Source organism: Tachysurus vachellii, chromosome 17 (genome assembly GCF_030014155.1).
Source record: "Tachysurus vachellii isolate PV-2020 chromosome 17, HZAU_Pvac_v1, whole genome shotgun sequence".
NCBI lineage: Eukaryota > Metazoa > Chordata > Actinopteri > Siluriformes > Bagridae > Tachysurus > Tachysurus vachellii.
Genome location: NC_083476.1, coordinates 10,232,349 through 10,356,753, shown reverse-complemented (window position 1 = coordinate 10,356,753; position 124,405 = coordinate 10,232,349). Strand labels below are relative to the sequence as shown.

General features: G+C 37.6%; 1 protein-coding gene across 3 annotated transcripts; it reads right to left on the bottom strand.

Moving 5' to 3' along the window:
• Positions 1–27,980: 27,980 nt before the first annotated feature.
• ebf1b (EBF transcription factor 1b) lies at positions 27,981–123,111 on the bottom strand. Of its 3 annotated transcripts, none has more exons than XM_060890652.1 (17): positions 122,351–123,110; positions 121,463–121,619; positions 120,788–120,851; positions 119,917–119,972; positions 113,762–113,835; positions 111,349–111,417; positions 64,676–64,757; positions 60,998–61,139; positions 56,103–56,236; positions 53,461–53,587; positions 45,299–45,387; positions 39,300–39,365; positions 38,332–38,509; positions 37,304–37,483; positions 33,088–33,282; positions 32,269–32,337; positions 27,981–31,454 (listed from the first exon to the last, which is right to left on the bottom strand). In XM_060890652.1, exons 1-16 carry the CDS (start codon positions 122,482–122,484, stop codon positions 32,270–32,272), a joined length of 1,815 nt encoding a protein of 604 aa, XP_060746635.1. In that variant the 5' UTR covers positions 122,485–123,110; the 3' UTR covers positions 27,981–31,454; position 32,269. The 3 variants fall into 3 exon arrangements, with proteins under 3 accessions (XP_060746635.1, XP_060746636.1, XP_060746637.1); XM_060890653.1 differs by having other exon boundaries at positions 56,103–56,233; positions 122,351–123,106; XM_060890654.1 differs by lacking the exon at positions 32,269–32,337 and having other exon boundaries at positions 122,351–123,111.
• Positions 123,112–124,405: the final 1,294 nt, after the last annotated feature.

Here is a 124,405-nt window from a genome sequence, read left to right as displayed (position 1 = left end):
AAAAAGCTGCTTTGTTTGCTACTTTATCTTCCAGTCGCTATTGAGCGTTACTCCACATGAAAGTTGTACATGATAGTCAGTATATCAAGCCATTGGACAACTAAAGATGGTTTTCTGTTGAGTACCTAATTAATGAATGTGAGTGATCAAAACTTAGCAAACTTCAGTGAAATTCAGTGGCAACTTGTCCATATGGGCTGATGGGGCAAAGTCTAACCATATACAAAGGTTCTATCAACATCTTATAAAATCCTCATTTTGAATTGTTTAAATACTAATTAGCTCTTTTAAGTGACATTAGACTATAACACAATGCTATTTGAAGGATATAAACCAATGTCCTATTGATTCCTTTGTAAAAACATAGGGAACTAATGCTAATAGGATGATTGGGGTAGAGATCATGCTACTCCATGTTCAGCCTATTTACTCTTTGTTTGTGAGCAGTCAGGACAGTTAATGATATTAACTGTGTTCATCTTGTGCACTGTGACAATTCAGTCCTTTTCCTTTACAGAAAGGATGTGATTAGTTCTATGCACCTTAAACATAGCTGATCAAAATGCTACAAAGAAGCAGGAAGTAAAACTAGAGTAAATGAATAATTGAGAAAGTTTTGAAAACTTGCATGAAGCCTAAAATGGGATGACAAACAGTAGCAAAATACAATTGACCTTTTACCTAAGTATTAGTTGTAAATCAAACTAACAAGTAAATACAAGATAAATTCTGCTTAGGTTGTCTAGTTTTTAGTGTGATTTATCTATCGCTCAGAAATTGTAAACTGCATTTTTGATTTTAATTATTTTAACTTCTGCACCTATAAAACTCAAAAGAAAAAATGATCCACCACCGCCAAAGCTGAAAAAGTTAGCCAAAATCTTAAATACTTTACCTTCAATACGTGATCAATCAGCACCTACCAGACAGCATACAGCAGTGTCTCTGACCATTTTTTCTCCTCAAAGCTGAACAGGCCCTAATGAGTCGGTATGATGTAACTGAGTGGATTGCACATTCAGAGGGTTGGGAGTAAATGACAAAAGACCCAGGCTAAAATGATGAGTTCTCATATTTTGTCCAAATGCATTATTTAGGCACATCGACAACTGATGTCAAACCAGAGAAGGCTACTTCCTGATGCAACTACATGCAACTGCTAATTGCAAGCCGTCAGTTACCAAAAAGCTTAGAGAAGGGAATTAGGAAGTCTGTTTAATGAACTGCAACTTGGACAAGTGTCTAACTTTCCATATGTTAATGATAGTTCCTGGTCCCAGCTTTCTCCAAACTTGATGTCCTTGAACGGCACTTGAAACAAATTTGAGGCATCACAGAATAGATTCTGATAACTGCAATGATTAGTCATTATTAAATATAAAAAAAAATGCTTTACTCTTGTTATGGTCCTACATTTTATCAAACAATTTAAATTTCTTTTTGGAAATCCACAGTGATATTCTGTATGTTAAATATCTTGAATTTCTTTTTGAACAGAATTACATGAACAGAAACAGGATACATGCAATACTACCATAACAATTTGCCAAAATAAGCTATTTTAGAAGCCAGCTGTTCTATTATTATTTAAATGTTTATCACTACATACCTACTCTTTTAAAGACTCGTTTTTGAGCCTGCAGCTGCCTCCTGTCCTCACTCACTAACTACTCTTTCAAGGACTTGGTCTTGGGTGGGCTGCCCTGCCCAGGGCCTTCAAGCTCGAGCACTGAAACATAGCCAAGCCCCCCAAGCATCCAGAAGGTTAATGTAGGCCTCTTTCTACTTGGTCAGATACCATTACTAATGTTCAGGGGTGTGGGTTACGAAATTATTCCCAATTGGGCCTGAGGAGCAGGTTTTTGAAATCATAAAGGGATGTTTGGTGGAAATAATTATCGGTGGTTGCTTCATGCACATGTTCACGCGTACTGAATGACATGGCGGAACAAGGTCAAGGGTACAAGTCCCAGACATTTCATGATGCTGTAGGCACAGACTGAGGTCTGCTTGTTGGTATTCTGCAACATATTAATGCATGTCCTGTACTTACTCATGTTGTGTAATTGCAGTGGTAGATATTTTGATAGGTAACAGGGGATTTTTAAACTGAAATTAGCCATGCTTATTTGCTGCAGTATGTGTTGCAAATAGACTATGATTCAGCAGAAGCAGCCTGGAAGCAACTGGTGATACACACAACATACATTGCACCCTCCAGCATGTAAATATGCATCAATTGGGTAATTTGGGGAGTTTAACAGGAGGGCAAAAAAGACGGCTGATTGAAAATGTGCTCTCATTACAAGGCTCATTATTACAAAGTGATCACAGATAAAGAGCCAAAGCCCCCAGACCTGATATGGAAACCCAGATTAAGATCATGTCTATTAAGAGCAGCCTCTGGTGATTAGAGCCAACCTGTTAATCATTAGGCCGAGCATACACTGTTTACTGAGCACACACTACCTGGGGGTTCCATACAAGCAAAATTGCAGCTTAGGCATAATTCAGGCTCTAGAATACTTTGCCTTTCTTTGTACAGTATGTGTGTGTGTGTGTGTGTGTGTGTGTGTGTGTGTGTGTGTGTGTGTGTGTGCGTGTGTGTGTGTGTGTAGTCTGTTCAACCTCAGAATATATAATTTCATGTAGATTTTATGTGTTCCTTTACTGATTATTATATAAAAGAATTACACTTTAATAACCACTGAACACTTTACTAACCGTTTTATAATAAAAGAATTCAAATGTGGAGAATGAAAAAAAAAATCAATGACAAAGCACCTCTCCAAATCTGTTAGACACTTTTCATTTGCAGGTGCTACTGTAGTTAATTGGACCCCTGGGCTTTAACTCGTTGCCATCCTCTCTTTCCCTTCTCTCCTTTGTCAGTCCTTTAACTTTTTTTTTTTGCTGAAGGATATGTAAGAAAAATTTTATATTTCTATAGCAAAATATTAAATGTTACTAACAGACAAAACACACACATAGAGAGAGAGAGGGAGAGAGAGAGAGAGAGAGAGAGAGAGAGAGAGAGAGAGAGAGAGAGAGAGTTCACATTTCACAATATTTTTTAGTCATATGAGATACAACTTTCCATCTAAATATGGTCTAATTTTCCAAGGTCTAATTCTTACTTAAATCGAATAGATCAAAGAAGTGTTCTGAGCCAATCAGAACCATGTATCTGAATTTTTAACCAAATTCAATGTTCTGTTAGGACAGTGCAAAAATGATCAAACTGTCTGCTTTCTGGATCTTATCAAATGTAGTTATCCTGTAGACTTCCTGTAGTTATCAAATATCAACTAATCAGTTAACATTTTGGGATTTGAAGTTGATAGGTTGAAGAGTTTTATATAGTCATACTTAGAAAGAGACAATGCTTATCCCTCAGCTGTTGTAGCAGTTGCCAGATACACCAAATTTCTTCTAGACCAATTCCTATCACCTGTTATCTGTGTATTTAGCAGCCTCTATCCATCCAATAACACCTGTCATGCCCACTCCTCTACACACCAACCTTAGAATGCTCCATCAAGAGCCATGGCTGAGAGGAGGGGGGCAGTGTGGTTTGGTGTGTGCGGCCTGAGGGGAGGAGAAGAAGGTATGCTGGGACAGATTCATGCCACATGTACCCTGTTGGTACTGACAAGCTTGGAAAGAGTGATGATGGACACTCAAAGCTACCAACAAGCCTGTGGACCCAGGCTGAGTCACACACAGGCACAACACACACATACACACACTGACAATGGCCATGGCTTATGAGAGCCAGCTGTTCAGGGGAGACAAGGCCATGTCAGACCGATATGCCCACTGCTGCATGCCACCACAGTGCTAATCCACAGGATCAGTGGGAGTTTGCTGAGGCTCTGATCTGTAATGTTCTGACCTTGTAGACAACTAATTAAAATAAGACAAGCTGATGTGTTGTCTTCTTTTAGATTGGCATGCTTATACCAGCATGAAAGCAGATTTAATAAAGAGAGCAACACAACAATCATAGAAAGTGATGCATATGAATACTACAGCACTGGGCAACATACAATATTTATAAACTCTACAATAATTAAATAATAATTGAATGGGTATTAATTGACTAGAACTTACATATGTGTTGCAAGCAAATAAAATATTAAATAGATGTTTTATAAATATATAATTTAATAAATTTTTAATCAAGTCAGAAATCACTTATTGTTTGTATCAATGTTCACAGTAATTACATACAACTTAATGAAACAAAACGCTATACTTTTTAAGACCTTAATGATTTTGCTTCTTAACATAAACTGAATCCACTTTTCAAGCAGGCCCACAAACCTAACAGCTTCACACTGCATAGTGGGCAGAGTTTCATCATCCTATGAGTCTTAGAATTACGATGAGCTTATTAACTTTCCTGCACTTTTCCAAGAGCCTTATGAAGGCATATAAGTAATGGACATAGAGTTGCCAGAAAACTATTCTGCTGAACTAACAGTCCTTCAACCTCACATCCTTCCCACTCACTCTTACTTACTCTCTGTATCTTGAGCGATAATGAGCTAGAGAGGTAATTTTAGCCAGGAGCAGGTTTGGACGGGACAACAGCCCGCTTTTGTCAGAAGGAAAGGTCTGAGTTATAGTGTGGTGACAGGCCTAAGGAGCGTGGTTTTATAACGTCCCGCCAAACGCTTCCTGTGAAAACACAAGTTCACCACTTTATGGCTCAAATTAGGCCTCCTGGATCAATGCCTCTTTTTTCTGTTATGGGTCAGACACAGATTTTATGCCCTGTTTAAGTGTTTCTCGGCTCTTACATGAGGAAAAATCTTAATGCCTTCCACTGTCAGAGTATAAAAACTTAAATAGTGGAAGTGTCATTACCAAAGAAACAATGACGCCTTAAAGGGTGAAGGTTCTATAAAATAAGTCACTATTGTCAAGCTTAGTGGTTACTGTTGAAAATCAGTTCCAGATTGATATAGTGGATTGATAAAACACAATAAAAATATATACAACTGAAAGAAAAAAAATTGGTTTGGGTCTCCTAAATCAAATAACATTATAATTTAATTGTCTCCGCATAACATTAATACAAAATGTATAAAGCTCTAATTGGATACAGTAATATATAATGTATGGTAATCTATAAATATCCCCAAAATATGTTACTGGTTTGTATGGTTATCATACTGTGCACTTTTACTGTTCTGCACCATGGTAACAAACCCAGATTTGATATAATAATAAAAAAACACCCTTAATAGGCAAATTGCAACCTGGTGTCTAAACATAGCCTGTTACTATGGTTAGACCTGAAATTAAATAGATGCTACCATCAATGGACTGCCAGAGAAATTAAACAACTCTCCATGTGTTTCAGTCTCTCAATTCTTCTAACCGTCAGATGGCTAAAGTTCAGTTCCACATGGAACATTACAGAGTCCAAATATTTTCCTCTGTGAATTCCGTACATTATTAAAGAGTTCAAAAGTCCCAAAGCTAAGCTCATCTTTAATGTAGGGAATCACAGTCTGGTGTTTAATCTTCAATCACAGATATAAGCAATGTCTTTGCAGTCATCGCACCAACATTCAATCACTGGGGAAGTTCTAAAAGGTTAGCAGATTGAGGGGAAGCATCAGGTCCACTACAGTTAACATAATTTGAAAGTCATGCAAAATGCCAAGTGTTGTTAATTGTGCTATAATTATGACCGATTAGAGTGAAGCAATTGCTTTGTATGGCCAAGCAGACCATAATGCTACAATCCTGGGCTTGACCTCTTGAGCCCAGTCTACATCTGATTTAACACTTCTAAACACACAAAAATGCACTTATAAAAACAATAACAAGAGTTGGATGACCAGTGTATGAACCAGCATTGTGTGAAGCTCAGCTTCTCTCACAGGGCTTCAGTTGCTTTGTTCTTTGATGTTTTGTTCTCCTCCTTGTGGTAACAAAGATATGTCTGTGCTACAAAAGTGCTTTGAGCATAGGCTGCAAGCCTCAAGAAAGTAAGTATGACTTGACATTACAGTTCATCTAGACACTAAATGTGCACCATGGCAGTACAAAGAGCAGAAACAATCAACAAACCTGTGGGAGTCAATTAAATCTGGAGTGTTTGGACTTTCTGAAACTTAATTCACCACCTCCATGGACTACCAATAAGGGTTATTACTGATATACATGATTTCGTCAGTGTGTATGATCAATGTCGAGTTGATTGGTCTCCCAGACAAAAGGCAAACCAGTCAAAAAGGCGAACGCCACTCAAAACGTGAGGTTAGTAAATATGAACAAATAAAAGAAAACATGTGTCTAAAATTACAACAAATGCACAACAACACTGTGTCAAACAAAGGAAAGCACAGACTGTACACACACACATACACAATAATTTAATGAAAACAAGATATATGCACATGATAAAGAACAGCAAAACAATCACAAGACATGGGTTGACAGGACAGGAACTGAAACAAAAATCCTGGTTTGTTGCAATGGAAAGCACAAAGTGTATAAAGTGGGGAAATCATGACTGATTCACTATCATATTTTTGATAGCTTTGTCCATTAAACTCTGATATATAGTGCACTCTGCTCCTAGAGGCATATGTATCCTGCACTTTAAAGCTCACCTACTCTTCTTCATGTACAGTGTGATATTCTGTGTGTTCCTGTGCTTGATGCCTCGAGCTACTGCAAAAACACACTACAAGACAACAACAAATAGCAGCACACTGTTGCACACAAGCGGAATGATGGCAAGCATGTGAATGGCATTGTTACAGACACAGAACAAGAAAGCAGTAAAGTAACATCTCCAGCAGTTGTTTTATGTTCACACTGGGGTCGAGTGCTAATCGGTGTCAACACAGTGTTAAACCACAATGACTGGCACACCAGACCGACTGCTGTGGCAGGCCATGGCTTGTTACCTCTGACAAATGTGTGTGTATCTGGGGGGTTGCTTCCCATGCTGAAGTGCACTTCCCACACTGAAGGGCACTAACATAAGCTCTGTAGTGTTTGTTAATAATGATATGCCTTTCCATAGTGACAATCTGCGTGCTAACACCATGCTAACGCGTGTCTCCATGACAGCTTCAGCATGGAGAACTACAAGGCCATTTTACAGCTGTCAGGAGCTGACAGCCATTAGCCCTGCTTACACTCCTCCGCTCTTAGCGTACACTGTCAGGAAGAGTGGAGAAGCCACGACTCCATACCTGTACCTGTCGCCCCAACTAATGTCTCCTCTCTAATTAGCTACACTTCGCCCTGTCGTATGAAAACAAAGAGCAAGAGTTTATTTTTAGACTGATATGTATTCTGATGTCTGTGTCTCCTCTGCTTGCTCTGCTTCCCCCTCCCACACGCGCCTTGTTTGTTTGTCAGCTTGGCTTCTCGTCTCCTTACCCACCCCCTCGGCAAAGTGTTTGATTTTGGGGTCGTTAAATGAGACACTAATTAATATAGACAACAGGGAAACTTTTTTTTCTGTGCATACCCTGATTCTTTTCACTCTGTGTGATGGTTGTTCTGAGGAAGGGCAAGAGAAACGTTTGCTCTGTCTCTGGCAGACCTGCTTCATTAAAACAGATGGAAGCCCAAAATGTTTCAATCCGACCAAGAGTGCAGTCAGGCTCGTTAGAATCAAGTGGCTCTTTCTCAGTGGATAATGTTTTTTAATGTTAAAACAACCTGCCTTTGACAAGGGCTCAACTCATTTGAGGAAACTCTAATTTTACTATTAACCTTGGTTTCTATGTAGTAGTTCAAGCTGTAGGTTAGTTAAATAATTAAACAATTAAACATTTAACAACTGCAACAAATGTATAATTAATGTACATAGCAATCAAGCCTATAATAGTTTTATTTCAGTTGAGTATTAATTTTATAGCACTTTAAACAAAGCAGCTTTATATATACATATATATATACATATATATATATATATATATATATATATATATATATATATATATATATATATATATATATACATATATATATATATATGTATATATATATATATATATGTATATATATATATATATATATACATATATATATATATATATATATATATATATATATATATATATATATATATATATATATAAATTCAGGATATAAATTATACATTTGGAATTTAAATATATGCTTAATGAGCCAGCCAGAGGTAACAATGGTGCTAGGATGATATGAGGATAAAGTAAAAATACCCTGGGATGATATGAAAAGAAAAACCTTGAGAAGAAACAGACCCAAAAGGGAATCCATCCTTATCTGGCTGATACTGGAGAGTGTAATTATAAATAATTTCCTGCTATAACTGTGTATATGTTAAAAAGTCCCAAAGCTAAGCTCATCTTTAATGTAGGGAATCACAGTCTGGTGTTTAATCTTCAATCACAGATATAAGCAATGTCTTTGCAGTCATCGCACCAACATTCAATCACTGGGGAGGTTCTGAAAGGTTAGTAGATTGAGGGGAAGCATCAGGTCCATTACATAATTTGAAAGTCATGACCGATTACAGTGAAGCAATTGCTTTGTATTGCCAAGCAGATCATAATGCTGACCATAATTCATAGTTATAACATAAGGTCTATCTAGTTAGCTTTAGAGACTTCAGTGCAAAGCCATCTTCATGGTATCTATGTGATACTATCGACAGCAATCCCATGTATCACCAGGCTGCCAGTGTGGCATCATCCTCTGTGAGAGGCTCTAAGTGATGAGAAATTCAAGCAGACGTAGGGCAAAAGAAAAGATCAGGTAGAACAGAAAGGGTCAGAGAATGAGAGAAAATCTCCTTAATTACAGTAAATTACGATACCACAGTTGGTTACATATACATAGCACACCCTAGACTTATATTCAAGTTTTCTTATGTATATACAGACATTTGGAAAATAATTAGAATAGTAAATCAGCACAATTAATATAAAACACTTTTAAGTTTTCACTTTTATTACAAACCCCACTGTCAATGGAATCCTTCCCTAATGCCTTATGCTATAAGCAGAAAAAGGTGTGAGTTCAGTATTTAGAATGTATATGTTAGTAGAACAGAATACTGCATGCTGATTCTAATTTGGTTTGATAAACTGAATCTTACATCTAGAAGCGTAATGCATTTGCATGTTTGTGTGTGGGAGAGAGTACAGGGCAAAGGGCATTCTGGGAGACAGGAAGGATTTACATAACCTTACTTAAAGGGGAGTTCTATGTTCTTTTATATATTGACTCTTTTTTACACAGAGCAGGCCAATTTCTTTTCTCTGCTCCAAATATGATTAGATGACATATTTAATCATAGATATGACATCCCATATGACATATGCCACATAACAAAATGGTCTGCTATTTGAATTTGCATGAGATTAGTATAACAGAATTCTGTCCACAAATATGCTTGCCTAGTGCCAATTAAAAGAAAATGTAAGGAAAATATATGACATGAACGCTGTATGCTAAAAATGTTTTTAACTTTCTTTTGCATAAAGAATTAAGGCTACAACAGCCTTAATTCTTTATGCAAAAGAAAGTTAAAAACATTTTTAGCATACAGCGTTCATACAACTTTAAGAATAGCATTAAGTATTGTAAGTGCCTCACAATAGACTGGCATCCTGTCCAGGTTTTACTCTGCCTTGTGGCCCAAGTCTCCAGGTTCAATGTGAGCCAGTAGGATAAGAAGTGTAGAGAATGGATCGATTGATTGGATTAAGTACAATAAAAATACCCTTTGTAGTACATACACATACAGTATTGAAGGAATCTTCTCAAAAATTGTTTTAATCAATTGACTTCCGCAATGTGAAGTAAACATTATTCTTTAATTTTATACCTAGGTTCTCTCATTTCTAAACTAGGGCAGCAACTATATACAGTACACACTATACTGTATGTACTTATATACAAAAGTGACACACAGCTCTTGTGCTGATGTTGCAGCTTGTAACTCTGTAGTGAGTGACAATAGGATTTAGGTGATTTTTTAATTTTTGCTACGTGCTTCATCAAAACATAATAAATTTTAGTCCTAAATATCCAGTAACAAATCTAGCATATTATTTCCCACAAACTGTGAGTGGAGGTGCACACTGCTCTATAGAGGTAAGCTAGGTTGCACTTTGTTATAGTCCCCTGTTTCGTTTATGTGTCGGTTCTCATTGGTACAAAAATGGACAACAGTACAGATACCTTGGCCAAACCGTACAACTATTTCTAAAAAAGCAATTGCCCTAATATAACACAGCCATCTGCATACAGGATCCCTGCACCTATGTATAATCTATCTATCTATCTATCTATCTATCTATCTATCTATCTATCTATCTATCTATCTATCTATCTATCTATCTATCTATCTATCTATCTATCTATCTATACATACTCTAATTTTTTGGTCTCTCTGGTACTCAGTGTGCATGTGGGATCCCTTAGGTCTATGAGTAGCAGCTGTTTCTCTGTAATAGTATTATTCTGCCACAGGCTCCTCAGGGACCCCCGGACGAATCGTTAATCAAAGCCACTGCGTGCTTCACCTGGTTCTGGTGTCTATTCCTCAAGCTCCATCCATCATAAACCCTGCTTCACTGTGCGTGTGTGTGTATTAGAGTAGGAATTCTGGATGTTGAGAAATAAATTGAGACACAACAAGAAGAAAGCAATTAAGGGAGGTCTTTGGCCTATCATTCACACACTAATAGATCACCCAATTCCCTTATTTATTTATTTATTTATTTATTTATTTATTTATTTATTTATTTATTTATTTATTTATTTGTTGGGGTGGGAATGGCAGGTGAGGGAGTATTGTGAGGCCTGATGTTCCTCATATTTTAAGGGCCCCTCTCTGTCCTAGTGGTAATTAATGATGGTCTGGACTGGCTACTGAGCCAAAGGAAATTTATCATTGCTGATTTGTGGAGGCATGAGCATGAGGTGATGGCTGGTCAGTCTGAAGGTGAGAGAGAAAGTGATCTAGGTTCAGGTTGAGGTCATATCTTAATCGTGGGTGTTGTTCTGAATAACAAGTGAGTAATGTCTGATGTCTGAGTATAGTGTCTATTAGATGTGATAAAAATATATAAAATAGCTAAAATGTAAAAAGAGACATAATTTGCCCTTGTGTATTGCAAAATGGAAAACAAGGTGCACATACAAGCCTGATATATTAAAACACTGCATTTTTGCATAGTAAGATATGGTCATACATATGCACCAAACCACTTACTGCTTAGCTAGAAAAACTCCACAATACAAACCTGTAACACCAGAGATGGTAATGTTATTTTGACTTCTACGCTGACTTTATGCTTTCTGACTCCAATGCTTTCTGACTTTACACTGCATGGTTGAGGGGAAAGAGGAAAAGGAATGGGTGCTATTGTAATGGAAACCCCATTATAGTGCACTTTAAGGGCAGAAGTAAGTGGGTGGTATGGCATAATTACCTATCTCCATTAAAACTGTAGGTCAAAGGGTCTTTTTGCAATTGCATCAAATTTTCTGCATTTAGGGGCATTTGGGCAATTGCCATGCAGATAGCTTTCTTTGTTTATCAAAGGAACATGTTTTTTTTTTAATAAAAGGTGAGCTTACCTAAAAGGAGACTGAATACAAATACTAACTAAAAGTGAAAATTTAAAATTTCCAGTAATAAGGACAAACAACATCCTTTATGATAAATTTGTAATGACCCAACACCCACTGTCCCATTTACATAATTGTAATTATTACACAATTTTTGAAAGGTCTGCACATTATAAGTTTGAAAACTAATATATAGATTTTCATGGGTATTATCTGTCTTCATGTTTGAGACAGACTAAGAAAAGTATTATTGGACTTAAGATCAACCTCATCTTTGTGCACAGTATTTAACATAGCTTGTGACCATTAGCCATCTGAGCTCTGGCTTAACGGAAGGTGATGTGAAAAGTTCAGAGGAAGTGCATGCAGTGCTTTTCTCATAAATGTGCATTTCAAGATCATTAAAACAGGAAATCTCTGCAGCACTATTTTGACAAACTTATAATAGTCTCTCCCATTGCATCAATTTGCATTACTTTACTCTAAAAAGGGGCCCCCATGACAGCTTGGTAAATGTGTTGGTCATGATGGTGGATTGAACGGAAAATGGGACTCTTAATACGGATACAATTACTAGAGATTACAGGGAAATGGTTACCACATGGACCCAATGTGATCCTGATAATCCCACCCACACCCCACTTCCCTATTTACTTCAGGTGCTTTGCTCTTGTCTCTGACTTAGAGAGAAAGTGAGAGAGAGAGAGAGAGAGAGAGAGAGAGAGAGAGAGAGAGAGAGAGAGAGAGAGAGAGAGAGAGAGAGAGAGAGAGATCAAGTGGCAGGAAGGAACCAACTGAGCAACAGAGGACTGAGCGACAGAGTACTTAAGGACAATAAATCAGGACAATACTAAGTCAGTTTCTAAGTTAGTCTGAAACCAGTTCATGCTATAATAAGACACCATTGCATTTAAAAAAACAATTATTTAAACCAAAACCAAAAAAATGCCCTTCAATAAGGGTCAGAGAGCTCATTGTGTAGAATAAGTAATGGAGAGAGAAGGTAGTGTTCTCATAGGGAGTGCATATGGTCCTGCTTTGGCTGCTGACTGATTGATTTACTTTAACACCAAGAAGAAGGCAGTGAGCCACAATTTCTCCTAAGAGCCGTCCATCTCATGGACAGCAGTCTAGCCACTATGCACCAGGGGGTGGACATCTTGCATGGACATTCTTATAATAATTAAAAGTTTATTCAACTTTGATGTGCATTACTTATGTGGACAATGTTCAGAAATATGAAATAAAATTGCTCTTGTTGAAGTTCTGAAGGGACAGATCAGTCTCAGTATGCCTTTTCCTAACCTCACAAGAAAACCAAGACCCAAAACTCTTTGTGGAAATTCTAGTCCTTCAAAGCTCTATAAACCTCGAGGCTCCCCTTTTAGTCTCATCCACTCAAGAAACTCAAGGAAGATTTGCTCAAGGCTTTCAACATGACTAGTCCTATATGCTATTCTGTCCAGTAAATATTTCCCAAAATCCCATAAGAATTTCTCCACCATGTTCCCAGGGCCCCTGAAAAAGCTCTACACATGTCAGTGTTTTCAATTTACTAAAATATCACCAAAAACCAAAACAAATGCTGCGGCAGCAACCACAAGCAACTAAGGGTTTAGAGTTAGACCCTTATGTTCCTCAAGTTGCATAATTCACCCCCTCTTCCCCTCAGCATTTTTCTTTTTCTTCTTTTCAAAGATGTTGAATAGGCATTACAATTCCCTCTGCCAACAACCTGGCAGTGTCCACATGAGTGAGTGCAATAGAAGCATCATGTGTGGAATGTGCAAGGTTTGCTGCAGACCTCTAGAGCATCAGCTGGTTCTATTTATAGATCGCTATAGGTACTGCTTTACTAGATGAGATCAGACTTTTTAACCATTAAAAGAAATAAGGCAAATAACCCTGTTGTGTTTTAGTTGTGATTTACTTATGATTGTTTTTTCTTTGGGACAGGTCCCCGAGCTATTTTTGCCATTTCCATGAATTTTCCATTTCATTATCAATAAAAAGTATGACAAAGTTTATGTTCAATAAATGCTTAAAAAAAAACGAATGCATTTTTTATTTTTAAAAGCCTTCACTTACAATACAATGAATTGTCCATCCATTTAATATTTATCCCCACTCTAATTCCATGTGTCTCTGCCCTGTTTGTTCCGTCCTTCCAACTGAAGAATTATAAAATGTAATTTCACAAACATAGTGGGGAGGAGCCCAAACAGAAAGTAATTAACTAATGCACTGACAGATTGTTAGACTTTTGACAGGTGTATACAGTTACAATTTCAAGTTTAATTCACATGCACTTTTTTTTAAATATTAAAAAAATATTGTATTCATTTCATGCACTGTATTTGCTTTCAGAGATGCATATTTAGATTAAAGAATAGCTGTACAGTATATTTAAAACTCATTCAGCTCCCAACATAAATTAAAAAGACAAGATATACACTATAAAAACATAGACTTCCTCAAAAATCCGGAATGTCTGGGGATTTAGGCAACACTGCTTTAGATAACAAAATATTCCAGCAAATGTCAAAAAGTCCAAAAAGTGTCGAGGAAATGGGAATATGGTATCAAATCTACAAAAAACATACTGTAGATGTCGTTGTACTAATTTCTGGATTGTATTTAAGAAATGTATTCCAAGATGTGTGTCCTTGGAAATGTGCGTATTTGTGTCCTAAGAGCTCAGCATAATAAGTAACAGACCCGAAATGTTTGTTCTCTTGCTGACTGAGAGGATTCCAACAAACAGGCATTGAAATATGAACTGAATGAAAAATAAACTCCAGAGCAATGCTCCTACAATCAACTCAACTGACTTTAAAGACTGACTCATCCTGAAGACACTCAAGCAGCCTGGCTTCTGAGAGGTAGAAAGACATGTCTCAGCTATTTCAACAAATTTCAAGGGTAATACAGCCAAAGACTTTGAATCCTTTCTTCATTTGACTACATGAAATATTTGTAGAAACCCCACAGCTTGTTTCAACAAGAAAAGCAATACATATTTCATGATCTCAACATGTCACACCTAATCTCCTTGTCCACACACCCTTCTAATCTGGAATGATTTTTTCATCAGCATTTTGGGTGGGATCACTGGATTGCTCGTTGAACCAGAGGACCCTACCGTACACTGATTTTCTTGGTGCTGTGTAACCAGTTGGCAGCAATGATTCGTTTCCCAATATGATGTCATTTTGTGATGGTAAGAGATCAGGAATTAGATAAATTACAATGACCAATGATTTCTTCACTTCTAATTCATTCCTCTTTCTAGAACATAACCAGATGTGAATACCAAGTGATAACCCAGTGATTTACAGTATGCAAAGAAAGGGGTTTCTGATACTAAGACTCAGCAAAGTGTTTTTGGAGTTCAAGAGTGAGACATTTTAGAAAAACAAGTATACTTTTATAGTGGTGCAGCTATTTACAGTTATGGCCATGCCAAATGCTGTATGTAACAGCTTCAGTTCTGTGGATCATATTACTGTGAAAACCTTCTATGCCTCAATGCAAATGCTCTGCTTTCCACTTCACTAATGCAATGGGCATGGTTTGCACATATGTGTATTTTGGACATTGGTACTTTGAGTACATTACTGAAAATGAAAGCTGGCATTGAAGTGACACAGCAATGGGTGGCTGCAGAGTTGAATTCATCCATTCCATCCATATTTACCCTTGCTGCAATTCCAGGATTCTTGGCCTGGTTTCTTTCCTCTATCCCACTAAAGAAAAAAACTAAAACATCAGGCTGATGTATCATGACATCTATCAACATTTAGAAGGTCACAGGAAGGGCAAACTGTCAAAGAACTGTAACTTTGCAGATAAAACTGTTTTGTATATACTGTGCCACGTTTGCAGGATGATGCTTTACAAGATGCAGCCAGTTCCTTCATAGCCCTTATTACTATGTATTGTGCTTTTATCATTCAGTGGTCATGTGCTTTTGATAAAGACTTGTTGAAGTGCAAGGGCTGTGGGATTGTTTTGACTTGGACCATAATTGTCAGGACACTCATCAGAAAGCAACAAATCACCTCACTTGCTGTTGCTGTTTCAAATCTGTGAAATGATGTGAAGAAAAAATACAGAGAGAGGGCCAAGAAAAACACACCAACGTTGGGCCACAAGAGATCTTCACAGCAGTCCTGTCATGCTACACATCAGTAAGTGTAAGTATAAAGGGGCCTACACAAGCATTTTATAACACTTTTTGACCATTATTTCCTAGTTAGGTGCCTGATTTTACCTTTTAACTAACATTACAAATTACAAGTTATTCCTTATCAAAGCAAAATGTATGCTATCGCTTTGAGAAACACAAAGCAAGATGTCAAGGAAATTGTCATGGTGAAATTTTCATGGATTTTCATAGAACTTTAACTGACAGTAACATTATTTAAAAAATAAAGACCTGCTTTAAAGAATAAAACCTATGAAATTAGATGGAAATTTGGTATCTAAATTCTTAAATAATTGTAATGAGACTGAATCCTCTTTATAGTGCAGATTTAACTGTGTATTTTATATAAGGGGAAAAGGGACTTTCATAGGAATGTGACTGAGAGACCAACCAGATGTTTATGAACCATAATTACAAAATATGGCACTAAAGTCACACACACTCACACATACACACACAGACGGGGAGAGAGAGAGAGAGAGAGAGAGAGAGAGAGAGAGACTATAATAACATCCAGATGATCATTACTTGCAGATCCAGTTGGACTGAACATACTGGATTGTACAAAGTTTCCATGTTTCATAAATTGTAAATATGTAGTACAGTCATAGATCTTCCTTTTTTTCTAAATTTCCTGAGATATGTGACCATATCCAACACTTTCCATATTAATATTCACAGAAAAACAAAAGAACAAAAAATCTGTTGTTTTCTTTAGATTTTCTCTGTATATATGGACAAGCACAAGGAACTATCAATCTCAAGGGCTTCTGTGTTGGCCTAACAATTCTTAAAGAAGTAAAGATTATATCCACTAATGGAATTTCTCTGTTTCTGTCCCTCTACATTCTACTTATTAACCATTAACCATTTGATATTTATTATGACTTGATTCTAAGTACTGTAGGTTTTATGAAGAACACTAAAACAATGGTGATTAATAGTGATTAACAGTAATAGTGGATGTGCTGAAAGAAGACATGAAGTTAACTGGTGTGAGAGTAGAGGATGCTAAGGGATTTGCTGTAGCGACCCATAACGGGAAAAGCTGAAAGTAGAAGAAGTAGTGATTAATAATGATTTAAAACTGACATGGTTATAATGAAATTAGGAATGTAATACAATATCTACATAGCCACACAAAAATGCCTATGAACTATTTTTTTTTAATGAAAGGATAAATAAGATTAGTAATGAGATATAAGATAAGATCAGGCTGTTGTAATGTAAGGAAAAGAGGGCTCTGTCTCTGTGAGACAGAGTATAACAGGGAAAGATTGGATCTGGATCTTGATGTTTGGTTTGTACTGGTGTATGTAAAGCTTTGGTACTCTTGATAATAAATTTAGTCTTTAAGAAAGCATGTGAGTGATGAGATGGTTGAATTGTTGACTTGTCAAACAATTCCCAGATTACTCCTGAAAACTGTTACTTACACTAATTTTTGCCCACTTAATGTCTAATTGTTGTCTGTTCAGAAGGGAAGAAAAAACCTGCAGAGGAAGTGCATCATTACTATATGGTTCACTCAATAAGGCTAGGTAAGGCTAATAAGTAAGTCAACATGGTTAAGGCTCTGGGTTGTTGAACCCTAGCACTGCCAAGCTGCCACTGTTGGACCCTTGAGCAAGGCCCCTAGCCCTCATTGCTCCAGGGGTGCTGCATCATGGCTGACCCTGTGCTCTGACCCCAACCTGCAAAGTTGGGATATGCAAAGAAAGAATTTCACTGTGCTCTAATGTATATGTGAGAAAATAAAGGCTTCTATTCTATAATATAGATAAAATGACCACAGTTCTAATTTATAGCTCTAAAACTAAATGATGATGAGCATCCCTGCAGTCAGTCCTACTTACTTAGAGGCAAACAGACAACATATAAGGTATCAATTGAATTGTATAAGGATTGTTCACATTTAATTCTTACATTTCTACAACTCATCTGGAGAGCTTTTAAACATAGTTCAGCTGTTTTTTGTATTTATTGATTTAAGTTTTAAATTGGGAATTTAGATTTGGATTAATTTAAACCAACTCAACTCAAGCTTTATTATCATTATTCCATATACAGAGTATACAAAAGAATAAAATGCCATTACTACGGACCAAGGTGCATAGGTGGTGACACAAGAATTAACAAACAACAACAATAAACAATAAACATAAATAGACAGTAAATTTAAGCATCATAGAGCTATGGTGTGCTAAATATGAGGTAGGTGTAAAGTATGAGGTCAGAATATAAGTGGTGCAATAAAATGTAGATTAAAGTGCAAGTGCACTGTCAGTGGTAACTGTGAGCAAATATGTGCAATTTAGAAACTATTTGCCATCATTACAAATTACACCTATTGTATCTCAAGTTGGAATTTAGTAAGTAGTTACATTAAAATGTTACATTTCAGTTACATTAAAGTAGTTTCATTAAAAATGAAATGACTTAGCAAATACCTTCAGACACTGAAACTACATTGTAGCGTCTGTTCTTATTTGGTCTTTACATGCTTGACTCTTCAGGTTAATTTTAATTATTAATTTATTAGTTAATTTATTTATTTATTTATTTATTTATGTATTTATTTATTTTTGCATATTTCAAGGACAAGTTGAGATTCAATTAATGTATTTAAATAAATGATGTAATTTTACACCTTGACTCGCCATACTTCCATGTTAAAATATTTGATTAAATACAAAAAAAGGACATCAATGCATGTCCCAAACATAAACTCTTGCCTCTTTATAGAATACAGATTTTATGGGAAAGATCAACCCTCCAAAATATCATTCTCAGGTTCACACCCTATAAACTAAAGGCTGTCTAAGTCTTGAGCACATATGAGCATGTGGGCACAAACACAACGGATATTATCAATGCTGGAGGCAGGTTCAGGCACTTCAATATGAATCCTGAATAAATATGGGAGAGGACCTTGCATGGTTTTGAGTATTTTCATTGCGATGAATGATTCCTAAAATCTTCTAATATCTGATCTTACTGCTCAGCTGTTGATACAGTACAGTATGCACAGTACAGTACATCGTATGAATACAAGTATAAACATAATTTGGCCATATTACATCTGTCATATAGACATTATCATGTCCCCTACTTCATCATAACTTGTTTTCAGAAAAAAATGAAAAACATTTCTTGTTTAAACCTTCACTGAGGTTTACAGTTTTAGTGTTAAACAAGTCAATTGTTGTATTCATCTTTTGATCTCAAAACCAAATGTTTCCGTGTTTAGCAAATAATTCAAAGAAAAATAGGGCATTGTATAAGTAGACCAACCAAATAATCTGCACACACAGATGAGAATTTCCACCCGGACATCACCAAGTGTTTTCCGTGCCCTCGGGTATAAAGGGTCTTTACACTCTAATAACGGTTAGCTCATTGGTAAAGGAACTGATTGGGGAGGCAGATGTTTGTGAATCTTGTGCCAGATTTTACTTACTGAATGTTGCTTTGTCACAACCTGTGAGATCTTTGGTGACTTGTGGTTATCCCAAATAACTTGAAGACAGTATTAGGTGAGGCGTTCCCAGTCTCCCAGTATGCTAATTGCAGACAGACAATCATAAAGATCTACTAAAATGTAATTAAAACTTTAAGACTTGGATAAGCAAATAGACACACACTGAACACAATGCAATGCAATTTCACACAGTTTAATCCAGTATTTAATTATATAGAGGAAATCTAGAAATATATATATATATTACACACCCACTTACATATATATATATATATATGGCTAAACAAAGCACCACTCATGATCTACTACATATCAGAGATGATGGCAGAGCTTCAGACCTTCACTTTATGACCTCTGCCTGTTTTTTGAAATAGTTCAACATATTAGCAGTATTATTACAAGAAATGCTGGAACACAAAAAAAAACCCTAATTCCTGATGCAACACAATAGCCATGAGCCAACAATATCAATGTTTCACAGTAAAGTTGAATTAGTCAATACCTGGATGTAGTAATTGTAAAGCAAAAGCAGCAGTATACAAGTACTGAAGAATTTACTGATTCTGATGAATATTTGTCAGACCTGGCAGAATAAGTGGGAGCAGAATATCTGTTGCTAAAAAGTTAGAAGCACCAAAGTGTATCCAATATATTTCAGTGAAGGAATTTTCCTTCACATTTACTATTCTGCCAGGCTCAGCCCAGACATGTTCCAACCTGACAATGCCACTGTGCACAAAGTGAGGCCTGTAAAGACATTGCTTGTCAAAGGTGGTGTGGAACAATCTGTTGAGTTTTCACATAGCTCTGAATTCAATCCCTCTGAACACAGCTAAGACGAATTTGCGATGCAGTCTACACAGCAGGCCTGACTGAGCTTACTAAAGTTCTTGTGGCTCAGTGAGCACAAATCCCCAAAGCCATGTTCGAAAATCTACTGGAAAACCTGCCCAAAAGTTTTTTATACATTATAACTGTAAAGTGGGGCCTATATCTGGAATTGAAAGATCATAAAGCAGTGGGTGTGATGGTCAGGTGCGCATCAGGGTTATGGACATATGATGCCCCCTTTCCACCAGGAAGAACCGGGTGCTGGATCAGAGTGCTGGTTCGAAGTTGGTTCCACTGGCGAGCCTTCTAAGAACCGGTTCGCCATCACAGAGCCAAGTCTTACTTCACTGTATACAACGTTATACAGCAACATTAGCACAGCAGTGGCAAACTCAAACACAACATCAACAATTTGCGAACTTACATTGGCATCCAAACATGGAAAATCCTGATTTAAAATGATTTAAAAATGGTGCTAACAACGTTCTTTTCTGTCTTGTTGGTCACAGAAACCCCGCCCCAGCCCCTGATGCAAGCAGTTCTTAAGTCTAGCCCAACAATGTTTTGGTGCTACTTAAGAACCACTTTTCCTGGTTCAGGGCCGGTGCTTTGGGTGTCGAAAAAGAAAGAACTGATTTTAAATTAGGCTCTGGCTCTGAACCAGCACTCAAACTGCCTTGGTGGAAAAGGGGCATCATGCGTTGCTTATTGAGTTCAAACACACTAAAAGGTACAGGAGATATTGTGTAATAGTACTGGCCATCAGGAGTGGAATAAGATTTAACAGAAATGGGGGAAACCTTGTGGCATCTCTCAAGATTTGCTGATGTTGCCACAAAGAATTTTATTTTAACTGGCAAACAACTAATTCCACAAAGATGGAATTTCTATTAAAATTCTCACACTGTCCTTTCCGAAGTGTCAAAAGACTAAAACTTGCACAACCACTGATTTACTCAACATTCATAACAATTTTAAAGGTGAAGTCTAGCTCTATTGCCTTTGGCTTGCACACATCACGCATTTGCTGATGAGGAATGAATGTGCTATTGTGTAAATGTGGTACATGCCCAAAAAAAGAGAGTTGCGCAGCCAATGCCATACTGACAGGGGGTAAATATTGGGCAAGAATACTTGAATGCATGGGAAGAGTAAGGAATACATTTAGATTTATGATGGAGAGTAGAACAGTTATATTTAGACCCATAGAGTCATATGAAGCATATGAAGTAGATCTGCAAGTGTGAGGAGGAAGCAAAAATTGAAGTTTTCAAGCTCACTTTTAGAAAACGTCTAAGCTTCTATTTTAGTTCCTTTACACAGCAGGCAGACAGGTTAAAAATACTTATGAAAGGCAGCATAGATTTAAACTATGTTAAATACGACAAAAATGATTTAATTCTCTTCAACCTTAGAGATATGTTTGTCTCAAACAAAAGAAAGTCCTGCTGAAGACAAATTAAAGTGCACTTAAAGACTCTAAGGAATTCTTGGTAACACTTTAAAATATGGTTCTTAAATTAGTGCTCAAATACTTATGCCAATCAATAATTTAATAAATAATCTTAAATGACTGTGGCAACTAAACAAGACTAGGCAAGCCAAATATCAACATTTCAACAACAGAAAAGCAGTCATTTATATTGGGTTTAAAAGATGTAACCTTTTCATTTGGAGTTCTTCAGATGTAAATTTGTTTTTATTTATCTGCACTTTAAAGAGGTGCTGTGGCACTATACCTAGCTAGCGAAGCACAGAACATGCATTCCTGCCACAGTAAGATATTTGCTACAATAATATTTGAAGCTAGGATGCAAGAGTTACATGAAATGCACAACTTTATTTAACCTACCTTTCTCTCTGCAAATTGAAGCAAAGGTGACCTAGTTTACAACTCTCTCAATGTTTCAAAATAACACAGACGTGGGGAATGCATGTATATTACAGAAGGTCCAGAATATCACTACCTACTGGCTAGATAAGGGAGTTAGATTGAACTTCAGCTAGCTCTTCTTGCATGCACATTTCAACTCAATCAGTAAGAAAAAGTTCCCTTTTAGGATTTTTTTCTTCATTTTATATTCTTCAATTTTGGATAGTATGAGTATCAGCACTAATCTAACTCTTCCCTTTCGGGCACAGAACGAATAATAGGCAACATTAATCCATCTAATCCATCTGTAATGTTAAAGTTCATGTAGATACATTTAGATAACACAGTGTTCAGTTATTACAGTTTAGTCTGAATGGAATTTAGCTTATACTCATCTAATATTAGTTAGAAATTCATGACACTTTACTCAACACAGAAGTTTTTATAGTTATTATTGAACTACTATGGTGATAAACAGGTTAGAAAAATTTAGACCTGCAAAAAGGGAACATCTACCCACTATAGCAAGGCACAAGTGAATATCAAGGAAAAAAGAGAGACAGTAAATTTATTGCTGTGCACTATAGGGGTCTCCAGACCATTAATGCAAGTTTTATAATGGCTTTAAAGTCCACACTAAGTCTATGTGACCCACAGGAAGTGGCTCATCAAATATTTAAGGGGTTCAGGGTGACATCATGGTATTGTAATTATCTCCATTATTTAGTGTGTTGGGTCTACTGACTCCCATGACATCATCAATGTGGTTATGGGATTGGAAAGAAAATGCTGGCAATTGAGGCAAAGGGGACCGAAAGGGATCGAAATCCCCTAGTACATAATGTTTAACAATATAAATGTGAATGTTAGTAATCTAAAAATAAATGAGATAAATGTTTTAAATGATTAAATGCTTTCTGTTTAAAATATTTCTGAAGAGCATGGTTGCTCTGTTGAAGAAATGTACACATTTGACTATTCTGAAGCAAGATGTGAATATGAAAAGAATTAAGGAAAAATCTGAATTTCATAAAGGCAAGTTTTAGCAGAGGTGTTGGTAAAGAAACACACACATACCATAGACACAATATCCAAATATTTTATTAACATTTTATAGTTTACAGTTAATTGTATAAACATTAACATACAATAAATTAAGAGCGGTACATTATTATAAACAACTAAACTATAAAAACACGATTGATTTGAAAACTGGCACTATAAGAGTATAATATTTATTTTAGGTTTATCATAATTCATTCATTCATTTTCTACCGCTTATCCGAACTACCTCGGGTCACGGGGAGCCTGTGCCTATCTCAGGCGTCATCGGGCATCAAGGCAGGATACACCCTGGACGCAGGCCATCGCAGGGCACACACACACTCTCATTCACTCGCGCAATCACACACTACGGACAATTTTCCAGAGATGCCAATCAACCTACCATGCATGTCTTTGGACCGGGGGAGGAAACCGGAGTACCCGGAGGAAACCCCCGATTCACGGGGAGAACATGCAAACTCCACACACACAAGGCGGAGGCGGGAATCGAACCCCCAACCCTGGAGGTGTGAGGCAAACGTGCTAACCACTAAGCCACCGTGCCCCCTTTATCATTATTATGAACTTAATACATTTTTCAATGAGTGTTCCAGCACTACAGGCTCCAATTAAACCTCTAGTAATGTTGCATTAGTTTAATCATATCTAGCATTACAGGTCTGGTTATTTGCAGCAACTGAAGGGAAAAGTCTTTGGGAAAATGCAATTCCATTTAAATGGATTGGAACATCCTGACAAGAAAGGATCAATAGTTGGCATATTCCTTTAATTGCAGTTTGTGTCATTGTTTAGAAGGCCACAATAGTGGTTAGCTTATACTTCCTGCTGCAAAAGCTTTCCGGCCAAGCTGCAGTATGATGATGTCATGCACCTGTTGCTGTGTGCACGTGTGTGTGTGTGTGTGTGTGTGTGAGACTGTGGAGAATTAAAAGTGTGCTGACAGTCTTTTCACACCTGCCACTAAGTTTTGTTGTCTCTTTTGTCTCTGTCATTACTCTCTTGAGCTGTCACTTCTATTGCCAGTTATCATAAGTACAAAGTGGTCCATTCCTTTTCTACCTTCTTTTATTTATTTGTTATACTCGCCACAGTTTGCACTATGAGATTTTTAAATTGAATTATGTTTCGGTTGCATGCCTTCCATCAATTTTTTTTTAATTTACATACAGAATTAGTTTGCACTGATTCCATGAATTTACTAGCAGCAAGTCTACTTCAATAGAAAAATGTTTTCCTCCTTCTTTAAGGTATAATACACTTGGTGATTGCTCTTTATTTCAAGCTCTCAGCACTTGATTCCAAGACATAAGTGTGAATTTTATCCACTTTATATTTTCACATACACTATATGGTTAAACTGTAAGGTTTGTGAATACCTTACCATCACACCCATATGTGATTCTTCTCCAACTGTTGGAACCACATACTGTACAGTTAAGTATGCAAGTGTATAGGATCTTTTCAAGTTTAAATTTTATTTTATTTATAAAGAATATTTTAGAAAACCCAAGTTGACCAAAGTGCTGTACATTCAGAAATAAAAGAGTGAAACAACAGGACCTAAGAGGTCCAAACCTGTCCAGCATGTTGCTGTACACAAGTGAACCCCATGAAGATATTTTTTGCCAAGAACTTTGTAGTAGAATTCAAATGGCCTGCAATGAGGCCTGGCCTTTACAATTGAAGACCTTTGGAACGAACTGTAGGCAAACTGTGACCCAGACCTCTTTGCCAGACATCAGTACCTAACCTCATTAATGCTCTTGTGGCCACACTCCAAAATCTTTCGAAAAGCCTTAGTAGAAGATGGGAGGTTATTATAATCGCGAAGGACGTATGGATGTGATGGTCACGCACTGTAACTTTTAAAAAACTGATGTTCACTGAGTCAAATTTGTACTGTGAAGCAACATAATTCTTCATATTTACACCAAAAGCCTGCAAACCAGCCTGCAGATATAAAGTAATAATTAACAAACCTTCTAAAACCTAATCAGGAAGTGGACCACTAAGCATGTTCACACTAAACATTTCTTCTTCTAATCTACTAAACCGAAATCTTAAATCTATTAATTTCTGTCTGCCTTAGAAGGATGATTGAGAGAATATCAGGAGTAGGAGAGACATATTAAAGGGTGATGGTGGTGGTGCAGGAGGTACACACACAAGGGTTAAGTACAACGGGGTGAAATTGACACACAATAACGCACTGATCCATTAGCTAATGGATACCTTAAGCACTATCACTTAATTACGTGTGTTATGCTCACTGCAAAATATCCATCCTAGTCATTAGAGTTGGAATAAAGGTTTCTTTTGTGGGTGGTTTGGTGTGGGGCCTGGTGGGCTTGGGGTGGTTGGGGTATTGGGGTGTCTTTTTTTTTGGAGCGGTGGGTGGTTAAGCTACAAAGAAAACCAAATCGGTATCAAAACAAACATTTTTCTATAAGAAATATCCTATTAAATCAATTATGTAAAATGGAACAACTATAGCACAAGCATATAGTGGCATGTATTTGTCCCTTGAAAAGGCTGTTCACCAAACATCACTGACCAGGTTAAGAATGGATTAGACAGAAAAGCATCCAAGAGGCCATGTTAACTCGACATAAGGTGACTATGGGGACTAGTTCTGTGGGCAGTTGCAGATATGCAGATATGCAGATATGCTTCTCTAACAGAGTTTCAGACCTCATTCAAATAATTAAGTCAGTTATAAAGGCAGCTCTTGGCACTAGGTGAAATTTAGGGATTTCGCAGCAAGTGGAAAGAAGATATAAATTAATTATATATTAAAATTATATTATAATTGAATATTATTATTGTATTAATTGATTTACCTCACTCTTCAATATTATGTAATATAGTGAATTTTCCTAACAAATAAACACACTTTAAAAAAAATCCATGTAAAACAATACAGATTTAGAAAAATAAAAATAAATTAATTAAACCAATAAATACAAAAAATCTGGACACAAGTTGCAGACATCACCTCAATGTAATAGTTCAACTAGAATGTAAAATAAAATGTTTTTTAAGGTTATAAAATTTTTTGTTCTTTCAAGATGAAAATGTCAGATGAATTTAGCTTGAAATTTAATATATGCATATGATAAAAGTGTATTTTTTACTGTGTAAGATTTAAGACTCCCTTATTTTTTACTCTCCCACAGTGCTTTGCACAGCTGGAAAGACTCTCAGGTCAGCAGAAAGCAGGTTTTATAGTCTAATCAGATCAGAGTGCTTCAGATGAAATGTGCACAAAGAATGAGCGGATCTTTCCTCTTATGATCATAAATGCAAATGGTGAATCAATTATGCTGCAAGTGCATAGCAATTCATAACTCCTGAGCCATTATTAATATGCTATGGAAACACAGTGAGCATATTTTCTGTGTCATTAGGATGTAATACATTAATGAATTAGCATTATTAAAATGGGGCAATATTATAGGGCTGGAGTGGCAGGTAATTACCGATGTAAACGTATCATGACTTCCACCTATTGGGGAATTAATGTAATAATATAATATCCAGCATTACTTATCACTAATTGCATACGTGTAATTGTGCATAATTGTAATCTACTCCTGTTAGAAATATTTTGATGATGAGCTTTGTAAGCTGAGATGCAACTGACAGTATAATGTAGTGCTTACATTTACATTTGACTCATCAAAAATATGTGCACTATTAAGTGTTTAATTAATCAAATGGCTTTTATAAGTAAGAGAATTAGAAATGCATGTTGTTATAACCTGACATTTAAGACACGCTTTCAAGGGTAATTCACCACTGTAGGACTAATGTTCTTTGACTTTAGGGTTTGTTATTTAAAATAGCATACCATGTAACCTATTTTGCACTGACGTGCTAGACCTGATGGAACTATAATCAGTTATATCACTGCCCAATAGCATTCATTTTAAATCACTGTAATAATATTGGTATTAGCCATACTTATTTATTTTGTTAGCATCAGCTCTTCATGTAGCATACATCTAGGGATGTACTGGTGTCATAATAAAAATTTAAATTTAAAGATTATAGATTTAAATTAATATCCAAAAAAAACAAACAAACAAAAAAAAAAACACAGCACAAATGGACACAGACAAGAAGGAACTTTAATTAAATATTGTGAAAGTTGAAAAGCTATCTTACAGTTTAAAGTTCATTAGAAAATGATCGTTTTTACAGTAGCTTAAATTTTATATCATTTCCCTTCCCAGCAATATATAACCACACACACACACGCACGCACACACGCACGCACGCACGCACGCACACACACACGTAATATCCAGGTAATAACAATTTGTGAGAACAAAAGGGTCAAATAATTTGAAATTGGGTTTCAGGGTCAATTGATCTTAGTCCTAGATGAATAGTGGATGATATTAATTGGAAAATGTTTAATAAAATAAATAAATAAATAGAAAATCTATGGCAAGGTTACTAGAAAGAAACCAGTTCAGAAGATCACATCATTCTGAGAGTATTATGTGTGAAAAAAAAAATGGCAGTTCAGGAACTTTACAAATACATCAGTAACTTGTCAGATTTCGATGGGATTTTGTGCTGTTTGCACCACTACTCCTTTGCCAAGTGACTTTTTTCACTTTTTGATTACCTAGCCAGCCAAATCCACAGCAACACATTACAGGTGAGCCTCTGCATTGTGAAGGCATTTTAACTGCTGGTAGATGCAAGAAAACTTTGTACGTATGTACAAATATACATGAATAATAAAAAAGAAAAAGATATTGTACATGGTGTGCATCAAAAACATCTCAGCAATGCGAAGCAAAGCAAAATAAAGTATAGATCAGTTATATTCATATTCAGGAGATTCACTGAGTGAGTAAGGTCCATGAATCTAATATTTCACAATTTTGCCACAAGATACAAAAATCTAACATAAAATGTAAGACAAAGTTTTATTAACTTACAAATGGTATAAAAATAAAGCCTTGGCCTCATGTACATGGGATTAACAATATGAGTGTTATCCTAAACATGAAACTGATGAAGGACAGAAAATCACAATGTTTGGACAAAAATGTGACAAAAAAAATTGCACATCATAACATAACAATCATGAATATATCAACAAATAAAAGCAATGTATAAAATGTAAGTGTAATGTACATTATGCTAGATGGGTATTTTACATAATCCATTTCGATAAAATCTTGATGCTCCATGAGTTCAGACGTATAATTGCAAGTAGTTGTATAAAGCTGCCTTCTTTCTGAAGTATAAATATATTTCAAACAATCACTTTGGCAAAGTAAAAGAGAAAATCTAGCAAAACAAATTTGCATACTTATTAATTTGTACAAAGAGACATTAAAAAAACAAAAAACAAAAATATAGCAAGAATTAATTGTGATATCCTATGATTAGTAAGAGGGGGCTGTAACTTTCACAGTGCTCAAGCTGCTCTCATTCTAATTCCAGATAATTCATTCTTCCCCTCTTACAGTATGTATTATTCAGCCAATCTGGTAAACACCTGCCTTAATTAGAAACAGCATAGGTCCAACATTAACCCATTAAATCAGCTAACACTAACTCTAAACTTTTCCCAAACATTCTCACAGTCAAATCCTGCATTTGTATGCTTAGGTTATAATGGACTATACTACTGAAAAACCAAATGAAATCACAGTTTGTTCACAAAATATCTAAAGAAAATTCAAGCAAACTTTTAATCAGAAATGGCATAGGCAGAAAAGCACATTCCTTTATAAACACTTCGTAAATGGTGGCAAAAAATAATTCAGACATTTTTAGGGTATGCATAACCCTGGGCAGTGAAATTTGATTTTGTGCATTCTTGTATCTTGTATGTGTATTAAAGAAAGATCTCATGGCAACTGAAATAAAAATGGTGTGCAAAGAGGAGTAGAGGTTCTAGCTTGGCAACTGTTTTCTTTGACAATTGCAATATTGCATTTTAGGCTTGATCATTGATGCATAGACAGTTTTTGCTATTTGATGTTTGGTGATGATTTGAGATTTCTGGAGAATTTAAAGCTTTGAATAGGAAGTTAATTTCAAGATCCTGAAAGCTTTCATTAAAAAAGAAGTACATTATTTTGAAGAACTCTGGAGAAGACTCCATGCCAGATCTAAAAGCAATCACAGTAATCACAACAGTGAAAAAACATTAAAATTAAGTGGTACACAATAATGGCATTGCTTCTTATTAGTGCCATGTTCCACACTGAAAAGAACAACCATATCTCATTAAAGAAAAACAATCACTACTGATTGTTGGACTACTGATCAGAAGGTCACGAGTTCAACTGCCAGCACTGCCAAGCTGCCATGTTGCAAGGCCCTTAGCCCTCAACTGCTCAGTTGTATAAAAATATATCAATGTAAGCCGCTCTGGTTAAGAGCATCTGCCAAATGCCATAAATGTAACTGATTGTACTGTAATGTACTTACACCAGTATTTAGGATCTGTGCCATGCTGAATGGCGCTGAGGTGCAGTTGTAGAAGTGGTTAAAACTGTGCCTTGTTGTTTGAGCTTTACTTTTTCCATCCATGCAAAATTAACATTTATAGTTTCACATTAGTTACCTAATAATATATACTCACACCTCAGAGGAATATATTCTAGTTGTATTACCAGTGTCAAAGTAAACAAGGAGTACAGAATTTATTGGACATAATATCAAAGTAAGTGAGGAGTATGATTACATTTCTCAGTGAAACTGATCAATGCCGTAATTGACTGTTGACATTGTCCCCATCAATAATAAAATGCAAGGCTGTCTGTGTATTAAATTTTACTGTGAAATAACAATCATTAAAAAAACTGAAACCATGGTGTATCACTGTCTTGTTCCCTAAGTTCCCAAGATTGTGTCCACAGTGACCGTGAACAGAGTAAACTGATTATTGAATCTGAATGAATGAATGAATGAATGAATGAATGAATGAATGAATGTGAAGTGATCAGCTTCAGATATTCTCCAGGGCAGGAAATACATGTGCATATGTTACATGCACAATACAAAAATAATCTAAAAATAAAAAAATAAAAGAAACCAGCTTAAAAACAATTAAGGCATGACACTGTGATTGGTCAGTGATTGCATTTCAGTGTGGCATGACGTCCACAGGTGTAAGTTAAATGCATTACATTAATTACATTACATTTACTTCTAACAGCATTTAATTCTTGAAAAAGACAATCTCCTGTTGATTGTTTTCAATGAAAAGATAATGTACTTATGTAGTTAAGTTTCTACTTTTCAGTCTGCATGGTCACACATTGTTTGTGTATTGCATTTTATATTATTGTGAGATTATTGTTGCGCTGGCACATAATCTTTTTTGTATGTCTTGAAAAATCATCTTAACTGAACTTGGTTGTTTGTACACAATGAACCATTGAAATTTAGGGTCTTGTAACAATGGCACAAAAAGCATTGTATTTTATGTTTGCAATAAGCTTTAACACAATTCACAGTTTTGAATAAACTATTCTTTTTTATTCACTTTGTCTGAGGAATAGTAGTTCCTCACAGTTTTCACATGAAAATATGGTGTGATGAAATACGATTTAATCTACATAGCCGGGGATAACAATAAGAAAAGGCTTTTTTTTGCATTGTGTGACCCTGATTACCATGAAAAACTTTGTAAATCAATCTGAATCGGTAAAGTTCATAGCTAGTGAATTATGCTAAGGAAAAATCAGTGCAATTCATCTTTGTTTTGCTCCCTTTTTGTAAATTCTACTTTCTGATTAATTTGGCTTTTGAATAAAGTTCCATGTTGGGGGTGAAGTTTTCATATAGCCTTCGTTTTCAATAATCCTTCATTTACCATACAAAATCATAAATAGAAAACATTGTAGCTCATGTCCCTTATGTCTCACATTTCATTTTCCTTTCACAAAAAAAACACAGAAATTGAATGTTAAACCAAAAACCAACATTTCAAATAAATAGAACTGTTCTAGTTGTGGGGTTTAAGAGCTGTGTGTACCCCTTGTATTAAAAATTGTATACAGTTCCATACAAACTTCAACACCAAAACTTCATACAATAGTCCAGGTTGTGTTTTTTATTCTATCATTTCAAATGTGATTCTGTTTTTAAAAAAGGGCCTGAGTTTAAAGTGATCCTTCAGACAGTAACTGTTGGGTCAGTCAACAACCGGAGTCTTCTGTACACACACAGAGGCCATTACTGGGAAAGAGTGTGTCCTGGGCTTTCCCCATCTCTCTCTCTCTCTCTCTCTCTCTCTCTCTCTCACACACACACACACACACACACACACACACACACACACACACACACACACACTCACACACACACACACTACATAGGAGGAACAATCATTCCAGGGATTGCTGCTGCTGTTGCTGCAAGAAAGAAAGAGAGTTGATTCAGTTTAATTCATTACACATTCCATTACAGGCAATAAATCTTACATCTCAAGATGACACAAAAGTGTGTGAAACATGCCACAATGGGCCATGTGTGTGAAAGACAGGGAAAGTGGAGAGATATGAAAAAGAATAGCTTGTGTTTTCTACATTGCTCAAGGCTTGTTTCATGTTTTCTCTATAGCAATAACTCTCTCATCACATCAAAATGACCTCAGAACTGTTGAAATCAGTGTCTTTGAGTTTCTATTGCAGTTTGAAATAAGAAAAACCTATAAAAAATGTTTTCTCTGTGATAGTGAATTGGCTGAAAGTATGTATGTTCAGTGCTTGATTACAGCTGTACTGATTTTCCTCTAATTGTTTGCACAGTGTTTGTTCCATTGTTCTGTCTTGTGCAGATGCTATGATACATCATTCTGACATCAGGACGATCAGCACCATGTGAAGAATATTTGTTTTACTATTTTTTGTGAGGACCTTCCATTGACATAATTATTAATGCAGATTATTAATTATTAATACAGATTAATAATCTGCATTAATAAGTATTAATGCAGATTATTAATTATTAATGCAGATTAATAATCTGCATAAACCTAAACTAACCGTACCCTTATTATCAGTGAGATATTTGGTTTAAGTATGAAGTATATGGAAGGTTGGAAAGATGGATGGACAGGTAACTTGATCAGCAAATGGATGGATAGATGGAAAAAAGGATGGATGGATAACAGAGGATACTTTAAGCTTCAAGCAATGTGGCCTATGAAAGAGATGAGGAACATACTTCAGGAGAACGCCAAGCCCTGGAGTGCACTGGCAGTGGAGTACTTGTTAGAGTCCACAAAAGACTGATCTGAAGGGAGGAGTGGAGAATAGAAGAAAATGTAAAAGACTAAAAAGGGTATTAATGAGGGATACAAAAGGAGTAAAGAGAACAAGAGAATCAGTTTCAGACCTGGGCCTGTATTTATCAAAATTCTCTAAAATTCTCACAATTTTGGTCAAATATATAAGTACATTTTAAAGCATTTAATGACTTCATAACTAAAAAATGTAGGAGAACTGGGCTAGATGCTTGGCCCCCTATTGTTTTTCAGAGAAGGAATTGACAAATCTAGTTTAGATGATATAGTGCCTCCAATAGGAACATATAGTTTAGCAGTGACAATTTGGGACCATCCCAGGAAACAGAAATTAGAAACTGTTAGTATGTGTAGCATTGTATGTTATCTACAGATTTATTAATTTTTCTACTGCTCATCAGGAAATAATAAATAAACAGATATTATTCTGGTATTGACGGCTAGGCTGGACGAATACAGGCCCTGGTGTAGATGCTGAGTGTAAAACCGTGGAACACAATGCAGGGGTTAGAGAAACATGCAATTTGATATTTTTCATTTGGTTACAGACAATAATACATTTAATAACCTTAGATATCCTGAAACTCTTAAATGAGACTTCACCGATTTTACATAATTTGATGTTAAACATAAATTACATTATTCCAGTATGGCTTGTCTTTTTGTATTACTATTTAATATTATGCCAGTCTGAGATTTTCACTGAAAATGTGCAGAATGTAGACAAAGATCAGCTGTACCTTGGAGGCCATTGGCATTGGTGCTGGTGCATGTGGGTGGAGGAGAACTCTGTGGCCGCACCACAGGCGCAAATGCACTCTTCTGCTTCACTGCTGACACCATGTTAGCTGGAGAGAAGGAGAAAATTCCAGAGGAGCTGCTGCAGTTGGATGGCAAACTGGTGGACGAGGCCATGGTGGGACTGGAAGGAACAACTGTGGGAGTAAAAAACAAATAAGAATGTTCATGGCAGGGAAGGGAAATGACTTTTTATACTTTAAATATTTGTGAGAACTCCTTTGCCAGTTCATCAAAATAATTCAAAATGCATTTATGAGGAAATATTAATGCTAATCATTTTACATTCTATGCCAACATTTAGATTCATATCAAACACAAAATACTGCCTTAAGCAGCACTCCAAAGTCCCCTGATCGATCCTTAGCTTAGCTAGGTTTAGTATGTTCTCCCACATATTTGTGTGGGTTTTCTTTAGGTTCTCCTGTTTCTTCCTATTGTCTGAAAACATGTCAGTAGACAGATCCTATACACTAAATCGTGAGTAGGTGTGAATGATGTTGGTGTGCGTGGTGCCCTGTGATGGTCTGGTATCCTATGTGATAAACCTCCACTGCAATAATCCACTGTGATCCTAACCAGAATAAAGTTGTCACTGAAGTAAACCATTATAAACAGTTGAAAATAAGAATTATAAAAAGCATTATTTAGCCATATGTCTAAAGGACACAAAAGGTTTTGACTATACCACCGTGCAAAGAATTCTAAAAGCATTAAATGATTTTTTGGACAAGGGGTTCATGGACTTGTCAATATTAAACACCAGCACATTCTCTTCCAAGACATCCACTCCTTATTGGACAGAATAGATCTCACAGAGCGAAACAAGAGGTTCTACTCAGTGTACTTCCTAGTTCAAATGAAGGACAGGGTTTTCTGCCAGAGTGCTGACCTGGATCTTAAAGGCTATCAAATATTATCAATGCCATGTGGCTACAAAGACTGGTTCACATTGCTCAAACTGCACAATTAATACTTTTTTCCCTTTGCTCTATTACTTTAAAAAGGTTTTGCAAAAGTCTTATTTTTCAGGCTCTCTCTAGCACCACTACTTGAGAAGAATGCAAACCGCACTGTCACCTCTGATAGATACAGTTGTATTTAAATGACCAGCTCCTTTGCGTCTCGACCATGCAACAGTTGACCCTCCGCACATTACAGTCTCATAGTTGCATGAACAAAAGCTCTCTAGTCCAGAGGTAAACAACACAATTCAACAAAGAGAAGATAGATTAATTGTGAATGTTAACCACTAGAGCAGATCCAGATATTCTGCTAGGGCAGGACACATTATGTTCATGACTGGTGTCACGGACTATGTAAACATTTTCATTTCTGCCACTGACTTTGTACGCATTTAACATAATTCCATAACAGATCACAGTCCTCCATGTGGCTACTTCTTCTGGACCTTGGTTTATACATCTGCTTTCAATAGTGGATAGAACACCTTGCCAGCTACCTTCCCAATAAGATCTTTTGTCCAAAATGGAAGGAAACATTTGGCACTCTAGCCAGATTAGCTGCACCTGTAGGTTTGGAGCCTTGGAGTAAGTTGTGCACAGTCAACAAGTAGTTCTCATTCCTGAACACAAGAACCAGTAGTGTATTGGTCTTGTATACTCAGTACTTGTTTACATTGAACTTGTTGTGGTAAGGCCTTCAGAGAGTCCCCCTATGGCACTATTATAGCAGACAGAGACACATTATGAACTCTGAAACTGGCTGACTTGATGGTGGACATTGTTGCACTGGCCCAGAGGCACTCTTGATGTCTGGCCCCTGCATTGACATACCACTCTCCTCCACATGGGAATGACTTAATGGCAAGTAACTCAACACATTTGCCCTGCTGTTGACACTGGACATCTTCTGCAGGTTCTGAAAGCTTAACATCGCCTGTACTGTGGTCTGAATTCTTCAAACACCTTTAAAGTTGGTCCTGACTTAACAGCATAGTTTATTGTGATGATTTAGTGGTCAGATGTATAGTAACTGTGAATACACTACAAATGATTTTATAAAAAACTGCAACACCATCTGTCCTGAAAATCAAAGACATCAAAAATACGTTCCTTTCACTTGATGCGATTATTTTTCTACTATGAACATGAACAAGTGTGTACCATTATTGTAAAAACCTTTTCCACATTTTGTGTTGCAGCCTTATTCCAAAATGGAATGAAACAATAATTTCATCATTGTCCTCAAAATTCTACAAACAATGCCCCATAATGACAACGTGAATGAAATTTGTTTGAAATCTTTGCAAATTTATTTCACAGCCTTTGCCATGACATTTAAAATTGAGCTCAGGTGCATCCTGTCTCCACTGATCATGTTTGAGCTGTTTCTACAACTTGACTGAAGTCCAACTGTCGTAAATTCAGGAAAATAATAAATTCAATCCATTTTGAAATACGGCCGTAACATAACAAAATGTGGAAAAGGTGAAGTGTTGTGAATACTTTCTGGATATACTGTATATTATAATATATTTATATTATAACCTAATATTTAAATTGGTTATTAACCTTCCCAATAGTATCTTTCTATATCAGTTATCTCACCCTTTCACATTAGCTAGTTAGGCAACTTGAATAAAAAACATTAAACAGACCACTCACAAACAGTTGTGCAGTTGTAGCACATATACATGCACTAGAAGATACTTCTTGTGACAGATGTAATACATACAGAGTTTTTATTTTTCTCTTTAACCACTTAATTATATGTTCCTCTTGATCTAACTACATGTTAATAGTTGGTTATGCTGCACACATGTAACCCTATAGCAAAAGAAGAATTTATTTATCAAGACCAATCTAATCAGTTACTGAAAATGAGAACATCAGCTCCAATAATTGATTTAGAGCATCTAAGGGAATCAGCAAAGCTTTTAAGATAGATGCTAACATGGCAGCGCCAAAGGGGATGGAAATGAATTGTTACCCCTCTAATTAGTTTATTGATTTAATTAACTGTCAGTTAATTTTGAGAATAAAGTATCACCTTGATAGAGACTGTCAAGCATAGCAACAGCAATATAAAACTTAGAGCAGCAGATTTCAGCTGAGAGATAGGAGTTTAGAAGAAAATTAAGGGATAGTGATAAAGATGCAGAATTCCTGCATGATGTTATTTTCTTTTGTATGTCAGAGCTGTGCTATGTTGCAACAGGCCTTGCCTTGGTGTGAAGTATAAATTGTGCATATGACAGTGGGAGTGGTGTTTTGACAGATTCCAAGCCAGATTTTCTCCTGAACCTCACACACCCCTCACTCGCCTCTTTGTAACGCAGTCAAACAAACATGTGGGTGTTTCCCATGCTTTCTCCTTCACGTGTTCCCCTTCCCTTCTTCATTTCTGAGCAATTAATTGAAAGGGGAGCTAATTAAATCTTTGATAACAGCATACATAAGGGAAAGGACTGGAGGATGAAAAGCACTAAAGCTGTGCTCACACAGGGAAAATATAATCAATGGCCATGTTTCTCTTCATCTATTTTTTTTCTTAACAACAGACTCCAGAGCTGAAAAGATGCCAGTGAGGCCAGGGTATTTTGCAAGATCTTAAAGCCCATATTTTCACACACACCACGATGACTGTACAACTCAGCAAAAGGCAGAAATGGACCTTTCCTATGTCAAAGGATTCATTAAGTAATAACAGGCTGAATGGCAACACAAACTGCAATGTCAGTTAAAGGGAGTCAAGTGACCTTCGTGTCAAATTATTTGTTAACTACTGTATATAAAAAAAGTTGCAGTTTCCTGAGAATTACCAATACACCCTAATGATATAAACTCTTGCACACAGAGTAAAGTAAAAGTAGATAATGAAGCAGTGCTACACAGATCATCTAAAAACCATTTAGTAAATATGAAAAACGGGTGGAGGTTTATGTATGAGTTTTTAACCGGGAGATTTCAGTATAGCTTGTAAAAGTCAGAATGTCTTAATGGTTTACTTTATGTATTGCATATGCTCTCAATCCTTCACTGCCTGTTGGCATTTTAATTTGATCTGACTTTGAATTCAGATCTGACTCTAAAGTTACACAACAGGCTGGAGTGCTTAAGTAATCTCTGAAACTCTGCATAATTCTTAGGCTTTCGAAGCAAACCAGACAATGAGACGAATATATAGCACACTCACTAGCATATGGAGAGTTGGCTGCTGAGCCATTGAGGAAGCTGGGTGATCCACTCAGGTTGCTCATGGTGGTGCTGCCATAGCCGTTCATGCTGGTAGCCACAGTACTGTAGCTGCTCTGCTGTGGTGTTGAGCTCGGCACATAACTATGAGGAGACACGCTGCTTGTGTTTCGATTAAAGCCTGAGGCAAAGGGAATGATAGAAATTCTCAGATTACATTTACAAAATAGATTTTTTAGTCATTTGCATTTATCAGGATTTATAAGATCTAGTTAAATGTTATTTACAAATATTGCACTACTTATTGTTGCAATTTTTAGGATTTCATGCACAAGTAGAAACCATTTTATTTTTGGTTCTAAACTATCTGGCCAAAAGAACTTGATTGGCATTACTTAAACTACACTGAACACCAAGATGAATTGGAACGCTGACTACAGGCCCCCTCGCTAAATATCAGTACCTGACCTCATTAAAACAATAATAACAACGCAGGGACTAAATCTTCAATGGGATGCACAACAAGCATATATGGGTGATGATCCAGTGTCCACAAACATTTGGACATAAAGTGTATGTCTTTGCGGATTCTGTCTCTCTTTTGTATGAAGGTGTCTGTGAAACAAATGTAAATGCAGATCGATTTAAAATAACTTAAAATAAAAAAAAGCAGTGCTAAAGAGTAGGTGGGATATTAGAGTTGTTAAGCAATCAGTCAAAACCAACCAGATTTCTCTCCACTCGGATAAATTGTGACAAGATTCTGTCAGAATTGTGGCTGAAAGTTGAGAAATCAAACAACTAGCACTCAGCACAATTGGACATAATTTGGGGTGGACATTTCATAAGCCCTTGGACAGATTTCAAGGCTTAGCAGAGTTCCTGAGTTTCCAGCAATACTGGAAGATTGCAGCTCATGAACTCTACCCTATTCACCTGTTTCTCATTGGACTAATGCTTGCATAAGGGAGGGAAATGTCACTTCATCTGATATGTATGTGTGAGTATATTTGTATGTGTGAGCCTTACCCTGATTGCCTCCTTGAGAAGTCTCAGACACGTTAACAGTGATTTGTCCGGTAAAGGAGTTCACCCCCATCATGCTGGCATGGACAGAGCTGTTGGTGAGCCCTGTTAGTTGATTATGGTTGCGTGGTACATTGTAGAGTGCCTCAGCAATGTCAGCAGCCCGCTTGAGTATGATCTCCTAAACATACATACACACACACGGTTTAATTTATCTGTAAAAAACTTCAGATTTCAAGATATCTAATATCTAATACAGTTTAGAGATTTGAGCTGTTTACAATGACATCTTTATCGGGGCAGGTTTACACCAATCCCACATGCAAGATAAATCTCATGTGACTTTGACAAATGTTTATTGACATCATAGGTTTGAAGCACCCCCAAACCTTTCTGAACCAAGCAGTTAATCTGATGTGATCTGATCTGATCTGATCACACCCTGGAATAATTGTTTTCAAATGTTTTCAAGATGACACACCCAGTCACTTTTACATTCTTCTACTAAATATGTCAAGATATTTACATAGAGTATATGTAGAACTAGAATGAATCGCCTAGTTACGCAGTTGCACTTTCTGACCATAGAGAACACAGTCATACAAAGGACAATATTTATATTGAAACTCTCTGGTGTCACCCAGAGAGTTGGGACAGTTGGATGGGTTCCTGTTGATTCTGGTACCTCAGGCAGTTTCTCAGGTAGTTTTTCCTCTCTATTGTCACTTCTGGCTTGTTCATTAGGGATCAATTTTTAAATGTATATATTTATAGGCTGTATCCTGCATTTATATATTCCCATAATGCTGCTTTGCAACAATGTCTATTGATAAAAGTTTAATACAAATAACAATGAATTGAATGCAATATACATAATATAAGCATAATATATAATGTTCTGTATGACAAAAAAATCTTTTTTTTTTTTTTAATTTTTTTTCTTTTAATTTTTCTTTAATAAAATGATGTACCTGGTTGTTATGAGGCATTCCGTATAACGCCTCCACCAGATCTGCTGCTCTCTTCAAAATGACTTCCTATAATCACAGAAAAAGATAGAAAGAAAATTTAGTGATGAGAGAAATCTAGAAACACTGACCACTTTTCATTCCTCCTCAATTCATTCCTCATACAATTTCTTTGTATAATGGATGTCACCAACAGGAGAGGAGAGCTAGCGTTTGACCACAACTGAGAAACAAGTTCTTCCACAAAGAGCAAAAAAGGGTCAAATTCCCATTTAATAACACCGAAGACAGGCGAAAAAAAACAAAACAAAACATGGAGCTGCTGCTTGCTCAATTGTTTGGTGTCTGTTGAAATGAATAAGTGCAGTATTTCAACAAAACATCTGGTTTGAATTGCAGAGACAATGAGATCTATGTTCTGCAGAAAAGGTCAGCCAGTTTCTCAGAGCTGCACTGAAAGCAATAACTTAAGCAAAACAGGACACGGCTAACAGCCAGGATCAGAGCATTGTGATTGCTATGCGTCTAATCATGAGAAACAATTACTGGACCAATGTGTCTTCAGCATTTCTTGACTCATGATGTGACCTAACACTATGTCTTCACAGCATTAGTGGGACTCCTTTAGTGGTCTTCAGCATTTTTTGCTAATGCTGTTTGTGGTATGTCATAAGCATTGAGTGATTCTGTAACACATAACAAAGCTTTACATCCAAAGGAGAAGATAAAATTTACACTATAATCACCAAAGCAAAAAAACAAAAACAAATCAAAGCCAGATTTCTTCTTCCTCTTTTTTCCAGAAAAAAACGGATGCAGTGGAGTTCACGTGTTCTATTATCACTATCATTTCTTGATGTGTGAAGATAATTTTCACTCTTATTTCCCCTCAGTTCATGTATCTTCTGTAAGGTTTCTGTGAGAAGTTAATGTGGCAGGCCATGATTTGATCCACAGCAATAATGTGATAACCTTCTCACAAACAAGAAGTGTGAGAGCTGTATCAAAACATATTGCTTCTCGACCAGCCCAAAGCTGATCTCTCTCTCTCTCTCTCATTCTCTCTCTCTCTCACACACACACACACACACACAGAGGAACAGAGAGAGAGAGAGAGAGAGAGAGAGAGAGAGAGAGAGAGAGAGAGAGAGAGAGAGAGTAAGGATCAAGGCAGGGAGGTCAGGCGAGTAATAAACTGTTTTAGTGTGCTGTCCAAGGTGCTAAATTGACTCAGTTATCACCATTGTGTTAACTTCTCCTTACTAACAAGGCATGTTGCTACCTGGCAGCAGAGGAAGCAGGTGTGTTCAGGTTTGAGGTGATTAGTGAAACCCAGCTGTACCTCCGTAAATAATTGTGTTTGCATTAAATTTTGTAAGGTGAGTATTTTAAAGGGCTTGCAACAAAACTGCCAGCTAAGCCCAAGCACGTACAAATAGATGCAAGCCCAGACCTGCACTCAAAGGTTTAGGTTAAAACTAACACAAGGATCAAATAGATGACTGAATTTCATCTCAGTGTCATAACTGCAGCATAACTAAAAAAAAAAAGAGGAATACTAAAACTCTACCCAACAGACAACAATCAGGTAATCTCTACACTACAGGAACGTAACTTTTTTTTAAAAACCACTTTCCTCACTTCATGCAAATCATCAACATATTCAATGGCGTGTTCTAATTTTAGTTTATTCTCTCATAATTCCTTTTAAGTCTTTGTTGAACACTCCACATTTGCATTGCATTGCGACCAGCTGAATCATAACAAGTCACAAGTAGTTTTATCATCCCAGTGATTTTACTTTCTCTGAATAATGACAGCCTGTAACACAAACCAAATACAGCAGGAAGAAAAAAAGGGAGAGGAAAAAATGCCTAGTCCAGATGCTAGCATTAACACTTTATTAGAGAGACGAGTATGAGACTGTATGATTTATGTTTCAATTCTTATTTATTAACAATACATTTATTATGTATCATTGACTTATGCTTCATTAAAGAAATAAGGACTTTATGAACTCCTCTGATTTGAAACAGCTTTGTTTTAAATATCCAGTTGATAGTACATGATGTGCTGCTGTCCCATTTCTATCCTTTCTAAAAGCATAAGTTTGATGTATAACAGCTGAACAAATATGCAATTTCTAACATAATCAGGAACAATGTATCTGACACCCCTGTGTGATCGTCAGCATGAATTGGCAGGTCATCGAGTGAAACACAAGATCACTAATGACAGAAAATGCTTCACCTATTTTACTCACTGAATTTAGCAGAAGCAGCATGATATCACACACTTTCTGTAAAAAATAATAAGACATCAGAAAATGAGAAAAGACTTGAAAAAAATGATGATGCCACCTGGAATGACACATTGAGTGAATTCCTTGGTTCCTTTTAGTCATTCACGCAAAACAGCATTCTGTTAGAGTTTAAGCAAGAATGGTATTTTTTGTTTGGTTTTTAATGGCAGTACTGAATCATCAGGCTCAATTTTGATCAAAAATGGCATAAAGAGAGCTGGTAATGGAGTGAGTGCTCTGTCACTCATCTGTCACCCCCCCCACACACAAAGACTTAAATCTGACCAATAAAAGCTCTAAAACTGTGCAGCTTGCATTAGCTCCCTTCGGTGGTGGTATGAATGCCCAATAAACCATTCAAACTTCTGTCTCTTTCCTCTAATCCCCTTACATGGGCCACTACACCATCTGTCCTTCACTGTCTGTCACTCTCTTTGTGACTCTGTCTCTGTTAGGCATGTGTTTGTAATTAGTTAGAGAAGATCTGTTTTTATAATCATTTAAAAAAAATCTACTAATTTTGTGACAGAAAAGGGTAAGGTGACTGAAAGACCAGATTATAAGAATTGGGGAACTTGGAATTCAGAAGACTACTCAAGTACTGTATATATACAGGATGCAGTAGGATGTATATAACATACATGTTGAATGTTCCAGTCTATGTTCTTTTGTAGTTCTTTTGTGTGTGTGTGTGTGTGTGTGTGTGTGTGTGTGTGTGTGTGTGTGTGTGTGTGCTGTCTCTCCATTCCTGTATAAGGAGTTAGGAGAAATATCAATGAAGCTTGCAGTTGAAAAGTGAGTCCTGTCAACAAACTGTTATTACCTCAAAAAAAACAAAATATATGAACAGCAAACTGTTTGAGTGTGTGTGTGTGTGTGTGTGTGTGTGTGTGTGTGTGTGTGTGTGTGTGTGTGTGTGTGTGTGTGTGTGTGAGAAAGATGCTGATGATGGCAACTGGGACAGCTGCCAAGAAGTTGAGAGAGATAAAAGAGAGCGGGATAGAGAGAAAGAAAGAGTTGACGAGCAGCAATACATTCACTCCTTATTTCTGACCTCTTCATTGTGTTTAACACTGATCTGAATGTCAGAGGTGCCTAAATGATTTCTCTTCTCATGACCCCACCCCTCTCTGTCTCTCTCACAAACACAAACACACACACACACACAGAAACATGTACACTATGACTCAATTACTAGTGGTGGAGCAATAATAAAGTCTGGGCAGCAAAGGCTTCGATCGACTGACCTGCTGGGAGGCACAAGCTGACTTCACCATGATGGATCACCTCTTGGTGCCTGTGCTTATAAACACACACACTCACACACACATACACACACACAGGCATAGTGCTGTGCAATGGTCTGGCATTCCGTGCAGGTTGTATTCCTGCTTCATGCCCAGCGTTCCTGTGACAGGCTCCAATCCATCACAACCCCGACCAGGATAAAAGCTTAATATAACAAGATAAAACTCACTTTCGGTATCCGCTTTTTCTACACAAAACCATGCAAATATAGATCACGAGCCTTAGCTACTGAATGGGGTAGAAGTATGAACTCAGTGACTTAGTGGCATTGTTGTTGGTGGCAGACGGAAAGGTCTGAGTATCTGAGCTGTGTTTTCATTACAAAACAATTTGTAGAATCTTCACAGAATAGTGCCAAAGACAAAACGCATATAGTGAACGGCAGGTCTGTCTGTAAGCTGAAGTGCCTTGTTCAATAGAGAGCTCAAACTGCCAAAAAGACTAACAGTAACCACTTTTTACAAGCATGCTGAGTAGAATAGCATCTCATGAATAACATGAGGTAAACCTGGAGGAGAATGGCCTGCCTGACTGGTTTGTTGGGCTCCATTCATGTCAGCCATGACCGGAAACGTGAGGCTATGGTGTGTACAGGCTCACCAAAACCAAATAATTGAACATTTCAAAAAGTCCAAGCTGTGTTTTTGTAATCTTCACCTGCCCAGTTTTGGTGAGCCTGTAGCCCCATATGTCTGCTCTTGGCTTACAGGAATAAAACCCTTCAAACCAGTCTGGCCATTTTCCTCTGTGCTCTCACAGGTAATGGGATGGGTTTTTTCAATCTGTGTAAAAGAGACAGTTATGTGCGATCAGCTGTTTCTGAACTACTCAGAGAGTTTGTATAGTTTTTATTGTTTGTCTCTTTAGTCATTGGACTTTTTTGTTCATAAGTAGAAATTCAAGGTTATATCTAAACAAATGTAGCTCAAAATCTTGTGGAAAATACAAATGACCAGAGTTTGTTTTTTCAGTTTTGAGTAAAGATTTTCCATTAAAATGTCTTAGTTGTGAATTGTATGCTTCAGTATTCTGTGAATCACCCCCCCCCCCCCCCCCCCCCCCACACACACACACACACACACACACACACACACACACACACATACACACACACCTGGAGCAAATCAACCATAACACCATTCTTGGAGTATTTTCATGTTCTTTTACCTGGAATCTCACAATTCATCTTTGTCAAACTGAGAGGAAATAAACAAAGGGGAGATACCAGTGTGAACCCCCTTAAAAAGTCTACACTGAAGTGTAATTTATTGATGTGAGTCTGAGGTGAATTTTCCAGTACACTGAAAACACAAATGTGATGTGTTAAGTGTAAATGTTCGGTGACATAATATGAAATGACTGAACTATCCTAATCCTGAACCATGCCTAAAATATTTGCTATGCTATGATCATTAGCTATGTATTTTGTGTATTTTTAATTACACAATTGATTGCAAGCTCTTATATCTGTCTGTTACACACAAACACACACACACACACACACACACACACATTTTTTTCTTGTATCTGTACATGTATCTGTACATGTAAAACCCCTCTCAGAATGTCCTTATACTTATCTCACTATTAAGTCTTCCAAACACGTGGATGGTGGTAGTCAACAATTATTAACTGTGTGCTTGTGATTTTGTGTGTTTGTTTTTCAATTCCCCAGGAAAGTTACAGGCAGAAGATTAAGACAAACATACAAACATATGTGCACTTACAAAAAAAGTACTGCAGAATCCACACAACAAACTAAGGAGAAAATCATACAGTGCTCCAGCTGAACCACACTTGATTTAACATCTCAGGCTGACACACACATCAGTACACAAAGCACATCATGGATGATGCAGCAATGATGTAACTCTCCTTGTGCTTCGGCAACAGCTGCTAATGACTCAAGAACAGCAGTCATTACTGCACAAGTCTTATCTCCTAGCCTACAATGACATCAGAGTCGAGGAGTCAGGCTTTTTAGTGTTTTTATAATGTACAATTCTTACTCTGATGTAAGCTCTGCATCTTAAATCATCTATAATCTGGAAATGATCTGGAAAAAGTCTTGAAGTCAAAAGTCACAAAAACAGTATATATGTGAGATCATGTCCTTCCTTCTCAACAAATGTGCTTCTTAGCTCTTTTGTTCTATTTTGTTAACAATGCTGTTGATGATCAAATTGACTTTTTAGTAAATACTGTGCTCTATAAATATATACAAAAAATATTTAGGGAAGAATAGACAGAATGTAATTTGAAAATATAGTCTTTATATGTAACACTTTTGGTGTTGAACTCAGACAATAGAAGAGTGTAATGAAGACACTCTATTATTCATGTGTAATGGTATCAGTACTGAATCAAGTCAGAATGTAACAACACACCGTACCTTTGGCAAGCGCTCTGGGTCTCCAGGATGTCGAGGGATGACCTTTTGTAGCCGCTGGAAACCATAATCAATGGTGGGCTCATTTAAAGCTGAAAAACAAACACCGTTAATTCCACAACATTATTCTACAGATGACTGGTCCAACCATTAAATGACTGATTGCTGCTTTAGTGTTAAATCTGATTACAGATATTTTCTTCAATGCTCCACTAATAAAGTAACAGCCAGGGCATACTAGTTACAAGTCCAAAATCAATAAATCAATAAAGTCCTTCATAAAATTATAACATGAGGAAATGGAAGAAAATAACACTTCAGCACAATCATGACAGTTTTAACACCACAGAAAGTGCCACTGAAATATACAATTGTTCTAATGGAAGCTATTGCATTTTCCGGTGATTACCTGCATTTATTCTACACTAAGTGGAAAAGGATGGTACAAAATGGCAATCTGGGGATTTAAAAGGTGGTGCATTTCGTACAGCAATTACTGTGTATGGAGTCTTTATCTTGTCAGAAACATGAAAGTGCATCAGTCATCTAAAAGAATACAAAGACTGAGAGAAAATTTTACAAGCTCACAAAATCTCACACAAGTTGGTTCAATAACAGAAAGGAAATGGAGTGGAAAAAAAATATATGGCTGCATTCTGTGGCAGTGCATTGTTTAAAAGCTTCTGTTTAAAAGCAGTTTTCAGGCCAAACTGCAAATACAGAAAAATGTTCTAGATAGGATCTAAGTGTTCTACATTTTGAAAAAGACCTTTTATAAGAAAGAAACTGTAGGCACTAGATATGAGGATCAGGTACCAGCATTTAAATGTTTCATACTTCATTTTATACTGTCTGATAAGTTATGATGTGGTCCAAAGCTAAGAATGACCTAGCAACTCAGATCATGGACTCTTTCATTTATAGTCTATAGATGGCTTTAAAAAACCTTAAAACAACTTTTTTTTCCACCACTTTGTGAAGCAGGAGTTTTAAAATTGTAAAAAAAGAGGAAGAGAAAACCAAAACGTGGTTTGGATGGCATGAACATGAGGGAGTGTTGATGGGTCACGGAGAGAAAGTGGAGTTGGGTGCTTTCCTGTCAGTTGGAGCAGATGGTCACAGTTCAGTGAATTCTAATAAAGTTATAATGATGTCAGTATGTCGTCCAACATGAAGGGAAACTCAAGAAACTTAGATGAAGTTGAAGTTGTTCAGGATTTTTAATATAACGAACGAGTCTGACATTTTATAGATTTGCATTTCTGGGTCAGATCTTAAGATAATCGCATTAATTAACCAATTTTTAATTGACATGACTGTTTTATTGAGTAAAAATTGTCCAAAACATTTAGAGCTTGTAAAACAATATTTCACATATTGAAATGCGTGAACATTTACATAATTATAGGGAGGGTGGGAAAAAGAGTATGAAACAGGATGTTCACAAAAGTGTGAAAATCTGTTGAATAAATAGAGTGTAATTATATTGTTAGCATAATTTTCAGTGAAGAGAAAACAGCAGTTGTAAATGAAATGCGAATGTGTAAATCAATGGTGCACAAATGACTTTCAGTGTGAGAAAGTGTTAAAGAGTAAGAAAAGTTTTGCATTTTCTAGTATGATGCTAGGAGGTGCCTTTGTGTACTGTTTGTGTGAACTCCTTTTTACAAGTGTGGATTTTCACCCTATCTTGCTGTTGGCCTGGTGTATCTTACTGACCAGCCTAACAGTTCAGGGTCCAAACAAATAAACAGCTTGAGTAGAAGAACAAAATGGATGAAAATGAGTTAAACTTAAGTTAGCTGGCTTACAGTGAGTCATATATTAGACCTGACATGTCTGGGAATAACTGCACAAGAATCAAGCACAGGTTTCATTTGAAATATTCCCTTCCCTTTTCATGTCTGTATTATTTTGTGAACAGTAAACATTCTAGCTAAATGTCTGCTGTATATCAAATATTGAGGCAAACTTGCAGTTTGCATTTCCCTTCCAACCTCATAACCATGTTTAATCCATTAACTTGGGTAACAAACTGTTCTTTCTCAAAGTAACATTTTTGCACCAGTAGCACATCTATTCAGATATTAGTTTACAGTCTGTTTTCTCTCTTCTAACTGAAGTGGGTAGATAATCAGCCATCATTTTTGAGTTTTATTAGTTTGTTTTATAGGGTAATTTATCCTATAAAGTATTTATTTATTCATTCCTTATTATGCTGCACAAGAAACAGCAAAAGAGGGTAATTGTTTACCTACTGAAGAGGAATATGAAGGAGCCCGATACAGAAGTCAAACAAATGGGTAATAAATACAACTGGCCTACTATTTCATAATCAGGTTATGACTAATTTTGAAAAACGTACAAAGTAAATAAAATTAACGTTTAAATGTCAAGTACATTCTAAGATCATGTTAAGTTCAAGTAGTAGAATAACAACATCGCTAACACTGAAACAATACACCAAGTTACACAAGAATGCCCCAAAGCCATTTTTAGAAAAGAAAGAAACTTTAGTCTTCTTTTCACACACACACACACACGCACACACATACACACACACACACACACACACACACACACACACACTAACACACACACACACACACACTCACACACACAGAATAAGTAATATGTAAATCCACTGATGTGATTTTTGCATAATCTGTAAACCTACAAAATAATCTTCATTAATCAGCCAATTATTAATAATGCACTAAACAGGAAATACACAAACCACTAACATCAGCTGATACAGTTACATCGACTGATGTGGTGTTTTAAACATTTACTTGTTTAACAAACAGAAATACATGTCAAAGCACATACATGAACTAAATCTGTGCCCAAGTACCATCTAACTAAAATGGGGAAGTGGAACTGTTGTTGGCATAAACGTTCACTATAGCCAGTAGAATATTTTCTACATGTAAAATAAGTGCTAACCACACGGGGAGTATTTATAACTTGGCGTAGCTCTTCTTTTGCAAACTGTTTTATTGTTTTCTTCGTACTCCCACATGGCTTCAGTTTGCTCAGCAATGCTGGTTTATTGTTCTCTCTGGGCAATCATAGCAGTTAACTGCTCCAAAACAGCATTGGGGCCAAGCTGGAGATGTTATGCTAACTTTGATGTTAAATGTAAAATTAGTTGAAATGCATTAGCTGAACAGGCATTTGTATGGTGGCCCTAAAGTGCAAACAATTTCAAAAACCAGATAAGCAAAAGCAAAAATTAACATTACTATAACTTTTAGCCTCTATACTCACAGATACTGTGAATTATTGTTTTTGTTATATATTTATTTAAATGTATTCTTTTGTAGAAAGCTAAGTTACTTTGGTTGTGTATGAGCTCTTGTACGCCTAAAGTGCCTAACATCTGCACCAATAAAATTTACATGTGGTTAGATTAACCATGCTTTCAGGAATAGCAGAACAGCTTCAAAGCCTTTTCCACAGTATGGGGCACAACATTTTTGCTTGTTGAACAGAAAAAAATAATAAAATAAATAAATCATTCAACTGTTAATATAACAGCAGACTTGTACAGTCAAGTAGTTCCTTTTCAAAGTGGTTGTCATACACCATATCCAATCAGAAATGAGCATGTGATGTTTTTTAATGACCTACACTTTCTGTTTTCAGTTAATGTGATTTTGGTTTTGCTGTTGCATTTGTTTTTTAAATTTGCTTTTTTTTTTTTTTTTGCATTTTAGTACCAATGTATGTCACCATACAGGCACAAATGTATTATTATTATGTAGTTCTCATCAGTCCAGATGGAAGTCAAACTGCAGAGAAGTAAGATATTTCATTACTACCTCTACCTTACCTTAAATTCTTAAGGAAGAAATGGTTCTTTCTGATGGGGGATTTAAAACAGCTAATGGAATGGAATGGAAATTTAGCTTTATAGCTACAGTGGAAAGAAACTGAACAAAGCTTAGCTAGCAACTGAATGAGTGTGATGTGACTCCAGACCCAATTCCAGGCACAAACGCCACACACGGTGTAACTAAGCTCAAGATTGAACCGAGGACTCTAGAGCAATGTTTCCTGCTTCACCAGCATGTCAGCACTTCCGGTCACAGCCTGAACAAAGACCTCACTGCACATTATCTCCAAACTCTGGTTTAGAGCTATACACCTTCAGTACAGCTCAGGACTTCAGGATGCTGGGCCTATGTTTCACTGATGCCTGAACATGCATGTAGTGTAAACTTTCTCTCCATTAGCATCCTGACTCCTCAGAGGGGGAACAAGCTTCCTTCTTCACAAAAAGTTAGAAAAGAGTCTAGAGTGAAGAATAACAATTATGTATAATATCTCTGCATTACACTTGCATTAACTGCCTTTTGGATTAAATGTTGTTTTTTAAATTTATTGGATGATTCATTAAGTATTTAGGTTTAAAATGACCCTTTCATGCAATATGTATATACAGTAAGTCGGATTTGAGCAATTTTACAAGCTAGCATTTGTTGCCTTTTTTTTTTTTAAATTAAGTTCTTACAGCTTAGCTAGATGCTTTGTATCAATGCATTGTCAACTGTTAGCATGTTTCATGTAGCATAAATCTAAAGCTAAATCACTAAACGTGAAAAAATAAATGTTCTTTGCTTAGTAACTGGAGTAGAAATCAAGAAAGTTTGTCTCCATCAGATGTGTTAACTGAGGCTACCAGACTAAATTTGCTGTGGATTTGGTCATTATCAGGGTTGTTAGAGTTTCACAAAACAAGCATTGCCTTAATAGACTGTTGTAATGGAATAAAATTGCAAAAATCATTGGTACAGAAACATTGGCTGGTGTCAAAGAAAATGCCAAATTGATACGACAGGAATTACATCAGCAATGAATTAATGAGCAAAAACTCTCTCTCTCTCTCTCTCTCTCTCTCTCTCTCTCTCTCTCTCTCTCTCTCTCTCTCTCTCTCTCTCTCTGACCACATTGTGAGCGATCTCTTGCAATCAGACAAATCAATGCTCATTGAAATTTCATGAGGACAGATGCATGCCTCATCATATTTCACAATAATGCTCCAGAGAGGTGGATGGTCTGAGCAGTGGAGGAAAAGGAATCAGGAAGAAAATGAAGAAGATGTCCATGATTGATCGGAATTAAAACTGAGTATATGGTTTGAGTATAAGATAATATCTAATTAAAAACTAAAGCTGCCAGCTGGTATTACACAGAAGTATATCCCAGAGCACAATATAAACACCCAAGATAATAATTCATGATAGTAACCGTAAGTAAAAGACCTAAGAACTATACAAATGTGTGTGTTATGATTACAGCATCCTCACTGGACCAAACCCCATCTAAATGCCTAATTTAGATGGAATGTTCTTGCTGGTTAAATTAAAAAATAATAATTTCAGCACCACCAGAGGACCATCCTTCATGGCATCATACAATTCCAATAACTCCTGTCCAGTTTGGTTCCAGATAACCTGTCATAGTGTTGCGGTAATAAACATAGGAGTGTATAGCAATCTCCTCAGCTTCGTTTTTCCCACATCCAGGTGGGATGTGAAAATAAGGGCACTGGGGGATCGATCCTTGCAGCAGGGCAGCGTTCAATACCTCTGAATTATTGCTTCATTCTTCCCTCCTTATTATAGATGAGTTATTTTCCCCAAGCCACCCCAGTTTAGGATCAATAAAGAATCTTGTCTTATTCTCAAACTTATTCTTATATCTTACTTCCCCTTCTGCCTTGCTTTTTGTTTTCCTTAAGATGTATGGTTTGACATTTGAGATTTGTGGTGGGAAAGGAAGGTTGTTTGTGTGTGTGTGTGTGTGTGTGTGTGTGTGTGTGTGTGTGTGTGTGTGTGTGTGTGTTTGTGTGTATGTTTGTGTGTGTGTGTGTATGTGTGTGTGTGTATGTGTGGGTGTGTATGTGTGGGTGTGTGTGTGTTTGTGTGTATGTTTGTGTGTGTGTGTGTGTATGTGTGGGTGTGTGTGTATGCATGCATCTGTGTGTTTGTACTCTGAAAGATACAGTAATTAAAAAAAAACACTCCTGTTGAACTTATAGGAGTGCAGACACATTTGGCATTTCTAGTTATTACAAATCATATCCAATAAAGAGAAATGACTACATATGACTGTGGTGTCAATCTAAGGTCCTGCAGAGCCACATCCCTACACAGATTGTGCGTTTCCAAAACAAACCTTTTTTTTTTTTTTTTTTCAAAAAAGCCTTACCAAAATAGTTAGCTGACAGGTTATCTCTTTTCTGTGACACAAAGTGTGAATTCTGGAGACAGACAACCTTGACTTTAATGAAATGTGAAGGCAGAAATTTGATTGCAGTCTCTGCTAAATATGATGGCATGCTATATGCATGACTTTGTCTACCACAATTACATCAATATATAATATACAGAGCTAATTCTTTAGGATTCTAGCTAAAGATGTAGCATAAACAGGGTTTGTCTTGCTAGATATCGGTTTATTGATTGCTCCTTCACACTTCCTCTTCGCAAACCGCCAGCACTGACACATACTTTCACGAGTGACAGGGCACCTCCACTGTCAATTATAGAAGATTTATTAGGTACTGTGTGCCCTTTGCAACTAAATCAAGGCCAGAGAGGGAAACAATGAAACAAATAAAGAAAGAAAGGCAAAGTGAAGCGTTTTGTGTAGGAATGATACTGTATATTGTGCCTAAGTCTGAAGGATTCTTCAATAAAGACTACAAGGCATAAAACCCTACTCTTCTACTCACCTACACACTGCCTTGTCCATTTAAAGTCTTATAATGTACTCTTCCATGGTATGAATCTTTCATTCTTTATCTTGGTTGACTGATTTTGGAGGTTACAAAACCTGACATACTACTGGCAGTTTCCAGGTAGCCACAGATTAGCACCTAGCTGGAGCCTGGCAGAAAGTGTCCATGGCTCTGCCTGTATTGATTTAATTAGACCTGCAGAGCTGTTAGCAAGTTACGCTAATAGCCACCATTCACACAGTTCAGTAACAGGCTGATTAGTTTTGCCAGCTGTTCAGTGAGTACTAGCTATGCCAAGGCCAACTAGCACTTTAGTTTCAAGGAAGTTGGGGCTTCTTTGCTGTTTAGTTTGGTTAGAAGCAGAAATGTAACAGGTTCATGTAGCATATAGTCTGAGCTGAGGGAAATGGGAGGAAAAAAACAGTTTAGTGCACACCTACATAAAGTTGCATTGGTCAGCACCAACTATCACTGTGTATCATGCTCATGCAGATGTCTAAAGTGAAAACCCAATGTACTCTCCCTCTCTTCCACTTACTCTTTCTAACTTTGTGTTTAATGTTTATATGAAAAGTATATGTGCGTTTGGGAAAAAGACTGAGCTAATTAATACAGATTTAGTCAGAGAGGAAAAAGAGGAGAAATATGCAGTTTTACTCACAGCAAAACTATTGAAATTGTTCTGGGACTAGGTCCACAATTGTGTGTGTGTGTCTGTGTGTGTGTGTGTGTGTGCGTGTGTGTGGATAAAATGAGTAAGGCACTTGTTTTCTTTGTGTTTGTGCACCCGTCTGTGTTTGTGTGCAATGGTCGTTGCAGCTCTTTTTTCTGCAAATGACTTCAAGATGTGGGCCAATAAAGTGCCCACTGTTTGTCTAACTAAACTGTTACAGTGTTTACAAGCAGAGCTCATTACTATCTCCTCATCTAGAGTAATTAAGGAAAAAATATCCTCCTTTTTTCTGGTAAGTCTTTGGTATATAGACTCTGCATTTTGCTTTTTGTGTAGGTATAATTCAGAATAGAAGTTTAATGCAGATCAATTATTAAAGACAGCTTAAATGGAAAGGCAATATATAAATGAAGGCTATATTGGCACTGTACTGACATTATGCCTGTTTATGCTTACACTCCAAAGCTTTAGACCCTGTAAGGACTTCATCATAAGGACTCCTTCTGGGGAATTCCTCAAAGATTCAATGCAAAACCCTACAAAGTATTTTTCAGATAAGGTTTATGGTAGAAGTTAAAACTCCTTCATTTTTTAAAATAACCTATAGCTTTCCTAGAACTCAAGATACCCCTTAATTTTCACCTGAGATGTTAGCTGTTCTCAAAAGTTACTGTTCTTTTATAAACACTGGTGGCATATTTGTGGTCAGCTGATGTATCTTTGGGATGAGATTGGACAGCTTACCTGTGTAAATGAATCTGCCTGGGGTCCCTTTGCAGAACTGTTTTGACTTGTAGGAAAGCGTAACCTCAACAACACCGGGGATGTGCCGAGGAGGTGTCTGCACCCGGATGGCATGAGGGGTGATGAGCTGATAAAAAAGAGAGAGAGCGAGAGAGAGAGAGAGAGAGAGAGAGAGAGAGAGAGAGAGAGATTTACTGTTATTCCTATTTGTAAGACATTCCAGTTTGATCACTACATACTTTATATTCTGTCTATTTGGTTGCATAAATATTTAACAAATGTAATAATTATGTTTCTGTTAATTAACTATAGATACTGCTGTTGAACTGAAAAAGCTAATGTTGGCTAGCATCCAAAATTCCAAGATCCCTTAGACACCCATAATCCTTAAATGCCAAGAACTCTGAACACGATAAATAAATATGTCTGCATTGTGTTTGTGTGTGTATCCTGAGCTTGTATGGCATACTGATCATTATCAGGGGTTTGAAGGGAGCTGTTGTTACGTTATGAGCAGGCGCATGGGGTCTGTATTCCTTGTCTAGAGACTCCCTAATTAGAAACATGCTGAAACCTGAAATGATTAACTTTAGGCATTAACCTTGTTCCCAAACACTAATCACTCAGTCATGAGCTAAATACTTAAATATATATTTATATAGTACACAGTGCTCATTAATTTTTTGGCGTTGGTTTTTTCTTTGCCACACAGAGAAATAGAAATTTGTTTGTGTATCATTGTGTGTTTGTGTGTGCTTGTGAGTGAGAGACCATGAACTTGACCTTAAGCTGGAAGTGTTTGTATGTGACCTTTAAAACAAAACAAAGTATAAAAAACTTTATATAAATAAGCTAGTGTACCATACACACACATATTCATTTAGGGCTAATCAGGACATTTCTCAACCTATAACTACTTCATGCTTCAGTCTCATAGATGTTTTTGAGACAAATGTTGAACTAATCCTGTATCTTTTTGTGAAAGTATCACATGAACAATGATTAGGAAAAATTAATCTTCTGTCTGTCTCTTGTTTTCCCTCATCATAGTATATCAGAGTAATCAAATCCATAGCTGATGGGTATAGCTGAGAGGGCTCTGGGTGGGCCTCCTCATTTAAAGGCTATGAGGTTATGGCAGAAAGGTGAAAAGGTTATGAAGTCTACAGGAAAAGCTAGAGGGGGAGGAGCCAAAGGGCAGTAAATGTTTCCCAGATGTACGCTGTCATTACACTATACAGGCATCCTGTGCTGTGTGCATGTGTGCTCATTCCTCTGATATTTTATTCCATATCAAAGGCACTTGCATAACATAACATCATATTTTAATACCCTTCACATGTAAGATTGTTATTATTATTATTATTATTATTATTATTATTATTATTATTATTAATAATAATAATAACAACAACAACAACAATAATAATAATACTACTACTAATAATAATAATTATTATTATTATTGTTATTATTATTATTATTATTCTTATTATTAATTATCATTTGCACACATTATAATGTCAATTGTGCTGCTTTGTCATATTAATGGAACATCTACATACTGTATACTTCATACTTCTAAGTGTCTTCTCATATTGTCTTTTTCTTGTGTTAACTGAGTGCTTGTTCATAGCTAATATTTGATGTTTGGTTAAATGTATGGTTGCTTTCTTGGTGTTTTGGTGGTATATGTGCATTTCTATGAACCTTTTATCAGCCTGTACCAGATATACAGTACATGCTGTCTTGCTTCATGTGCAGTTGTTCTGTGTAACTTGTTAAAAGTTCTCATTATTGTACTGTATGTGTTATTTTGTGATATTCTGTTTCCTTTCTGCAATTTTAACTTTAACAATTTTAACTGCACCATTTTACTGAGCCTATTATCTGGAAAGGAAAAACAGATGAAAAATTAGCACTCTGTGCTCCCTCATTTACAGTTCCTTCATGCTGTTTATCAGTCCCTGACAAATAAGGTTAGTGTTGATTGCTCCCATGCTTCAGTTGTTTGGCAAATGTAGGCTGCATCGTTCGGTTTGTTTAATATACCACATTTCCTAGCTGAACACAGAGTATTAAACAATCATCTACAATAGTACCTGACTATGTGATTTGAGACATTACTAAAATGTAGGTCTGTTTTAGCTCTGTCCTGAACATGCTCCTACAGCACTTCGGTTCTCTGAGCACTTGTTTCTGTCTCATTACAGGATATTAATTTATGTATATATACCACTTTACTAGTGCATGGATGTTGTAAGGACTGACAGTATACTTTATCAGGTATATTACACAGGAAGTTATTCTTAATGTGAAATTTGACCTAGTGAGATTCACTTATTTCTTAATGACATTTCTTTGGATTAATTAGTTGTTTAGTTAAAGGTTTTCCAGACTCTTTTCATGCCCTTTACCACTGATTTGGATTGACAGAGATATTGTCCTTTAATTGCCATGTTTTAATCCCTCCAAAGGACACTGACAAAGAAGCATGGACAACAATGTATACATTACAAAACCCAAATCAAAATTGGCAAATCAAACTTGGTATTTAATATACAGTCCACTTCTGTAAATATTTGTCATTCTAAACATTCTAAGCCTCTTTTATTACATATAGTCTCATTGAGGTTACTCACCTCACTCCAGACCAGCATGGTGCCGAAGATAACCTGCAATCCATCGAAGAAATTGTCCCCAATGATTATGACTGTAGCTCCCCCTGTGGTCCATCCTTCACTAGGGCTAATGGCTTTGATACAAGGTGCTGCTACTTTCCAGTAAGAGTACCAATAGAAATGTAATGAAGGAAAAAAGAGAGAAGAAATTAATTCATTTGAATAATTTCTACATATTAGTCATATATAAGACAAGAAAAAAGGAAATGATCCTAAAAACTTCCATATTCAAATCTTTTAGGCTCATCAGTAATACTACTACATGCTAATTGCATTTAAAACAAGAAACAGTAAAGTTGTGAGCGCTGGGGGTTGAAGTTTGGACACTTCAACCCTTGATCCCCAAGAGACCTCAGGGTTAGAGATGAGGTTCTTATGTGGTTTGTTTCACAAGGTTTGGGGGGCATTTGGGGTAGGTAGAATGACACCTCTACAGCTCTCATTTCGAAGCAAGAGCAGGAAACAAAAACCCACAGATGTCACTGGGAAAGCTCATACAGCTGGATTTAACTAGGATTCCCACACCACATGGCCTAGAAAAATCAGTGGTGGTTTCCATGGCCCTTGTTGTGCCTCTCAGACACAAAAACAAGGCCTCACTGACACTTAGATTTCCCACTGAATATTATGTTTGGCATGTCTTCCCGATGGCAATAAGTCATTACACGTCCACATCACAACAATAGTGAATCTATATGCTACCATGAATTCAGCAAGTGATATCAATCCAAATCATATTGGTCATTAAGAGGAAAATCAGTGAAAAACGTTAAACCCAAAGAACGTCTTATCCAGATGTTCATTGAAATAGCAACATGTAAGAAATCGTAACAGTATATTAAAGTATATTACTGTATATTATTACAATGAAACATTCATTTTAACATTTTCTCATATCATAAGGCTATGGCTTAACCTGTTTTCAGTTACAGCATCCTACACAAAATGAAATGAAATTGTGTGCCTATTGTCCTGTACTGTCATGTCTGATGTTTCCTACTGTGCGTCATAGTTTCTGTATTAAACATGGGCATGTGCCTATGTTTCAGTTTTCTGTTTCAGACGTGTCTCCATCCCGGCATGCCACTGATCTGTTCCCTTATTGTTCTCAGATGTTTCCAGTTTCCTTGTGGTGACTCTGTATTTGTGTCTTCTGTGTTTCTTTGTTTGTTGAAAAGTCTTATTGATTGTTCTCGTGTGTTTCCTAGTTATAACTAAGTTCCTGATATAACCCTGACTTCCAAGCTAATGTTTTGAATAAACATGTTGAGATTGCACACTTGTGCCCTGCACTATAAGCAAGAGTCCTCTGACCTAATAGTGAACACGTCCAGTATTTTTGTCACACTTCTCGGTTGTACTGGTACACTGTTTAGCAGACTTCTCTGTGATACATGTGTATCTGTGACAGCATGGTGAACAGGGAACAGCATGGAGAGAGTTCAGTTCACTTACAGTATCAGAGCTATCCTCTCATTAGTTCTGGAAGGGGTCAAAGTTTAGCTGCATAGGCTACTAGTGTTCACATCTATTTAGTTTTCAAATAGTGCCATTCACTATAATTAACACACAAAAGACAGTGAGATTGTTGAGGTCCACTATAAGATGGGAGGTTGGGAAAAGGGATATGGTGTTTATCGAGTATGGCGTTAGTCAAGGCTGATCAACAATTAAATAAATCAATAGAAATTTGTAACTAGAAAAACATGCATCATTTTTAAAGCAAAGCCTTTTTTTCTCAATAAAACTATATCTCGCTCTCTTTTCTTTAAAGAGTGTTTATTTATCATTAAAATTTAGGTAAAATTTAGATTCACATAGATTATTCATATGACTGAAGAGGTGTTTTTTTTTATTTTCACACTTTGATTTTTTTTATTCATTTCTAATCTTTAGAAGGAAGCCTGCTCTTAAACTAGTTTTAGAACAATGGAAGGACCACACTTGTTATCCTGTAAGCACATGCTGATCTGCTTTATTTACATATAGACACCAGGATCTACAAACATGCAGACACATTGCGGACATGTGTGCTAGCATAGGAAATAAGAACTGATTTCTGTAGCATAATGTCATTTGGGGAGGTGTGGAAGTAAAGTGCAGTTGTGTGGTTGTAATGTTGGCCTAAGTGGACTGTTTGGCAGAAGCTGAGCTTTTTGCTGGATTAAGCAGATGGAGAAGCATGAATCCATCTGATAGGATTAAACTTTCTGTGGCTCTCTCTGCACCATCTGCTCACCATGCTGCTCCCAGTGACAGACATACATACGCACACAAAAAACCAACCAAATACACACGCACACACAGGCACGCACGCATGTACTCGCACACACATGCACACACACAAACACATGCACACACACAAACACTCATAAACATACACACACACGTACATGCACACACGCACACACACACACACGCACATACACGCACACACACGTACAAGCACACACACACGCACACATACACACACACGCAGACCCCCTCACACACACTTAAAGTTAAGGGTTTGGTTTTTATACATTAGTAACTACATTTACACTGCTGGAACTGTTGCAGGGTGTTGTGCGTGCCGACCCAAGGGTGCTTAGTTCTCAGTTACATGCAATTCTGACCTTGATATCACCTTAGTGTGAGTGAGTATATGTGCTGTATAATGTTTAGTCAAGTCTGTTGTTGCCACAATGTGTCACAATAAATGTGTCACAATAATTGTCACAAATTTTTGTTTTATGCTGCATCCTTTTAAAACTATAGAATAGCGTGCAAGGCCAATATTAAATACATAGATATTTAACACTATGTATTAATTAAATCATAATCTTCTCTCTGTTCTCTAGACCTCATGTATATTGCTAACTACAGTAAAACGCTAAACCTTCTACTTACTTTATGCATACCTAATACCTCTTCTATCTGTCTGTGTGTGTGTGTGTGTGTGTGTGTGTGTGTGTGTGTGTGTGTGTGTGTGTGTGTGTGTGCGCGTGCATAAACTCTAGTGCCACTTGTTTGACATTGACCCTGTGGCGTTTGTTATGCTGATGTCCAGTCTCAGTTTTTATCAGTGGTGTTTAGAAAATCACTGGAACAAGGCCAACCTGAAGCCTGATGTGAGGTCAGCGCCTATCAGCCTCCATCATAAAGAACCTACTACACAACTGATCACTGATCTACTCTAGACCAATAGGTTTGGATGGCATTAATGTTACATAAAATTGCAATCCATATAGTTATTTTTGAATCACATACTCGAGCTTCTTACAGCCGTTGATTCCAACAACATGCCAACACCACATTACTGCAGTTTTTACACTATGTTTGTCAATGGCTACAGATATGGCACATTATCAGTGCTGTTCAACATCCCATTGTCAGGGCACAAAAATTCTAATTCATGGCCAAAGGATTTGCGTAACAGTGGAAATTAAATATGCCAAATGTCTCTGCAGCCCATCTATAAACCCTGTTAGTCCAGGCTTCAGCTTGAGTGAACAGCTTTCAAGTAGATAATTTAAAACAATTTGTTTCAGTCTGTTCCTCTGGGTCTTTTTCTTCCTGTCCTGTATAACGTTATTCTTGTTTTTTATATCTACAGTATTTTTTAACCTGACTGTTGTTCAAAATGGTTAATAAATACACAAAGATTATTTAGATTCAGACACAGCTGCCTAACTTAAGCTTGGGATTACATGCAATTCAAGCTTGATTGTAGTTGGGTAATGAAAATGTGGGCTGATTATGCATTTAGGGTGAAATTGGTTGTCCACTGCATTACAGCACTTAGGCTGAAAGTCTAAATAGCAGGAAACTGACTGAATCTACTGTTCTGCTAAACCCTGCCTCACATGTAACTATATGAGCAGCACATATGTCCATAGTTAGTTCTGGGGTCTACATACCAATGTGTGCAGTTTCTAAATCAGCTCTGAATATGTAGAAGAATCAGTGTCATTCAATGTGAAGAATGATTGCATGATTATAAATAGCTTTAGATAATAAGTTACCAGAAGCAACCAAGAGGACAAACGAGTTAAAAAGGAAAGGAATAAAATCTAAGGATTGGGGAAGGACAGAGTTGTGGATTAATTAATTGTGGTTCATCCTTTCTTTCTTTGCTCCATTGAATACATGACTTAGGAGGTCAAAGCTCAAAGAAGTGTGCAGGGTGGGTGTGAAACTGTACCTACTTCAAATCTCCTCCAACTAACACACACACATACACACACACACACACACACACACACACACACACACACACACACACCTAATGTACTTAAAATTAACAGTAAGTTATAATCCTGGGTGTGGGATCATTTGAAGATGTGTGTCTTGTCGTTGGCATAAGCTCACTGCATACAGTATTTGATAATGAGATAATGGTGTGTGTGCACTTGGCAAAAAGCCACTGAGGGATTCTTGCTCTCCCTACATCACGCCATTCTCTAACTCGCTCTTAATCTTTACTTGCTCTCTCTGTCTCTCTCAGTCTCAGACTCTACATTTAACTCCTCTGCCTCCCTCCCACACATAACCTGATCTATTCAATCTTAATATGCTTTTCTCTGTTATGCACTAGTTAGTGTGTTTAACCGGAATATCTGATCTCGCACCATGACTAAAGCATAGAATAAAAGATTAGATTTTCCTAGATTTACTGCTAGGGTTAAGTGCAGTATAATACGAGAATTTTACTAGAGCAAGGAAAGGCTTGATTTAAGGTTGTTAAGCTAAAGACGCTGTAAAACTGTAGCACTGTAAAAAATACAGCACTCCTCTAACCTAAGGAAATAAGAGTAATGAATAGGTAATAAATAAATGAATGAGCTAATAAGTAGACATATTTGAATGCAGCTTACCGTGTTCCAGATATGACTGCGTTCCCTCTGAAGGGTCCAGTCTCCGTGCTCTTCGTCCATGTTTGGAGTTGTTGTGCACAAACATGTTGTCTGACACTGCGAGAACATGTCCTTCTACACTCACTGTGGTCGAAACTACCACCTGAAACCAAAACTGGGAATCATTTATTGAATAATGGATTTCAATTACTTTAATACTGTTATTTTTCAACTGTTTCATTACCGTAAGCTTTATACCAATGTCTAAAAAATATACCAATTTATAAAAATATTTATATAATAATTTTTCACTGCTTATTATTTTGCACAAAATCAAAAATGGTCTTTATGTACTACTGCCTATGAAATAAAATGTACTGCATTAAAATTTCTAAAGAATAAAACATGACTTTTGCTATAGAGCAATAATCAGTTATGTGGTCGTGTGATTCAGTGTAATGTGGAGTTACTTTTACCATCCTGAAGTTGATTATTTTCCAATAACAGCACATCCTGAGGCATTTTATTCCTATTGTACCACAGCAAAGATTTCTATTTCTATTTATCTTTAGTGCTTTCTCTGAAACATGTTAGTTCTTGTCATCATAACAGCTATAAAAAAGTGTCTCTCTCAGCAGCTATTTTTTCTTTCTAGCAAAGTTAAAAAAAAATGCAGCTTGTCATATTACCAAGTAAACACAAAGCTTAAAGCCTTCCATCCCAAAGACTTTTTCATGTGGTTAAAGTTAAAGTTACAGATGTCTGTGTGAAGAATCTGACACACAAGTCTCTGTGTTCCTGTAGTTACTGAAACTGAGAATAATTAATATGAACCTGTGATTTGTTTCACTGCCAGTGCTACTGCCCGAGCTGCTGTTATAGTGAAAGTGAAGTGACATACGGCTAAGTATGGTGACCCATACTCAGAATTCGTTCTCTGCATTTAACCCATCCAAAGTGCACACACACAGCAGTGGGGGGTTTGGTGCCTTGCTCAAAGGGCACCTCAGTCGTAGCCGGCCCAAGAATCAAACCCACAACCTTAGGGTTAGGAGTCAAACTCTCTAACCATTAGGCCACGACTTCACGATATAGACAATTAATCAAAATCTTCTGACCAATTAGAATCGAATCAGAGCCCTGTGTTTCAGAATGTGTATATACATTACACCCTAGCTATGTACTGTTTCATACTCTCGGCCGAATGTTCATTTATTCTCATATTCTCCAGTTATTCCTATCAGTCAAAAATAATACACCTTTGCAGAATGTAGTGCTTTAGTAGGAGTGCTGTGATTGCACCATACAGTCCCATCTGACCTCAGTACTAAACACACACACACACACACACACACTACTGATCTCTGCCTTTTATCGAAGTCATCCAGCCTCTCATCTTCTCTACATGACTGCTGATTGATGCTCACACAGATTAATCCTATTTAAAGGTAGTAGCACTTGAGTGGCCTGACAATGTCAGAGCAGTAGTAATGGTTTGGGTTTGCCATTGTGAGTGGCATTAACAGCTTAAACAAAGTCCTCTTGTAGCACGACAAGGAGCCTCTCATTTTAATTGCTGCTGATCGCTGAGCAGAGTCTTACCTTTTGAAAAAGGAAGGCTTTAGCAAAAAGAAGAAGTCTCCAAGGGACTGGTATTCTATATCTCAATTTTTGTCTCATAAACACCCCTTATCTCGTGACTCCGATCTCTCTCTTTCTCTCTCGCACGTGTATCCATCGCAGACGTTTCTCCTCTTTTGTGTCAGAGTAATGAGGTCATGAGTAGTGAGTGTGTGTATGTCTACTTGTGACATGAAACAATCCCCTTAAAAACAAACAATTTACTTTCACATGGCTTATGTTTAGCTAAAGCTAAAATCTTGCCCGTCAATCTAATCTCAGTTTTTATCATGATAGTTTGTATAAATTTGCTATTGTGAGTGTATCAATGCTATGATAGTTTACATGGTTGATGTGTCACTATCCCAGGCTTTTGGGACAAACAGCTTTCATGAGGCTTTTTATTTGATGTTGCTTCATGGAAAAGTAGCATCATTGTCAAGCAAAAAGAAAATCCTACCCATGATTGACAAAACATGAGTCTGTCTTTGGCAATTATTTAAAAATGTAATGTATTCATGATGGAGTAATGTAACACACGCAAACACTTTTTTGAAAGTTTTTTTGTTGAGGAGACAAACCAAATGTGCTACATCAAAAACTTGGAGAAAGAGGATAATAATACTAATATTCTTATTCATAATACATTTTACTTTTACTCACTAATACATACATCGTTATATATGATCAATTCTGTATGATTTGTAAACCCTGGGGTTTACACAATAACAAAGGTGCCATTTATTACCTTAATAAATTTTAAATTTTAGAAAAAATCACTAAAGACACTTTTTAATATACAGTATGTGCAAGACCCAAATGATTAAAATTAGCAATTATTTTCGTGTCATAGCAGCAATAAAGAAACAAGCCAGAAGACCAGTGCACTGCATATTTGTGGTATCTTGTTGACGATCGGTGAAAGTGAAAACAAGGTAGAAATGTTAAAGTGTGTTGGACTTGAATGAATATGTTATTAATGATGTCTAATAAAATCTTTTAATTAACTCAAAAAAACTAAATATCAGACTTATCACACTGTGATCATAGTTTGCCCTCTGCGTTGTCTCATCATATTTATATCATGACTATAATATACTTTGTATGAAGTACATTTAATACTTTTGTTCCAACACAATGAATGCCAAATTCTCAGTTTGTCATTTTTATTAATAGAACTGAATACTGAGTCACTACCTACTAATTGTGCCTGATATATTTATAATACTTTTTCAACCAGCTCCATCAGCAATAGGTGAATTACAGGGGGATGGAAAGATCTAATATGAAAAAAGGGAAAGTTGTGATGTTTTTAAAAACTTGTTTGTTCACTTGTATGGATTAGGAGGCTTGCTACTTTGCATTGAATAAAGCACATCTTTAAATCTACAAATACTAAGGCTAATATTTTCTCTCGTGTTTGTGCGCCTGCACGTGTGTGTGTGTGTGTGTGTGTGTGTGTGTGTGTGTGTGTGTGTGTCTGTGTGTAGGCGAGAGAGAGAGAGAGAGAGGATCGCTTTCCTGGAGAGAACAACATTCTTCCTGTAATGTCTAATAAGGTTGGAGAAACTTCTTTCGGTTTATCAGTCACTCAAACCTGCAGAACATTTTAAGCTCCTTTTTATTCTTACATGTACATGAGGACATCCCAGTTCAACAGCGTTCAGTTCACAGCTTCAGGATACCAGCTTTGGACCTGAGCTTGTTTACTGTCTGTGTGGAGTCACCCGGAGTCAATACATGACAATATGGGGTCGAAGTAAACAGATGTCAATAATATAATATTTGTGTACTCTTACACATATAGTCTTAATCATAGTAATTAAACTGATATATTAAATATTATTTTAAAAAGCTATTCTAATTGAATCAAGCTTTACATTTAGTGTTGCTTTAGTCCTGTTGTAAACAGCTATGGCAATAAAGGTATGAAAATAGTTTGAATGGGAATTATTTGGGCTTTGGTTTTTAATATGAGGGAGAAAGAGAGAGAGAGAGAGAGAGGGAGAGAGAGAGAGAGAGAGAGAGAGAGAGAGAGAGAGAGAGAGAGAGGGCAAACCCAATTGTGAGTAATTTTACCTGAAAGCGCCGCATGTCTCGTGGGTTACCGGCGTTCTTCAAACAGTTCTGGTTACATTTCAGGAAGAACTTCAGGAAGAACCTGGGGAAGGGACAGAAATAAAAGGTCAGAACAAGTAATGGAAGCTTTTGTAGCAGTGCCATATAATACACACTCCATTCAACAGAACAGGGTGGAGACACCCGACATATAATCCCACTGGTTACAAAATGAAAGAATGGCAGTTTTAGCACTTCTTTCCTTTCCTTTTCCTGTTGGGTTGCTGTTAATCTCCCAAAAGTCTTAGCCATAGGATTGTGTGTGTGTGTGTGTGTTTGAGAGAGAGAGAGAGAGAGGGAGGGAGAGAGAAGCTGACACATTCACACCAAAGAATTTTCCTTGCACTTACACACTCCTTCTCTAAGCCAAAATACAAAAACATGGCTGGCCAACAGCACAATTTCCCTCAGTCACAGATGGACATTAAAGTTGTACCAGCAAAATACCAGCTGCTTTTACTGGCAGGGGCATAAGTATGCACACAATCCGTGCATGTGTGTGTGCATGTGTGAGTGTGTGTGTGTGTGTGTGTGTGTGTGTGTGTGTGTGTGTGTGTGTGTGTGTGTGTGTGTGTGTGTGTGTGTGTGTGTGTGTGTGTGTGTGTGTGTGTGTGTGTCTGTGTTTTCAGGGGTTATGCCAAAGCAAATGCCAACCAATAAAGCTAGAGCAGACTCAAACCTCACTTTCAGCATATTTTCCCTCACCCTGATCAAGCAGAATCTCACAGCTGTTTGTGTGGACACGGACACACAGACACACACAGGCACACATACACGTGCACACTCACACACACATAAATGAATGCACACATGTTTTACTTCACTAAGAAAAGTTCTGGTTGGAATAATCTCATTGTCTTGGGTTTTTGTGCCAGCATTTGATATTTACTTGTGTTCCTATGGCCATTGCGTGGAATCATAAATTGTGCTTTTTGTTTCTGTGATTTAAAGTGAAAACACACACTCATCAGAGCATCACAGAGTAGCACAGTATAAATGCTTATAGACATGTTTATGCAGGAGGTTTACTAGAGAGATCCTGAATTAATCCCGAGACCTCTTCAGTCTTACATTTCTCACTCAAAGAAAATGGCTAGAAAATATTCTTCCATTCATCAGAATTTGGAAAGGACATGAAAAGAAAATGGTTGACCACTGATAGCACAGCTGAGGAAGAGTTATTCAGTCAGACTAAATTGAATCAAGTGAATTATTCAATTGGTAAAGTGTAGTTAAACTGCACAGCGGAATGTTTCGTGACTCGACTCTAAGGATCTCAGTCTCAGATAACAGTTAAATGGTGCTGACCTCGTGACACACTTGTGTACCTCTGAAAGTCTCTGGGATATTTGCATGTTTGTAATTGACTGATGATTAACTCCATTTCATGGAGGCCCATTTTTTTGGATTAACAGGTGTAAATTAAAATGCACATTTCCTTATTAAATATGCCAGTCAACAACAGACTAATCATAATACTCACGCACTCACTCATTTTCTACCGCTTATCCAATCTACCTCAGGTCACGGGGAGCCTGTGCCTACAGTATCTCAGGCGTCATTGGGCATCAAGGCAGGATACACCCTGGATGGAGTGCCAACCCATCGCAGGGCACACACACTCTCATTCACTCACGCAATCACACACTATGGACAATTTTCCAAAGATGCCAATCAACCTACCATGCATGTCTTTCGACCAGGGGAGGAAACCGGAGTACCCGGAGGAAATCCCCGAGGCACGGGGAGAACATGCAAACTCCACACACACAAAGCAGAGGGGGGACTTGAACCCCCAACCCTCTAGGTGTGAGGCGAACGTGTTAACCACTAAGCCACCGTGATCCCCCTACTAATCATAATATAGATTACAAAGTCATGTTATTGGAAAGACCACAGTTACATTATTCATACCTGTGGGAACACTAATGTACTAGTTCAGTACATTGTTTAGTGACCAGTTTGGGATGGTTTTGCTGCAAGGAGTGAAAGATTGTTCAATACATAAATGTCGTTACACACAACACAGGGACCTTATGCTTTCATAATTAATAAGACAATCCTGACATGCCTTGTGTTAAGGGCACTTCAATTATAAAGGCCAATTATTACAGTGACAGCACTCACTGGGGAAGGTGTGCTTTTTGTGTGTGTTTGTGTGTGTGTGTGTGTGTGTGTGTGTGTGGTGGCCTTACACATGCTCATGATGACCTTTCAATAGCACCAGGGATTAGTGGTCAAAACACGATGGCCTTCTAATACAGACAGACAACCAAAACAGGATAGAAGAAGGGAGGAGGGAAGGAAAGAGTTTTTCCCTGAGTTCAACAAATTCCCTGCTTCTCAGCTAGCAACTTCCTTGTGTGACATGACACCTCTGTCTCTCTTGCACCCACATACACATGCATTTGGTTTAGTGTAAGAGTGAGCTATAGGGGTAATGATTAAAATGGCCCAACAGTCCCCTGCCGTCCAGCTCTCATATATATATGTGTGTGTGTGTGTGTGTGTGTGTGTGTGTGTGTGTGTGTGTGTGTGTGTGTATGTGTGTGTGTGTGTGTGTGATATTAGATTAAAAAAATATCATTTAGTCTATTTTCAGACCCATTTTAGCTTGTTTTTGCAGTTCACTTTTTACATTTTAAACATTAAATTCTAGAAAAGAAATTTACATTTTAGAAATAGTAAAATATTATTAAAATTTTATTAAACATTCAAATGTTTAATATTAAAATGTTATTGGTTTGTTGTGACTTTAAAATAAGTATAAGATAAATATGACTAGATTCGTTATTATAAATTGCTATGGTTTCATTTTTTTTTCTGTTGATGGTATTAGTTGATGATTGTATTACTCATCCACAAAATAGCATGTATGACTAAGTACTTTAATGATTAGTGATCACTGCCCTGGAGAGAAAACCAGCACTGAGTCACTTCCTGTAATGTTTAATAAGATTGGAGAGACTTGTACAGTAGAGGAACTGTGACATTGCAGAACATTTTAATCTCCTATATTGTTAGGATTGTGAATGTGGGCATCAGATGCTCTTACACAGTGGGCATCTATTTCTGAATGCCCATTCAAATGCTGAAATCACCTTCTGATTTGATTACATCTCTGTCTTTTTGTGTATCAGCCTGGCACATCTTGAATTGGCAATATTTTCCCACTCTTTCTTGCCAAAACATTCTCCATCCAACAAATTGTAAGGGCAGTTCCTGTGCACAGCCAACAGATTTTAGGTTGGATTAGGGTCTGGGTTGTGGCTAGATAATTCAAAAACATGAATCTTCTTTTGGTGAAGCCATTCATGATGATTTGGATGTATGCTTTGGGTCACTGTCATGCTGAATTCCTTTTTTGTTTTCAGCTTACTAGCAGAGCTCTGAAGTTTTGCACTGAAATTGACTGGTATTTGTAGCTATTCATGCTTTCCCTTCAGTTGTGGCTGAAAAACAAACAGCCCTAAAACATGATGCTGCCACCACCATGCTGCACTATGGGTATGCTGTTCTTTTGGTGCAATTCTGGAATTATTATAGCTTTTGGAATTATTGAAAAAAACTTTATACAGTTTATATAGTATAGATTACTTCATGAGGCATGATGCAAAAGAATTGCTAACTATTCCAAACTACAACTTCTACTAAATGCTTTTTTTTTGTGTGATGGATCTAAAGTGTCTTGTAAAGTGGTAAGGTGCTTGGTGGAAGGGCTAATGTGGCTCTGACCTCTGACCCCTATGTCTAGAGGTCACATCTGGTCATCAGTCATCAGGCTCCAGAAAGCAACTGAAATTGCACAATAAACTTTGCACATGCCTACGTGCACATACAAATGCGCACAAGCAAAATGAATTGTAAGTAATCGTTCTACATCATGTGTACACATGAAACCACTGACTTCTCCTCAACCCACTGAAATATTTTAGTACTAAAACTACACTGATAAGAACATGTGTTAATTATTCCATATTCGACAAATCTAACAAAAGTTTGAGAAAGAGAAGAGGAGTGCATTTTATAAGGTAATCTAATTTAGTTGCTATATTCAGAACAAGAACCATTAATGCATCTGCCGTAGACTCACGTGGTGCTAGCCACAATGCCAGTAAACGAACCCGAGTGAAGTACACTGACCATAAATTATTCAAAAGCTGAGATGGCAATTATGGCCATGAGCACAACCAACATTAATATTTTATGAGGGCTAACGCATACCTCCAAGTGAATCAGAAAGAAGGGGAGTCAGTGAGAAAGTGAGAGAAAGAGGGAGTCTGAGTCAGAAATGGGATAAAGAGAGAACGATAAAGGGAGAGACAAAGCAAGAGAGAGAGAGCGAGAGAGAGAGAGAGAGAGAGAGAGAGAGAGAGAGAGAGAGAGAGAGAGAGAGAGAGAGAGAGAGACTGTGTGTAAAGGTCTCAGTCTTCTCTTTTTTTATTGGTTTATGGATTGATCTCTACAACCTCACTCTTTGCAGTTATCCTGATATTCTCAGCAATATCATCTTATCTCTGTTTGCTGGGTAGTTTACTGCAGGCTGGAGGTGCAGGAAGGTACCAACCAGAAGATTCTTTGCTTCAGGCTCTCAAGCCAGGGACATGGAAGATGCATCAGCAATAAACAAACACACAAACTAGCTAGCAATCCTACAAAATGTTGATTATTGTAAGGAAGGTGGAAATCCTTGACTGTACATCACACCATTATATGAAGCTTTGGTGCCAAAAGAACAACAAGAAACACATTTTTTTCAGTGTGCCCTGGAAATATTTATGACATAAATAGAAACATAAACTACTCACCCTTTCTCTCTGATGCAGAAAATATTCAAAACACATCCCTTTAAAGATGGTTTGTTAAATAGGTCAGATATGGGACACAACCGCCCTAAATATCTTTATTCTTTATGAATTGTTTTGTTATATATAAACACAGCAAACGTTGATTTATTAGCACTTTAATAATTATTGAGAATAGAGGGAATGTGAGTTATTGTGTCTGCTAGTACTTTATGTAAATTGTTGCTTAAGAAAAGAGAGCGGAAGAGAGGGAAATAACACATGGGAATATTATTTTACATAAGCAACACTTCATATGCAGCACTGGTAATTGATCGTCCCAGTGTAGCAGCACAGACCTGTCAATCAAAATGCAGAGACCCTGGAGATATGGAAATCCAGTCTAAAACACATTCACCTGAATTATGTATATTATCATAATTAGTTTTATGAGGTCATAGTTGCAGGGGAAATGTGACTAGTACATATTGTACTGATGCCCTCTTTTAACAGTAAGATGCAGCTTTTTGATTTGAAAAAACATTTAATAGTGGTAATGTGTATGAATTATAGATATATTTTATTACCAGTCATTATAAACTGGTCTCTAAAACACAAACATTGTGTCTATGGCTGTAAGAACTCTTTTCAACAATATGAGACAAGAACAATATGTGTTTGGGAGGTGGAAGGAAACCAGAGAACCCAGAGGAATCCAGAAAACCCATGGAAAATAATCTGAGCTCAGGTTTGAACCAGGGACCCTAAAGCTGTGAGCCAGAAACCCATTCAAGAAACGGCACAATATTATTACTCACAAGAATTTCAGAAATTCAGGCAAAGGTATAATGTAAGTAGATCAGGAACCTATACCAATGGCTTTCCCTTGTAAAACTCTGAATGATTTTGTTAAATTTCCAGCAACAATAATCCATAGGTGTTAGCACTTTTATTGGATCTGCATGCAACATCGCAAACACAGTCTACTCTCTCACGTGTCAAGAGGTACATTTTGACCACTAGGCACAATATTTTTTCAGAATGTTACATCTTCACCACAAACCAGGAAAGCAACTGAATGAAAGGAAAGGCAGACACAAAATGAGAGAAATGTAAAGAAAGAAAAGGGAAGGTCTCCTTTGGTGTCTGTTGTAGAGAGCTGAAGGCAAACAACTCAATAATTCATGAGAGAGAGATTGATTTCAGGGGCTAGCTCATGGGGTCATGAGGGGGCTGGTATGGTGGGCTAGCAGGGCAATAATTAGCCCCTTTAACACACACACACACACACACACACACACACACACACACACACACACACACACACACACACTTATGTTTGGTTGCTGAACTGTTAGCAGTGTAGGGAGGGTGCTATACCTCAGGGGCTGGCTGATTTACTACTTTTGTTTTCCTACATACACATGCTTTCATTGTCACCACTATTTTTTCGTCTTCTCTGTGGATATGGAGTGAAATATTGGTTAGACAGATGATGCTAGAAGTCCTTTATCTCAGAAAACATATTCACTCCATATAACTTATCACAACAACACTGTGGTATCTGTCAACAACTTCTCCATCAACGTGAGAAATTGTGCCACTTTAATTTTTCTTCTAACACTCAGATGACCTGATGTCTGAAAAGAGTAAAACAGAGTTTGTTGGAAGAGAAAAGGCCATCTGGGCACATGTGGCCAACTGAAGATCATCAGAGGAAAAGCTCACTCTTTTGTTGTAGAAAACCTTCACAAATTATTCATGATGAGACAAAAAGTAAGCTGAGGATTTAAACTGACAGAAACTACATTTACATCCATCCACTTGTCTCCTCCTGTCTTCCAGACAGATAACTATAAAGACACAGTTCTTTACTTGACCTGGCATGCCATCGAATGGTAACAATCGCACTCTTGAACTGTCGTATTTGTTTTGGCAGTGCTTTCATGTACACACAGAAAGTGGGGAAAAAGAAGCCATTTGGAGAAGTTCTGCTTGCCCAAAAGGGCTGGAGCATGCTAACTATAATAAAAGACTAAGACAATGAATACCATTTGAAGTTATTAACCATAATACATCTAACTATTAAGCTAATTCCTACCTGTACTGAGCTGTTATGGAATCTAAAGTACCTCCCAATTAAGCTTCATTTTCATTAGCATTGGCATTGTGGTTATGAATTGGATGGAAGCCTTTATTATCGCCACATATATATTACAGCACAGTGGAATTCCTCTCTTTGCATATCTCACCTGAGGAGGTTGCGGTCAGAGCACAGGGTTATGTTAGATTACTTACTCCTCTCATTCCACAGTATCTCAATCTGCTTCAGTTTTAACCTGACCTTCATTCCTTCCTACTTTTCACACTGAGCACTGAGCATATACCCTGGTAAAACTGCAGTAAGATTTCCCCACTATCTCTGGAAATACTAGTTAATTAGTGGCTGGAGATTAGAGCAGAAAATGGACAGGAGAAAAGATCCTTATTATCGTCTGGGATTCTGGGAAAGACTCGCATGATTCCAGAGATGCCATCACCTTTAAATTTGCAGCTTAATTACCACGGATGTGCCGCGTTTGGAGTTGGCACTAATAGTCACAGGATATTAACGCCATAGCAGAGTAACACTTTTTGATGAGGTTATGTAAAGAATGCTTTAAAAATGTGAGGGCAAGAAGAGTTAAATTGGAGATGACAGGAATAAAATGTACAAGAGGGTTGGTGCTAACGCTCAGAGCACACACAGTTCTCACTGCTGTTACTACAAAAGAGAAATATTAAATTAATTGTCACTATTAGAAAGCATTAAACTGTTTAACAGAAATGACAAAACAAGCGCATTTCAGCTAAAAATCATGACTGTCCTTTTAGACAAAAACAGAAAGTTTGGGCAATCAATGAAAAGTGGATAAAATATTCATTATTCATTTCTTGACATTTTGTGAGATCTGTCTGTTGCTATAATGTTCCACATTTGTATGAACCTACTAAAGTCAAAACTGTTACAGGAAATGAATGTATGCATTATGTTCCATCAAGTCTTTAGCACTTAAGTCTGTACACTACAAATAAAAAAAAATTAGATCCATACAATGACAGCACAGTTCCAAGTAGCAATGTTTACTCATACACAAACTTGCTATTTAACATTGATCGAACCAGTTAGCAATACTATAACAGATACTTTATTTTGGTCCTTTGATACCCACTCAGTGCAGTTTGGCCTTGTTTGCTTCATGTTATAAATAGCTCCAAGCTAAGAGTCTCCTCAGGGTCTTTTATTACTTACAATATTTACTTCAGTGGAAGTCACAGCTTGTATCATATTTATCTTGCTGAAAAATGGGCCCAAGCATGCATTTTGTCCCCCCACCTTCTCCTCGTACAAAAGGCAATGTTTCCCATAGTGTTGCAGCTCATGAAGTGTGTAATTTGATGGGCTCACACAAAGGGGGCACACATATACATATACCTACTCAAATTTAGACCTACTAACCCAGAAAAGCAAGGGTGTTTGGCCCAAAAGAAACGGGAGGAGGATGGAGCAGGAGGGGAGCATGTGGCTTTAGGAGAACCAGTGATCCATGCTGTATGTGTATATGTGTGTGTGTGTGTGTGTGTGTGTGTATACTGTGGTAACCTAATCCAGGCACTAAGGCAGGCAGAGGTAATGTTACACAGCCTGAAGGCTGCTACATCTGTGCCCAGACTACTGCGAGAATACACAGAGCCAGCAGCCAAGCTCTCACACACTGACATCACTCGCTCTGCTCTGTGTTACTCACACTGCCAGAGCAAGGGAGCAGGCTGATAGCGAGATAAGGACAGGTACACTGTGCCAATCCTGTTACACAGACCAGACTAAAAGGGGCCAAATTGGTTTTGGCCGTATGTGAATGTTTGAGATGCTGCTTTTAAAAGCCATGCTGACTCCAAATTTTGAGTCTTGTGCTTATAGGCAAAGAATTTGGCTGCAGTTTTTTACTATTATAATGGCTTCAAGGAATCATAAGCTAAAAAATGTCAAATATGTTGCGATAGTCCTACAAAAATATGAAGAATGGTGTCATTTTATTGTCAACAGACTGAATGCCTTGTGCTAGAAGTGCCAATCAAGGCCAGTCCTAACCTCAAAGGTCAAGGGTTGTGACCTTAAAAGAGCCTGGGGTAATAATCAGTGGGCAGACAAACAGATGGTTTTAATTACCTTTTTGAATGAAAATTACACACCCTATACCATTCATTTTAGCTTGCCAGTTTTTCTCCCATAATGACTTGAATCATGATCTGGATATTGCTTCTTCTTCTTCTTCTTCTTCTTCTTCTTCTTCTTCTTCTTCTTCTTTCTCTCTCTCTCTCTCTCTCTCTCTCTCTCTCTCTCTCTCGCTCTCTCTCTCTCTCTAATATTCTTCCTCTCTGCCTTTCTGCTCTGCCTGTGGGCCATGTAAGGTGATCGATGGTGCTGTGTGTCTCAAGCTAGCAACATAGCTGTGGCTAATCCCGGTGGTGGTGGGGATGGGCGGCATAGTGAGGTAGACAACAGACTTACCATCAGTATTAATGAGACTCGTACCAGTCTGTACAGTATGTCTAGGGTCCTATAACAGCATCAGTCTCTAGTCTACAACATGTCTTGATCATAATCAAGTATTGGAAAGTTGCACATGTGAAGATATAAATGTCTAAGGCAGAAGATAAAAAAAGAAATCTAAAAACTGCTTTAATTGATTTATTTATCCTTAATTAAAGCAAGTATTTAATTTTCTTCAGATCTTCATATGAATAGAGTACAGAGATTTGAATGCTGTGTCTAATTAAATGCTGTAGTTAGGAAAAAGAATTTGGAAAAGCTGGTGCTATTAAAACATTGCAATACATTAAACCATACTAGGAGCATTATGAAAAGCATTCTAAAAATTTACCATAAGTGGAAACAATATATGTTACAATCCAAACACTAACGTTTCAGAAATGTTTAAGAGTCCAGCTACAATAATGAAGGAGTTACAGAGCTGACTGACTGAAATTGGAGTGAATATCATGACACATCTCATCTTTACAGATCAGGTCTCTATGGGAGAGTGACCACAAGTAAGCCACTTCTGAGAAAGCTAATAAAGGCATGCCTGGAGTTTGATAGAAGGAATGTAACAAAGTCTAAGAGCTTTTGGGAAAAGAGTTTGTTTCATTTGTTCTAAAAGCAAAATGTTATGTTTGGTACAGAGCATAGAACCTTATCAGAGACAGCTCAAAGCTGTAATCGCTGCAAAAGGACCATGCATATTGCACAGATAAATACTCAATTAAGCCATTTACAGATTTTTTATTTTTAAATAATTCAGAGCGGCTTCAGCATCTTTTGTCAGTTTGTGTCTATTTCAAGTCAATCATTAATTTAGGTACAAAATCCCAGTTTCATGAAAAATTGATCTTTGCATGCTTTCCTCTAATACTGCCAATGTTCTGTAACATTCCACCATCTTTAAATTATATATCACTGGGGAAAAAATGGATTCATCCACCCTTGAGTCCTTCTCTGTATGTAATTTCAGCTAGGAATCATTCCATTCTTTCTGAAATATAATTTCACACCACTTCCTTGCACAGTCATGCACCTTATGTATACAGTATGTATGAGGGATAAGAAAGAAGAATCACAAATGTTAGGACCAGAACCAGAAAGGTTAGGACAACAAGAAGGAAGTCATTGGTGACAAATGACTCCTGACAAAAGGATGTAGATAAAGTTGTAACTTCATCTTCCCTGAGTCCACACCTCATTAATTTGAGTAGTGGCCGATATGGCTGTTTTCTAAGCCTGTATTGGCCTGAGCCAGGACTTGTGCAGGAATCCCCAAGCCAAGAAGAGCTAATTGTCAGGCACATAGTGACTGGAACTCCACTTCTGCACATCCTGTCTATGCTCTATGGCACAGAAAATAACTAATGAAGCTGTCGGGGCTGAGTGTGAGAGACCGGTCAGGTACAGACAATGCCATTACTCACATAGTGACATAACCTGCAGTTAGACTTCATTAAAGCAATACAGGGCTCCAAATACTGAATGGAGAAAAGGGTCACTGCGATACTAAACAGAAGAAAATACAAAAAGGTAGGGAAATAGGAAATAATGTGCTGGGGAATGTATTGTCCTGAAGAAGAAGAAGAAGAAGAAGAAGAAGAAGAAGAAGAAGAAGAAGAAAATAAATAACTAAATAACTTAATTAATTAATGTGTTTATTCATTTGTTTATATATATATATATATATATATATATATATATATATATATATATATATATATATATATATATATATATATATGACATGATTGATCTTACATTTTACATTTACATCTAACATTTCCATATTTTTGTCACTTTAACAGGCGTATATACTCTTAGTTTAGTTTATTAACCTCCTTAAATAATCACATTACTTTACTCATTTTTACATGTATGTTTAAAATGAATTTTGAAGAGGATTCTGGATCCTCAAGGTACTTTATTTTACATGGTGTGACCTCATGGGAATAAGTGTACTGCCTAATAGGAATTTCTCTATTTCCTCTTTTTCGCTCTCTCAGTCTCCTGCTTGCCACAAATGACCTTGAAATTCCCCAAGCTCAAATGGGACTTTCTGAGGATTTTTGAACAGCCAAATTAAAGCTTTCAAGTCTACATTAGGTACTTGAAAATCGCAAACTGCATTCCCAGGCTCAATAAAATACATTGACATTTTAACATTTTTGAATAAAGCTCTACAATTGGCTATTTAAAGAAAAAGCTATAAAATGATCACTTTATACATGAACGAGAAAGTAAATATCAGACAGAATGAGACAGAATAGATTTTAGATAAATTTAATCCCTAAAAAAGGTCCAGACTGACAGTCAGCTGCTTGTGTTGTATTTCTAACTTCACAGAAGCAGCAGTGTTCTGAAGAAAGTGCAAATTTTTGTCCCACCTACAGGACAGTCAGCATGAATGGACCAACCACAGGCATGTGAGCTAATGATGTGAACAAGGATCTTAACAAAAAGGAACAAGTAGGGAGGAGGAAGTGGGGATGATATATCAAAAGCAAAACACTCAAAACAAAAAATGGCACGTCAATGCACTCCTTTGAAACGTTATACTGGCATCATGTACAATTTATGTTGCAGGGAAAAACAGACAGAGAAGTTAAAAGGGTCTAAATATGATGAAATGCAGAAAGCTGCTCACAGCTGTAGCATATACTGATGGCACGAACAAACACACATGCTACTACCGAGCGCGTCCATCTATTGTCCCAGTGTCACCTGTACTGCTTTCATGCCAACAGACGACATGTGGGAGTCTCTCTTGCCGAAACCTGCGGATGCCAAGCAGGCAAGTGCCAGAGGACGTGTTGCTGTGCCCATCGTGTTTGTCAAACAAATTAAATGCATTGGAGATTCTTCACCTGCCTTGCACACAGCAACCGCATATGGCTCCGCCGTTCAAAATAAGAAAATATGCATACATTAGCATACCTAATGGCCAACTCTCTCCATTTAATATGCAAATGTGCTGAAATATTACTGAACACCGTCTGTTGTAAATGAATAAATTTGAATTGCAATTAGAATAATCCTTTATAATTAATGAAAACTGTCAATTTTGGTTCAGGAGTAATTTGATTAACAGGATGATGGGCTGATGGCTGTGGTTTATGGGCTGCAGGGTAAAATGAAGAAGGGTTGTAGAGAAGCCCTGAACGGTCAAGGAACGACCCTTAAATTATTGATTAAAGTTTCTAAAGGGCCTAGGCAGGAAGAGAAGTGACAAGACTGCTATCTGGTTAGAAAACTAGTGCATACTTTACTGTGTTGCAGTTAATCACCGCCATGTAATCACTCCTTTTCTCTACTGTATAAATGTGTAATATCTGTTCCGAACCACAGATCTATCGCTATTTAAGTCTCTGACTTATACTTAAAGTCTCTTTTCCATAACACTGGCAAACATCACACAACTATATATATATGTATGTATGTATATTTGTTATGAATACAAATGTTTTCCTACCTGTTTGCACAGGGCATAATTATACCGTTAATTTTGAGACATATGTTTCAGTTGCAGTGCCTGACAAATATGCATAATGAGCCCTAAATGTGCAAAGAAACACACAGACGCAGAAGCCTATAGTTATGACACATTAAGCAGGCTGACACAACATCAAGTCATTATAAATCCAAAGCTGGAGGGTTTTTTAATCATCATCATTAGAGGAAAAGAGCCATAAATACATTTAGTTTGAACTCAAATTATAATCCTTTTGAAATCACAAGCTAATCATTTAAGAAAAACGTAAAAATAAGTCTTTCAACATGTGTCTTCAACCTAGAGAAAAATGATTAATAAGAAAAATACATACTTATTAACTGTGGAAGGGAAAGTCCTTCAAAAATAGTTTGAATTGACTTTTTGGGTCACCTCTCTCTCTCCTCTCTACTCTACTGCTGCCAGACATGTACGTCATATCACAGCTACTAGAGTCATATGCTTCACAGCAAACAGAAAGCAATCACAGCTGTTAACACAGATGCATGACACACAGGCTAGTCCAGACCCCCTGGAAAGCTCGCTGTCGCCTACTAACAGTGGAAAACTGTGAGTGTGCCCACTGTCACACAAGCGCTGACAAGAAAAACTGCGAAGACGAAGAGTGCAACTAGAGAAAAACTCAAGTCAAATGTCCCTTCGTTGCCAGACGCTTCAAGAAGAAAATAAGGGCTTTCTGGCAGGTCGGTAGTGTTGCTGGTCCTGGTAATTAGTGTCATATCCTCTTCAGTCACAAGTAGCTGTCGCTCAGCCCTGCCAATAATTACCCAGAGACACCCACACCAATGTAACGGCTAATTAGTAAATTAAGTCGAAAAAAGCAGAGCCCCTAATTAACGGTTATTATGGCATTTCAGGAGTTGCGGCTTTAATTAGCGTGGAACGCGTTTCAATACCGTCTGCTCTGTCCCTTTTCCTCCCTCCGGTCTGCCATCCCCCACTCCTACACACTATCTGCTCACTAAACGCATACTAGTAAGCATGAGGTCTTTTGCCCTCAAGAAAGAACTGCTTTAACAAAATTGTGATCAGTAATACCTCAGGGCCATTATTTGCCAAAAATGCACCATGGCTGATTAATTTGGTATATGAAAAGTCACTGTGCATTTAATAATGTTTTATGTGACTCATAAAAAAAACAGGTGTAATTTGCACCCTTTACTGAACACTGTAATCCATCACCTGCTTGCACAGTTGTTTCTTCCATTACACACTTTCTTCACCTCCTAGACTTTACTCTTTTACTTTATTTTTTTCTCTTTATATATATATATATATTACACTATCTTCTATGTATATAAGATTTCAGCTTCATAATGACCAGCCTCCTGCCCCCTTAAAACCAGCTTCCGTCGGCATCAAAGTCAAGCGCTGCCGTTTTAATTAAGTGACACTAATGAGCTTGTTGAAAGGGGGCTTTTTTGGCACAGCAGTGCAGTGGTAAATGTGTTTATACTAGGGTGTCATCCTGGATGGCTCCTTTCCTCCCCTGTTTCTGTCCTCTACTTTACTTTGCTGAATAAGGAAAGAGGGAATTAAAGCTAAGACCAAACTGTTTTGCATGACATGCCTTAATATTAGACTATTAGACTAGAGTGTACTGTTTACATTTGTCCACACCGTAGACAAGACAGCATCAGCTTAAAGGTTGTGGTCAGCATGCAGTGAAGTATTTCAGCAGGTACTCAACAATACTGTGGCAACACTGATCGATGTATTAAAAACATGCTGTAGTGAACTATCACAGCTCCTATAGCCAATCTTCTGTAACAACAGCTCTATCTGAGAGTCAGTGGTTTGAGTAAAATGTAGTAACATGACGCATGAAATAAAATACAACCAGTGCTCAATGTCTTTTTTATAGTCATGGAAGTCATATAGTAGTAGTCATATGTTTAAGCATTAAAAGGTACCTGTATCACCATTCAATCATTTTACTGATCCAGATGTTTGTAAACAAGGAGTTTTATGTATCTGAGCAATACAAATTTATATGCTATAATGTGCAGCAGGTTTTCTGAGGTTTGCAGCAATTTCTGAATACTGACGGTCAGAAATAATATTATAGTCAAAGAAACTATACTATACTATGTTTGACATACAGGCAAAGGAACAGTAAGGTCCAAATCTCTGAATCCATTACAAATAATTGTGTTAACTCTCATAGAAAAATGCATCTTCATAAACTGAAATTGTTGTGCTCCCTGCGCTAATAGTTCATGCCTTAATGTTCAGAATTATCTTGTATTTTAATGCAAATGAATTTTGAAGGTCTACAGTAGTTAAACCTGTTTCACTTGAATCTCTGTCACTCGCTCCCTACTCTAAAGTCACTTTGAACCCCACTCCTCTAACCATCGTGAATATGCAGTACTTCTATATTATTCTATATGCCCCTTTGCTATTTCACAACTCTCTGCTTTACTATTGTTATGGAAATCCAGGACACCATAGCTGAGATGATTTATTTTTCAAACATTGATGTGGCCTGGGCTTGCAGTCGCCTCCCCCTTCTGAAATGCATCTTTGTTTCAGCTCCTTTTCAAGCTTTTACTCATTAACATCTACGAATATTCATATCTCTTTCTTTTTTCCCCATCTTTTGTTTTTGCATTTTGTTAAATATTCAGAGTGTGGATGAAATTAAGATGCTGTTAATGAATAATTAATCAGAAGGAAAGCAGTCACTAAATTTATGCACTTTAATTATTGAAACTGCAAACATGAGAATGCAAGCCTGATGCCTTTTTATCAACCCTCATTTAGTGTGTGTGATCAGAATAAAAAACATACATGAAACATTTGTGTGTGTGTGTGTGTGTGTCTGTGTGTGTTCAGGCACATGTTTTTATATTTTGGAAGAAACCAAGTAATGTATTAATCCCAACAACAATGCAAATATCTACCAGTTGTGATTGTTCATGAGCGGTCAAACCATTCGTTAACTCAGTTCAAGGCTTATTAAAATCCCTGCAGCCAGAAAATAAGGAAAAGCTACACAGTTACTGTAACTGTTATCAGAGAGCATGGAACCTAAATTTTTGTCTTATATTTGTTCTAATTTTATAGATCCATTTACTTCCCTCGTTTACAGCCTCATTGCTTCTTCATTACAACTGGGTGCTGTCAAGCTGTGCCGTGTGTGTTGGTGTGAGTATGTCGGTGTGTTTGGGCTCTGTCAACTCATTAGGGCAAGTCTAATTATTACTGCTGCATGCAACAGCTTGCCAGGCAAGCCCACATTGTTTGAGAGAGGAAAAAATGATCCAGCGTGGATGCACTTGCCACGGACTGTGGAAATTAAGCTGAGAGTAGGAGTTTTGAGGAGCGAGAACAAGACAGACAGAGAGAGAGAGAGAGAGAGAGAGAGAGACTCCAAAGTGCTAATTGAGATCTGTTTACTGGGAAGACAGTAATAGTGAAAGTGGCCAGAGCAACAGGCACATTGGCTGGACCCCAGCACTAACAGATCGTTCGCATTTAAGTAACTAACTACTGGGTTAATTTTAAATATCTGAATTTCTGAATCTTAGTCAGAAAGCACTCAGATTGTTTTGATTAAAAATCATCTAAAATATTTATAGAGAAAATAACCAGGCCACAATCGTTCTGAACAACTCAGGATCTATGCATCTAAAGCGTTTAACATCTATGAGATCTAAAGCAATGAATGTAGATATATATGTATCCATGATGATAGATATGTTACCTGTTGCCTTAGAGAACTTTTTAAATAGTCTTTACAATAATATGGTTTCATCTTAAAACATATTTTACACACAATCTCTTGATTTTTAGATTTTAAGTGATCTTTAAAGAACAGCTATTTTTGTTTCTATATCATATGTAGTCCTAATATATCCAGTAAAGAAAAATAACTAAGCATCCTATCAGCAGACACAAATTAAATGTTTAAAAATGTAAGAGCAATAAGTAATATGCAGTGGGGTCATTTGCTGGAAAGTTTATGGCAGCGGTGTCCAAGCTTATCCACAATGAGCTGGTGTGGGTGCAGGTTTTCATTCCAACCAAGCAGAAGCCACACCTGATTCCACCTGTTTAATCAGTTGTCCTTGGCTTTTAGTAGACTCTGGTGTGGCTTCTGCTTGGTTGGAATGAAAACCTGCACCAACACCGGCCCTTTGTGGATAAGATTGGACACCGCTGGTTTATGGCTTTAGAGTGAAGGATTGCTGTACACCAATACAAAACTGATCGACATTATCCTATAATGCTACATGTCTAATTCTGTTCCCAGTCTCAAGGAAAGAATAAATAAATAGATAGATAGATAGATAGATAGATAGATAGATAGATAGATAGATAGATAGATAGATAGATAGATAGATAGAATCTACTATAACACTTATCTATAAAAAGATTGTGCATCACAACAAACATTAAAAGTAGACACTTTGAGGCATAGCTGTACTCCAAGACGTGATGATCCCAGTGACAGCTCTGCAACTTCATTCTATTTTTAACACCTGAGAAAGTAAACGCACTTTCACTCAACCCTCCACCATGTCGACTCGGGTGTTTCCGTCATCCCTCCCTTTATGCCTTCATTCTTATTGAAGGGTGTTAAGTGACAGGCAGCATCAAGTCTTACTAAAGCTGCCATTCCTCCTTCCTCCAAAGAGAGTGTGTTAAAGTAGGTGTGGCCAAACATCTTTCCTTTTACTGACAGGTATCTGAGTGTGTGTAACCTTAGAGTATGTAACTCTGGGTACATGTGACAAAACTACACACCCATAGTTCCTTTTCAAGAAGAACAGGCAGCTCTAGCACACACACATGCACACGTGCACACACACACACACACACACACACACTCTCATGACTAGATGACACCTTCTCAGTAACAGAGAATAAAATACTTCTACTTGCTGTCCTGTTATCACCTTTCTTTTTGTTCCCCTGAGTGAAATCATAAATAAATAAAATGTGTAGAGGAAGATGAAGTGTGTGAGGAGACAGATATGCCGAGTTCTGTGTTTTTCTGATCTGGCAGCAAAGTTTTTATCACTTGGGCTGCTAAAATGGTTCATGAGGGTCTGACAATAAGAAACTACAGGAGGTGCCACTGCATACAATACAACTAGACTTTCACAGAATCTGAATAAAATAAGAATAATAATTAAAATCAATACATTTAAAGAAAAGAAAATAACTCAGCATGTTAGAAAATCTTGATATTTGTGATATAACATGCTAAACATCTTCAATTTTTCATTCTCACAATCTGCAAATTAATGATTTATCTATAACTATAGCAATATTCCAGGTTAGTCTTCAGTAAGCTTTTTGTAACTGGCAAGCTTCTGTTTGTTTCCAGCATAACTCCCCACAAAAGAAATTAAAAGAAAGCGATATAGGAGGCTATCAGAATTTGCTGTCGCAACCATCTCCTTCAAGAGAGCATCATTCTTTTTAATCAGCGGCTAGGCAGCGATCAAAGCCTAAGCCACCTCTGCCGAATGAGACATCACCACGCAATGAAAAAAATAAACCTCTTTGTTGCGCAAAAGATTGCTGCCACCATTGACGCTGCCACCATTAAAATCTGTGCCAAGTAAGCGTGCCAGCGTGCTGTCACAGTAGCTCTTATGAGAGGGAAGATGCGATGGTGACAACTGTCACGCGTTTATAGAACAGCGTCGGCTTAATTATCCTCTCACAAGAAACACAAGCATGCTCTTGGTAAGGATGATAACCGTCGATATGCACTGGGAAAATGCAGTGAAACCACACAGATAGAGTTTGGACCAAAGATGAAACACTATGAATATTCTTTTATTAAAGATTTGAGGCTTGCTGCAAAGTATACTTTTACACTACATATATTATCCTACACCATATAATGTTTAACACTGAAGAGAATAAACACAATCCTGCTGTTGATCATCCCATGAACCTCCCTCTCTTCCTCTCACAACACATTTACTGGCATCTAGGAAGGGCTGTGGCTTTTTTCATACGTTCATGCATATAAAATCCTGCAGAATTGTTACTTCCTGTACTCCAGACTTCCTGTTTGACAGATTTCCTGAACATTTTTGTCTAGTGATAATTATCCCACCAGGCAACTAAAATTACACCTTTATTTACCTTTATTATCAATATTTTGCTTGTATATCAAAATCAGTATTACAGCTGAGTTTTTGTGTCACACTGGATAAATACAGTATGGCTGTATGTATTTGTGGATGTGTGTTTATGTGTGTCTCCTTGTTGTTTTAGTTCTCTCAGGAGATTCAGACTGTCTGCTGTCTGAGTCACAAATAAACAACTAAAAGTTCTCCTGCAACCCTAAACAACAAGCTTTTTTACCAGCCAAATGTGAACATTCCTGATGGCAAAGAATCACATCACTGTTGGATAGCACAGCAACAGGTAGAGTAAACCATCCCTTTTCCCCAGCACTAGGCACAGATATGTAGGTTGTAGCGACTGCTGAAGATTGAGCTACACTCATTTAGATGAATAAGGTAGAGTTACTTGCTATGACCATATGTATTACTGCGCTAAAACTGATACATATAAAATGCTGAAAATGCTCTGAGCCTAAGTTTCTCATCAGGAAGAAAACAGAGGGAAAATGTGACTGGTTTATTAAATGGTGTATTCTGATTCTTATCACCAGGTTAGACTGTAAATGAGCATGGTGTATTTTATATCACTTTATGCACACACTAAAACTAACCATTGACTTATATATAAAAATTGCATATTTATATTAGAATTATTAGGGTATATACCATTCATGCTCTCTCTCTCTCTCTCTCTCTCTCTCTCTCTCTCTCTCTCTCTCTCTCTCTCTCTCTTCATTCTTCATCTGCTCATATTTATCACAAATGATTTTTATTGCCATGTTCACGTTCTCAGCTGATGTAGTGGATGTAAAGCAGTGGTGTAAAATCAGTGTTGGAAATGATGTAATAATGGTCCCTGTGTGTGTGTGTGTGTGTGTGTGTGTGTGTATGAATTAAAGTGTAAATTGAACAAAGGGGAGTTGAAAAAATAGGAGTTAACCTGAAGGTGAACACTAACACCCACTTAAGAAGCCTCCTGCTTTCAGCAAACACACTTGATAACCATTAATCCAATGCGCGCACACTCTCTCTCTCTCTCTCTCTCTCTCTCTCTCTTCACCTCACATGCACACCACACTCACAGAAGATGAACACCTCAAAGCTCAGGTCGCCCTCGTTTCCATAATCAGGCAGATTCAATTATTTTTGTTCTTCACTCACAAGGGACTGAGCGTGCATATTAAAATCTTTCCCAATTTTTACCAGCAATAAAAAATCTGAGATTAATAACTCAGTTTTCCTCTGCCAACCTCTCTCTCTCTCTCTCTCTCTCTCACACACACACACATCTTGTCCCAGCACAGCATATCTGACACCATGGGACCTAATTAACATCACCTGTGTTAATCACTGCCTCAAACCAATCAACAGCTTGCCTTCTAATTGGCTATTTTTTTATTTTCTCCATGAGACCCGGAAGTCGCCATGGAGACAAATCACCTGAGGCTACTGGCATTAAGGTATAATGCTCCATCTCTCTCTCTATCACACACACACACACACACATACAAAATAACAGAGGCTAAAATGCGCCTTCATGAACATCCTCACACCTTCTCTAGACTTCAGGGATCAACATTTAGCTGATGTTTTTAAAGCGGGCAGAGTGGAACATGCCCAGGTTGTAAGGGGAGCAGCTGCAGAAGCTTTTTCCCCAAGAGAAATGCATGTATTTGTGTGTGCATGCATATGACGGATAAGGGTGAGATTTTCCCCACTATTTTATTTCTACTTTTTAAATTCAAAATAAAAAAGGTAAGCACAGCATACCTTCTTATTTTCTATTGGCTCACAATTAATTCAATTCAATTCAATTTATTTGTATAGTGCCTTTAATAATTTACATTGTCTCAAAGCAGCTTTACAGAAGTACAGAAACAGAAAAAGATTTAAGTTTAAAATTAAGTAACTATATATCTCTAACATCTATCCCTAATGAGCAAGCCGGAGGTGACAGTGCAACTCCCTGAGATTATATGAGGAAGAAACCTTGAGAGGAACCAGGCTCAGAAGGGAACTCATCCTCATTTGCGTGATAATGAACGGTAAATAATGTAAATGTAAATAATGTCCTTTCTACAACAGTTTATAGTTGTGCAATCAAGAGCTACTGAGGAAGCTCACACATTAAGAAGCTCACAAAACCACTTCCAGAAACACATTTTAAAAGCTTCCTATGTGTTCCATATCTTTTTATATTCAGATTAACTGATTTTTTTGTCCTATATGGCATCTGACCACTGATTTAGGCGTGTGTCACTGGGATGTACCACATCAGAAAAGGTCTGGGTGTGCGGGTTCGGGGCGTCGGTAGGGTGGGATGGGGGGTGTGTGTGTGATTGGATTGATTTTCTTTCAGCTACAGACAGTTTGGTTCTGACGCTGGCCTCTGTGTCAGTCTTGGGCAGCTCAAACGGCCACTGCCCTCCTCAAGACAATCAATAAAGGCCTGCCAGAGAGATGTCTGTTCACACATGTCAAGGTACGCCATTCTCCTGCTGTACATCACATGCTCACTCACACAAAAGTGAATGAGAATTCTAGCATTGTGTTTATCAAGCACATCAATCACATGAAAAATCCCAGCTGTTCTGAATCAAGTTAACAGACATCACGTTTACACTTGATTGTTTCTTGCCTTATATCCCGGCAGGCTTATATACATGAAATTGCAAGTGTAACTTCACTTTAAAATCACAGTCTTTCAAACCACTTCAGGAGGTCCAAGATGCAGTTTGCTGTTCAAGTGTAAATAAAAGTTTCCCCAAGATACATTTAACAACCAAAAGCCTTGCCAATACATTAGACTGTACACGTGTGGATTTTACCTGCCAGAATTAAGCATCAATTTTCTTATAAAACGATTGAAAATGAGGTCCAGCACCAGAAGTTAGGAATTGTAATGAACTCATTTACATATTATTCATGGCACAGCAATCAAATTTCACTCTGCCTAATAACAGCAGCATTTGTCTACAAGGTTAAATACATAAAGTCTGATCAGGATACAAACTGGATCCGGGATGATCAGGATATTTAAAAGTATACACGTTAGTGATGCATTGATCTTGAATATTGATGTGTATGTAGGCTTGAGACACATACTTTACATACAGGTTTACATACTGCAACAAAATCTGCTCCACTGGTCTAATGTTTGCTCTGAAAGCAAGGCACAGGACACAAACTCTCTTCAACAGAAACATCACAGAAAAGAATGGGTTAGTCTGAATATTGGGCTGAAGCTCTATCAGGATCCTTTAAAAATAAATAAATAAATAAACAAATCACAGTGGTGCATCACAGGAATATTTACTAACTAAAACCGTTGTTGAATAAAGTCACCAGTGCTTCTTGCCTCAGCATAATTAAGGACATCTTCCATGCCACTTTGAGGGAGCTACAGACCAGATGGGTCCTCATGGCACTTCACACACACACACACACACACACACACACACACACACAGAAAGGAGGGCACTGAAAGAGACAGACCTGAAAATAAATTGTGTGTGTGTGTGTGCTGTAATTACCTCTAAAACCTCGACACTACTCAGTCTGTCCCTTTAGTAAAACCTTATATTTTGACATGGATGACCTCAAACATAATACCACAAGCTTTAAGCATTTAATATATTTGGGGTGGTGTTATCACTTTCTTCTCACTTGTCATGTAAAAGATTGTTATGCATCATTTTGGTGGAGAAAAATCACTGATCTTGGTGTAGAAAGGAAGCTGAAAGAAGGAAGCTTAGGTTGAGAGCTCACAGCTGCTCTTTTTAACCAATGTAAACCTCTCTCTCTGTCTCACACACACACACACACACACACACACACACTCCTTGCCTGTTTGGCCCACCCCCACCCCAATCCTTCATGCAATATTAAGGATCCAGAATGTAGCTCATAAAGAAGTGTCGAGGCTTCTGCCTTTGTAAATCATAAATCTCTATTGATTTTCTCTGCTTTGCTTTAGTGTAAGTGCTCTGTGCAACACAAGTGGCAGCTCCCCCATGCACACCCACCTGCCCATACATGCATCTGAAACAATAAAATAAGAGAATGGTGATTATATCAGTAAGGAATAAGCACAGCGAGGTGAATAAGTGCCTATTGAATGCATCTCCATCCAGTTAAACCCTGTCTCTTTTACACTCGCACCGCCGCTCCCACCATCGCAGGAAACCCTTCTTACATCTTTTCTTCACTTTCCTCTTTTCTTGTAAGCCGTCTTCAGAGCGTCTGACAGGTTTTCAGCACTGAAGACTTCGGCCGAGAGCAGCTTTCATAGCTGCCTGTCTCATTAGAGAATGCTTTGCAGCTTCCAGCTCTTGCAATTCAATTAATATTTTCAAAGGATACTCAATTTCCACTTTCTAATTCATCCATTCCTGCTACTGTGTTAATAATTAAAATCACACTGCCAGAGGTCACAGTACAGTTGAAACAATGTTACTCTTAATCTCTCTATTTTCCCTTGCATGAGATTACTGTGATGATATGAAAGTAGATTATTTGCATTTCTCTCAGCACTCAAGAGTCTGAATGTGGCCTGTTGTGTGTGTGTGTGTGTGTGTGTGTGTGTGTGTGTGTGTTTTTTTTACTTCTCCAGTGTTTGCATTTTCTATTTTGCTTGAAGAGCCACAGACTTACTGAAACACATATCATTAGATGTCCAGTCGGTGGGGTTTAATACGACAGAATCTGCATTGTGCATTTTGTTTCCAAAATTTTATTTACTAATTACCATGCAGCACAAAAAGCAGGATGTTTGAAAAATTATATCACTCGTCTTGCAAAAAAAGGAGTGATGTGTGCGTTTGAGATGTGAGTCCAGTGAGGTTTATGAATATGGAAAAACATGTCATATGATGAGAACAGTAACACAGTGTACAGTTTTGTGCTTAATCCAGCACTGTATTTCATTTTGGTGTGACGCGACTCCTCACCTCTCATTGCTGTCGTTCACAGGGGGCTCTTCATTAGGATGCTGCAGCATCTCTAAAACCTGCTCTTGTCTGACAAGGCAGGCATATCCTGTTACCGATGCCAGGAAGAGAGATGGCACGTCGCACTGCCGTGGCCCACAGGACTCAATTATTGTCTCCCATATGTTAACATGTAGGAGGAGGTGTCAAGCAATTTCAGATCTTGCTGCAACACTATGTAAACCCTTTTTACCATCACTTTCTTCCCCCCCTGCTGAGATTTGTGCGCATTCCGTTGACCTCGTTCTTGCGCTAACATGCAATTCAAAAGAGTGCAAAATGGGAAATTGAAGGGTGAAAATCAGGCAGTAGTGTTGGGTTATTAAAGGGCTTTGTAAATATAAGTTATAATGTATAATCTAACTGACAGGCAGGATAACCCCTAATAATCCAAACTACACAACCCCCCCAATATTTATAACATGATCAACTGCAACATATTGTCGCTGTCAGGCGGAATCCTCGTATCTCCAAAACCGTTATTTTTCAGGAAACTAAAAAAATGCTGTACCTTATCTGCAGTGCACAGGGTTTAGTCTGCGTTGCAGTGGATTGTCTTGCGCTAAATTCCTGTCCTCAGATGAGCACCAGAACTAGCGGGGGTCAAGATTTTTTTTCTTTGAGCCCAGTCTTTTGAAGACATTTACCTCAGAAGACTTGCGCTCAAGCTATTTTCAAGGCTTTAGATTGGTTGATAACTTGTAAAAATAACAGACTCACGTGGGGACTGACCAATAGCATCGATATATGAAAAAATATGAAATTGACAAAATTTGGACATACTGGTTTCCGCCCGACAGCGACGATATGTAGAAGTCATGTATTTTGTAATGTTTTTGGTTTTCCGACTCAATTGTGATTTTATTGCAATGAATCAGGTTAAAATACTAAAAGCCCCTATCCATTGCACAAGTAGTTAATGACCAACAAACACCTCACAACACAATGCTTGATTACTGTGGACTCACTGGGAGAGCATAAAATATCGACACCTCCAGTCTGAACATCTTCAAATCAACAAATCAAATCATCTTTTGATTAAGTGACCCACACTTACCCCTACACTTCCATTCTTTTTTCTTAGTCTCCACCTTTTTTCTGCTTGTACTGATCCCAAATTTACAGTTGAGCAGAAAAGAGCTGACTGTATGTTTCACTTCATACATTGTTATCAGAGCTTCCCTTGTCTGCACTGCAGTGGCATGTGTATAAGTTTGAAACCAGTTTATACACCATGCGTATAAGTTTGAATCAGTTACAGTGTATATTCATTTGAATTGTTATTATGATCTGTGTAATTAGTTGTAATGAAACAATCATTTGACCAGAAATGCTTGCAGATGATAGAGAGATAGGATTGTTGGCTTGTTTCTGGGTGGATTGTTGCATATTTCTTTTTAAGTTTAATTTTAAAATATCAGGAAACTTTCTCATTCACACTTCAATTCTCCAAAGTTCAAACCAAATGTATGCCATGCTGGAAGAACGTGTGAAAATGAAGCAATCAATGATCAATGATTTGTTTTTTTTTCTGTATAAATGCTCATAGAACTTTATTGTTTGAGTTCGGATAAGCCTTTGAAAATGTTGTCCACAAAGCTTTACTGCATTTCTCTGCTGTCACCCACAGATTCTTGGCACATATCTACCTCAAGTGATCAAGCAATGATCATCATCAACCAAGACGTTAATTAGCTGAATCTGCAGTACTACTGTTTGGTTGCTTGGAAACACACATGTCCTTTGTGGATAAAGCTGGTAACCACGAGGTCTCATAAAAAAATCATAGTAATTATAACAAGCAAGAAAATTTGGGTATTGAATTAAACTGTAAGCAAAGATATGACCTGCTAAACCTCTCCACAGCTTCTCCTTTTTAAAGCTGAATTTAGTAATCATGAGAACTGTTATTAATTAATGTATAAGGTGACACAGCATAATGTTGAAAGTAATATAAATTATTTATGAGGTAACACTAGTAATTGTAGTGTTAATAGTTATAACATAGTTATTACATACTTATACATTTTACTGCTATCACTTGCTATCATTGCCAGTTATGTAAATGATGAATATACTGTATATATAAATATAAGCAAGCTGAAATGGCAAGCTGGAGACATCTCTGGATGTCAACAGAATATGAGACAATTTAGAAGAGGTGATGATGTTAGGATATAATGGTAAAGTAACTCTGAAGATAAATAGACTGAGGCTGCCATTGAATGAGAATAATGACAAAATGGAGTTGACTCTCTCAACCTCATGTTCATCCTGTCTCATTAGCTCTTCCTCTTCCCTCACACTCCACAGCAAAACTCAACATTGTGCATCTTTCCTATATTGTGTCTCTGTTGAATAATACAAAAGTGAAAGCACAAACAACATCATTTTGCTAACCTAAAGATGTGAAAATAACACAGATAATTATAGGCTGCAGTCATTTCAGACATATGCACACTGGGTTATGTTGCAATAAATCAAAAACAAAAATGGGCAAAGACCAGGCTGAGGAGGCCTTTGTTACCCAGCAAAGCCCAAGCAAACAAAAGTAAGCATGCAGAATGAAGATCACGCTTGGCAGAAGTTTGGCATGTTTGTCATCTGCAAACTATTTTAGTGGAGCCAAGAAAACAAACATTTCTGAGCAGCAATTTAACTGGGTGACATTAGTGAGAGGGTAAGTGAGGGGAAAGAGGGAGGGAGGAAGAGAGACACAGGGATGGAGCAAAACAGAGAAAGGCCTGAGTGTTATTTAAACTAGCCTGCCACAAAACAGAACGATAAATAAACCTATTGTTGTTTTGTATTTGACCCAAATGCAAGTGCACTGAAGAAGCACCACAAGAAAGCAAAGCCATGTGTTTTTGAGAGGCGACCAAAAAGCTTTCTTTTGTTGTTTTTTCTTTGCTCTGAATGTTTAAAATGTTTAAACAGGGTTGAAACAAATCTCAGTCTCTCTCACACTCTTTTTTCAGTCATCACCCTCTGTTCTAATGAAAGCAGCAGTCTGACGCCAGTCTAATTTTCTCACTTCTGCGGAAATACAGCAGGGAGCAAACGTTTGACTTAGCTCTTAGTCTCACTCGCTCTTCGCTAGCTTCTTCTCTCTTCGGCTTAACATGCTGTTGAAATCCTTGTTAATTCATCAAGGGACTTTTTAACTATTTAAAGACAGTATTTCTTTAAAACCCTAAAGCCATAAAAATGTATATGTAAATTTGCATGTGGCGTTAGATTTGGTTTTCTGTAAATGCCCTAGGGGTCTTTTGATGTATCTGGTGATTTGACTGAGTCATAAAGGAAATAGTCGGCGTAAAAGCAGAACTTGTACGCCTCCAAGATTTCTGAGTATATATATATATATATATATATGTGTGTGTGTGTGTTTTGTGTGTGCATAAGTGTGTATATACACACAAACATACACACATATCAGAGAAAACAATGAACACTAACTCCAATACCTCAATATCTTATTTTTAACAAAAACTATAATACGTCTTGTCGTTCTTGAAACAGGAGCATTTGAAGAGTGTATAAATGTCTCCTAACGGGGTTTGACGTGTGTAAAAGATGACGCCAGCATTCAGACAGCATCTCAGTGCTGCTCTGGTATTTGGACATGTGCAAGGCACACATGTGGATATAATGGAGCAGGTAATTGCTGGCACAGCATGAGGGAAAAGAGAAAAAGCTGTTTTTGGGCAGGTAGCATTCAGGCCGATTTGGTTCAGGGCATTTTAAGAGTTGATGCATTTCCTGAATACAGTGCATTCCAAAACCAGCTTTTACATCATCCAAGTGAGTCAAGTGAGATTGTTAAAGCAGCATGCAGTAAAATTATGCAAATATAAAAAAAGTAATAACCTATTAACTGCACAGTGATTCACATCGTGTGTGTGTGTGTGTTTGCATGAGAGAGAGAGAGAGAGAGAGAGAGAGAGAGAGAACATGAGGATTTTTAGAATGGTAAATAATTTGTTAAATTCTTGATTTTATTTTTTTTTATTACCAGAATGACTTTAGTTTTACTCAGTCTTTGGAACTAATATAGTGTAATGTGTTTACTGCTTATGGCAGTAGTGGCGTAGTCTCACACTAACACCCTGACTTATGATGTCAAAGCAACAAAACTAATGCATGCACAGGCCTTTAGGCAGGTTCTTGGATTTTCTAGTTATTTCCTTTGTGTTAAGAAGAACACAATTTTCTAGAAATACTTTCGTCTTTCACATTATTGCGGATGACTATATATAATTCAACACCTGTACATTTTAAGGACCAGTTCTGAAAGACAGTGTGTAATTTCACTTTGCATAGAGAATGTAATAATAGGAAACAGGATTTGCTCTTGGCTTGTTTGATGGTCTTGTGCTTTCTGTGGCTCTCAACACGATACAATCTGTAGCAACATGTCCATATGGCAGAGACATAAATAAACTAGAGCATTGGGACCTGAAGGGGTTCCCACACAAATCACTTTGTACATAAACACTCACTTTAGGTGTTTATCTGTGTGGGGCTTCTGGGAGCTGTGCTTTGCTAGCTTTAGAGATGTAGGGTAAAATGAGAATGCCCTCAGTAGTATGCATCTGTGCACAGAAGATGACGTTGAAAGCTCTGCACATCATCAAATGCCTGCTGTTCTGATATTGCATTTGTTAAGAATTAGGTTATTGATTTCATAATAAATACAAGTGAAGAACACAGAATATCTCTGTATACAGACTGTGTAGATGTATAAATATGAACCAGACACACAGCAGGACACACTCTCAGATACATTTTATAGAGGAGCAAGGTCAGTGTATTGCCACTGTGGTGCATGTGGTGTTACAGTAATGTACCTCCTGCCTCGCACACAGCACAGGTTTTCCTTCTATTGTCATCGTCAAGATTGATAACGCCGCTTATTACCGCCAAGCAATTGTCAGCTTTTCCTGGACAAATTATAAAAAGAAACGAAAGAAATCTACACACCCTGTTGTAACTGAACAAAATGTGGAGTGCGGAATGTTGGCTTGGAGAAAAGGAAACAAAAACAAAACACATACACGCATTCCAGGTAACTAGAGTTTTCTTCTGTCCATCTGATTCTGTCTTCTCTGCTTCTTTGCTTTTTCTTGTTATTAAAGAGTTTCGAGAAACTGAAATGTTCTTTTAAATCCATCCAGATACAAATAAACTCAGCATTCGTGACTCTACTGCGTCAGTGCAGTTCAGTCCAGCAATGGTCTGAGTTTATAGCTTATTCCTGTCAATCAAAACACTGAACCACTATTTGTCTTCTGGTACTTGTACTGTTGCTGCCAGGCAGGATCTGGCTTTATGCCTAGTGGGTCAGGGGTCCACTCCAGACCCAGTACATTTCCTTAAGGACCTGGTGTGATGGATTGAGGAGAGCAGACAGACTGGTCTGCTGTATGTCACCTACTTCCACCAGACAGCCTCATTATATTACTCATTATCATGCGTTCTGGGACCACTACAGACATGTTCTATTTCATTCAATTAAATTTTATTTGTATAACACCAAATACAATCAGGCTTGCAAGCCATTTGTTAATGCACTATAGTGCTATATTTGCAGAAAGTCTCTGTAGACTATAGGGTTTACAGTCTGTAGACTAACGGTTTTCCGTGTTTTAAAATGCACTTGCAGTGGAATTGTATGTATGACTGCGGAGAAGAATGGAAGTTATACAAGACCAGTAAGTCTAACAATATTTTGTGAAAAGCACAAATTTCACACATGAACTGGACTACCCTCGATATACTTAAAAAATAAAATAAAATCTTTCAAAAGTTACTGAAATAGCCTAAGGAGGTGAACTTGGTTAAATAACACTGGTGCCTCATACAGAGCGTTTAAGTGAAGGTTTGACATGAAACACACATGTAACAGAACACTGAGATTTATTGTATAGAAGGTGCTGCAAATGAGTTGCTTGCAAAAAAAATGTTTGTGAGACTCAGCTGTCTCGGGATGAGTACAGCAGCAACTTTATGGTGCCAAAAAGGTAGTCTACTGAAGCAGAAAGGTGAGTTTTAGGTATGAACTGTTTTTTTTATATTTCTTCATGGCTTGTGTTTATTTCTGTCTGTCTATTTGTGGCTCTTTCTAACACAAACTAAACTGCAAAAACACAACCCTTACCCCTAAGCAGGAAAAAAGAGACATCAGGGGAGTGTTTAGAACCCTTCCAACCCCTAGGGACACACATTCCTTTCCATTAACCGATCTGTATCCACTTCCTGTGGGAGTTGGTCCTGGACTCGGAGCTGGGGCTCTCCAGAACAGGAAGTAATCCAGAGAGCAGGGGAATTCATCACTCAGGGCCTCTAAGCACGTCTGACCATGATATCTCACACACAAGCATGTGTGCATGCACAAGCTTTCTACTGGAGTTACCACTATTACAGAGTATGCGCATGAGAGCGGAGGTAAATGGAATAAAATAAAACAAATTTCTAGCAGTTTACATCCAATAACAATGTGCGTGCAAAGCATGTGCCTTCACCTCTTGGCGTTGACAACACGGCCGTCCCGTTTCTGTTTAGTGGATGTTGCTAAGGCCCTGGTGGTCATGGGGCATTTCCTCTGGTGACATCAGTGTGGGTCTGCTGGCTCCACACCCTGCCTCCTGCCTGATGTTTCCACATTATTTCTGCCATTCATCTATTGTCACCTAAACCAAGGTTTCACACTCTTTGTTTCAGAGTCCTCATTTAGTCTGTGAAGCCTATTCTTCATGTCTCTACCTCACAATAACCTTTATTAATAGTCTTGTTTATTATTGGACTTTGTATAGAACAAAGAACAGCCACATGCTAAAACACCCCGTTCAGATCAGGCCGTGGCATCTCGCCGATCCATACACAGTCAAATCTTTCTCGCCTCAGCTTCTCAGGCTGCTACATTAGAGGTCAGCTACCTAATGAGCATGGAGGGTAAAACAAAAGTGTCTGTTTACACAGCCTACCTAAATTGAAACCAACATTAAGGAGCAAGGCACCTCACAGAGAAAAAGTGTCTAAACAATTCAGGTGGAAATGTGAAAACAAGCTGCCATGTTGTGACTGGAGTCAGCTTGGCGTTCTCTACTTTCTAGGAGCAATCTGCCTTCACAGGGAATCACGAAGGATCGACATCTCCTGCCTCACAACTACAAATGCCTGTCATGCTATTCTGGCTGTTTTGACTGAAATTTAAAAAAAAGCAAACATGAGAAGGGAAGCAAAGGAGGCCACAGGTTACATATAGAAAGGGGGAAAAAATAAGGTTGAAGTGGTAATTTAGTAGAGATCCTGCATTTGTAATGGTGTGCTTGTTGTGTTGGTTGTTGTAAATCAACTGGCTGTTTTAGACTAGTGGAAGAGTTTGCATTACTTTCTTTTTTCTCTCTATTTTGGTGGTTGGGGAGGGAGGATAGGCTTAACCCACAGCTCATTAGCTGAGCATAAATTCTATGTTGTTGCACGGTAATTTAGCCAATTAGCATCTTACTGTTGGATGGCACCTAAATTATAGTGTAGCAAACATGACTAAAATTCAGGCTTATAATTTATGTCCTCTCATTTGCAGTCTGAAAAAAAAAAACAGCCTTGGCATCCTATGAAAACATGCATGACTGTGGCCTCAGAAAACCCTTAAAGAGCTGTAAAGTATTCAGGCCATAAAACATTGGGTGCATTCAAGACAACATATAAACTGCCACAGACATTTCAGAAAAGTGGTAATAACAATTTTCCCCTCAGTTAACACTGGTTTTTATTCCTTTTATTGTTACAGTTCATTGCGGAAGGCATTTGTACTGATGGTAATACCACAGCAGCGTTATTATTCCTGTAGAAAACAGAAATAAAGGTTCAAAATGATAGCAGCAAATGATATGTGCTACTCACTTGATGGATGGAGCTTGCCTCATCTCCAATTGACCATGTGACATCAGCAATGTGAGGCTTGTGTCAGTATCGTGGTGCTAATGGCGGCGTAAGCTATGGTGCCTGACTGAGCAATCTATTAGTCCGTAATCAACCCTCCCCCACCCCAGTACCACCACGAGAGGCCGTTTATCCTGGCCCATTGCACCATGTGTTAGAAAGAGATCAGTCTGTGTGAGCTGGTCATAAACAGAAACACTCTTCGCCCCTCACCCCACTTCTCACACAAAGACATGGCTAAAATGGATTTTGATGTTATTTAATTCTATCTGAAAGGATCCTGTAGCACCTGAATTTCGCAAGAGAAGCAAAATCCATCAGAGGAATATGGTAGAGCTATTGATTTCACTTAAAATACAGCTATTAAAGATTATGAGTAGCCATGTGTGTAAGTTTTGTACTGAAGCAGTCATCACTAACCACCATTTTCCCATTATAGACAAGAAAGACAACAGCTCTGATTTACTGATTTTATTACTGTTCTTAAAAACGGAGCACATGGTATCGTTAACAAGCCTGCATGGGTTTAGCATTTCCCGTGTCTGTGCATTCAAGAAACACATCTTGACTGTTGACATAGTTATAAAATAATATACTGTACCAGTAATATTAACAAGATCATCCCAGTAACATTAACAACTGCATAAATTCTGAGAACCAATAGAAAGGAGGGTGGAATAAATAATAAACACTATTCGCTCTAGGCCCTCAGGAAAGATGGATGGCTGCGTTTCCTCATATTATCACATAGGTCTCTGACATTTGTCAGCAAGGGAAATGTAGCTATTTCCTCCGACAGGCCGAGATGCACATGTGTGCTTGCGGAGGCCTTTGAACTGTATAATTGTTTTGATCTGATCCTTATCCTCCACTCATATTTAATCCTTCAACATTAGAGGAAGTTTAATGGGGAAAACAAAGCAAGGACTGACACCCCAGATTCTTGTGAATATTTAAGCATATTTTGTTCATATGCTATCAGTTTGCCTGTGGCGTTACAATTTAAGCAAACTATTTTAATATCCAGACTTGTAGTGTGCAACTACAGAAATTAAGTGATTTCACTTAATTCTAAATCACAGCTGCTAACTAACATACCAGGAGTAAGCCTTCAGTCTGTTAGTGAATGAGGCTACAGGCACACTAAGCTTAACCACAGCAGGTCACCAGACAAATTCAGATCAAATTATCCTTCAGCAATCTACTAATCAATCCCAGCATCAATACTTTCGCCCATGCCATCTTAGTACGGTCTAGTTATGAAGAGTTTTTCGGTCTCTTACATACATATTTGCTCACTACCAGCACATTTTTCTTGTCTGCTTCCCCAAGCCTGAAGCAGGAGGAGGAGAAGGTAGCACACCATAGGCATCGAACGATTATTGAAATGGGACCCAGGTGGCCTTCCATCGGTCTTACCACTTGAGTGCGACTTGACAGCTAATCGATTAGCACTCGCATGAAAGTAGCAGTGCAACCCCTGACCCCTCAGTTAAGCTCCCTGGCTGACAGCTGACACCATGAGTGCTTTATTTGACTGAATTAGAAAATTGCTGCTTTTTGCTCTCTTTTTTTTAGTTTGCCATAAGCACAAAGGAGGCTTAAAATGAAGAGTGGACATTTTTTCCCCCCAAACATGGAGAAAAGCAAGAGCCTGTGGCATGTAGTCTCAATCAATGAGAAAGCACTTAATGTTGCCAAGCTGCATGTCTCTCCTGGAGTATTTAAGCTGGAAATTCCCTGAGAGGAACATGTTGGATTTTGATCTCAAACCCTTATACTGAGACCAGACTAAAACGGAGCAAAAAGACAGGCATCATAATGTCTTTTCATCCTAAACAGTGTTAAGCTTTAGAGCATAAAGGACCAGCAGTAAAAGAAATAATATTGCAAATGATATGCAGGCAGTTGTTCTAGTTCTTACAACCTAGTTTTGTGAAAGTAGACTATTATGTCACCCCTCCTCTCTATAATTAACTACTGTATATTTACAATCATGCATTATAATGTAATGAGCCATTTTAACTCGGCTGTGGCTACTGAACGTCATTAAATATGACATATCATATTTCCAACACATCATATTAAAAGACTCAGTAGGATGACTCAGTGAATAAAAGACAAATGTATTTGTAAGACAAATGTCATCATACAGATAGTCAGTATAAAGTATGTCCCAGGCATCTCACATTCAAGTGAACATGCACAAAAGGACAGGCATGGCATTTGCTGATGGTTATTTCTGCCACAAAACTCTGATCTATAAGGTAAATAGTTATTCTTGAACTGACCTACAGGTATACACTAATTTTTAAGCGAATTAAATGAGCTGATATGATTGGATATCACAGCATTATGCATAATCACATATATATTATTTCTACAATCATGCTGCTCTTAACTATGTTAAAGCTTTTATAGAGTCACAAATACACCAAGAATATTTAAAACTCCACCCACACTCACCAATCCCATGGCCTTAAGTCATATTTTCCTGTTTATGTTATAATATAAGGGTCTTTGAACCTTAAACATACACACTGATTTGCAGAAACACCTTGGAGATTTTGCTGGTTTACTGCTATGTCATTCTGATAAAGTGATGGAAGTGCAAAGTGTGAGGGAAAAGAAGAAGGAAGTGAAAACTGACGATGTGTGTTGTCACACTCACTGCAGCGAAGTGACAGAAATAACAAAGCGTCGATGCCAGCACTCAGTGCTGCCATCATCACACCCACTGATTACCCGGTGATAGATTCAACTCTTATTAACATGTTTAATTAGGGGTAGAATACTGTCAATATTATATAGATCTTCTGTGAACAAACATTATATGATTACAACCTTGGATTAATCATTCTCAGCTTGAAAGATTCAAGATTAGACACTTTTGACATTAGGGGTGTTAACATGAAATGTGTTTGTTTTGGATAAGCCTTGAGTGTTCTTCCAGTAAGTCTAATTATGCTTCTAGCAGTTTCAGTGCCAAAATATAAACTGTGACAAAATCAAATATCCAAACAATAGAAAATTCCTATTGGCACAGCCAGGTATCAGCATGCACTGCATGAGAAAGAGGCAGGGAAAGCTTTCTTAAACAATGCTTAGGCATACTAATTTGCATTCATGCTCCCAGAACCACATGTTTTGTGCCAAATAAAGATAATTAACAGGCAATTATGAAATTCCAGTTTCCTGTTTCTATTTACAGCTCAGATGTCATAACATGTGGTTTGGGGTGGTTAAAACAGTGTGCATTGTTGATAGAGCATTCTAATTGCATTGCTTTCCATTTTGTGTGTCTAAATTGCACCCTGCTACTTTTGTCATTCACTAGTAAGATTTACGCCGCTGTTCAGTGTCTGGCGCAGGCCAGGCCAGGATGTATTTGTTGTTTTTTGGGACGTGTGCTGAAGGTTGACCAGGACGTTGAATAAGGCCATCGATCTGTGCAGCTGGTGAGCTGAAATAACAATGGCGGGCTCGGCAGGGACTCTGGCCCCGTCTTCCTAGTGCGCTTCAGAAGGGAAATCGCCTCTCAAGCCCCCCTCTGCTCCCGATCTTAAAGCAGACATGCTGGACAGGAAAAGTCCACTGATCTACACAAAGGGGGACATCGACACTCTGAGTCTACCAGACGTACTGTATGACATCAACCACCATCAACCCTGCACCAAAGGACAAAAGCAGGGGATGTTAAAGTTGGTCTGAACTCAGTCTGAATTCTGAGGTGAGATTGAACACGTGTTTTCCTGCAAGAGTGAAGTTAGCATTGAATTATCTTTACCTTTAATGATGGATAGACAGAGTTGCTGAGAAAGAGGATGTAAATGCATTTTACTTTTTTACGCTGCTTAAGTCAAAACAGAGAATTTTAAATGGTAATAAAAATGAAGCAATATTAAAATAATATTTTATAGTGTATAGTGTATACTTGATGCACAAAAAAAGGTGTATTTAGGTATTTACTGTCTGTCATATGAGCTTAATCCCCCTGAAGACAATATTCCATCAGAAAGACTTCTTCTTCGTCTTCTTCTTCTTCTGCTTTTGCTTATGATTCCCAGAGAAGTGCCTGAGAACATGGAGTTGTGGTTCAGGACACAAAGATGCTGGCACTGAAAAAGAAGGGCACCTTGTGCCACTCTCTGCATCCTGGCAAGGCTCCCAAGATCCCAAAATATACTCCAAATAGCATGGCTGAGTAAGCTGGACCAGACTGTCACTATATATTTTGGTTTGCTTTGGCTTGGGTGGCAATGGCTTAAAAACCAGTGTCCAAACAAAACGTAGGAAAAACAAAAGAACTTAAAAAGAAAGAGAAAAAAATGAAAGAAGCCCGACTGTTGAAGTTGTGACATCTCTCTGGCTTTTTCTCTATTTAAAATATCGACAGCACAGAGCAAAACATGTGTGTGAGAAAAAACTCATCTCACATCACCAAGTTGTTTAGGAAGACAAGTTGGCAGAAGAACCAGAGGAAGTGAGCGAAATCAAGTGACTCATAAAGAGACTGTGAAGCAGTTTGTTCACACAGACTGTATGATTTTAAACGTGGCTGAAAAAGTTCTTGCTGCCCTGTAATCTTAAACACCAGCTCAAATAAAAGTAGTTAAAACTTAATCAACAGACATGAAGCTGACCAATCTTTATAATCTCCTTATGGCAAGCTACCATTTAAATAAAGCTGTTTTCACTGCTGAAAATGGAGTAGTATAACAAGTATAAATCTATATCTGTTTGAATTATACCATGATCTATGAGTTTGAGCCCCTAACCCTTTGTGTATTTTTTGAAGTGCAGGTGAAGATAAAGATGTGTAAACCCTTCACTGAATGGATGGCTGCAGTGAGGTTTGTGTGTTAATTACCCAACACCTAAGTGGTTCAGAAAGGCAGCTACAGGGAGGTTGGTACCATTATAAAGCTTATTATAAAAGCATACAGCTGCTCATCTCTGCCCAGCCAAGCACACAGGAAGGGCCTCAACTACACTGTGAGATTCAATACAAGACATGAATCACACGGCACACTGCTAAACACTGATGAGTGATGGAAAACACAGTCCACAGTCCAAGTTATGTATAATAAACAAGGTGGTACTTTCTGTAACAAATCAAAGCAATTTACTCTGATAGAAGAAATAACAAAATGGTAGTAGTAATAGCTGGTGGAATTAGTCCCAGATTGTGGAAAGAACTTCTCTTGGCTGTCCGAACATACACTGGTTATCGTCAAACAAAGACTGAAATCCTTGCTCACTTAAGTGATCAAATTAATGGAAATTTATATGATTTAAAAAGTGATTTTTCTGTGTTTTATTATATGCTAACTTCTCACTAGTAGGGTTTTATCATGATGATATTCTTAGACTCTGACCTATTTTTGCCTAGCATGAGAATATGTTTCTGATTGATACTACAAACACTTCTGTAAGATGTTCTGGATGAAGGCATCTGCTCAGTGGATATGTAAATGTAGTCTTGTAATACACTGTGTTATATTTATTCAGCCTTGGTCTGAGTGTGTAGTTCAGAAAAATAACTTTACTACTCCACCAGCTCTCTTGGACAGGGCTGGAAGCATGAGCACAGCCATCCGTTAAATCAGACAAGGTATGCGTTTTTATTTGGTCCCTGCTATTAATAATGGAGTGATGCATGACTGCCACCTCACCTCCTTTGTTTCCCACCTTCTCACACACCAAGACAGAAGCTTTTAGAACCATTGAGAGCAGCCCAGAGTGCTGATGTGCTGCACAACATAACACCTCACAAAAGGTTTCATATTCATCCATACAGTGGCCTTTGAGTGCAAAAGTTATTAACAAAACCAATAACACAACAGCACATCAAAAAATGCAACAGCAAAAGCAAAACCACAACAGCAAATTGAGAAACACATTAACGATAATTCAAAGCAGAAATAGTAGATGCTTACTGAACATCACTGCTTGTTTCTGGCTACAGCATGTGTCAGACTGAGAGACCGCAGAAAATGGAGTGCTGGAGGATGTTTACAGTAAGAGGAAATATGAACCTAATTAAATATACTGATGCTTTTATTCATGGTCATTTTTATCAAGGGCATTCATATGAATGTATTCTAAATATTCTGTCAATTTTGCCCAACAATAATGCAAAAAAAAATGAGTATGCAAAAACTAAAATCTGACTAATGACAGCCAGGTTATTCCAAAGAAAGGATTTTCACCTCACTATAATAAAATAAATAACTTTGTAATAAATCATAGACATACACCATGTCCAATCAGTAGCATCTTGTTTTTGTTTTGTTAATGTGTCTTACAGTTATGTGCTAAGTAACATCTTAATAAAACACTTATTTATAACTCTCTGGATTAACAGTTGACATTTCTGAGCAGTATAAGTCTATAGTTGCTTATACTGAGCCAGCATGCCTATGACTTATGAGGTGGTGAACCTGGCATTTTTAGTTTTTAACACTTTTTGCAAAGAATTCACAAGAAGCTAAGGTCCAGCACTGTAACAGGCAAGTCTGAAAACAGCCAAACATTCAGACTGTCAATCATCGCTCCCCACAGCTCTCCAGGGGATTTCCTCCACAGCATCGGCCTGGCTTGAAAAAAGAAAAACAAAGAGAGGCAGAAGGAAAGCAAAGAGAGTTTCAGGTCTACATCAGACTGTTCTTGCTTGAGGCACTAGTTCTAAAGCATCTCTCTCTCTCTCTCTCTCTCTCTCTCTCTCATATATATATATATATATATATATATATATATATATATATATATATATATATATATATATATATATATATACATATGTGTGTGTGTGTGTGTACAGATGTTTGCACACAGACACACGGATAAAGGATAAATGTATTGTATTGATTGATAAATGTATTGATAAATGTAGTGGTTTGATTCTCATCTGCTTGCAGAACTTTCTTGACCTTTATTATTTGTCTCTCTGGTGACAGTGCACAGATCATTCCGTGTCCAGCGCATCTACCCAGAACTACAAATGAAAATTTCGAACATTTTATCTGTAAACATAGAGAGAAAGGGAAGAGAACATATAGATATTAACGCATTGTCTTGTAAATGTCTTGTCTCTGTGTGGATGAGTGAGATACAACAAATTCCAGCATCCAAAAAATGCCTTGCTATGTCAAGAACACTGTGGCTGTATGCACATAGAGAGCTGAGAAATTACACTAGAAAAAAAATGCATGAACAGCAAGGTATGTTTGCCACTTACTGTCCTAATGAAATTACTCACACAGAAGCTCACATACACATGCTGCCTTCCAGGAGCAAATTATAAGCATTCATTACATGGGAAGGGAACGTAGACCCGACTGACTCTGTCTATTGACAGAGAGGACATGGTCGAATTTCCCAGCCAACAGAGTCAGTTTTCTTTTTAACGACATTGCTACTAAAAACGGGCTCGGTCAGGGGTTGGGTGGTGATTTTGGGAAGGGGGGTTCACACACAGTGGCCTATTCATGACTTGACAGACTCAGAGGTCAGGTAGCACAGGGGTTGCAGTGCCAGTGAGAAGCTAATGGCCCTTAGAGTGAGTGCAGCTCTGTGAGGAACTGGGGGAGTCGTCTCAAACCACAGCTCTATCATCTGGCAAAAGCCTACTTTACTAAAGCATCACTGGAAAGTCTTCGGTAGCTAATGTGCAAGCTGCAGGGAACGCAAAAGCACTTGGACTTCATTGAGAACCAAATATTGATATTTTACACATCCACAGTTAGATAAACAAGTCCTTGTGCACTCTGGTGTCATTACCACTCACCCTAGACTGCATTCAAAATAAAGGTGCTGGAAATGGTTCTTTAGAGTGTCAACTGGCACAGAGAACAAAATTGCTCCAATTATTTGTGTGAAACAAAAATTCAATTTGTTTTAACAACAAGAAAAACATAACAGTTAATGAACGATCCTCTAGGGAACCAAAAAATGGTGGATTGGTGAGACTGGTCTATTAAAACAAGCAAAATGTCTTTAAAAGTCCATATGATTGTATATCACTAAGTGCTCTTTGGCCATGAAAGCAAAAAATGTTTTATTAATTTAAAAGCTTAACATATTTTTACTTTTCTTAGTGTTTCTATAATAAAAATAATATGTTACAGAACACGTAAATGTGCAGGGAGAGACATTAGACAGATGGAGAAGAAGGGAGTCCATAAGTCCTCCTGCCATTATCTCCTTCAGTGACAACCATCACACCCTCCTTCCTCTTTCAAAAGCTGACTAATGAAACTTGAGGGTTTTGTAATGGAGACTCAGGAGCACATCTGTGTATGACGTAGCCTGGGGCAAGGTGCTTTCCCCCTTTGCCATCCCTCAATCTTGTGCTTTGTAAACCCTAAAGAGCTTGTGCCCTGAAGAGGATGTGTCTGCTACCTCTTTAAACACAGCCTAAGGGCACTGTGTTCTGGGCTGTCTGCTGTGCAGTGTTGGATGCTAATGCTAATGTAAAATCAGTGAGCCTTCTATCCCAAAAAAGTAAAAAGTTTAGGGTCAAATTAATCTGAGCAAATTGACTGAACTTAATGTGTTCTGATTTACATTGAATAAATGTTAGTTACAGCTAATAAAATGTGAATTCCATGTCAGGCTATCTGCCTAAAACCGTATGCTACTCTAGTTAGCAACCTATCTGTTTACAGAGCATTAAGCTTGGTGAGCTCTGGGTGGGGCTTTTTTTTTTTTTTAAATTAGCATCCAGTGTAAATGTTGGCTTTTTAGTGGTAAAAAGGTACAGCTAGGGATCCTAAATGAGCTAAATGAATAAAACATCCTCATTCCTCCTGTATCGCTCTCCCTATTTCTCACTCCCCCCCCCTCCCTCCCCCTCTCTCTCTGACACAAAGTCAATGTCATGAATAATTCACTGGCCTTGCTCTGTCTCTAAGAGCCACGGGTGACCTTTCCCCGCAGGAAGTAGATTCAAAAAACAACAATGGGCCCCCAGCACAGGGGGATCCTGGCTAACGGGACTCTAAAAAACATAACCCTGGATACAGAAATCTCCAGGATTCCATATATTATGCATTTATGAATTATTCAATTTATGGAGTCCAAAATGCAAAGTGAATAAACACAGTCCACATGCTGGAAGATCCACAGAGTTAGAGGCTAAAGTCCTAATCAGTGCTAATGTTGAATTAAGCAAACTAACCCTAGTCATGCTTTACAGTCTCTAGCTACTGTTTTTCCACTGTACAATATCCTCATTTAAACATCATGCCATCCTAATTTTGCAATCAAAATGCCTCTCTGAGCAAATTTAAATGAAGTAAATAAATATGTAAACTATATTTTAGCTAATCATTTTATTGTGTGATAAAACCGATAGCCAATGCTACAATTAATATTTCTATAATATGTTATAATATAATGAACATTATTTGAGCTAGCTTATCTTGTATTTCAGAGAAATTCAGTGAAGGGTGACATACCATCCTGCACCCTGTGTAATTTTCAGTTCTTGTTTCTCTAGTTACCAGTGCTACCCGTAAGTGCCATCTGTACAGCACCTTCACTGAATTTTTGACTTTTCTTCGAGGACCCTTGTCACATTCATTTTCAAATAGAAATACAATATTCTTATTTTTATTATAATTTCAGTAGTAGTAGAAGGAGGAGGAGGGGTATAACAAAAAATACAGCAAAAAGTACAGCAGTAAAACAGCAATGTTTTTGTCTTCTTATGCACCTGTGAATGAGTACAACATAAATCAGGAAGCAACATACTTTAGGAGGGGTCCTTCCTGCCTGCCATTCTAGGCCTGGGTCAAAAATGTCATTCAGCAGGAAATACTGATCATCAGGGCAATGCAATATTTTGATGATTTAAAAGTTAAAACAGTCAAAGGATTTAGCTGTGTATGTAGCTGCAAGAATAGACAGTGTGTGTGTGTGTGTGTGTGTGTGTGTGTGTGTGTGTGTGTGTGTGTGTGTGTGTGTGTGTGTGTGTGTGTGTGTGTGTGTGTGTGTGTGTGTGTGTGTGTGTGTGTGCGCATGCTCGCGTGTGTGTATCTATATAAAATAAGTTTATACAGTTAGTTCAAGCATAATTGCCTAAGCTGCTCTACATCTGGAAGCCTCTCCGTGTCCTGTGTGTGACACTGGATTTGGAGAAAATGTAATGATGAATGAAGACATGACCGCACTTCATCTCTTTTTCCTTCTCTGGGTTTTGCTTGGAGTTCAATTAGACAACATGTACAGATGGACAGTAAGTATAGTTACATCGTGTGTGATGCCCATCTTTGACTACTGTGTCACAAATGAACTTCAGAAATCTAAAATAATCTTAATATAATTGCAATAAAATCAAATATGACGCCAGCCAGTGCAGAGTGTGATGGGTTGCTACTGACCAAATGCTGATCTAAGAACATAAAAGGTGATTGACAGTTCATGAGTCCTTGATTGACAGTCTTCAACACACACACACACACATACACACACACATAGACACACACACATAGACATACACACACACAGTCCACACATAGTGTCAGTCCTATGATTGGTCTTATCTCCAGCAAGGGGGTAAAGGGTGCTTCCTTCCTCCCCACAGGCTAACCCCACCACCACCACCACCACCCACCACGTACTGACAGGACACACACCAGCAGTTCCACTGCCTGTAGCAACACAAGCAGCCACACACAAACACACACCCACACACACATGCACCAGACTTCAGAGTTGTGTGCTAGATAGCCCTCAGGGCCAATTCCATCATGGAGGAGGAGCAAAATGTGACATCCCCAGCAGAGAGAAAGAAAGAGAGAGAGAGAAAGATGAGACAAATACACAGGCAGACAGAGCAATTTATAGAGAGGTAAAGAAATGCACAAAAGCATACTAATAGAATAAAATTGAAACTGAGGTACAGAGTGGAAAAAAAGACAAGAAGACTATGTGACAACAAGGTAAGCTAGAGAGCAAGAGTAAGACACAAGAGTATGAGCAAGAGAGAGAGAGAGAGAGAGAGAGAGAGAAAGAGAGAGAGAGAGAGCGAGAGAGAGTCAGATTTCCTCCCACACAGCGCAATGCGTCTCACTCCTTTGTGGTCAACCAGGCGCATGATAGGATTGCGACCTGGGTGAACTGCATATTGTTAACCTTATATTAACTGGAGAGGTAGAGGTCGATGGCATGTTATTAACTGCTTTGCATGTTGGGATTAAGTGGGCCACACGCAGCCACTCACAAAAGAGTGGCACTGTGAGAGACCAAGGATACTCTGCATGCTACTGTGGTAATATGCCAGAGATTGTTTCCCCTCCCTCCCACCATTCCCCCTTCCTTCTTTCTTAATTTCTGTCAATCATTTTAACACCATTCTTCACTTCTTTCTGAATGATCCATGCTTCTTGCTCTGTGTTTCCCTGTTTCTGTTTCTCTCTTTGTGCCTCTGCTCGCTGTAATTGGCTCACAATAACCCGCCAAGCTGTCCAGGATCACGCTAACAATGGCTAGATTAGCTTAATAGGAAACAACATGGTGTGGCCAAGTGTTCAGCAATAGATACTTCTAATAAACTGATTCATGCCTTTTAGATCATTTTAGAGGTGAGATACAATAGAGAAAAACACAAAAACATGCGCAAAGTGTATTTTGCTCTGATGGGTGTTTTCTATGCAAATGTCAGCGAATCATTATCTCAGTGTCTAGGAAAATAGGATAAATGTCAATAGGGTACATCCTTTAAAAATGCTGGGTTATTTTTTATTCATAAATAGTGGGTTGAGTGTGCTGGTATCCAGCACATGGGTTTCTTCAATCAATTATACATGCATGTACGTATGTTTTTGTGTTTACACAAAAACATACGTACATGCATGTATAATTGATTGAAGAAACCCATGTGCTGGATACCATTTTAAATGTCTGTAGGCAAAGGTTTGAGCAGTCACTTTAAATAAATGTGAAATATTTATATCGGTTGCTTTTTTTTTTTTTTTTGGTCGCTAATTTGGTCTTCACATGCAGTTCACACACAAGCAAAAACTTTCTGTTGGTTAGTGTTCAAGTCCAGATGTTGGGCTAGTTTAAACTAAAAATTTGAGGGAGCATCAGGAAGTACCATGGCATCCATGGGAACCCTCACATTCTGGGGTGGTTCTATTGCATCACTGAATCATTGGGCAGCCCACATCCAAAGAGTCTAAGAAACCCACAGAAATAGTGCTTTCAGCTCCGAAGCACAGACCAAACAAAAAAAAAAAAAAAACGCCTTCTCCAAATCTCTGGCTCAGTGGTGTGTTCACTGTGAGGTTGCTTTGTAGAAATTCTGTGGTCTATGATTAGTCAATTTATGGCAGGCAAAGTACAAGGAGGAGATTCAGTCCTCAATTTATGCTCTTGACAAATATGGAGCAGACAGATTAACGCAGATCTAAAAATTTGCTAGCACACATGCTACCTAGTTCATTATTATTTCTTAATTAATAATTAAACCCACTTAATGAGACACATCTAGTAAAACATTAAAGCTGGTGGTTAACTTACCTAAATGTATTTTTGAATGGAAAAAAATAAGGGGCAGCAAAATGGGGAATGAAATAACAAGCAAATAGAATTAAATTAAGTACAGATTATTAAATAAAGTACAGATTCAATGATGTTCTGATAGTTATTTATGCATCATAACACAAGTATTTGTTCAAATAGATTTTACATCATTCTAAGACCCACCCTAAATAAACCATATGATATTTTTACAGTGATAAAGAAACAAACAGAAATGTGGCGGTAACCTATTGACACTTGTCGCTCCCTGTTCATACAGCCCTTAAGAAGAAATTTCACATGCCCACACACAGACACACCCATTCCAAACCAAAAGATCTCAGGTCCCAGAAGTAACAAGCACCTTGTAAACTGAGATGCCTGAAAGTAGCCACTAAGAACAAAGTGACAAAACGAAGGCACCATTGACCTATTTCCTTTACAAATCTCAACACAATCGCAAAAAGAGTGCGCAGGCCATTTTTTATTAAAGTACAAAGCTCTACATATGATTCAAGACACTGATGCAAATATCTGCTTTTTTTGTGGATGGTATATATGTATTAAAATGATTGCAAATACAGAACCATCTTTTATATTCATTCAGCAGCCAATAACATCTCACTCTGCACATTTTCCCAGGCCTTAGAAATGGAAGAAATTTCCAACATCAAAAAAGAAAGTATGTATATTATCAACTTTATTGTGCTGATTTGAAATATACTTTTCTACCTGTATTCAACGCTATATCATTTTGAAAGCTTTTGTCAGGATTCTTAGATACTGCTTGTTACTAATTTACATAGGATTTAATTAAGATGAAGTTATGTGCAAATTTTAATTTATGAGACCTCATTAACACTGAGCACATACTGAGCAACCAGGATTGTTGTCAGCCTCTAACTCCATATAAATGGATAAGTAAACCAAACAGAGAAAATACAGCTACATAATGGAAAGAAAATATAATGGAAAGTTGATATGACACCTGAATAGATCCATTTTAAAGTTAAAAAACTGGGCTTAAATAAGTTCTCTGGTGGTATTAATGTCTGAAAAATCAATTAATTGCAAATTTGTTTAAAATATTTATATGGAAGGTGCCTTTCAAATGAATCCCGTAGGACATCTTCCCATCATTCATCAGGTACAGATCTTTCTAAACATCTTTCTACAACAAAGAGGCTCTCTAGAATAGCTCCGAGAACTGTGACCTAAAAGATTAAATGCCCCCAGAGTCTGGATAATAGCTTCCACATTGTTTAAGATCACTTTCTGCAATTCCCACCCTGACAGAACCCATGGTATCTGACATTCTTTCACAATGTGTACAAATACTGAAACACAACACAAATGTCAATAAAGAGAGCAAGTCTAAGAATGTAGCTTATAGCTCAGCATTATTGCTAAAAAGTAAGTAGCCCCTTTCGTGGTTCAAGACCTTACTGTGGTGTGTGTACTTTGGTGAACCTCAGGACTATGTGACCAGGAGCTTAATGCTCCCATTAGGTGAACAGATCTGAGTGGAAACGTCTGACACGTCAAGAGCAATTCCCATGAAAGGTGCAGAAAAGACCCTTGTGTACGCTGGCAGATTAGGGTTACTGAAACCCACCCTGGAGTGATGCCTGATAGTGGTGTCTGAAAGCAAGTGTTTGGTGCCCGGGCCACCCACTTAACCCGATTTTGGCCAGACAATTAATGGTGAAGTGGAGACATTTTGCTGTAAAATTTTCTTGTAAGATGAAGTCAAGTACATGCCAAAGAATTGAAATTTAAATAAACTGGCAGGGACTGTCAATAACAAATACTTTGATACACTTTCAAGGAGCTTGGGTACCAGCCACAAGACAATGATCAATTTTGTCATGTTTCATCAAACTTGAGGCCATACTTTGACACAGTTGGGTGGGTTTGCAGGCCTTGAGACTGAATGAACCAATATACAGCAATTTGGTTTCAACATTTTTGGCTTAGCACAGTAAAACCACTGCCAAACAAAAAATTTCACAGCATTAAAGTCAAGAAGAAGAGACTTTAGATTTGTATTGGAAGTTCATGTAAAGACTTAATTCATCAGCATGGCCCAGCATTACATTAAAAGAGCTATTGTTAAGAGTTTAAGTGTTTTATGTGGAGCACACATATATTATCAGAAGCACCTGTCACAGTGGGGGAACAAGAGGGAAGCTCTCCTACCTGTCAATGATCACAGGGTCAGAAGGGGTCTCATTCCGGTTGCCACAGCTTTTTTTGTCACAACACCGACTGACATGGAGGAGAAGGGAAAAGAAGGGAGAAGGTGATGAATCACTTCATAACACAGGACACAAAAAGTCAAAGTAATATAAAAATCTTTTAAAAAATCTTACTTAAAAACATACTGTACATAGAATGAAGTTAAAACCAGACAAGTGATGCAGATTTTACTTGAAACAGGAAAGGAAGGATGATTATAATGCAAAATATATGTCAACATAGGATGTGAAATTCCTTGGATGCTAGGAATAATTATATATTTTGTTTTTACCACAGTTCTCTAGTCAAATGTCAGCTGGAGATGATGAGGGGTCAAGGGTGATAAAGAAAGAGTGTAAGAGGGTTATGAGCAGCTTGGAGAGAGAGAGAGAGAGAGAGAGAGAGAGAGAGAGAGAGAGAGAGAGAGAGAGAGAGAGAAAGAAAGAGACCCCCAGGCTCGAATTTCCTCTGCACAGATGGCAGTGGGACTCTCAAAGGGGCTGGGGATGAAACTGTCACATGAAACCCATGGTATTGTCTCTTTTCCCTAATTCAGCCTCATTCTCATAAAGGCCAAATTTTTAGGGCCATTTGTATGGGTTCAGATATATGAAGCTGTACTAAAAATACATTATTCATTAGACAATGCATAGATAATCTCTTTAGGAAACGTCCTGTGAAATAAATATGATATAAATCTATAAGATATATATGAAATGAATCAACAAAAACTCATGTTTTCCTCCTTTTCTCTCAAACACACACAAACACACACTCACTTAAACTCTACTATAAGTAGAAATTATGTTAATTACCATATCTATTAGATTATTTTAAAAAGTGCCATTATCTATTGTTCCTAACATCAATCCAACCATAAGAACCCCATCAGGAAATTGCATCTTTAAACTCCAGGTTTCCTTCCTTATTCAGCTTTTGAAGAAATGAAAAGTTAAATTGCCTCATGTAATTAACAGGAAACAGCAGTTGCCGTAAATACACAGAAACACGTATGGGCCTCCTCCAGCATATGTTTTATTTCACAGGATGCTTTGATTCATGTTGTTGGCCCTGTGTTATGACAACCTTAATCTTTAAAAAGAACCGTTTTGGCCTAGTCTAGCAAAAAAAATGTCCTTTAGCATGTTCTCACAACTGTTTTGGTCATTTTTTCCTGTTTGTTCAAAGAAAAGGAATAAGCACTTCTGTCCCACAGTTGCAAGCTGGCACAGCACCATATGGCTAATGGTGGTCTGTGGCAATTAGCAGGGCTGATTAATAGCGAACAGCCTAATTTTCTGCTTATAATTGAGAGTGCATTTGAAACTGCCCCACCCTCCCCCAAACATTCCCAAAAACACACACACACACACACACACACACACACACACACACAAACACAGGCAGACTATTCGTTGGCACACAGATCGTCTATCATCATGGCAGAAGATGTTTGGTTTTGTGGTGTGTGTGCACATTGGAATTATTTGGGGAAGTGATAGATAGATAGATAGATAGATAGATAGATAGATAGATAGATAGATAGATAGATAGATAGATAGATAGATAGATAGATAGATAGATAGATAGATAGATAGATAGATAGATATTCAGCATAATCATTTAGCAGCTGATTATATCAATCTAGAGATTTAGTAGATATTCACATTAAACATTAGAATGGGGAAAAGGTGTGCTATGTGATAGCATCATCCAAAGAATTAGAAGCACAAAAATCTGGACTTTTTCCCTGCTTTAACTATTTTGGGTGAGTCTATGCCCACGATAGCCTCAGATTCGCATCTCGGGCTGAAAAGAGTGTAACCTGATGTGATCTTCTTCTGTTGTAGTCCATCCACAATTTATTGTGCATTCTGAGATGCTTTTCTGCTCAACATGGTTGTAAAGAGTGATTATTTGAGTAGCTATTGTTTTATTTTCATATTGTAGATGTTTCATGTGAACATTAACTGAAGGTCTTGATATTGTATAACTGCATAAATGAGCAGATATGCAGGTGTAGAAAATAGACAACAATAAGTATATATGTATACACAGTGTATGTGTGTGTTTGTGTGTCTGCCTGTGTGTGTGCCTCAATGCCTACAGTACTTAAGTTGCTGAGTCTTAAATCTTTGAATCTTTGTTAACTAAGTTCCTAAGCCAACCAGGCTTGCAGTTCATAGTACTGCAGAGAAAGCATATTTGTTAATGAAGCCAAAAGAGTAATGAGTTTCTGCTCGCCCTAATTAATTCAGGATTAGGGTGATGTTCATGAGGTGGAACACTGTTAAAATATTGCTAAAAATAGGTAGATGTCAATCTTCCCAACCTACTTCTTTCTAAAATTCTTCTAGAAAAGCCGCTATCTTACCTGCACATGATTTCATGGGTCAGTAGCACACGACACATCTCAGGGTTCTTGTCCTGACCTTCATAGATGATCGCCTTGGAAAACAGAAAGCAAAGGTTGGAGTAACACTGCTTGATTTGTTCATTTGGTAGCCAAGAAGATTCGGTTAAATTTTCATGCGAATTTGTGGGTATAAAGCAGAGAATACATCTCTGATACTTTACAAAGCATTACCTTAAAATTAGTACTGCATATACTGTAACACATTTGAGCTTATTCCAAGACTTAACTAGCATATATCATCTTGGCAATCAAATGACGTCTTTCCAGTGACCCCTTACTTTTTTCCCAAACTGCTTTGTGATCTCTTGCTCCCGTTCAGCTCAGAATTCAAGAGCACAGATTCCACTTGATAAACACTCAAGAGACACACTGAGAGGGCCCGACAGCTTAAGTATTTTAGAGTGTGTGGTCAGGGCTGTGTTTAATAAAATGTCGTGGGAATCTAGCAGTGTCCTGCTAGTGCCTCTGGTCATTCAGTATCTGAGCAGAGTGTGCCTCTGATTCCATGAAAAAAAGAAGTGGGTTAGGGGAAAAATAAACTGACTAAAGGGTTTCAAATGTAGCTGTGGGTAGGAAGCTCATGAAGGGTAGGAAGCATCATAATTTCTACCTTGAGTAATTCCCCTGTTTTCCTTCACCCAGATCGACAGTTACAGGTAACATGAGAGAATACAGAACACCTGCTGAACATGAGCAGGTTGATGAGGGAAGGGATTTGCAAATGGCAAATGAGCCATTCTGAGATTTATATGTATACTTCCTAGAGTATTTCATCCTTCATTCAGGAGACATTTAAGTTCTAATTAAGAACTTTTAAAGAACAAAAAAAATATGACTTTTAAAATAATAGTTAAGTGTTTTAATACATACTTCATTTTATTCAGTGCAATTTTCATATGAAAACAATATGATTGACTATTTATAAGAAATAGGATTAAATTGCTTGACATTTAAAAACAAAAAAGAAAGTCAAAATATTCCTGTCATTGCATCACTAGATCTCCACCCTATTCCCTCAGACCTTAAAAATTCATGACTCATTCTAGCCAGTCTTTCAAAAACTATGAAAATTGCACATAATTTCTGTCTCTATTCTTTCTCTATCTGCTTCGTCTCTCCATTATCTCTCTTTCTCTTTCTTGTTGTTTTTTTTTATCTCACTTTGAAAGTGCCAAGGAAGCTGTGCAGGATAGGATGTGTAATGGCCTGTGCTCTCACTGGAATCTTGCCTACTCTACCGTATAATGCAGCAAACAATCGCTGGGGTGTGGTGAGTATGGGTTGGAGGGAGAGGCATGGAGGCAGGCATGAGGTGGGCATGGGGGCAAGCAGTTGGGATGCCAGACTGAAGCATGGAGGCACCATCTGGCAAGGCACCTCCTCAATTTTCTCCGAATCTTCACGGCTTTGCTCTCACCCCTCCCCAGTACAAAATAAATGTCCATGCCAGGCTGGGGAAGCTGAATATTGGAGGTAGCACGCCATTCCAACCAATCCCTCGCTTGACAATGCCAAAGACATCACCTTGCTAGGACTCATGGATATCGCTTAGCTACTTGCAGACTGGTCAGAAATCTCCTGTTTCTAAAAAGTCTATAACCTCTATACAATGAGGCTGATATTTCTAGATGCCAAGCTCAAATGCTAAAATAAACCCAGGACTCATCTGCAGGAAAAGACTTTTTTTTTACTGTTATTAGTTGCATAATAAATGCTTAAAAATAATCAATAGTTACTAAATAACTAATAGTGCTTTACTAATGCAGGAAAATGAGCTGGGGCTTTAAGGGGTTAAATGAAACGGTAAATAACAGAAAAACTAGTGCCAGAGTGTTTAAGTCTATTTTAAAGAGGGTAACTGGATGTGAGAAACATCCTTACTTGTCAATTGAGATGTTGGCTTACAATGGAAGACAATTGATACATTGTTTGATGTTTAGGTGTACTTTACACCACACAATGACACTGAAAGTGATATCACTGCAGCCAATGCTGTAGCTGGCAAGCTCATACAATCTAGTCAATTCAGTTACTTTTCTTTCACTTTGAGAGAAAAGGGCCAAGGGCTTTTAAAAGTGCACAGAATGCATCACTGTCTACCTGCTGCTCCATGCTAGTAGACCACATTAATCCATCTTATCACAGGTTCTTTAAGGGGGTCAACCTTATTTCTTTTCTTAATCTCATGACACAAATACCACACCAGAAAGGAATACATAAGTTCTAATCATATACAGTACACTTAGATCTGAAAACTTACTAGTCTTTGTAGCAGTTGCAGTAGCAGGACAAACTTCATTATACAATGAATTAAATCACACCATAATAAGTCATGATGAGAGATGAAATATCCATACGGGCTACACAAATTAGGACAAGCCAATCTTGACCTCTTTCTTTCTTTAGCATCTTACAAATAGAAACATTCTCAACAAGTGTTAAATTATTTTCTGGTAGTGTTGAGTTGTTATAAGTATGTGTTATTAGGTCATTCATGTCAGGACTTTGACATGCATGACTTAGCCTCTTTTATCTAAAAGATATCTAATAAATCAAAGCTTTTACAGACGTAAGTTCTACTTATGTCTATCTGTCAAAATATTCAGAAGATGCATTGCAAACAAACATGAGTAGCATTCATAGTACGTGTCATCTTGCCAGCTGCACTTTCCTTCTCCGGATCCTTCAACAACTTCGATATAAACAAAACCCTATAAATACATGGAAACATGTTTCCTACAAGGTTAGTATCATCCGTTAGCGTGCCAACACAATGTCCTTTTTTTCCAAGCTGCTGTATGACTTTAAAAGGGTGCCGCAATTTCCTTCTTTGTTCCCAAACACACACACACATCACCACCACCAAACCCCACATCAAATACACTTACATTCTGTTTCATAAACCAGAAAATGACACACAATCCATAGGAGGATGGTGGAGGATAGAAGAGGAACAGCTACAGGACAAGTTCCAGACCCAGAGTTTAAAGTCTTATCTAAGAGATTAAAGGTTAGAAATTTGATGTAAAAAAAATAACACAAGGTGTAGGAGAAAGTGATATAAGGATGTTGCAAGAATGTGGGAAACAATTCTTGCAAGTGGGAGGGAAATATAGAGACAGCATATAGCTAGATGCAGACAGGGAGAAATAATAATGCAGGAATGGAACAGGTCTCAGGGTGGAATCACCAGTCACAAACTTCTCCTTTCACTATCCTTTGTTTTCTTATAAGCTCAAAACCAAATCTGACTTAATTAATATTATACATGGTTCTTCTGTACACATATTATCTACTGTTATTTCCATGATTTGTGTATAGATGACTGTTACATTATTTAGGATTTATTTTATTTATAAAAACCTTTTAGATGTGGAGGAAAAACTCCAGAATAATAGAATCATTATTATTTGCTGCATTTTACACAAGGCAGTCCATGTCAGACTCTATGTGTATTTAAAGTTACTGTATTTACAGAAATATACTGGATATTAACAGATATGTCTAATGTATGGTAAAGTGTGCATGATTAGCTCTGTTGAGCATCGATACCATAGATGTAAAATTCTTTATTTTATGGATGCTCATATAAACCAAGTCCTACTTTTGTGATCATGCTAGCAGTAAATTTATACAGACTCTGTATCTGTATAAATTGTCTTTGTCAACAATGTATAAATCTCTCATCATCAGCCTTGTTTTTACCTAATGATACACCACACCAACACAAAACCTCAAATCTATGTGTCAGTTTTAAGTAGGCAATGCAGAAAAATAAATAACTTTAAAAAAAAAAAAGTTTCACACAATAATGACTAATAGTAGATGAACACTCTTCATAACCCCTTAAGGGCTCATCAACTCTGGTAAAATATGCTCAAACAGAGCCAAGGCGGGGTCTCACAACACCCAGTCCAATAACAATACGCCTATACATTTTATGCGCATTCATGATAAATCTGTCTGCTCACTCGAGGGGGTGCGTCGGGGGGTCTGGGGGCATCAGTGTGAGTGCTTAGAGTAAGATAAAGCAAAATGTTATATCTGTTGTCTGCTTTTAACGCTTCATTAAACGAACAAGACTCTACTTCTTTCTAGACAATTTATATAACAATCTTATTACACCTGACTTTTGTTAGGTCGGGGTTGGGAATAATAAAGACTAGCGCTAAATATAGTCTGAGGTATGAAAACTACAAAGAAACCCACAGAGAATTTGCAAAACTGAGGCAACAGGGTGATTTTTTTTTCTTATACCGATAAAGCAGAAAGAATACAAGCGACAAGGCGCACAAAAGCGCCAGTCCTCCCACGAAGTGTGGCAAAGCAGTGAGTTGGGAACAGCAGTTGCTCCCAGCACGCAGGCTCTTCTTCTCACATGGAACTGTTAATGTACTTTGATATCGTCTATGACACACTTATAAAGCAAGAGAACGCAAGAGCGCGCGCGTGGGGGGGTTTGGTTGGGGTGCAGCGCCTGCAGATATGTTAGTGACCTGCTAAGTGCTGAGACACACACAGTCTCAGTCTATATAGAGTGACTGGCATAGCCAAGCATGTGCCAGGGTACCACCTAAATCTGCAGCTAGCACACCTAAATGTGTGCTTGACAAAAAAAAATAAAGAAAACCACACATTCTTAAAAAAAATACATTCTGTCCAATATAATGTTTTGATTTCCACCTTAATAAAAAAAACAATTATTCTATTTGTGGACGATTTGTTGATATGTACAGTTTTTCTAAAATAAATGATGAAACTGAAGGATGCACTATATTACACGAGTGATTGACAAATTGATTACGAGGAGTTTAAGAGCGATTCGGTTATATGGCTTTAGAGATAGTGGCTTTAAAAGCGCGCGCATGCACATCGTGGCGGAGGGACGCAAAGCAAGACATAACACAAGCTCAAACAGCAATAGGACCCACAAGCTCAAACAGCAATAGGATCGACCTCTCACGCTGGACGGTTGAGATTTTTATTACTTCTGTCGTTTACAGAAGTGCTCATGGAGACTCTGGATAACTAGAAAGAAATTAATATCTATATGCCATATAGGGGGGAAATTGTGTATTCTGCTCCGTTTCTTAATAATATTTTTATTATTTGTTCGCATAATTTGTTTCCAGTTTTGAGTAAAAATGTCAAATAAACTTTTACTTCACTGCCATCTTTGTCTTCTTATGGTTTATTTCTTGACCTGCTTTCTAGCCAGGTTTAATAATAATATAGGAGAAAGGTTGGAATTCGAGGGTATATTTAATTCTACTGTTGTGCTTCCACGTGATGATCTGTGTGTTTCAGGCTAATGATGAATAAGGGGTTAGGAATGTTTATCCGATTCTATTCTAGTAAATGTTAGGTACATTCACTAAGGTGAATAATATAAATGATCATAAGAAATATATATTTATATGTATATTAAGATCAATATGAATTAATATTAATAACATCAACGCTTGTATTTATGCTGGATTTGTCAGGGCTGCAGACTAGAGCTGGATTTGAATGTATATAAATATATTTTAAAGCACACCAATTCAGTGGAGAGTTTCATTTTGTCAATCAGAAAGTACAGTAAGACTTTAATGAATAGTTTAGACGATAGCTAAGTAAAGACAAACATCCTGTGGCAGCATCGGAGAGCTGTGAGCAAGCTGAAGAGCCGGAATTCAATTCAGGTCTCGCTTTTGTAATTAAGTCACAGTTTAATAAGCCTGTACGTGCCCTTAGGATTAAGTAAGTCTGATCTAGGATGAATACGATATATTTTGATCATAAACAGAAGCTGGAGTAAAAGCCAATTACACATGTTTTATCTAATACAAGGACACGTGCATTTCTAATAAACAAGGCAAACAAATAAATAAACAAACTTTTTTAGATTACAAAAATAGGATACAGGGACACATACATTAAACACACTTACATCAAAAGGTTTGCATTAAACACACTTGCATTAAAAGGTTTGAACTATAGGGCATTATATTTAGGAGGACAGTTTACTATGCGGTTTGGTGAGTGGACAAAGTGTGATGTTTTCTTATCCTAAACAGATGGTTGGATATAGTGTTTTTGTTTGTTTGTTTGTTTAAAGACAGCATCCTTACCTGTTTGGTCATTGAATCAATAAGACGCACGTAAAAATCCTGCTCCGTCCTAATGCCTATAAACAGAGAAAAAAAACAGGGCTTAGAACTTTTAAACACTTTTCAGATTTTTTTAAACACTTTGTAGATTTTATTTCTACACTCATTTCTACACTCATTACACCAAGGCTGTGGGAGTCAAACCAAACCAAAATATACGACAGCAACAAAGAAAAAAAAATACATTTCTATTGTTGATTAAAAATGGAAAATGGCACGTGCATTAGTTTTCATCTGGAGTGAAGCATCTACATCAACATACTGAGCTGTGATTATGAACTTTACACGTTCTTATACAACAAAACAGTGAAACTTCACACACAAGACCGGTTCCTAAAAAAAAAAGAACACTTCCGGTTACAAGGATGACGGTCTATTTCATATAAGCTTTTTATAAATTTTTATCGTAGCACAAGACACACATCTAGCTACGATTGAGCAAACTATCAGTCCTAATAAGAAGCAGTGGTCAGTGTTGTCAGTAAGGTCACACACCTTACATAGAGCTTATTGGACACATTCATAGCCCCTCTGGAATAACCCCTTTAACCATTTCTGTCTAAAGTTAACAAGTTATTTAAATTCGATCACCATTATAGAGATCTTGGCCTTATGTAACCAGTCTGAATTGCACAATGTTATTCATTAATGTCAATTCGTTTATTCACAGCGCGCAACTCCAAATGATTTTTTAAAAAGTACGACCAAATCAGCCAGGCTTCTATATCAGATTATGTAGGGAGCGATGGCACCTGCTTTGGGTGTTAATTTGTATTTTGTTGTCGAATGTAAATGAAGAGTAGAAAGAGAACGATATGGATGGATGTCTCACCGTTACTGTACAGAAGCTGGAGTCTGTAATGGATCCCATTGTTCGTTTTTTCTCCTGTCGTCTCCTGGGCACAAAATAGAACGTTACATATCCTATAACAGTCCAGCGGATGTCAAACAAATGTACAATCAATAACAACATCAGAGGTTTGATAAATGAGGAGATTACGGTTTATACTGATACGAGCCATTCTGAATAAAGCATGAATCCCTCGAATACATTTATTTTAGGGTTCGATGGGCAAACATGCGCAGTAATGGGTATAGAAATGCATTTTGAACGCGCACTGAATTAAAGCCGCACTTACACTGTACACTCAGGGCACATGGGCCACTGTAGGAATGAGCTGAAATTGTACCAAAATGATAACATTTTAGGAGGTAATAGTGCTTCATAGGAAAAAACGAAAAATAAATAGAAACATAAAGCTTTAACGGTCACGAGTGTAAAAATAAATATGCATTCCATTCGAACTTGGATGTTGTTTCAAAAGAACATTGCTGGACTTTTTGTTCAATATTTATTATAGTTTATATTTGTTAAAGGTTCATAACAGAATATTATTCGTTCATCCTACTGAATTGTGCTGTGTTTCACATAGTTCCCACTTCTGAGAATAATAAATAAATGTAAGAATTTGCGTGAAGTTATTGTAAGAATGCTTTTAGATCACACCTTCTCTTTTTCCACAAATCCGACGAACGATGTTCTTTCGATCTCCACGGGCTGCCCCTGTCGGTCATACAGAGCCAGCACGAAGTGGAAAAAGTTGGATTTTCGCAGGTTGGACGGCGGCTGCTTCTCAAAGTGCGCGCGGGCCAAACCCACTCCACTGCGGACACACACATCACCGCACCACCGGTTACCCCCCCCACACACACATATAGTCAACAGTACGTTTATTCTTATACTCCCTTTAACTATGTAACCAAATGAGTTTAGAATGAATTTGTATGTAAGGCACGCACGAGAACTGAAGGATAAATATTAGGAATGTGTTGAGGATGTCCTGCGACCTCTTAAGCATAAATTTAACTTTATAATTTACACTGGTGTTACTACTACCCATATATGAATATGCATGTTGTAATATAATAATAATAATAATAATAATAATAATAATAATAATAATAATAATAATAATAATAATAATAATAAAAAGAAGAAGAAGAAGAAGAAGAAGAATTCAGCCTATAAAACCCTAAGGTTTGCGGCTCCTGGATTTCCTGGAGCATTGTTGTAAATATTCATAAAACATAATATAATGGTTTATTTACGTTTCCTAAAAAAGGAATCGTTTCTTGATTTAGATTCAATATTCAGCGTTGTGCTCTTAAGAAGAAATTAAGCAACATACAAAATGATGGTATAAATTGATGATAAACCGGGGTTACATATCCGAAGTTTCGTAAAGTATAAAGCACTGTCTGTTCTTTAACGCAAAGGAACCTGAACCAAACAGCACATCCCGTCACACAACCCCGAGTGTGTAAAACCAGATAGGACTTTTTCAGAACCAAGCGCCTGTCCATGGTCCCGGGAGTTAACGGCGTGTCTCCTCACCTCTGCGCGGCGGTGTTGGCGTCCAGCACGCCGGCGCTCTGCATCCACGTCCTCACGGCATTCATCCCGGCGCCAAGCGGCTCCTGCTTGAGAGTGCTTCCGCCGCGCTGCACACTCTCCGGTATCCCGAACATGAAGAATTCCCCCAGAACTACAGATCTCCGCGCTCCCTCCCTCTCCACCTGCACTAGCGGCGCGTGTATGTTTGCTCTCCGCTGTCCGCGTGCCGCCGAGAACCAGAGAAGCTGAAGAGATTCCGCGCGCGAGGGCGCACGCAAACACACACACACACAGGGGGTGAACGGAACGAACGGCAGGGGCGGAATTAACGAACGTTTCAAGAAACAATTCCAAGAGAAAGAAGGAGAACAGTCAGCGTGAAATTGCAAACACAACCGGAACGAAATAGGTTTGAGTTACGTCTTCTTTCCTTCGCCCAGAGATTTTAATGTTGACAATTCGCAGAAATGACAGGGACTGACTTATTACAGCGTGATAGAGCGGGCAACATGAGATGTCATCATGCTCCAACAAGTTTTCTCCTGTTTGGCTTTTCTCATCTGAATGAATCTTACTCCGTCCAAGGAAAATAAAATAATTAAACAAATGAAATACAAATCAGGATAAGGGTCGTAGAGGATTTTGCCGTTGCCCCTTCTTGTTAAAACTTAAGTGTTTTGCGCCCTTTCCCAAAGGACTCTCCTCTTTTGACTATATGCTCGGGGAGCCAAGCGCGAGCAAAGCGCACTGTGCCCAAAGGGTACTAGGGAGGGGCCGAGATGGTCGGACCGCCCTCGAACAAAGCCTAAAGGCCCGTGTCAGTTCCGCCTCATTACATATTTAATCCCACCTTCCTCTGCTTCGTCTACTGAACAAGACTGCCAGAAGTCACACGCCAAGCAAGGCTGGAGGCAGACGTGGGCAACAAAATACGCGCAAAACGACGCCCGTTCCATTAACGTCTTGTGCACCGCGCACTTCCGCCCTTAACGCTAGACGAACGCTAGTGACACTTTACAGTAATAACCACTGCAGCAAAATAGCGTTTTCATTGAGAGTAAAACGACTATTTTAGCCTTCTATTATACCAGATATACGAGTCAATACGTGTAGCATAACTCATTATAAATCCTTACATTCTGTTTTAGTTTGGTTTAAACCATATTTCATACAGCAAATTCAACGAATTGACCTGTGGAATTTATTCTAAACCTTGTCATAACTACAAAATATTGAATATATTAAATATACCAAACAGATGTAAGAACAGTTCATACTAACAATTAATTGTGTGTATTTATGGAGAAGACGCTATCATTTAATTCTATAAAGTCAGAATAACTGCAGGTGTGGTATTGATACCATAGAGATATTTTTTTTACAAAAGACATAAGCACGGTAGTAAAGTTCAATTAAAACTAAAAAATCTAAAATGTGTTCAGTATAAATGAACTGCTTGCTTGGGTTTGATTGTATATTCACATGAGCGAGAGTGTTCTGCAACACCATGTAGATACATAAAAGACTATATGACTACAAGTAATTCAAAACCTGTGGACAAATACGAAAAATCGAATATGATCGAATTCTAACTTTTTTTTTTGGTTTATTTATTTTTGTTTTTATTTTGATTATTTCTTTGTAACGCAGATCAACAATTGAAATAATAAAACTGAAATAATAAAAGCATGAGTAAATTAATCTATAAATGAACTAATATTTTAAGCAAATACATGTCTTCAAACACAGAATTTTTTATTACTAGCCAACAGTTGTCTGAAACAGTAACTGTTAGTAACTGTTAGTGAACATCCTTTAGGGCTACATTAGAAGCTAAATGTGTGCGCGCATGGATTTTAATACTGCTGCTTGAAAGAGAAAATGACCGTGTTTACACATTGGGTCTTGGGTTCTGGGCTGTGTGTGTGTGTGTGTGTGTGTGTGTGTGTGTGTGTGTGTGTGTGTGTGTGTGTGTGTGTATGTATGTGTGTGTGTCCTTTTGAACTATAGGACCTTTGCTGATGTCACTTTTTTACTATAAACTATAAAAAGATG

Excerpts from the sequence above, each read along its gene's own strand:
- ebf1b (XM_060890652.1), bottom strand. The coding sequence starts at position 122,484 with ATGTTCGGGATACCGGAGAGTGTGCAGCGCGGCGGAAGCACTCTCAAG. Across the intron at positions 39,366-45,298 it reads ACCCAGAGCGCTTGCCAAAG|GAAGTCATTTTGAAGAGAGC; the intron begins GTACGGTGTGTT and ends CTGTGATTATAG. Across the intron at positions 38,510-39,299 it reads GAATGCCTCATAACAACCAG|GAGATCATACTCAAGCGGGC; the intron begins GTACATCATTTT and ends ATGTATGTTTAG.